Raw genomic sequence first — 109028 nt, 5'->3', positions numbered from 1 at the left:
ACCCGTCGCAGTCCCCGCACCGCCCCCGCCCCTCGCACCCCCCGCACCGCCCGCGCCTCCCGCACCCCCCGCGCCCCCCGCGCCCCCCGCACCCCTCGCACCCCCGCGCCCCCCGCACCCCCCGCACTCCTCGCGCCCCCTGCGCCCCTCGCGCCCCCCGCGCCCCCCGCACCCTCCGCACCCCCCGCACCCCCCCGCACCCCTCGCACCCCCTGCACCCCTCGCACCTCCCGCGCCGCCCCGGCCGGGCTGCCCGCGCCCCGAGCCCTCTCCCGGCTTCCTTCCCCCGCCAGCCCCCGCCAGCCCCAGACGTGCGCACGCCCCCGCCGGGTTAACCGAGTCCCTCCAAACTCATTCTGCGCTGTTCATTTCGCGGGCTCAAGAAAAAAAAAATTGCACTCTTTGAGCTCAGAATCTCAGCTGTTGACGGACGGTGAACTTCCGCTGGCTGGTTTGGGGGTCGGTGGATTGAAGGCAAATAACTGTGTCTGGAAACGTGAATATGTCTGAGCACACACACCCTCAGACCTAGAGGTCCTGGCAAGAAGCTTTTATTTTTCAATGTCCACTTGATGCCACTATCTGTGTTCTATTTCTGTAACCGTGTAAGGCACCGTATGTGAAAATCCGAGTTAAGTGATTCCACATTTCTAGTAGAGCTGGTGGGAACGTGGGGAAGCCCTTCTCAATCCGATGCTGCGGGTCCTCTACAAACACAGCAGCAACTGATAATTTATGAGTGTTACCGATCCTCTCTAACATCAGGCAATAGCTCTCTACCTGTCTTAATACTTAATCCTCACAACCGCCCTCTAAAGTAGGAAGCTTTCCATATAATGAGGAAACCAAGGCACAGAGAGGTTAAGTAATCTGACCAAGGCTGCACAGTCAGGAGCCAGAGGCCATGCTCTCCATCACCAGGCAAAGCTGCTGCTTTGTCTTTTCTGGATGGGCCCCTGAGGCCCCTGACGCTAAGTCAGCGATCCTCTAACTTATTCATGATTCACTTGTTAACTCTACAGACATGTATTGTGCGCCTACTGTTTGTATGCCAGGTACTGACAGGGCACTGTGAGATATAGAGCAGAATCAAATGCTCTGAAAGTTGTAAGTGGTGTAATGTCAACTGGTGCTGGGAGGTGAGGGGTCGATCCCTGAGGGGAAAAATCCTGGAAAGGAGGGAGCCACAAGGGGGAGAGGGGCAGCATCTGCATGCAGACCACCCTCAAATCCTTGGCTGACCCCTGAATGAACACACATGGGGCAAGAATCCACGTGACCCGAAGGACAGAAATAGCTGAGCAGAGATTAGAGCAGATAGTTGCCTGCTGCTGGGGAACTTGGAGTCAAGTCCTGCCATCTTAGAGGGGCTTGGTAAACACTTTGGACTGTCCACTGAGACCCCAAATGGCCACACTTAAGGAGTAAAGACTGCATCCCAAGATTAAGGGATAGACCCCAGGATTGGGGACAAACCAAAAGAAATCCATCTGAAATCTCAAACCAAGCCTCCACAAAACCAAGGTGAGCTTCCAGTCATTTAACTTCCCGCTAGAACAAAATGTGACACTCTTCAGAGGAAAATAAGAGAATCCAGAGCATCTACAACGTGTCATTCACAGTGTCTACCACACAACAACAACAACAACAAATTAGACATTCAAAGACACAGACTGTGAACTATGATCAAGAGGAGAAAAAAAGTCAATTAAAATATACCCACTAAAAGGGAAAGAATTGCTAACTAAAGGAAAACTGTTTCCCTCTACACTTTCAATACTTCTGACACCAACTGTGTGGGTTTTCCCTTCATATGAAGCAGTTCTCCAACACTTCAGATGCCAACAAGGTGTCCTACAATCTAATTATGACACTACCCAGAGTTAGTGCCAACCCCACAGGTTGAGGGCTCAGTCCCACAAGACTGCCCCCCATTCCAGAGGCCAGTCGCAAGCCCCAGGTTGTCACCTGCACTTCTGACCCACTGTCTATGAATTCAGAATTGCCAGGCCCACCTGCTCAGGCTTGACTATTGCTAGAATGGCCCACAGAACTCAGGAATCCCTTTATGTACTATTACCAGTTATGACAGAGACGTAGCTCAAGGACGACCAGCTGAAATGGATGCATAGGACAAGGTATGGGAAACGGGTGCAGAGTTGCCATACCACCTCCTAGCATGTGGATGCGTCCACCAGCCAACCCAGAAGCTCTTCAACTCCTGTTGCTTAGGGTTTCTATGGAGGGTCCATTACGGTGGCATGGTTGATGAGATCATTGGCCATTGGTGATGGAACTCAATCCCCAGCCCCTTTCCCCTCCCTGGAGGTCAGCGGGTGGGACTGAAAGTTCCAACCCTCTAATCACATGAGTGGTTCCTCTGGCAACCAGCCATCCTCAGAGCTTTCCAAAAGTCACCTCATTAACGTAAATTCAGGTGGTGTTGAAAGCTGCTTGTTATCAATGACAGAAAACTCTCCTTTCATCTTTGGCACGGCAGAGCTATTTCAGAAACTGGGGACAGAAAAAAATACACACAGATATTATAACAAAAGATGTTCCTATCACCCTCTCACTCAGGAAATGACAGGGAATTTTAGGAGTTCTGTGTCAGAAACCAGAGGCAAAGTCCAAATGTGTGCTTCTTATTACATCACAATATCACACCTACAGACAAAAAAGATGTTGGAATCAGAGGATAAGGAATTAAAAATAAAAATTATGATAAGGATGTTAAACTACAGCAAAAGATAGATATAATGGGAGAAGAGAGAGGGGATTTCAGCAGAAATAGACAGATGTGTTATAGGAACTGGCTCATGATCCAGCATCTATAAGCTGGGAACCGGGAGCCCAGTGGTATAAGTCCCCATCTCAGTCCAAAGGCCATAAAAAGTAATAAAATAATACCATTTGCAGCAACATGGATGGACCTGGAAATTGTCATTCTAAGTGAAGTAAGCCAGAAAGAGAAAGAAAAATACCATATGATATCACTCATATGTGGCATCTAAAAAAAAAAAAAGATGAATTTACTTACTTGCAAAACAGAAACAGGCTCACAGACATAGAGAACAAGCTTATGGTTACCAGAGGAGGGAGGGGGGAGGCAGGAATAAATTGAGAGATGAAGATTTGCAGATACGAAGTACTATATACAACATAGATAAACAGCAAGGTACTTCTGTACAGTGCAGGGAAATATATTCAATATCTCGTAGTAACCTATAATGAAAAAGAATACAAAAATGAACATATGTATGTATATGTATGAACTATGATGCTGTACACCAGAAATAGACACGACATTGTGAACTGACTAGACTTCAATTAAAAAAAGAGACAAAGCCCTCAATTTAAAAAAAATGGCCAAAAACCTTGAACAGATACTTTAACAATAAAAGATCAAACACATGAGCCCACAAAACGAGGCACAATAGCATTAGTGCAAAATAAAACTACAAGATACCACGTAACCCCTACAAGAATGGCTAAAATTTAAACACTGACAATACCAAATATTGGCAAGGAAATGGAGCAAGTGTTACCTTCATGCTTTGCTGATGTGTAACAGTGCAACTACTCTGGAAGGTAACTTGGCAGTTCCTGGTAACATGAAACACACACGTGCCATTTAACCCAGATATTCCACTCCCACTGTTTACTCAGGAGAATTACATGTCCACAAAAACACTTGTACAAAAGGCTATTCGTAGTGGCTTTATTTATCGACACACAAAACTGAAAGCAACCCCAAAGCCCTTGGAGAAAGAGTTGTGATTTTCCAGGAACTGGAATACTACTCAACAATAAAAAGGAAGCCTCCGGACCTCCCGTGATAATGTGGGTAAGTCACAACATCATTACGTTGAATGGAAGAAGCCAAATAAAAAAAGGATGTGGACTGTTTGATCCCACTTATGTGATGTTGTAAAGAGGACACAGCTCATCTACAGGGACAGAAATCAGAAGAGTGGTGACCTCTTGGGTGGAAAGAATTGATTAGAAAGAGGCATAATTTTCAGGAGTGATGGAAATGGTCTACATTTTTGGTGAGGCGGTGGTTACATACAAGTATGCATTTGTCCAATACACAGACCTGAACATTTAAATTTTGCGCATAATATTGCTTATAAATTATATCTTAATAAAAGAGTGCCAAGAAAAATCCCTTTACCTTAAAATTCTTTAATGGCTCAAAAGCTATACTGCCTCTCATACCTCACAAGACTACGGGTGAGCTGCACTCTTTATGTGGACTTGATGGTGATCACTAAAGGAACGCATATTACAAGAAAGAAAAAATAAATGTCACATGATTTTGATGTCGCAGTCTTTATGTGAAACCATCCAAGGGGAAGGACATGGATGTGATTTTATTCTATTGCTCCTGAGTTAACAGGGGAAAGATGGTTGAGAAGAGAGAGAAGGATTTGATGGGAGATGAGCAATTCCATAGACCTGTATCCCTGGCTCCTAGGGACAGACTGCTGAGAGGAGGACTAACACCCCGCTCTAAGCACAGACTCAGCCTTGGTCCTAATCTCCCTGGACATTGGATGTGGATGGTTGAATGGAAAACTGTCATTTCAAAGCAGAAAGCAATTTTGTCCTCTAAGAAAGATGAACAGTTGGAAGGGCACTTGGGGCAGGCAGATACTTTGTTCTTGGCAAAGAGTGCAGATATGTGATTGTGCATTTGCAAAGCAAAAAACCATCCTCCAAAAAATAGCCATTAGAGACATGTCTGTGGGCAACGAGAGCAGGAGACGAGGGGCCCCATCTCTGTGCACAGCTTCCTTTTGTTTCTTCCCTAAACTGGATCAGACCTCACTACTAAGCCTACAAAATGTGGCTGCTTCTTGGGAATGTGTATTTACTGAAACAAAAAATCACAGGCCAGGTTTTTCACTAGGGACCTAAAGGCAGTGTCAAGTGCCATTTAGGGACACAAGCGCCGTCTAGTGGTACAAAAGCTGGGAAAAATAGATGCTCTCTCCCTTCCGTGGAACCCACCTGGGCACCTTGAGAATTGGAGGCTCTGGGATTATCTGGAGAGACTGCCCTTGGCAGAGGCACTGAGGAGTAAAGAGAGGAGGGAAGTGGAGGGAGGATGGGAGCGAAGGTTGTGACAGCCGTGAGGGCCCCCCACTCCGTCATCCCAGGAATACGGGGTGGGGGGTGGCTTCACATCAGGGGACGGTGAGGGGTTTAAGGGGGAGCTGGGTCAGGACCATGACACTCAGGCGGTGTGATCTGCTTTGCCTCCACGGGCTGGAGACAGCTGGCGACACTTGGGTTATAACATTATTAAAACGGTTTTTATAGAGAGCTTTCACACAGAGTGGCTTTCACATATGTTATTTAATTGTCCAAATGACTCTGAGAAGTATTATGATTTTGGATTTTCAAATGAATAAAATGAGCTTCAGGAAGCTTAAGAAACTCGTTCAGAATCATCCAGCTCTTAAATGGTGCCGTAGGACCTTACTCCTGGGCCTTCTGACTTCACACTGGAGACTTTTCTTAATGCTACCGTCTCCAGCTGAAAACGGCCTGTCTGGACAGCAGCTCCCCCTCCTGCTCCCCACACCCCCATCTCTGCTCCCCGCACCCCTGTCTCTGCTCGCTGCAGCACGCATCCCCATGGATGAGTGCTCAGAGGGGATAAAAACCATCTACTGTCCCCAGGGGGGTTGTTCCGGTCTGAAAGGGGTGACAGTTCCACCCAAGAATCTGATATTACAGATAACCATCAATTTACAGTTCTGCTCTCCAGGGGTCCCTGAGCCCTGTGCATCACAGGGCACTTCGTCTGTGTCCGGATCTGCAAAGATAAATGCTGGACCAGCTGGGATGGGGGAGATCGGGAGATGTGAGCGCCTCCAGCAGCAGACAACGGGGTCCGGCAGCTGGAGAGGGGTGGGGGCTGGGCTTTAGGGAACAAAAGACCTGAGAACAAGGCACTGGGCCAGGCGCTGGGGTCCTGCTCTCCTGGGTGGCGAGGCGGGGGAATGTTTAGGTCAGGGATACCTCCTATTCAGGTTTTTTTTTTCTGGGTCATATTGTTTTGTTTTGTTTTTTTAAATTTTTTTTATTGAAGTACAGTCAATTACAATGTGTCAGTCTCTGGTGTACAGCACAATGTCCCAGTCTATCCAGTTTTAATTGTGGTTCATGCTGTCTCTGCTGTGACCTTTCCTTCAGTATCCAAAACTTTCTTTTTTTTTCCCCTCTGTTTATTCCACACCCTCTCCTCTATTTTGATTTTTGTGGCTCTCACAACAGGGACATAGAGACACCCAAAATTAGTCCCCCCCAATTCACCCCACAACACACAAGAAGGAAGACGAAGACTGGAAATACAAATTAACTATGGGGAAATACTACCAATGACACGTGTCTGTCTGTACTGGTTTCCACCCCCGGCTAAGCTCGTTAGGCGGCCCTCGGTGTGTCGTCTCTGGCACCTGGAAGTGACATGGAGTCTGTGCTCCATAAAGGCTGTTGAATTAACCACAAGGCACTGATACGGGGAAACGTCCTCGCCTTCACAGAGCTTGAAATGCAGGAGGGAAACAGACTTAAATAAGCAAGCAAGCAAATGTATAACATGTCAAAAGGAAATCATGGCTGGAAAGAACAATGAAGCAGGGCACAGAGACAGCGAGTGAAAAGGATACAGGTGACTTTGGGGGACAGAATGCTACTTTAGACAAAAAAGACCTCTCTGATAAGGTGTCATTTGTGCAGAGGTATCCATGGAGAAGAGGAAACAAGCCAGGTGGATCGCCAGAGCAGAGTCTTCTAAGAAGAGGGAAGAGTGAAGGGGAAATGCACATGAAATTAATACATCTCAGAAAATGCCTGCAGTAAATTTCACAGGTACCCCCCACTTTTCGAGAGTTCGCCTCACACCATTTCTCTTTTACAAAAGACTGACTTAGTGTACCTTTTTTCGCCTGCGGAATCCAAAGAGGATTTTCACTTTTACAAAAAAAAGAAGAAAAGCCAAAATAGCATCAGCAATTTTTTTTTTTTTGAGCAAGCCATTTACAGAGGCAGCATGCACCCCAGAAGCCGGAGTAGCACCCAGTACCGCCAGGCTCCTTCCCCGGAAACTACCCTCAGCATCTCAGCATCTCAGCATCTCAGCATCAGGGCACCGTAGCTTTGAACTGTGTCTGTGAGCATCTGTGCTTATCTCAATTTATTTTGTGCCTCTGTTAACAAGTTGTGTCCTAAGGTAATTGCTTCTTCACTTTATGGCCATTTTGGCTTCTGAAAGGCTTCATAGGAATGCTCTACTTCCAGATACGGGGGAAACCTATCATCAGTTTCAGATAAGTGGCCAGGTGCTCTGGGGGCTGCAAAATGCTCAGTCCCTGTCTTAAGGCGTTCAGGGCACGGTTAAAACATGCACACCTGGAAAGGGCTCATCAGTGCTATGCAAATCAGGGTTCTGCGCCACAGATCCTTATGGAAGTTTCAAGAGAGTGGGCGTACTGAGGGCTGGCATGGATGTTCCTCAACGTCTTCATGGAAAACGTTGCCTGAATTTGAACGTTGAGTAGGAAGTAGGTGGTGCAGATGAGGAGACGGGCACTCCCAAGAAGGGTGGGGAAAGGGGAGGCTTCAGAATTTTCAAAGTCTGTACATGCCTTAGGACAGACCGTAACCCTGAGCGCCACCGGCCAGGCCTGGCAGGATCTAGCCCTGCCTACCTCTCCCCTCATCCCCGCGTTCCAGCCACATGCCCTGTGATAAAAGGAAGGAAAATTTCCATGACTAATAAGGAAGGCTGCCAAGGAGGAAGAAGAAGGTGGCAGAATGACTCCATCGTGGCCCAAGGAAAGGAGTGCCTGACTCGAGAACACAGCAGGGAGACCCTCAGAGTGGAGGTGGGGTAACAGGAGCAGGAGTCTGAATTCACCCGCCACCATGATCATTCCTCTGCTCTGATTCCCGCCATCTGACTCCATGTAGACTTTCCCTGGAGGAGGATGCAGGCACGGCTTTACCTCTATGGACCCATTCGTCACGGTACTGAGTGGCTCGGCCTTTTTATTTATCTGTTATCATGAGCTCCAACCATCACCTACCAACATGAAAGAGTGCACGTCTCCTTTGCAGGCAGGCCGCTGGGGTTCCTGTGTTGAGCTCTGGCAAGGTGGGTGTGAGTTCTTTCCAGGGTGGAGCTGAGGGTAGAAGCTGTGGGGCGGGTTAATTCCACATGTCAATCAATTATCCAGGTAAGAGGTCCTCAGCTGGAAACAGGACCAGAGTATGTGGGCTTTCAAGCAGGTATAAGGAGACCCTCAGAAGGGGTAGAGTATAGCTCAGTGGTAGGACGTGTGCTTAGCATGCAGAAGGTCCTCCATCCAAAAAACAAAAAACAAAAAATAAAAACCCACCCTAATTACCTCCCCCAAAAAACCAAACAAGCAAAAACAAAAAAAGACCCTTTGAATGTATCGGCTGTCACCTCTTAGCAACACTGATAACAGACAACATTTATTGGCTACTTGTCTGGGGTCAGACCCTACAGGTACTTTAAGAGGCAAATAGTCCAAGTTAGGACTCATTAAACTACAGCCCAGTTGTAGGTAAATGACAATAAACCTTGAATGGAGTGAAAAGGCAGCTTTTTCCTAGGGGGCCTTTAAAAGTCTAGACCTTCTCTCCTGAGAGCATGAACTGAACTAGTTATTTGTCTTCTCAAGGTTTTTCCCGAAACGAAGATGAAAGATTATAGAATTATCTTCTAGAAAATGCTGACCCCTGGTGGAGATTTCTTGAACTGCTTTTAAAACCCCTCCCAGTCTGGATAAACAGCAGTAGACCCAGAGGTAAAACTTTCTTTTGAAAGCCGAACATCCCTCTGTTTAAGCTTTCACAGGCTAAGAACCCCAACAGAAATAGAGTATTTCACTCTCTCTCCAAAGTTTTCTGAGATCTGAGTTTAATACCAAGCATGTTGTGATATGCCATTATGACTTAGGGATTTCACAGTCATACAAAGAGAAAACACAAAATTATTTAGTATCCCCAAGATTTGCAAGAATTTTGCCCCCAGTTTAACACCTACTATTGTATCACAGTCTGTGCCCCCCAAAAGTGAAGCTCAAAAGTGTGTCTTAACCAGACTGAGAAAGTAGAAAACCTTCTTCTGAAACTGAATCCCCCTAAAACCAGGTTCCTCTGCTGAGTTTATGATTAACCTCTCTGTCCAAAACTTTGTCCCTTTTCTTGCCCCACACCTGTTCCCCCTCCAGACTGAGGAGTATCAAAGAAAAGGGGGGGACTGTAACTGAGCAGGGCACCATGGGGCCTTCCCTGGACAGGACCCACCCTACCCCACCATGTCCTCTGCAGAAATCTTTAGCCTCCCAGGCCTTCCCTGAGTTCCAAAGAGCAAACTTAATCAGAAGAGTGAGAAAAATGCAGAAACAAAGAAAAACAGCCAAGCAGGACAAAATAACAATAGTTTCGCCATTAAACAAAGTCAAGGACCTTTAGTTCCTCCTCAAAGGCTAGAGATAATATTCTGGGCCATATCCTTGAGCTATTTTGCAGATACTGAAACCCTCACTGGGTGGAAGAAGTTAACTGCACGCTGCCCACAAGCATGGAGATAACAGACTGGTTGGAATCAGAAAGTTGATGATGGTGACTCCTGATGACCTCACCACCAACCAATCAGAAGAATGTCCACGAGCTGGTCACACACCCTATAATCCTCTCCTTCACCTTGTATTTAAAAGTCTTTCCCTAAAAACCTTTGGGGAGTTCAAGTCTTCTGAGCACTGGCTGCCTGGACTCCTTGCTTGGCGCCCTGCAATAAACGCTGTACTTTCCTTCACCACAACCGGGTGTCAGTAAATTGGTTTTACTGCACACAGGCGAACGGACCCAAGTTTGATTCGGTAACACCACCTTCAACCCAAATTAAAATATAGTCAAAATATTCTGCTGATTTGATAAGGAGCTTTTCTCTGAAGTCAAGGACCAGCTCCCTTTGTGTTTTCAGACACCACCAGGCAGCAGGGAGGACTTGGCTTCAGGGTCCCTGAGTCAGGAGCCCTCTGGTCCAGGGGATCTTGGCCGTGGCATGCCGATGTCCTGGCCCCACCCCCAAACCAGTCTCTGGAGGGAGGAGTGTTGGGCATTAGCATCACTTTCTTTTAAAGCTTTGCAGGCGACCCTAATGAGAACCACATTTCTAGTCTAATCCTTTTTTTTTTTAAGTGAGAAAATTAAGGTCTAGCGAGAAGGGGTTGTTTGACCACTGTGAACCCCTAGGTCACCAGCAAGTTAGTAGGGAAACTCTGAATAGACTGTGAAAGCCTTAAAGACCGGGGTCTCCCGTGTTCAGTCTCAAATTTTCAAATTAGCCGTTCTGTCATTCTGTGACCATATAGTGCAGTCAGGCCAGAAGTGACAGGAAAGGCCACCTTCATCTAAGGCGTTTGCCCATCTTCTGTCTGTGATTTCCTCTCCCACCTGAGCCCCCCACCTCCCAGTCACCCTTCCCCTGCCTCCTAATTGTACAAAAGCCTCATTTTCCATGCTGTGCAGGCCTGGCCTTCCTAAGCCACGTCCCAGCCCTGTGTTCTGTCCACGAGCCAGAGATGGCCCTGTGCGCCAGCCCTGGGCTGTGATTTCATCACAGCAGGTTGACACCTGTCAGCTCAAAAGTCCATCCTCTGCCTAACTCAGAAACAGTTGTTTTAAATCTCACCCAAAGCAGCAGATTTTTAGCCATTCCAAGCCCACCTGCTTTGCATACCCCATGAAGTGTACCTTTCCAGCATCTGACTGCCAGGATGAGCCCCAGGCCACAAAGCTCCCCAGCTGCTGCCGCTGTTTGGAGCTCTCCGACCCAGAGACTCCCGCTGTGGTCCTGAGTGATGCCACCTACGCAAGGAGCCTTCCTCCCCCCAGTCGCCTTGTCTGCCCCTCCTAAGTAGAGACCCACTACTGAATAGCTCTGGACAGACCCCTGCTGCTGCGAGGGACCTGCCTGAAAGCATCGCTCAGTAAAGCTTGTGTATACTACTGCCACCTAGTGGTCAGATCTTTTCCCTCGCTTAGCGTCCCAAATCCCGCCAATCTCCTAGACCCTGGGGCCTTTCCCTTCTTCCGCCTCTTTCAAAACTTCCCGGGCCTGAATTCTCTGCCTTCTCAAATTTTCTGACCAATGCGATACGTTAATCCTTACTAATATATCAGGGGCCAATGTATTTCTTCACCAAATATTTACTGATCACGCAGTACCTCCCAAGCTGGGCACTTGGGATACATCCTGGAACAAAACAGATGAAACGTTCAATTAAAAAAAAAAATACAGATGAAAGATCTGCACGTGGAGAGCTGACATTCTAGCAGGGCGAAGATGGTTTAAAGCTTTTCCTCTCCTAAAGAACATTTCAAGCCAAAGTGAGGCGATGTTAAGAGGGGAGTGTTCAGTATTGTCAGTGAACTAGTGACAGGTACGGGAAGGACATGGGTTGGGTTTATAATTACGTGAGTCAGCTTAACAAAAATGCCAAAGCTTACAATATTGCTTGTTATCAGAGAAATGCAAATCAAAACTACAATGAGGTATCACCCCACACCAATCAGCATGGCCATCATTAAAAAGTCCATGAATAAACGCTGGAGAGAGTGTGGAGAAAAGGGAACCCTCCTACACTGTTGGTGGGAATGTAGTTTGGTGCAGCCACTGTGGGAAACAGTATGGAGATTCCTTTAAAAATTAAAAATAAACTTACCATATGATCCAACAATCCCACTCCTGGGCATATATTTGTAAAAAACTTCAATTCAAAAGGATGCATGCACCCCAGTATTCACAGCAGCACTATTTACAATAGCCAAAGTGTGGAAATAACCTAAATGTCCAACAACAGATGACTGGATAAAGAAGTTGTGATATATTTATACAATGGAATACTACTCGGCCATAAAAAAAGAATTAAATAATGCCATTTGCAGCAACATGGATGGACATAGAGATTATCATACTAAGTGAAATAAGTCAGATAAAGCCATACAATATAGCTTATACTAAAAAAAAAGACACAAATGAACTTATTTACAAAATAGAAACAGACTCACAGACATAAGAAACAAACTTATGGTTACCAAAGGGGAAAGGATGGAGGAGGAATAATTTAGGAGTTTGAGATTAGCAGATACAAGCTATTATATAGAAAATAGACAAACAACAAGATGCTACTGTACAGCACAGGGACCTATATTCAATATCTTGTAATAACTTATAATGGAAAAGAATCTGAAAAAGAATGTATATATATGTCTAACTGTGCTGTACACCAGAAATTAACACAACGTTGTAGATCAACTATACTTTCATTAAAAATAAAGAACAGAAATACCAGAGCTTATACATTGGACGAGGGCTTCACTTTAAACCAGAGCTTCTCAGCCTTTAACTCCAGGTCACCTGGAGACCTGGTTACAGACCTAAGTCAGTAAGGCTGACATGAGGCCCGGGATTCTGCATTTTAACTCCCAAACGCAGCTGCTGCAGCCGCGCTGTGGACCACACTTTGAGCACCAAGGCTTTAAGGCAGATTCCTTCGGGCACTGACTCCTGCAGGACTAATTATAATAATAATCACGTTCCTTCTGACCACGGAAGGTTGCTGCAAAGGTTCAACGAGACAACCCAGCCCTTTGCATGAGCTCCTTTCTGCATTCAGAGGTGAGAAAACGGAGGCTCCAAGGCTTCGACTAACTCATCCATCAGCACAGTCGCCACCAGGAGAGCCAGGAAGTGGCTCCAGAGTGCTGGGGCTCACGCGCATGCGTGACTCTGGGGCTGCCTCACCTGCTACCAACCTACAGCCGGCTGCTTGGCTGAATTACATGAGTATCTGAGCCTTGGGCTTCACCTCCTGCAGCATGAGGGGAGGATGGCTATGGAGCCTCACGAATGTTAGCGGCTACTATCACCGTGAAGCCTGGAAGGGCTTTCTGCCTGGAACTTCCTCCTTTTATCAGGATTGAAAATGCAGCAGCCGCACACACTTTTATCACACACAGCATCTCACCCTCTAATCTCACTTCGACCCCGCACCATCCCCGTGGGGCAGGTGTGGCTGCTTTCGCGTTATGCACTAGGAAGGAAAAGCTGGGGTGTCGGGCCGCCTCATCGTCATTTTAGGATCCGAGATCCGGATGATATCTTAAAGATGTTCTCCAGCCGGTTGCCTTTTAACTTGCTCAGTTTGGCTTGTTTTTAGCAACGACATCTCCTCTTCAAATAAAGCCGTGGGTGGGAGCAGGTTCTAGGAATGGAGCCCGACCTCTCAGCCTCCCTTTTTTTGGTTCCATTTCCAGGGGCCTCCGAGAGGCATCCAAGGAGCTCTGTTTGGAAAACCCCAATCTAAGTCAACACTCCCCCAGGACAAGTGGGAAGCAGGCCTCGGGGCGGCGGTGACTTGGCCAACATCACACGCAGGCTCTTGGCCCTGAGGTACCTGACTCTAGGACACCCAGGACCCAGCCCAGAAGTAGGAGGAAGGGCAGCGCCCCTCGCTGGCCTGACTCTATCAGCCATGGTATGTTTGATAAACAGTTCTTAAAGTCTTCCATTTCCCCCTCATTAGGCCAAATTCAATATTCTACCTGGTAATCTCACCTTTTCCCAAAGGCCCCTTTCCCTGACACTCCCTGGGGAGCTGGGTGGGGGCAAGGCTTTTTCTTTCCAGACATTTCAAAATTGTGAATATGACACAACATTGTAAAATGATTATAAATCAATAAAAAATGTTAAAAAAATTGTGAATATGATATACATACAGAAAACTGCCTAACCGCATCCATGCCAAGAAACAGAACGTGGCCTGGTCCCTCCCAGGAGTCGGCCACCTCCCAGCTTGTGGGCAGCGTGCATCCCCACTGCCGTCTCTGGGTGCACACCTGTCTCTGCCTCCCTTCCCACAACTGCTCCAGCTGCCTGTTTTGAACTTGATGTAAATGGAATCATGCTCCTTGCATGCTTCTGTGTGCGTGTGTGATTCTTGAGCCCCACGTGGTGTTTGTAAGACTCACCCGTCTTGTGGCTGCTGCCAGCTACGATTCATTCATTTTCTCTGCTGTTGAGCATCACCGTGTGTGGACAATTTACATGTTCATTCTTCCAGGATGAGTGTTTGGGTTGTTTCCATGGGGGGCTATTGTGGACCGTGGTGCTATATACCTTCCTGGCAGGGACACTTGCTATCTTGTTATCCAGGGAGAGTGATGCCCAAGGAGGGAAGTACTCTTACAGGAGGGGCAACCGAATCTGGCCCCAGGGTTTGAAATGTCCATTGGCCTCCCCGTTACCCAGCACTCTTTGCCCCAAGTCCAACAAGGCCACAGACACCACCAGCAAAGGAGATGAGTTTTCAAGTTTTTATTGTAAAACAGAGCTCAAGTCACAGGGAGTAGGAAACTTTCTACTCAACACATACAACACACGTTCACTGAGCACCTGCCGAGGGCCGGGCCACGGGCTCAGCCCTGCGGGGACCTGAGACCCATGGGGGTCACGCTCCCCGCTCTCAGGGGCTTACGGGCTGGTAGGGAGACAGGCAGGCACAACACCTTCCAGACAAGTCTCAGAGTGTCTAAAATGGTCAAGGATTCATTCCTCTGGGGAGATCAGGGGAAGCCATATCTGTGCTGTGCCTTCGGAGCTGGGGGCCTTCTGATGGGAGGGCGGGGTGGGGGCCCAGCACCACAGGCAGTGGCAAGAGGTCTGGAGTGGAGAGGGTGTTCGGGGCTCAGGCAGTGGGGTCTACACTTCTGGGAATAATGCAGAAAGGGAAAAAACCTAGGGGACCAACCTAGTATGCTAACTTTTCATTTTTACAGGTTAGGGCATCACCAAAAAAGGAAAATCTCCCACCTCCGTTCACCATCATTTCACAAACACAAGAATATTTTAATTTTCCATCCCCTTCTAGAAAGGACATACTCTCCAGATAACAGACTCTCTTTTAAAGTTGGCATAAGTACCAGAAATCCTTATTTTCCATTTTATCACAGACTCTAAGAATTTTGCCCCATGGAGCAGTACTAGTTAGTAAAATGAAGAATGGGAGCCACTTGGAGGGAGATGAGGGATCTGGGGCATGGACGGTGGAGGAAAGGGGAGGAGGAGCTGGGGAGAGGAGAGCAGAGGGCATCCAGGCTGGCAAGGAGGCCTGGACTGAAGGCACAGGTGACACTGAAGGGCTTTGAGCAGGGCCATTGTTCCATCTGAACTTTAGAAAGACCTCTGTGGAGGCAGTGTAGAGGCTGGGCTAGAGAAGGAGGCTGGAGACAGAGTCCTGGTACCAGGGCTCTTGTACCTCCTTCCAAGGGTCCACCCAGCCAAAGTGGCCCCGCTGAGCCCCACGACAGCCGGGAGACCCCAGGGCAGGATGGAGAGGCGTGTCCGGAGTCGTGGATGTGCTGGGAGCGGAGGCAGGGAGGCTGGGCGGCACTACTGGTCCTGCTGGAAGTAGAACTTGGTGACCCGGAGGGCCTCTTTGGGCGTGTTGGTGAGGCTGACGGGCTGGTCCGCCTCCAGCGCCGTGCAGAGGAACCAGCCGGGGCAGGCGGCCGACTCGAAGCTGGTGGTGAGGCCGTTGTCAGAGCGGATGAAGGTGAAACGCTTGTCCTCCTCCTTGTTCTTGCTCAGGTCCGTGATGTTCACTGGCTGGAAGCCAAAGGAGGAGCAGGTGAGGGCTGAGGGGCAGAGAGGTCCCCGCCCCCCCCCCCCCCCCCCCCCCGTGACAGGGCCCTCCAGCTGCCCAGAGTAAGTGCTGAAGAAACGCCGGCCTGGAGCCCCCTGCAGGACACCGCCTGTCCCGCGCCTTTTAGGACAGCCTTGCTGCAAAGAGGCTGTCCCACTGTGATGCTTAATTTGGGGAAATCTGGCCACTCCAGCCCTGGGCAAATACATTCAGCAAACACGTGACCATCAGCAGAGGCCGATGCTCTGTCGTGCCTGCACCTCTGAGAGTGGGGAGTGGAGAAGATGGGGGTTGTTGCAGCCCATTTGACACGTTACACACAATATCCTGGTCATTCCTGCCCCACACGGAGCAGACAGTCACTCTCCAAAACAGTGCCGTCTTTTCCCAGGGCTGGCCGCCTGTTCCTACTGCACAGGACCAAGGAATCCAGGGCCCTGGCTGGGGTCTCAAGTCATGGGTTTGAGTAGATAAGGGTTGGAAGAGAAAGGTCATGAAGGCTGGCTTTATTGGAAGAGGGCAAGTTCAAGTGGGTTAGGGGCCCTTGGGCGAGAGAGTGACACAGAGATTGAGGTTCCCCAAAGGAACCACGCCTCCTGGGGGCCACACCTGGGTAGTCCCCTCCTTCATTGAGGCTAGACGTAGCCATAAGACTGGCTTTGGCCCATGGGACACTAGCGGTAAGATACCAGCAGACATTTAATAAGCGTTTGCACACTGAGGATTGTCTTTTTGGAGTCCTCCCTCCCGGAAGCCAGCCGCCATGTTGTAAGGAAGCCCAAGCTGACAACTGAACTTAGAGCTCCCTGCAAACGGAGCCTGGAGGGTGAGCCCCAGCGCCAGCCACGCTTCCTACTGCACGCGGCTGCAGGAGGAACGCCGGCTCCACCATGTGGCACAGAGCCGCCCAGCAGATCCCAGTCCACCCACAGCATCACAGGAAAGGGCACATTGCAGTTGTGTTAAGCCACTGAGTTTGGGGCAGGGGGCTGTTATCTGCAACAGGTCCTCACCTCCAACTGGAGCTTGATCTCATCACCAGACTTGACACAGGCCAGGCACAGCTTCCCCCCTTGGATCCCCAGGAACAAAGCATGAGGCTCGATGGGCACCACATCTATCTTCTCTGGGGAAGAACAGAGGGGAAGTTGAGGTTGTAAAGGAGAGGAGACAGAGGTGGTGAAGAGAGCAGCCTGGACTCTCCCTGGGAGTTTTTCTGGCCCCCTAATCAAAACCCCAAGGTTAGAAGGACAGCGAGGCCCCACCTTCCTGGTCTGCATCCAAACAGGTTCACACCAAGCACCTCTCTAGCTGTCCTCAAAGACCGAGGCCCCTAGATTCTGCCCCAGGTGCTTTCCAGCCTCCCCTCCCTTCCCCTGGGCACCTGCTCTCCAGGTCAACAGGGCAGGGAACACAGCACCCAAGGTCGGGAGTGGGGCTCCAGGGCTCGCCCCCGAGAAGCTGGGGTAACTCTGAACCTGCCTCTTCCCCTCGGTGGTCTCCATGCCCTCATGTAGGAGGGAAAGTCTCAGCCTCTCTGTGCTTTAGGGTCCTCTTTAAGGAGAAATAGCAGAAGGACAGGAAAGGTGGGTCTCGCACCCTTTGAGAGCAAGGCAAGGGGAGGGGACAATGGGACGCAGATGATGTCACTCTACAATACCACACCAGCCTGCAGGGGTGAGAAAGCACCTGGGGGCCAGTGCTGAGAAAACCCCACACTGAGTCACCCAACTCCCCTCCCTTTACTAAAGGGAAAGCTGAGGAGCAGTGTGGGTGACCCTTGTTCCAGTTCATCCAGCTTGACGTTGATCCAGAGCATGACAATGTGGTGTCCGTGAGTAAGGGACAGAAGCCAGCCTTGTCTGTGGTGTATTGATTTTGGGTGGGAGGGACAGTTTGAACACAGAGGAATATGGGGGCTTCCTAGACACGGGGGAAGGACAGAGCTGCTCCTGTCTTCTGGGTCCTGCCCCTTCAAGCTGCGGCCCTGGGAGCACTGTGCCTGCAGGTGGTGGCTCCCAACCTCGGCTCCACCCCTCTCCGCCTTCTTAGGCTGCCCTCCTACGCATCCTTCCGTTTCAAACTAGGCCACAAAGAACCAATAGGGGTTAGGACATCACACGTAAAGGCCTCAGGGTCAGAACACAGCGCTGCAGACCCCGGGCAAAGTGGCCTTCGTGGCCACCACTCACCTTCTAATTTAGTATTTGGTCCTTGCAAATAGCCGGCAACTAGTTGGTTATTCCTCAGGTAGAAGGTCTTCTGGTTGATATCCCAGATTCTGAAAAGCAAAAGGGCCCCGCCATAATGAACACATGCTGAGTGCCCAGCCCTGTGCTCAGCCCCTCCCTGTGTTCCCCAGAGTTCGCCCAATCTGGGTCCAGCCTTCTGCTGGGGGTGCAGATTTTAACCAACCCATAGCATGGATGTGGAGACTGAGGTCAACACTGGATAAGAGACAGGTCCAGCTCCCACAGCTGGTAAGCGGTGCACTTGCCTCCTACCCGCTCCTCACCCTCCCAGAGCAACCGCCTCCTACTGCAGCAAAGCACCACCCAACAGAACTTTCTAGGGTGCAGAGATGTTCTATGTCCACGCCGTCCAATATGGTAGCCACCAGCCTCGTAGGGCCAATGAGTTCTTGAAATGTGATGTGACTGAGGATCTGAATTTTTTTATTTTATTCTATTTTTATGAATTTAAATGCAAATTCAAAGAGTCATCAGGTGGCTTTGAGGAGCCGGGGAGCTCGGTGACAGGGGATCCGGCCAACTGTAAATTTCTTTGCACACGTGAGATTTGATCTTTTGCGATTATTCTTCATTCCTGAACGAGTTTAATCCCATCTGAAGGGATTGAGCATCCCTTACTAGAGGCCTCCGGGGGCGTCTCCTGAGCTCCCAGCCCCCGGGAAGAGGCCGAGGCAAAGCCCCATGAGGCGCAGTTCCCACATCTGGGAAGGGGAGGAACCCAGCCTGCAGCCTCAGGGCAGAGAAGCTCGGAGTTGGAGGGTGAGGTCACCCCAACACAGCTTCAGTCCAGGGATATCCCAGCCCAGAGGGCACACGCAGACAGTGCTCTGTTTTTATCAGCATCACAGCCTGCTAGTTTAACAATGGTGACATCTCACAAAGTTTCTGACCCAATTTTTAACCATCCCAATCATTTTCAGGCACTTGCCCATGGACAAAACACTGTTGCACTGTTATTCGTGCATTTGACCTTCATGACCATCCTGTAAGGCTGGCAGGGTTAGCATAGCCCCATGTCACCGATGGGGAAACTGAGGCCCCAGGGGAGCAGGACCTCCAACTTTCAACACAGACAGGCATTGTTCACACACAGTCTGGCGCTCTGGGCCTTGCCCTGCCCTTGGCATCCCTCAGCCCAGCACACTCTGCCAGGTCCTAACCCCAGCGTCGTGGCTTCCGGACACGTGTCTGTCACTCATCACCTCGCCATGGTCTCTGGGAAAGTAAGCCAGGCCTCCAGCCGAGCTTTGCGTATCTGGGATAGTTCAGAATACAAGCCTTGAGGACCTGGCATGCAGCAGCCCCGTACCTGAAACACGAGCATCCCTTTCAGGACCAAACCCAGTTTTCAGGCCCTGCAGATGGCTGTGTCCCCGGTCCCCACCCGTCCGGCCCTACCTCCGGGGGCATCAGCCTTACCTGTAGGCCTGCATCTCGCAGGGTCTTTTTCCCAAGGGATGGCCGGCTGTCTCTGAATGAAACAGGAAAAGGAGGAGAGAGATTAGGTAACTGTGGGGACCCTTGCGGATTTCCATCCTGAGGCCACGAGGCAACGGGAGACTGCCATGCCGGACCCAGGGGAGCTGCTTATAAAGAAAAGAGTCGCTCACCCAAACCAGGCTGTGGCCGCCCTGTGCTCTGTGAGAAGCGGAAACGCCCTCACATTTCCAAAACCAGAAACCTTGCTGTTGTCACTTTCAGCCCTGCTGAGTGTCGCAACGGGGGTGTCGTAACCCATTCCCTCCCCTTTTCCTCTGTGCAATTTCCCCAAAATTGAGATTTCTGTTTCCCCTTCACTGAGTTCTTGGGAAGAAGGACCCATGAAAACCAAATCCTCTCATCTGCCTGACAGGTCTCCTGAGACTTTGAAAAAAGAGATTGGAGGAGAAATGTCCCCTCCTCCAGTAAGCCAGGTGGCGGGGCTCTCAGCGCACGTGGGAGACGCAGGTCACTTCGCGTCCCTTGACGGAGGGACAGCTTTGCTGGACTCTGGACCAGGGACTGGCAAACATTCTGTCCAGGACCAGATAATAAACACTTTAGGATTTGTGGGCCGAACGTCACTATGACTCAACCCGACAGTCACAGACTCCAAGCAGCCTTAGACAATCCATAATCCCACAAGCTAAGTGTGCTCTGATACGACTTCATTTACAAAAGCAGGTGGTGGCTGGATTTGGCCTGAAGTCTGCTGACTCCCGGCCTAGAGTAAACTTCCTGAGATCGGCTCTGAAACCAGCTCTATTCCTGTTAGAGACGTCTTTGAAGTTATGGTCTCGGGAAAACGGGGTGAACTCAGCCGTGGTTCGGAAAGGAATCTAAAATCCACCTCCACCCCTTGCAGTTTGCCACCCGTGTGACCTGGAACAAGTCCCTTCACCTGTTTGGGCTTCTGCTTCCTCTCCTCATGCTCAGAATGAGGTTGAGTATGTCTTGCTCACGGTGCAAGGAGGGAAGGAAGGGAGGGAGGGAGAAAGGGAGGATGTAATGCTAGTGCAGAGCATAGATCTGAGAACTGGATGGGCGCTCAGCATCCTCCTACCTGAGCCCTTCACTGTTTCTGAAGAAGACCCAGAAAGACTCAGAGAGGGAAGGACACCTGCCCAAGGTCACACAGCTTGTCAGTGACAACGTTATAGCCAGAAATCCAGGTCTCCTAACTCCCACCCAGAGGTCATCCAATTACAGCAGCGGGTCTGTGTCCAAATGAGGGTAAAATCTGTCAAAGAGGAAGGCTACGGTAGGAATTTGAAAGTTGCTAAGAGAGTAGATCTTAAAAGTTCTCACCACAGGGAGCAGGGGGCGTAGCTCAGAGGAGGAGCACGTGCTTAGCATGCATGAGTTCCTGGGTTCAATCCTCAGTACCTCCATTAACCAGAAACAAATAAATAAAAATTCAAAAGAAGTTCTCATCACAAGCAAAAAAAAATTGCATAACTACTTATGGTGGTGGAAAAATCATTATGTTACACATAATGAAACTCACATAATGTTCAATGTCACTCGTACCTCAATGTGAAATGTTTTTAAAGAGGAAGTTTGCCAATAAATTTCTCAAATCTTTAGAGAGCACCTCTTTCAGAGCAAATGGAATATTTCTGCAAACATTGTATACCCTGAGCTGGGCTAAACGGCGTGTTCGCGTTCCCTGTTCTGTTCTCACAAGTTGTGTGACCTTGAGGGAGCTCCTCACCTTTGAAACACGTGCAAGAGATAATGTCTACCTTCAGGGCCAGGGGGTTTGTTTGTTTGGGCTTGTTTTTGTCAGGGCTGGCTGAAGGAGGCAACGTGTGGGCCCGCTGGGTTATTTGCCACTTCCAGTATTTGCTGAATAGGGGTTTCTCATTTCTGGAACACTTACGAGTTATGGGGTGCATACATGGTCATCACACCTGCTGTAAGGGAAGGCAGCTACAGCCCCCCACCACAGTAAGTTCTCCCCACTTGTCTTTCTGGATTACTCCTGAAGCCCTCCTCAATCGTTAAATCAGCATCACTCAGGAGTGATCACCAAGGAAGAGCAGTGACTTGCCAAGGTGAGGCCGAGGCGCTCCCTCCTGGCTCCCCGCCCTCAGTGTTCCAAGCCAAAGTCTCGTCCAGGCCAATGTTCCTCTGTCCCTAATCCAAATTCAAAGAGACAGATTTCTCCCCAAAAGCAGAGGCCCTGGATTGCCCCGCCTCCCAGGTCTGTGCCCTTTTCTTACTGTGCCCCCTAAAGTGGCCCAGCAGTCCTTTCTGGAACTGGGGGAGGGAGTCCCTGGGGCTGGGCTATGGAGTCAGACATGCACGGGGGCTGTGTCCCCCGTGTCACTTACGAGCTGGTCCACCCACGCAACGTGCCAGAGCGCTCGGGGTCTCAGTTTCGTTATCCATTAGACAGGGCCAAAAATAGAAGGAAGCCTCGTCATGCGTTGCTGTGAGGATGGAGACATTGCACAGGATGTACTTAACCCAGACCTCGGCACGTAGGTGCTACGCAGACAATAGAGCGCGCTTACGTAGGTCTGCTTCATCACCCCAGGTAAGTGGGAGGGGTCCATCACAGTGCCTCCATCCGGATCCTGATCCGATCCGGCCAACCTGCCCTGCAAGCCTGCTTCACTCCAAAGGGAAGGCTCTCATGCCTGTGGGTCGGTGGAGGAAGTAAGTGGGGAGGAGAATTCCTCTCTGTTTCCTCATGCTTCTGACCACAATTCCACTCTTGGTTCCGTCTCATCAAAGCAGTCGGCCTCCCTGTGATTTCTGCCCACCCGTGAGACATCACTGACTAAACACATTCTCGGTTCTGGTGCTCAGCCCTTCACTCCACTTCCTGAATTAAGGTTAATGACCAAACCATGAAGTGGACTCTGCCTCCGCGGGCAGCACCCTGTGCTTCCTCCCCCGAGCTCCCAGCATCACGCTTGTACTTGGAGGCTCCTATGTGCAGAGCCTGCCCTGCTAGACATCAGAAATGACTAAGACCCTCTTAAAGGTAAACAAGACACTCAGGCTGAGTCCACGTCCCAGAAGTGACATGAGACACGTTCCACGGAGACCACATGGTGAGCCTCAATTGTTGATGCCTCTGAAGTGCTCAGGGCAGCCCGGCCACATAGGAAGTGTCTGATACATGCTGGCTCTTTCTCAGTTTCAGCTAATGGCACCTTTCAGTTCTAGGATTTCCGTTTGCTTCCTCTTTCTGTATAGTTTCTAGTTCTCTGCCGAAAGTTGCAATCTTGTCTTTTAAATCCTGGGTCATATTATTCATTCATGGTTCCTGCAAAGGCTTCCCCTGATGACTCCAATATTTGAGTCCCTGCTGGGTTTCCTTCTATCATTTGTGTTTCTCTGGTGTGCGGATTGTCTTGCATGTGCCTGAGTCCTTTTTCCTGAGGGCTGGACACTGTATTGCAAAACCTGTAGGGATAGTTCATGGCTCTGGACGATGTCGTGTGTGTCCAGACACAGTTTGGTCTGCTCCTGCTGGGCACTGAGGCTGGGAGCACTGCAGCCCCAGGTGATTTCACCCAAAAAGGGCTTGAGGTGATTCAGGACTGGGCTCCAGTAACCGTGCGGGCTGCCGCATTTCCGTCCACTCCTGGTGCCCCAGGACCCCAGCCTACATCGGGGCTGCTTGTGGAAGGCTCCTCCGACCCAGTGCGAGACAAAGTTCAAACTGTATCCTCCCCCGACCCCAAGCCCCATAAGTCTGTCCAAAGAAGTGACTGAAAAGTTGAACAGGCAGCCAAGAAGGAAGGGCCTTTAATTCCACTCCAAGGAGCGGGGAATTTATCTAAAAGAAAACTGAATCAGAGGGTGACATGGTCAGATTCGTCTTATTAAAATCATCTTGGAGACAGTGGACAGATGGATCAGACTCGGACAGAGGTCTAGGGGTGATTGAACCTGAAATCAGGGCAGCGGTGTAACACTCATCTTGGCAGGAGATATTGACAGCCAGAGCTCCAAATATAGCTCTGATTGGTGCATTTGCCAGTTTCTCAGGTGTCAATGAACCGTCATGGATGAGTTCAAGCCACCCATGTGACATCACTGAATGCAGAGCTGGGAAGAGATGGGGTCCTGCTGGCTCCAGTACCCTACCAGGCAGGGAGATTTAACTGCCCTTCAGTCTTCCTGGAATGAAATTGTCTCCACGTATTCCAACTCCAGTCTCCCTCCTCTTCAGCCCAGTGGCTCATCCCACAGTCCCGTCACCCCCGCACAAAGCAATCCCTACTGATACATTCAGTTCATCAGGAAACCACAATGAATGTTGGCGCAAATATTTTCAGCTGTGCCTCCTGGAGCTGCATTTGTCGTTACCCAAGTAGCCTTGGTAAACGTTTAAGCAGCTGGCTTTGGGTGGACAGCTGTGCACCTTCTGTTGTAATGACTTAATCCCATATTTAGATTCTTCAGCCCAATTCTTGAATGCCTGAGTGTTATAATAGCGCACCTCACACAATGCAGGCAGTCATAATGTCCAAACTCTGTAAATTTTTACTAAGATAATGGTACAAGGACTCCAGTTACCTTTTCCAAAAGATGAGTAAATATACTAATACAAAGAGGTGGAAAAGGATGAGAAACACAAGCCCCCAGAATATAATCTGATGTCTTCTCTTTGTCTGTTTCCACCTACCCAGGACTGCCAGGCAGCTAAGTCAATTTTAACCAAATCCGGTAGACCTCCCTAGAGCATCAGGTCAGGTTTGGAGACAGGTGTTCTGGGCTTCTCTGCCCACACAGATGCAGCCATCAGAGCGACCAAGTCAGCCCTCCTGGCTGGCGAAGGTCAGGAGATTGCATATAAAGCCAACTGTGATTGACTGCAACTCTACAAGAAGCTTGCTCTCCTCCTGGGTTTAAATGGTGAACTGACTGTGAATCCTTTCTGAGGTTCGGAGTCTTCCAAAATGATCTTTGTTCCAGCAGTTTCTGGGTTTGATACGGATCTGCATTGAAAGCCGTTGTTTATCTGGCTATCTTGTGTTTGCTGAGGAAAGTATTTGCTCTTGCCTTCTGGGCTTTGATGATTAGCTTTGTAAGCAACTTCTCTGCAGGCAGGAGGAGAGGGAGAGGGATGGGAACTTGGGGGGAGGGAACGAGTTCGTTCCTTGCTTGCAATGCTTCAGCTTCTGTGTTCTACTCTTTCTTACAGACCTTGTTTTGTCCTCATAATAGCTGTGCAAGGTGGGTATATTTACACCCACTCTCAAGATGCGTATGTACTTATACTCACTCTATAGAATAAGAAATCAAGGCTCAGAGAGATTAAATCACTTGCCCCAGATGCTGGCTGAGCCCAATTCTTATACTGAAGTCCTGCCAGAGAGGCAGCTAACGTGTTTTCCTCTCTGCTTCATTGCACAGTTAACAGGAAAAAGAGCTGTATTTGTTCTGATGCTGCTCCTTTTGGTTTGAACTCGCATCTCATAGAGCAGTGATTTATTCCACAATTGCTTGGAAATTCCAGGAAGAAAAGAAAGGATGTAGTAAGAAAAGAATGATTTTAAACCTGACATAGGTTAAAGAGAAGCCTCTTTACCTGGTTATTGACTAGGGTGGCCAACCGGCCTGGTTTTTCCAGGATTTTCCTGATTTTAATACTAAAAGCTGTGCATCCTGGGAAACCCCTGAGTCCCTGGAAAACTGAGATGATTGGTCACTTTTTCATATGAACCCTTAAAAGGTGCCATCTGGTGGCTAGCACTGCAAATTGCAGGCACAGTTAGCAGTGACGTTGTCCGTTTTATTGGATGAGCAGACAGATAGACAAAGCACACAAGAATAGCCCAAAACCTCAATAAGTTTTCCACTCAAGGAAAGAGACTATAGCAGATACAATATTGATCAATTCCTCTCATTCTGATCAAGTTAATTTTTAATTAAGCCATTCGTATTTAATTTCCTCCAACTATGTAATCAAGATATGGTCAACTAGTAGCTTAAAATTGTTTTCAAACTTAGGTGGTAGAAAGGATTTGTCCTTTCATTGTCATTGTTTTCACATCCTCCTCCTCCTCCTCTACATACATTAGCTGTAAGTTCAGCAACGTGGAGAGGAAGGAAAGGTCCACTGAGAGAAATGGCCTATCCAAGGTAATGCAGAATACGCATGGGGTGGCTCCATCTTCATCCTTGTCCTCTGTCCTCACTTTCCCAGTTCTTCTGTCAAACCATGAATCTCTCTAGGTTCTCTCTTCTCAAAGCCCTGTTCTCTGGTTGGCATCACTGGTAACACCTGTGCTCCTGGCCTTAGATGGAGAACGTGGTTCCTCCTCCCAGGAACCATGGTGTCTTCACTGGACTTACATGCACCTGTCTCCTCAATTCAATCCAACTCAAGTTATGCATTTTATTTAGCACCTGCGATGTGCTGGTTTCAAATATTTTGGATGCAATCTTTTACGAGTATAGGGATTTCTTCACATTTCACTCTTTGGCTCTGGGAGCGGCATCTTCCTTCACACATTTTAGAGGTACATAAGACCGTGGGCTAACAGTTGAACACATCCCACTGGAGACTGTTACAGCCACTGAGGAAAGGGGGAAGATTTGCTCCTCCTGGCATCACTGCTGTGGTTTACAAGGCACTTCTCCCTCCGTGATCTCACTAGGCGTCTGTGCGCCTAAAGCATACCCAGTGGTTTGGAGACAGACCGTCTGCTGTCAAGCCCAGCTTCTCCCCTGATACCGGCTGTCTGGCCCTGGGCAAATTACTTAACCTCTCTATGCTCCAGTTTCCTCTTCTGAAAATGTGAACCATAATAGTCCTTCCACATATGGTTGTTGTGAAAATTAAATGAGATTAACCATGTACATAGTTCAGGAGGACTCCCAGCATGTAGTAAGCACCATGGGAGTATCAGTTGTCACTGTGTCCTCGAAACCCCAAGTTTGCCAGCCTCATCTTGGCATCGAGGAAAGTACAACCCAGAAAGGAGAAATAGTGTACCCATTAGAGGCCAACCTAAAATTAGATGTTGGGTCTTCACACCGCCAATCTTAGGCTCTTTTCTCTGCCCCATGTGTATTTTAACCAGAGGTTGCAAACCAGTAGCTCATAGAGCAAATATTTTATTTATTCAATCATTGCTTTATTTTATCAGAATAGTACACACCACAAACTCTGATTCTTTCTGGAAAATGAGAAGTTCTGGCCATCTGGAGCTGGAACTGACCATCTCCTGGAACTGACTAGCGACGGCTCCTGATTCTATGCCCCCTCCACCCCTCAGACTTACGGCTGAGGGCCAGCTTCTATTAGTATTTCTCATGGAGCTCACGCTGTTCTTTCTCTCTTTTCAAAGAAATATTTCTCCAATTTCCACATCGCTAGCAATAGTGGGAAATGACCGATGGACACCATGGGCGCCATGATTTTTCTCACAGCAGGAGGGTTGCCTTGTCACCTGCTCCCCCAGCCCCTGTCTCAGAGCATTGGCACCATCTCCCCTAGGAGACTGTTGTCCACACGGTGGCCAGGTCTCCCAGACAGGCCTGGAAACCCATGTGCTTGTCATTCCCCTTGAAGCTTGCCCTTAGTAAATACCAGTGGTAGGCACTGTCCCCTCCATTTGTGAGATGGAAAAATAGGAGGAAAGGAGCTTACCAAAAAGCGCTGGGGAGGGCCCGGGAGAATCCGAGGGCTGCCGAGGTCTTCCAGCGTCTGGCTCCAGACTGGGCGGCTACACAGGACGAAGCACCCAGGCCGTGCTTGCTCCACCCATTCCTCCTGGGGCAGGGCTGCCCCTTCCTTCCTGATCACCTGAGGAGGTGAGAGGAGGAGCCCCAGTCAGCCTTCCCGCATACCCAGGCAGGGCTGGCCACCCCAAGGCCGTAGGCAAGCCCAGCTTCCAGAAGGATGACTCAGGCCAACAGAAGCCAAACTGGTTCTTCTCTGCGTGAAAATGGAGGTCACCAGTGAGGCGCAGAGCTGGATTAGTGAGGGTGGGCCCCCACCCATCCAGATAATTAGGGATGGACTTAACCCTGTGTCTCGGGCATTCTCCTGGGCGCTGGGGGAAAGTCACAGAGGGTCCCTGGTGTTCTAACCGAGGAAGAAAGAGAGGAAACAAATAAACACTCTGACGTCACGTGCAGTAAATGCTGGAGGGGAGATACAAGGCATGAAGTTTTTCAAAAGACCTGAGGAGGTGGGGAATGTGCGATTTTAAGGCAAGTGGTCAGGGAAGGCCTCTCTGAGAAGGTGACACTTGAGCTGAGACCTGAATGATGGCAAGGAATGGGGAGGGTATTCCAGATGGAAGGAACAGCTAACAAAGGCCCTTGGGTGGGATCATCGAGATTGGATGGAGGCCCGCGTGGCTGGGACATGGCTTAGGGAGCGGCAGGTACCCGCCCCCTCCTCCAGTTACCCTCAGGCCCTGTGCTGCCCGCTGGCATGAAGCTGTCCAGGAGGCCAGACACTCTCTCTCCACCTTCTTTGGAAGACGCTAACTTCCAAACCTTCTCTTTGCCATTTGGAAAGGACCTGCTGGCTAGCTTCCTACCCCTGGACCCTGCCGTGAGGGAGCAGACAACTCAGGAATCCTTAAAACCATCCAAGTTGGTGCATGGGAGCCGTAGCAAAGGCTCAAAGTCCTAGGTCCTGTCCCCAGGTCTGCAGCTAATGAGCTGCGTGACCCTTGATGTGTCCCTTCCGTTCTCCAGGCCTCATTCTGATCATTGCAAAGGGAGCTGACCCTCTGCCCTACCCCGCCCTGCCCTAGGTGTGGGGCTGGCAGAAAGAAACGCAGGCTACAAAATGTTCTCATGAACTGTGTGCATTGAAACAGGGCCTTACTGTAGGCAATGCCTTAGGGCGAGGGGAGGGCAGGCCAGCCTCGTGGCTGCCCCTAGTCCTGCCACCTTCAAGCCTGTCTCCTCTGTCGGGAGAGGTCATCCTTCAGCGGGGTCTGGGAGGAGCAGTTCACTTCCCCCAGCCCTGTCTCTGGGGCCCAGGCTCGTCCCCAGGGTCCCTGGGCTCGGCCCGCGGGGCCTGAAGTCGGGCTGAGAGATGCAGGGCCCCCGTTCTGGTGCCCCAACCGCAGGGACTTCCCAGGGTGCCTTACTTCCTGCCCTCTGCTGCCCAGCCCCACCAACTCTAATGCCAAGGCCTCTGAGCTGGGCTGGGAATTTTTGAAGCCACTTTTGTAGAGAAATGCCTATTTGCTAATGAACCAGGAAACTGAATTTTGTAAACCTGGAAAGTTGGGCTTTGGGGCAGCCAGGAACAGGCCCCAGGACCTTCCTTGTCACCATGATGCGTTTCTATTGTTACATCAGGAGGGCCGCTCTGGGAGGCGGGCTCTGGTGCCGGAAGCTCAGATCCATGATCTATACTGTGTGATCCTGGGAACATCTGGAAAATGAGGGTAAGACTGTGGCCCACCTTGCTGTGGGATTGTGAGGACCGAGCTACTAAACACAAGGTGCTCAGAATACAGGAAGCATCTCTGAAATATTAGCTATATTCTCGCAGGGTGTGGGTCTGATGTCTCCCCTGGCCTGTGGTCAGTAGGGAAATAGTAAACCAGGCTGCCAGGCAGGGCCAAGGGTTGGTATGTTGATCAGAACACAGGTTGGGGTTCCCCCTGACACTGGGCACATCCAGGGTAGAGGGACCATTGGCTGGCCTCTCTAAACCCCCAGAGCCTGGCCCACTCCAAAACTCTCTCCTTCAGGCCGCCCACCACTCCTCCAAAGCTACAGGATCAGAGCGTGGCCTCGGGCACCCAGAGCACCTGAGAAGCCTGGAGCCGCTATGTGTGGTGGCTTCTCATCCTTTCTTTGACTCATTTCTCTACACGGCAGGTGCTAGGCTATGAGTCAGGGACACAGTGGTGAACAAAAAGCGCACACAGTCCTTGCCGTGACCTGCCGGGGAGGCAGATGCTGCCCAGACGATCACACACATGGCTGTCTGAGCTGAGCTCTTCAAGGTGAGGATGGTTGACTAGTCTGTGGAGCTTGGGAAGGGGGCAGTTTTACGCAGAGGAAGAGCAATGTCAAGGTCCTGAGGCCAAAGGAAGAAGTAAATTTGAGGGAAATCCAACAGCTTTAGAATGGCTATTTTCCACAGGTGCACATAGAAGTAGATAGACAGACGCAGAAATGAGAAGGCGGTGGCCTTCAGCTGACAGTGATGCCTTCATGTCTCAAAACCTGAACGTTCCTGGTTGAGGTCTCTCATGAGATCCTGCACTCCCTGTCCCAGTGTCCCGTCCCACAAACTCCACATCACAGCCAAAGCTAGCTCAAGCTGGTCTGCCTCCTGTAACCAAACGCTTGAATAATTCCATAAAGGCCAACAAGCAACACAGAAGGACACTGAGGAGTCAATCAACATGAAATTGCAGAAGGGACAGTCCAGGAAGGGCCAGGTCGACAGCAGGAAGCATCATTTCCTGCGTCTGAAGAGGCCATCTGGCCCGCAGAGTTTGTGGGTGAGTCCCGCCTTCAGTAGCATCCTCTGGGGTTTTGCCTGCCAGGCACGCCGCCTCATCTTGGCAAGCCGCTCCTTCTTTGCTCACCCCATCCTCTGTCACAGTGCATGGGGCACAGGACCTGAGTCACAGCAAGCTGCATCCTTCTGGTGTTGTCCAAGCTGAATCGGAAGGAAGAGGAGCAGTTCCTCGGGCTTTCCCAGCAGCCAAGCGGTAGAGCTGTCAGTTTGAGGTGGCCTTGGTCCCCACAACAACAACCAACAATCAGGCCCTGAAGTGCACACTCATTTGCTCCAGGAAGATTCACTCCCCCACCAGTCTCCCCGCTCCTGCCAGGTGCTAAGTTAGACGCTGGGGCATAGAGGGGAGTGAGGTGGACATGTCCTCTCCAGACTCAGCCCTCACACCTCAGAAAACGACATCCCAGAGTGATGTGTGCAGGGATACAGGCAGCACAGGGTTTTTTGGGCATACAGAACAGGGGCCCCCCACTCAGGCTTGGGAGTGGGGTCAGGGGAGAGAGACGCGACAGGTAGGGGAGGAGGAAGGGAAAGAGGCCCCAAAGTGAAAGAAAGCATTGCTCAGGGTTTCAGGTGACCTAAGTCAGTCAGAGCCAGAACGTCGAGTTCAAGGGGAAAAGCAATGGGGAGGAGCCTACAGGGTGATGGGGGCCCTGGCATCCAGACCCCTATCCATCCATCCCAGGGCTCTGGACTTTGGCTGAACTGGGGCCCCTGGAACTTCCAGAAGGGTGGACTTGGGGTGGCAATCTGGATGGATGTGGGAGAAGGACTAACAACTCTTCAGTTTGCATTTTCCCTCTTCCATTGTATGCTTATCTGGGCGGGGAGGGGAGAGTCAGAGATCCTACCCCCTCAAAATATAATTTGAAAAAAAAATTGAGCTAAGGTATTTCTCTGTTGTTTGTTTCAAGTCCCACGGTGGCCGGGCCCTGGGAAGCCCTGCCTCACATGTTAGTCACCTGAGAACACTTCCTTTTCTGAGGCCAGGGGCTTTCACAGAGAGAGTAGAAGCATTGCAACCATGGAGTCTTGCGGTGCGTCAGAATTCCTGGAGAGACTGAGCTGCAAGCCAGCTCTGTGCTGGGTAACAGGAACGTGCAATTGACCTGTGGTCTGTTACACAGGATTGCATCACTGGGGAAAGAAGCGTGTGCCCAGGAGCAGAACGGCCCCGAGTCTGGGGTTGCCCCAGACCTGCAGGCCACCTCAGCTGGCAGGTCCCCAGTGCTGGGGGCCAGGGTCACAGACTTGGACCTCAGGAGCGCCTGCCTGTCTTGGTCTGTTGCGAGAACACGGGGCACATACACCTAAGACAGATCAGCATCTCGGCTACCCCAGGAAGAGGGCTTTGTGAGGAGGGTTCCAGGCGAATTCACTCCCCTCTGTGGTTCATGCTTGGCTGATGGAGGACGGTCTTCAAGTGTGTGCACAGAATCTAGCATGCAGTGGAGACGGGCAGGCAGGCAAGCATTTATTGGAGGCTTATCTCAGGATCCACACCTAGGTGGTTTGAAGAAAGCAAGACATGCAGAAAGAGGAACTGAAGGGCACTGAAGTCTCATGGACCTCCACCGTCCCCGAGGAGATCTGGAGCTGGGGTGGCCCTGGCAGGGGAGTCAGGCCTTTATTCCCCCTCATTAACTGGTCATTGGATGCAGGCTTCCCCTGGAGAGGAGATGGGGCCTCTTTAGCTGTGGGCCGTTCTGATGGGGCTGGGGGAGGTGACCCCAGAATCATCTACAGTGACGATGACTAATGACAGCTGTCACTCCATCGTGTAGACTTTCTCATTGAACTTTCACAATGGTCTTTAGAATGTGTAACTATTATCTCTATTTTTACAGATGAGGAAATTGAGGAGGTCCAGAGCGCTGTTTGACTCAGAGCCCACTTCACCACCGTAACACCTCCTTCATGAATAAAATACAAGATACGTAGTCAGGAAACCTGAACTTGTCATGTGCTCATGGACTGTTCCCAGACAAGCCTTTCTTCCTCTCTGAGATTCCATCTTCCCAGCTCTAAAATGAGAGCTACTTGACCTACTTTTTACTTCCCTGATAGAACGGTTGCCAAGACCGATTAAAAGCGAACCTGTGTTTGTGGGAGTGCTCTGTGAGGTGCTTAGTTCTCTGCAGTTAGAAGATGGAATTCTCATCCACAAGCAAGGCGGCACGTGATCCAGGGGACCAGCACACCTGACCGCTCCTGGCAGGGGAGGAGCTTCTCCAAGGCCACAGGAGTCATCCTGGATGGGATGCTGGGAGCCTCCTGGCTGGCACGCATTTGAACTTGTGTCCACACAGAAATTCGAACAGTGGAGAGTGAATGCTTTCGTCACCTGCAACAAGTCCAGTTCCTTTCATTTGGGGATTGGTCTCAGGCCCTTTCTGGGGTTAATAAGCTATGCGTTCTGATGTGGTTGATGGAGAGAAAGTTGCAGACCCTGGAAGCTTGGATTTCAAGCCCCCAGCACAGAAGGAAACCCCAGGATGAGGACAAAGGGGACCAGAGAAGAGGCCTTTCTATAAAGCCCAGGATGACAGTGGTTTTCCCGAAGAGCTCCAGAGGGGGACCTGGGATCTGAGTGTTGGCACCACTGCCAGTCCGGGAGAGGGCTGTGTGTGTGTGTGTGTGTGTGTGTGTGTGTGTGTATTCAGTGATTGACCTGGGGTCAGACATACCACGAGGCCTCTTGATCCATATTCATATTCCTTCTTTTTGAAACACCCTTTAAAAGAGTATCTATTTTTTTAATGAGGACTAATTGGTGGTAAACTCATTTATTATTTGTCTGGAAGTAGCTTCATTGTGTCATTTTTCTTGCTAGATAGTTTCGATAGGTATACAATTCTGTATTAACTGTTCATTTTCTCTCAACACTTTGAGGATAGCATTCAACTGTCTTCCTGCTGCCATTGCTATCCAGAAGTCAGCTGTCAGTCTACTGGTAAAATCATCTCTAATGTTGGCATTTCCTCAGATTCATTACAACGTGTCTGTGTGTGAATTCTTCTTATTTATATTTCTTTGAATGAGATGTGTTTCTGGATCTGTGCATTCATTTTATTTATCAGTTCTGGAATATTCTAAGATATTAACACATTGATTCTTATTCTTCTTCCTGCTCTCTATTTCCCTCTTAGGGGCTGTGATTTGATTGTGTTAGGCTTTCTTATGCTGTCCTCACAGTGTCTTGACACATCTGTCATATATTGAATCACCCTGTTTCCTTGTTCTGCATTCTGTGTAACTTTTTTTGGCCTGAAACTTTCAGCGCAGTAATTCATCTTTAGTCATTCACTCTGCTGTTTAAACCCACCTACTGAATGTTTATTTCAGAAACATTATTTGTTATTTCTAAAAGCTCAATGTTTTTCCCAATACTACCAGCTCCTTTGTTATACTTGTCTCTTGCTCATTTTTTGATTCAATTGTTTACACTAAACGTTTTACACAGAATTATTTAAAATTCTGTATCTGATCACTCTGAAGTCTTTGGGAGCCTCAATCTGTTATTTTTTTGTTTCAGATTCTGAGGTTCCCAGATCACTGGGACCATCATACCTGAAGTTGGAAGTCTGAATGGTGAGGTCATACTCTTACCTGGGACTTTGAAGTTCACCCAGCAATAACCTCAAAACCCCCCTTAAAAAAAAAAAGTTAAAGGAAGAGAAATAAAGAACAGGGGAGGGTATAGCTCAGTGACAGAGTGCGTGCTTAGCACGCAGGAGGTCCTGGGTTCAATCCCCAGCACCTCCATTAAAATAAGTAAATAAATAAATAAATAAATAAACCTAATTACTTCCCCTCCAAAAGTAAAACAAATAAATAAATAAAGACCACGTTGAATTTTATTTATAACAATAACCTTTTAAACATAACAAAACATAACAGCTAAGCTCTTTGTTAAGGTAGCTAAAAATATCAATAATTAAATGAGTACTTTAGCTAAAGCCATATTACAAAACAAAGACTCCCAAACTAAGACAGGTCTGTGCATAAGCCTGAGGGCCACGAATGCATTTAAATTTTATGCAACAGGTGAAGTTCACTTTGGGGATAAGGACTCATATCTCAAAAGGATGTATAATCTCAAAAAAGGGTAATAATCATTACTCTGGAGAAACTTCAGAAATGAAAATACACCCTAAGGTACTATTTTGTGTCTTTCTTCACCATCCCCCTGCCGTCTGGCTCTTAACCTACTCCTTCATTTCTGTAGCTCCCAAGAGAGACTGTTGCTTGTTTTCCTACAGGTGATTTTGGAGTCATACAATTAGAAAGAAAAATACTAAAATTCCAGTAGACAAATGAGCAAAGGAAAATCTACCAAAAGTTGAAATCAGATGGAACACAAAAGTAGAGAAAATGCTTAACTTCTACCATTAACATGGAAATCGGAGTTAAAATAAGGCATTTACACCTAATAAATTAGCAAAAATTAGGAAAAGCACACTTACCAACATCAGTGTTGTATTGAAATCTGATGGAGGTGACAAGCTACATTTACAAATTTTTCAGGAGGTAATTCTGTGACATGTATCAAAATCCATAGCAATATTAAGGGTCTTGGATCCATCGATCCCATTTAAGGGAATCCTTCAACAGGAAATAATCCGAAGATAAAAATGACATGGTTATTTCAGCATAGATGAAAACAACAAAAGATTAAAGGAGACCTCAGTGCACAAGAAAAGGAAAATTAATTAATAATGATACACGTACGGAAACTCATGCAGCAATTTGAAACGTTTGGTTTTAAAGACTGAGCAGCAAACACAAAAAACGCTTAGTGTTGGTGTCATCTCATCCAACTGAGGCTCAGAAAAGGGAAGGAGGTGTCTGAGGTGTACAGTTCTCAGAAGACATGGAGCTAGGATGCAAATTTCCCTCTACTGTAAAGAAGTTCTGAGCAGATGGTTGTGCCTCATGATCGAATGATCACGGTGTATGAGTAACACACTGAGAAGCCTGCAGCTGCATGTAGAGTGTTTACAGTTCTCAGCAAACCGTTCTCACCAAAAATGCTACTCTGGCACATCTGAAATGAGCAACGTAGTGATTACGGAACAGAACGATAAGTAGGCTCAAATGTCCAACTACTCTGTTCTCGTGAGAGACGATTATAACCAGCACAGCTTTAGGACTCAGCTGGAAGGGTTAAGGGGCTTTCTTTTCAAAGCCTCTCCAGTTGGCATCATCCATGCCAACTGTAGACCCTGATGGCATAAGCTCTTGACTCACCATTGTGGTCGCCAGCCTACTCACTCTTGCTAAATGTGTTTGCCATTTTCATGTCTACATACTTCTCCCTCTACCCAGGAGCCCTTCTTCTGGCCAGAAACTCATTCACCCCTGAGCTCAAAGGCCACCTCCTCTAAGAAGGCCTCCCTGATGCATTCCACATCAGTGTTAGAGCGTCCTCCCAGGGCTCCTGTGCTCTGCTTTTTATTTCCACACTGCTACACTGTTATGGTAAATCGCAGTTCCCCCTGCTTCCTCACTGCCATGAGGAGTTTCTCGAAATCAGAATCATGTTTAATTCATAGCAAAATGGATCAAATATGGGATCTGGAGCTGGATAAACCTGGTTTTAAATTTGGCCACACCATTGACTAGCTCTATGACTTTGGACAAGTTGCTTAGTCTCTCTGAACTTCTGTTTCTTCATCAGTGCAATAGAGGTCAAAGAAAACCCGTCCATTAGGCTAGTAGCACATGCTTAACTTCCGATAAATGTTAGCTATGCACTCAGGCTGTGAACCACTGGAGGAGGCTAAGACCAAAGTCTTCTGACTCCCAGTTCAGTGCCACACCTTAGGGGCCAGGGAAGGTGTATGATGCACAGAACACCCCAGCTCCTTGAGCCAACAACAGTCCATCTCTAAGGCTGGAAATCAGCAGGTGATTCTCCTGTCCTGCTGTAACCTTCAAACATTGGAGAAATCCCTTTACCTGTCTCCTGCCACCACAGTGAGGAGGCCCAGGAAGAGATCATTGTAGGGGCAGGAGGAATCAGATTCCCCTAGCCACTGCCCAGCCTCCCACCCACTCCCTGTGCAGGTCCATCAGACAGTGAATCAACAGCTGACATCATCCATGACACCCACTGGTCTTGGAGCCAATGACCTCATGACATGAAGAAATTTTCCTTCTGAGAAGCATGTCTTTCAGGTTACCAAAGATTTGTTTTCACTCTTACTACCATTGCTATGAACTCAACTTACCTCTGGGTGACCCTTTACCTGTTGGGGACTTTATCTTCTGTGTTACTGAGAAGGGTGAGGACATCTGTCAAGAACCCCTAGACTTCCTTCCTCAGAACTTCAGTAGAACTACAACACCATGCAGAGACAAAAGTCAGCCAGTCTAGAATCATGTTGGACCCGGAGGTAAGTCTCGTTTCTGTCTGTTATTAGCTGAGCTGAGTAATCTTCAGCACATTTTCTAACCATTTTGTCTTGTTTGTCTCCCTCAAACTGCCACATCCTCTTTCTTACCCACACTCACCTGTTGAAATCCTGGTGGACCCTCACAGCCCATGCAGAATGCTGCTTCCTTTATGAAGCCCTCCTGATGCCCCAGGAACCTGCCATCTCCTCCTGCTCGCAGGTCGTTAGGGCCTTTCTTGCAGCACCAAGTCTTGGCTTCTCTGAGCTTGTTAAGCACCCTCTACTGAGAAGGGGCAGGAATGAGGAGTGATGGTGACAAGCGCGGGCTCTTAGTCAGGAAGGTCTTGAACTGGAATCCAGTCTACACCGCTTACTAACTGAGCCGGGTGACCTAACTCCTCAGAGCCTCCGCTTCTTCGTTTGTATGTTGGGGTCTGAAAGTGCTCCCAATGTGAGGCACCTCTAGGTCGTACTCAAAACAACACCTTCAAGGTCAACCATTAGGCCAACCTCGCTCTCATAAAGACCGGGACCCTCTCCTTCCGTCTCCCGCAGTGTCCAGCCCTTGGTCTGATGTACGCCTGTCCTGGCCCTACCTCTTGGCCTTCGCCACCTCTCCTGGGGCGGGACTCCACCAGCCCCCTGGTGGTGCAGTGCTGGACCCGGCTAAGCACGAGGTAATCTCCCGCTTGCCGGCTCTTAGGGAGGAACACATGCTGCCACTGAATGTCCCCTCCTGTGCAGGTGGCCTTTCTCTCTGTCATTTCTTGGCTTTTTTCCCCCCTCAATTTACCCCACCTCACCCTTGCAAAAAAGCCTCCCTTCATTTCTGCCTGTTTTCTGAGCCAGTTTTCCAACTTTCCCATTGATTCTAGAAACTACCTGGTACTTTTTTCAATTAGTTATTTTTCTATTTCAGTTAGTCTGAGTCCCTTTCCATTACTCGTGCCAGTGACCCCTCTGATGAAGATGGATCTGTTAACAGTGATTAGCTTTTCATGCTGTTTTTGTCAATGCTCCACCTGCCAGGCAGACATTTGTGATCATGTGGGACAGCTCTCACTGGTGGTACATGAGACAATTTCAGATCTCAGAATACAGTTGTATATTTCAAGGGTGTAATTATGTGTTTATTCTCAGATGTGATAGAAACAAATCTAGCTTGCACATTAAACTTCTGATTTTAAGGATATCAGTAGAGGAAGAAGCTAGATTGAATAATTCTTGTTTTAAAAATGTGTCCATAGCATTTTTTTGTTTGTTTTCTTTCCACCAACTGAACGTACTTTGTACTGGGGATAAATCCCCCACCGATCATGTCTGGGAAGGAAGTAGGGCTTTGCTTTCCACTTCATCACTCAAAAGAACAAAATACTGCTTTCTTTTTCCCCGGACAGTGAGAGTGGGGTGGGCACATGACCAAAGAAAGGCCCACTGGATGTCCCAACCGAGGACTGCGAATATGAGGGATGACACAGAGGCACAGAAAGCATTAAGGTACCCGTGGTAACGGTGGTGGCCACAGTGTTTTCCTGACCCCTCATTTTGTGGGCGAGCATTTTGATGGCAAGAAGCCCTGAGTGCGATCCGGAACCTCAGAGTAATTTGTCCACCGTCACAGTGCGCTGTGGTGGAGTAGAGCTCGTTGCGGGACAAGACCTCTGCCCCCCCCCCTTAGGTCCAGGGCTCTGCCGGGTCCCCCCGCCCCGGAGGATGTCAGACTTGTCATTGTGAGTCAGCCACCGCAGGAGCACGAGTCCTGCACATGCTGATTCTAAATTAGGCTCCAAGCTGCAAGGTGGAAAGCCAGGGCGGAGCACGGGCCTCAGTAGACAAAGATGTGAGAGCGTTAGTTCAGCTTTCCGCCGTGGGCATGGAGGTCAGCAAGTCGGGCCGGGGGCCCGGGGAGCGGGGACGGCCGCCCTGCGTAGCGCTTTGCTGCCTCCCCCATCGCGTCGGGCCGCGCCTGTCACCTAGGGCCCGGCGTGGGACGGGGCAGCGCGCGCGGCAGCCCGGCTCCTCGGTGTCGCGTTCAGCCTCTTTGCAGCTCGTCCCGGCGGGGCCTGGGAAGCCGGAACCCCGGGGGTGCGTTCTGCCAGGCAGGGCCGCCCACGGCAGACCTGCAGTTGGAATGCGTGATCTGGGCCGAGTCGTCCACTCTCTTACGGAAGATTTTAGCAGGCGCAGCGCGCTCCAGGAGGTGGCTTTCTGGTCCCCAGCTTATGGGTCAGGCCGTGTGCTTCGGGGGCCAGCAGCCATGGCAGCTGCCTCTTGAGCCCCACCTTGGGCTCCAGGGTGTGACTGAAGCCAGGAGCTATGACAGCATCTTCCTGATTGTAGCCGAGATGACGGTCCCCCCAGCAAGCCGGTTCTGGCATGTCCCTCCAGAGATTATTCCTGGATGCCTAATCCAAAGGCCATTCCTTGAGTCTTCTAGTTGCTTCTGTCAGTCCCCAATTCTTTTTTTTTTTTTTTTTTTTTTTTTTTTTGGTGGGAGGAGAGGTAATTCGATTTTATTTAATTAATTAATTTTTAACGGAGGTACTGGGGATTGAACTCAGGACCTTGTACATGCTAGACATGCGCACTAGCACTTGAGCTGTACCCTCCCCGCAATTCTTTACAGGAAAACATTTCCTGATTAAATCAGCTAGCATCTTTTCTGTTGCCTGCCACTGCATCCTGATGAGTAAAGCCACACTTTACCATTTTCCTCACCTCTTTGCCTTAGCATGTGTTCTTGGCTCTGTCGAAAAATCCTCTTGGCCTAACTTTGCCTGGATAACGCCCACTTTTACTTCAACACTTGGCTCAAGCATCACCTCTTCCTTGAAGCCTTCATTGCTTTATTTCCAGAGTGGCTTACTGTCTGCTCCTCTCAGTTCTCATGTACTCTCCTTTCCTTCCTCCCTTCCTTCCTTCCTTCCTTCCTTCCTTCCTTCCTTCCTTCCTTCCTTCCTTCCTTCCTTCCTTCCTTTCCTTTCTTTCTCTCTTTCTCTCTTTCTCTCTCTTTCTTTCTTTTTCTTTCTTTCTTTTTCTTTCTTTCTCTCTCTTGCTCTCTCTCCCCCTCCCTTCCTTTCTTCTTTTGTTCATTCTTTCTTCTGTCTGTTTTTCTTTCCCCTCTCTCTTCTTTTCATTCATTCTTTCTTTTCTTTCATTTACTTGTTGATCAGACATTGATTAAGCACTTACTGAGACTACCACTGAAGATACAAAAATTCAGGGCACCACCCCTGCCCTGAGGTTGCTTAGAAGTTAACTGAAGAGGCTCACAATGAAAAGGGAGTTTGGCCAGTGTTACGATGGGGTGATCCAGGGTCTCACAGAAGTGTAGAAAATGGATTCTTAATCTGGCCACCAGGCTACACATTGTTTCCCAGAGGGGTCAAGTCCTTCACTGAGCTCCAAAGGATGAGCAAAATTAGCCAAGGAAGTGGAAGAAGAATGATTTTCTGGACAGGATGAGCAGCATGTGCAGAGACAGAACTTGTGAGAGGGAACAGCGTCCTGCAGGACTTTCAAGAGGTCCACAATGGCTGTAAGATGCTACCTGGACAGGGAGCCATGAGGGCAACTGAGAGATGAGCTGGGGGATGTGCAGGGTCCAGAATATGAGGGATCTTCTTTGTGTTAAAAGCATATGGGAGCCGTTGAAGAAAAGGCAGAGCATCCACACGGAGCAGTGTGGACCGAGGTGTAAAACAAGGCAAACTGTGGTCAGGAGGCTGGTTGGAAGGTTGCCTTAGTAACCCATGGATGCTGAGACAAGAGTCTGAACTATGGTGGTGACCATCAAGATGGACAGAAGGCCTTAGAAATATTTAGGAGGTAAATTCAACAGGACTTAGTGACTCCTGAATATCGAATGTGACTCTGGAATGCAGAGGAACCAGAGTGACCAAGGGTATTCTTATTGTTTCGCTTAGATGGGGGGACACTAGAACCATTTACTGAGAAGATACAAGAAGAAAGAGGAACAGGCTATTCCTGAGCGTAGTAAAGAGAGGTGGTTAATTCAACTTAAGTTGCATTGTGTTTGAGACGTGATGGGACACCCAATGGAGGCGTTCATTTGGCAGCTGGACGTAACACACCTGGAATTTAGAAGCCTGCACTAGAGACAAAGATCTATAATTGATGGTTGAAGCCTGAGCGATGCCTGAAAGAGTGAAGGGCAAACCGAAGTTTCAGCATGTATTATTATTTTATAGTGTCTTTTAAAAATGTTCTGTTCTCTCTGTTGGATTACGAACTATAACATTTTTATCTTAGTCTTCTTTTCTACACTAGTATCTTAGAGTAAGAGCTCAAAAAGTTGGAATAAATAAATCAATAATGAGTCAATTTAGTCATTTTTAAAGGGAAGGACTTTAACGAGCAAGGGAAAAAATACATTTTCCACGTGATCTCAAGAAGAGGCAGAGGTGAAGAGAGAACCAGGAAATACAAGCCTGCAGGTTCATGAAAAAGGAAACTCAGACAAGAAGGGCACCACTCTGGGCCCGAGGGACATTTCCAATGCCCTGGCCAATCAGGGCACCAGAGAGGAAAACGGGAGCCCAGGACTGATGCTCTCGGGCCACCTGGACAAAGGGCACCCTCCCCGAAGTCCCCAGTTCCCACTACCACTCAGTTATGGCTCTGTCCTCGAGGTGCTGTTCCTGATCTTGCTTTAACTTTAGGTTCCTATTAAGAAAGGAAACCTATGTTTCTAACCCCTGGTAAAGTAAAACTTCCCTTTCTTTGCCCTAAAAGTGTCTCCTCTTGGCCTCAATGAGTGTCATGTCTGAAGTGTTAGCCACTTCCCTTTGCTCAACTTCAAGAACCCCATTGCTTCCTGAGCTGTGTGCAAACTGTCTGAGACTGACCTGGGAGGCTGCCTCCAACCCCTGGCACGGTTTGGTGACCCAGGGGACCCGTGGGCAGAGATTGCAAGTGTCTGTCATTGGCCTTGAGGTCAAGTAGATAGGAGAGGTCGTACACTGGCCACATGGGAAATAGTTTCTGTGTTATTTCACAAAAATCACGCATCCCACAGTGATGATTTGCAAACCCTAATGTGCTTGCCTCCATCTGCTCTTCAGTAAAGCTACTTATTCCAGCAAGCGTTAATCCAGTAAAAAATGGGTCTGGCTCTACCATTGACACAGCTCCCGCTGTACCCACATTCCCTTTGGAGGACACAGTTTGTGACAAATAAGTCCCCACTTCCTCTGCACACCCTTCGCTCTCCATCTAATAGCCCTGGTTTTTTGATTTATTGGGTTTTTGCCTTACAGCCTATATTTCTAACCAAAATTACGTTCAGTATGTATCTGCTTGGTGTGTCTTCTCCATTTCTTGCCACTGGAATGTAAATTCCTTAGCATGTCCCAATGCCCCCAAACAGGATCATACACAAAGCAGGTGCTCAACAGTTATTTTTTAAATGAATGGCTCTATCTCTCTATTCTCCTTTCTAAATATTCCCCCAACTCCTGCCTTGGCTGACACCTGGCTCTCCTCTGGGGACCATGCTTTTCCTGCAGCTTTTTTGCAAGGAGAAAGAACCCATGCCCCTACACATAGATATTTCCTGACCAGGAAGTTGGGGCCAACTTTCCACTGACATCACACTATGACATCACACTATGACATCAGCAACCTTGTAAAATGAACAACCAACCAAAACAAGCAGACAAAAGCCCCAGTTCTTTGACGTTTACACCATCCTACACCTCTCTTTGTAGCTTTCAGCTGTTGACCTCCTGGCCACTCCCCTCCACTTGTTCAATATTTGGCACCAGGAACCAAGTCCGCCTCTTTGTCCTAAATCCCAAAAGACCTTGACACCTATTTGGATGACTGACACCACGGCTTCTCAGTCCCTTGACTTTCTCACTTCCAGTGACTTCCACCTCTACTTACTTTTTAATCCACACCCAGGGTCATACCCTATGCCTTGTCATCACTCTTAACCTCTTCACCTCTAAAGAGTTCAAACATCCTACTCTGACCACCGCAGACCATCTGTGTGCCCTGTTTCTCCCTCCCTCCTCTCTTTCTCCCTCTGTTCCTCTCACTCCAGTTCCGCCCACCCCACCCCCTACTTACATACTCCGACCACCAGAGACCTCTAATCCTTTGACCTACTCAACTTGGCTTTATCATTTCCTCCTGTCTTCACTTCTTTCCAGCCCCTCGCTGGACATTCTTTTGTCAGTATTCCCCACTGCTTGGCCCCTCTGCCCTCCCACTGCATGGCCTGGCAAAGCTCTGGATCTGTGCGATGTCTGCTTCTCAGATCCTACACTAAAGTCAGTGAGCCCCTTGGGAAGACATGGCAGATGGGCCCCATTGTACACAAATGATACCAAAACCAACTGGCCCTTATGGTTGCTTAGCAACCCTTCCATGTGTTTACAACTTGCTGGCTGTCTCACCTCCACAGGACATCTTCCCCACTGTCTTCAGTATCTTACCCCACCTCCTCTTCCCTCGCTTCCCTCACTTCCCTCACTTACAGCAAAATAACAGAAGTTAGTGGAAGCAAAATTTCTAACTGCCCACTTTAAAATCTACTGAATCTTTCTTTATTCTTTTTTTTTCCCCTCTCATTCAACAGAAGCAAGAGCCCTGCTCTCATTCGAGGCCAGTCTCTACACTTTTGCTTTGGGTACCGTCCCATTCAGCCTCCTCAAGTCTCACACCTCATCAGCCATTCTCCATCATTAAGTGACACCCTGTGTGCCTGGCCCCATGCTAAGGGCTTGGGGCATTAAGTGACTCAGTCCTCTTCCAAAAGGCTGTGATGTGGGGTCACTATTGGTATACACCCTCTGTACTGGCCCAAGTTTACACATGGTGGGAGAAAAACACTTTATGTTCTTTATTCCACTCTTATTAAGTAAAATCCTATTTAGTTCTTTTTCCATTTCTGCTGGTGAAATTAAGCCAAAGGCCTGCTATTTTCTAATCATACAAATAACATCCCTTTCAGTGCTAGTCTTCATAACAAATAAACGCTACATCTCAGCCACACAGGAGGCGTTCCCTCTCCCTCTCAGCTTCAGTTGGAGATGTAATGTTTCTGCATCATAAACTCATTCAAAGGACCCATTGAGAACAGCCACAAGACTGTCACTTTTTTTCTATGCATCATGAAGACCTGTATGAATATCCATTCTTATCTCCAACTTTTCTGTTTCTAGTTAAAATAAATATGCCCTTGCAAGTAGTATTTCAGCAAAGGGTCTTATAAAACATCGACAGCTTCAGGAGTTGTTCTATCCTGCAAAAATTACCCAGAGAAAGAAACCTGACATTATACTTTGTTGTTTTAATTGGCAACGTGTTGCTGTCATGGTTTTAAACCACGCCCACACATTCGCTGGGACTTTTCTCATTAAGAGGTGGAGTCTAATTTCCTTCCCTTTGAATGTGGGCTGACAACTAATGACGCACCTTTCATGGACAGAATGGGATAGAAGTGAGGCTGAATGACTTCTGAAGCCAGTCATCCAAAGTTACAGTTTCTGCCTGGCTCTCTTCCAAGACATTCACTCTTAGAACCTGGTCACCATGTTGTAAGGAAGCCAAATCATCATGGAGAGGCCGTGCAAAGGTGTTTTGGCCAACAACTCCACTGAGGTCCCAGCAGGGAACCCATATTACCTCCAGACCCATGAATGAAAGAACCATCAGGTGAATCCAGCTTCCACCCTTTGAGCCCCCTCAGCTGATCCTGGGTAGATATGAAACAAGAGGTTCCCCTGAGCCCTGCTCAACTGCAGACTCACATGCAAAATAAATATTGACTCCTTTTTTTTTTCTTTAAGCCACTAACTTTCAAGATGGTTTATTTCACAATAATAGATAAATGAAATGGTTGCCTTGGAAATAATGCTGAAAAAGCATTTCCTTATCCTTAAATGGTATACTTAAAAGATTTCTTGTTAAGAATGAAGAACGTCATTGGCACTTTTGTTTCAGATGCATCATGGAAAGATAAAAGCATCTGACTCTGCTACATTTATCATTTTAAAGGGAACTTGAGTATGTCTAGTTCATTCGATTTACTCAATGAGAAATAGTAGAGCAGAAATATAAAGCCAGATAGAGCCTGTGCCCAAACCCAGGAACCCATCCTGCATTTTCCAAAAATCCTGTTTTTTTTTTTTTCCAGCCTGTCCTTCTCCATTAGTTCCTTACTATCAGCTTTTACATTCTTTAGACTTATCACATCTGAAAAGTTCTCCCCTGAGACCCATGTCTTCTCGAGCTACACCTGTATGCCTCTCTTCCCCTTCATGACCAGATTTATTGAAGAAATTCTCTCTACTCACTGCCTCCACGTTCTCACCTTCCACTCACTCCGGAAGACACTTCACTTGAACTTTTGCTCAGTCACCTTCCTGAAAGCACCCCAGGGTCTCTTGGTTCCTAGACCCAATGGACACTTCGTGAACTTGACCCAACTGGATGTGCTGTTAGTGTTTGACACTGTTGATTCTCACTTCGAACCCCTCTTTTCTCTAGGTGTCCCTACTGCATGTCTCCTGGCCATCCTTCTACCTCTTAATACCTCTCCTTCCGAGCCTCCAATGAAGCCTCTGCATCTCCTGCCTGAATCTCAAATGGCTTTCTTCCTGACCATCTTCTCTTTTAAACTAATCTCTCTCGCCATTTCATTCACACCTAAGTTCAATTATCTACTCTATGTTGAACACTCCAAAACTTGTATCCCCATTCCAAATTCCTCTCCTGAATTCCAGATCTTCCCAGTGAACACCTCTATCTGGATGTTAATTTACACTTGACTCAACATAGTCAAAAGTAGGTCTTATTCTCTTTCTCCCAAAACTGCCACCTTCTCCCCCATTGTTCCTTATGTCAATAAATGGAATCACCACCCATCAATAGAACCACTATCCATCAGTAGAAACATCTATTAATAGACATTAAAACTAGATATCAACCTCATTCTGCATATGATAAATCACCAAAATCTTCTTACTGTGCCTTAAATCCATTCACTTCTCTCAAATCCCCTGCAACACATATCAGACACTCATCTCTCAATGGGATTGGAGGAGAGCAACACTGGAGCAAGGAAAAACCATTTGAGAAGTTGCGTCAACATCCATTCCCCAGCCAGCAGCCAGAAGCAACTATTTCTAGGAGGCAAATCTGACTGTGTCGTTCCCCAGCTTGAAATCATCCATAAGGACCCCATGGTGCCCTCCTGTTAAAAACCAGGCTTTGAGTCTGTCTCATGGAATTTCATGATCTGGCTCCTATTTCCCTCTGAGCTACATCCTTGCCTCACCCCCTTTCCTTCCAACCTTTGCTCCAGCTACATGTGCCTCCTTGGAGTGAATTAGTAAAAGCCTTCCTTTCTTATTCTATTCTTATCAGCTGGAAAGTCATTAGAAATATGCAGGGGGCTGGGGGTGGTTAATACAAGTCACTCTATTGCCAAGTGCGATAACATTGCCATTATAAATATTAAAGAACATGATACCACAATGTGAGTGGTGCCCCTAGATCCCAGGTATATAACCCGCACAGCCGTATGAGGTGATCCTAGCAGCTCTGTACTCATTTATAAGCACATGGAAATGAAAATGCCAATGTGTCCATCCTTAGATGCTCACAGCCTGCTGCCCTGTAATAAGAATGCTGATAAAGCGGCGAGCATCCACCTGCTGTCAGCAGAGTGTTGAGGGTGAGTGAGAGCGGACTCTACCACACAAGTATTTCCCTGTCAGGGTCTCTTCAGGACGGGAGCTCCCGTCCTTTGGTTAAGTGGCCAGGCTTAGGAAGCGCCACCTACAAGATACGACAGACGTGTCCCCGAGTACAACCCAGTAAGGAGAGGCACCCAACGTCCAGAACAGAAAAGGAAGCAGCACCAGCTTTGAACCATCACCCAGAAACCATGCCCCTGCCTGGCACCAGCCAGCCTCGGGCAGAGCACCTCCTGCCCCCAGGGGAGTCTGTTCTGATGAATTCCCTGAACCCGGCTTCCCTGAATGTCCGTGCAGGCCACCCCCTGCGCCTCTCCGGCAGGGTGTATGGGGAAGTAGTGACTGATGGGCAGCCTCTCCTCATGAGGATGATTTTCCATAATCTTCTATGACTAATGATCCCAGGCCGAGAATGACATTTTGGGTCACATTTGAGGCACATATTTTTGTACAGGAGAGTTATGTTTTGATTCTTAACTTCCTGTTTTACTGATTCCTTTTTTGTCATGGAAACATACACATACGGAGTGTCGTGTGCTCTGACTGGGATCTAATATCTGTGGGGCTGGGGCTGGAAGAAGTGAAGTTAGGTGTCCACTGGGGACCCTTAGCGTCTTCCTAAGAACCACCCGGAGGCTTCCTAGAAATTCAAGTTCCTGGCTCAGCCCCTCAATTTCGTACCAGCCAACTCGAGGTGGGGACTTAGGCCTCTATTTTAACCAGCAGATCCTGATATAAGTGGTCAAGAGAATTTGACAACCTCTGGTGCCCTGAGGACAAATTATTATTATTTAACACAGTAAACATGCAAATCCAAACTTCAGGGTTGTCCAGTGTGAAAGGGAAACGGTCTTGGATGAGGGTCAAGAATATGGGTGAAAATACCTTCTGAGTCTGCAATTTACTCAGAATCGTTCAAGACCATTGACTGAGCTCTCACTGGCTGCTTGACACTGAATACAGGGCTTTGGAGACCAAGAAAAGTATGAGTTCAAGAAGGCCAGGGTAAGGGAGGAAGAAATTTTCCTCTACCCTTCTAGGTTCTTCTGGTTGGTCTAAGAATTAAATTGACATGAGACAGACTAATAGGAGGAAAACCAAACAAAAGCTTAATAACACACACACACACACACACACACACACACGGGAGATGCCCAGGAAAATTGTGTAACTCACCAAAAGGGCTGAAACTGTAACTTAAATACCCTCTTCAGCTAAAAACAAAAGAGGATGTGGGGGAGGGGGGTGGCAAGTGGTTTGGGACTTCAAAGGGGAGAAAGGGAATTGACATGGAGATGGAAAAGCACGTTTTTGGAAAACAAATGTTTGCTAGCCTTGCATAGAAAATGGGACCCAGAGAGGAATTTCAACAAACAGACTAGGTTCCCTCTATCTACACACATAGATCATTCTATGGTTACCTATGGCCATAATTCCCTTCCAAGAATAGGTCTTCTAACTACATTCTTTTAGGCAGTTAGGGGGAGGTCAAAGTTTCTACCTGAACCTTTTGATCCTTGATTGTATCAGCTCAAAATAGTCCACATGCCAAAGAAATATTTGGGGGTGGCAAATTGCTCCCCTATACAAGGAAGTCAAACCTTACACCTATCTCCTAGCACAGAATATAAAGTAGAATTCAATAAATACGCATGGATGGAAGGCAGGGAAGGAAAAAAAAAAAACAAGAATAGCATAAGTACCTTTATCATAATAATATTGCTGGGGGCAACACACAGAATCATGAAAATCAATAAAGTGTTGTTGCTCTAAGTTGCTAAGTTTGGAATTGGTTGTTATGCAGCCATAGGTAACTGAGACACCATGCAAAGGGCTTCAGACATTCACTGGGAGCCCTGCGGCCCTATCCACCCCAATAAGCCCTCCTTCTGGAAACTAGACCCTTCTTCACTCCTCCTTCCCCTGCCACAGTCTTTCCTGACAAGTCTGGATACGAGTTCTGGTACTATTCTCTGTAGGGTCTGACCTCCAAATCAGACCAGAGAATCCTACTTGGGTTTCCTGAGACTGCTCCCCATGGTGACCGGACTCATCAGTAGCCCCCCAGCTTACTTGTACGTTTCTTACCATCTTCATTCAGCAAATGTGGATGAGTGCCTGACACAGGTCATAAAAACCTTCGCATGCTCGTGAAATATGAACGAAGAAAACAGGCAAAAATGTCTGCCCTGTGGAACTTTCCTTCTAGTGGGAGGAGAAGGGGAAAAGGATTGATGAAACAAAATTCATATTTTATGGCAAGACCAGAAAGATTAAAACATAAAATTTTCCCCTGCCCATTTGGGCCTCCTCCCTCCCCTTTCGTGTGTATTCTACATCTGCATTAACCAGAGGTCCTTAGGAAATAACATTCCTCCTTAATCTTGTAAGAGGTCACAGTGACCCACTTCTCACAAGCTTTGAAAATCTGGAGAGCGGGGTTGTGTAAACTGTCAGTCTGTCATTTGACTGTAACTCTTTATCTCAGAAACATGTATCACTATGCTTTGATCTCTGACCAGCGGGTGAAAAAGTCCTTGGAGCTTTCTGAATGACTGTCACCCAGGTTAGAATCCTGAGGTTGGCTGGAATAAAATTTTCCATTTCTTCCTTAGATCAACTATTGATTAATTTTTTTGTCAACAGAACAATAAATAAATTATAAAGCATAGGTTGTGTTAGAATGTGATAGATGGTACCCCAGGGGATTCAGGAGTGCTGAGATTTGGAGAGAGGTATGTGTTGCAGCTTTAAGTGAAGTGATCAGAGGAGCCTTCATTGAGGAAGTGAGACTTCCAGACAGAAAGCTAGTGCAAAGGCCCTGGGGTGGCTTCCAGCTTGGAGCATTTGTCTCTGGAAAATAGTCAGGATTATGATGTGGCTGAAGCAGAGTAAACGGGGAGAGGCCTGTTCGAGACTAGGTCAGAGATAACTGTATTAGGGTCCTCCAGAGAAACAGTAGGAGATGTATATGAATTGGCTCAAACAATTATGGAAGCCAAGAAGCCCCACAGTCTGCTGGAGGACCAGGAAAGCTGGTGGTATAATTCAGTTTGAGTCCAAAGGCTTGAGCATCAGGGGAGCTAGGGGCAGAAGGAGGCATTACTGGTGTAGGTCCTGGACTCCAAAGACCCTAGAATCAAGAGCTCCAATGTCCAACGGCAGGAGAAGATGGACATCCCAGTTCAAGAACAGAGAGAGCCAATTCGCCCTTCCTCCACCTTTTTGTTCCATCCATGCTTCAGTGCATTGGCTGGTGCCCACCCCCGTTGGTGACAGCCATCTCCTTTACTCAGTCCACTGATTCAAATGCTAATCTCTTCCAGAAACACTCTTACAGACACACCAAGAAATAATGTTCTACCAGCTCTCTGGGCATCATTAACGCAGTCAAGTTGACATGTAAAATTAACCATCACAACCGGGACATTGTGCTGTACACCAGAAACTGACACATTGTATCTGACTGTACTCCAAGTTAAAAAATAAAATAAAAATTAAAAAATTAAAAAGCAAACAATTTAAAAAATTAATCATTACAATAATCCATTTTCCCCATAAACACATGAACATTCATTAGAATCGTGTTCCCCAGAACCAGGATGGAAAATACTTAGCTCGGAGGTATCAAGTCTGCAGTCCTGTGAGCAGACAGGCTCATGTGACTGCTATTTTGTGTGTCTTGGGTCTTATGACTTGGGGCCCTCAAAAATATCTGTAGGAAATGCTCCAGGGTAGCAGAAATTGTGACGAAACTCCAGGCTGCCAGCCTGCTCTGTCACTCTAATCCTATGACAAGAGCCTGGGCAAGGATGTCCCAAGGGAGTCAGAGGGGATGAGTGTGGGAAAGGATGATTCACTGCAGAGTCTCTGTCACAGGGAGAGGGCTGACACTTGGTGGATACTAAATACAGGAGAGATTAATTTAATTGCTCTTGTAGCTCCAGCCCAGAAAGGCGGCCCCAAAGTTGATCTTTGTCGCCACCTGCAGCCCAAAATTCTCACTGTAGGCTCTTGGCCTCAGAAATGGGCCCGTGAGATCTGGATCCTGGATTGCTGGGAGTTTGTGTCTGTTAAGGGGACATAGATAGACTTTTTGTTTTGGTAGAATCATTTGGAAACCCTCTTAATTACTCAAATGTAAAATCCAATCGGAAATACAGTCAAATAATTCAAATGCCAGTGCTTCTAAGACGTTAACTTTTCTGTTTATCATCATCATGTCCATTTCTGTCATGTTCATTTATGAAGTGGTTGCATATTTTAGCAGAATGGGGTAACTGGCCAGGAACCTATGAGGCCTTCCCAGCACAGATCCCTGCTCCCCATGTCCTCTGCCTGCCTCTTGTTTGTAGAAAAACTTTAGCCTCCTAGGCTTTCCCCTAGTTTCAAGAATATATTTAATCAGAGAAGAAGAAAACAGAAGAAACAAAGAAAAACAGTCAAGCAAGACAAAATAATAATAGTTTAGCCATTAAACAGAGTCAAGGACCTTTATTTCCTCCTCTAGAACTATGGCTAATATTCTGAGTCATGTCCTTTGTGCTGTTTTTCAGATACTGAAACCCCTACCGGGTGGAAGAAGTTAACTGCATGCTGCCTACAAGCACATAGACCCCAGAATGGTTGGAACCAGAAGGTTGACGATGTTGACTCCTGGTTACCTCACCACCAACCAGTCAGAAGAATGTCCACAAGCTGATCATGGACCCCATAACCCCTCTCCTTCACCCTGTCTTTAAAAACCTTTCCCTGAAAACCATCATGGAGTTCAGGTCTTCTGAGCACTAGCTGCCTGGACTCCTTGCTTGGCGTCCAGCAATAAACGCTGTGCTTTCCTTCACTGCAACCTACTGCCAGTCAGTTGGCTTTACTGCACACGGACAAGCGGATCGAATGGTATCCAGGAAAGTTTGGTTTTCATTAGAATTTTCTTCTTCACTTTTACTTCTTTCTCCCTAAATCTGGGTTTTGCCCTGTGTTGTGTAAGCTGTGGGGTTCTGTGTGAGTTGGTTTCAGAACCCGCTCATAAAGGCCAGAACGATATGGTGGCTGTAGTGTAGGCAGGGGATCACAAGATGAAAAATTGGGTCACAAGGGAAATGTGATGGATTTTCAATACGTATGACTTAGGACACACAGGTTACAGGCAACCCTGAACACAACACCCTCTTGTATAAAGTTACTCCAGAGCTTCTAAGAACAAAGTCCTCTATGCGTCAGCAACTGCCAATGTCTGAAGCTTCTTGTAGATGCACACACAGCACACACGCACACCCAGACACTCATGCACACACACAGCACACATATGCACACATGCAGGCACAGGTTTGTGCAGGCATACATGCACACCATACACACATGTGCACACACGAATGTGCACGCGCATGCATGCTTGCACTAACACACACAGCTACACTCAGAACCTCCTTCAAGCCTGCATGTGGCTATCTCTTCTCCCTGCCTCCACACCTCCCACTGCCCTTCACCTGGCTGGCCCCCAGGCAGGCCTCACCTCCTCTACATCCTTTCCTGACCCCCTAGAATGGGACTACCTACCCTCCACAGTAGCCCAGCTCCCTGGTGCTGCCTGAACGAGAGGTCACCACACTGTGTTCTAATCACCTGTGTACTAGCTTCTGGCTCAGGACCTGCCCCTGCAGTTCACTCTCAGATGTAAATAGTGGATAAGACCTCAAGCGGGTCTCTCCCAGGAATTTACACAATAACAGCTCTAACTGGTGGTGGAATGAAGCTACTGGTGTAGTCACCAGGAAGGAGGAAGAATTTAAGGGATGAGATTTGGGAGGAGAGAGAAGAGTGTATTCCTAGCATCTCTGAACTGTGCCCATCAGAAGCTTCTTCCATTTCTTACTCTTAAATTTCCAGAACCAGAAGCTCTCATTATTATTTCTGCCCGAGCCCTGCAGAATTTCAACTCAAAACTCCCTGAGTGCAGTGTGGAGTGTTTCTAGTCATTCCACAGAAAGCATTCAATTGATGTTGACTTTTAGTCATAACATCTGGTCTCCCCCACTACAGAGTGTGTCTTTAAAGGGTTGGGACCGTGTCTTCTACACCTCTTGAATCCTCTTCCTCTCCCAAGCACTAACACAGAACAGACATCTGTAAGATGCTCCAAATATTTTTTTTTTACTTAAACAGAGAACTTGATCCAGCTCAACTTTGCTGGCCCTTCTCTTGTGAACTGTGCATCTGCAGCATCCCCAGGCCTCCTCCCACTCCTGATCCTGCTCCAAGTTGGGTCAAGTTGAGCTGGTGAAGGAGATGAGCTGATATGGGAAGATGAAGCAGGTGTCAGGCCAACCTTGGACTCACAGCAACAAAGGTGATCCCAGGGCAGGGCCAAACTGAAGGCAGGTGGGGTGAGAGGCGGAGCAAAAAGGAAGCTGAGATGATCTGAACCCTAGTAGCAGCTAGGTGGTCCAGGGGTGACCTCAGGGGCCCCGGCTTAAAATCCAGGTCGTACTGTAACACTTGGATGATTCCTCCAGGCCTCCTGCATAAAGTCTAACCTCCTTTGCCAGGCATCCACAATCAGGCCCCACCTATCTGCCCATCTTAATTTTTGGCAGCTCCTCAGCCATAAGCCCTAGGTCCTGGCACACGGATGATTCATCACGCTCCAAATGTGCTGGGAGCTCCCCTCCTTCACACCCTCCGGAGCTGTTCCCTCAGCCTAGGAAAACCCATCTCCACATTCTTCGCCTGGAAACTACTTTTTCTTGAAGGCCCAGATTAAACACCCTTTCCTTTAGCAAGTCCTGTCCAACCCCTTCTGCTGGCAGCACCTCCACAAGGCAGTGGCGTCCATTAACCTTGTTGCCATGGTTGTCCTCACGCTGTATCCTGAACATCCAATAAGAACCAAGTAATCATCCACTAATTCGTTCAAGGCTTTGCACTTACACAGCACCTCTGATGTACCAGCAGCTGCTCTAGGCACTGGTGGCCCAAAATTGAACAGAACACACTCTCAAAAAGCACAGAGTAGTCCCAACACATAGACCCATAGTTACGATGTGACAGTCATGGCACACCGGCAGGCCACGGAGAGACAGGGAAAGAATCTAAACTCACTAGAGCCACAAAGCCCAGTATGTCTTAAAATCTTGCTTAAAATCTTAATGCTTAAATGCTTAAAATCTTCCCATAGCATCCTTTTGCCCTTAAAAATACATTGAAATCCTTATTTGTCTTCAAGGCCCCCTATCATCCAGCCCCTGCTGGTCTTGCCCACCTCCTAACCCTCTTCATCACTCTCCAGGCTCCAGCCCCCCAGCCTTCCAGGCACATTGAACCCGTCTGTCTCAGGACTGTGCATTTGCTATTTCTCTCCTGCATCACTCTTCGTCCCACTCCCTCATGTCCTTCAGCCTCAACTCAAATGTCACCTCCTCCAAAAAGTCAAAGAGTCACTTTCCCTGACCACCCTCTCTAGTGTTACCACTGAATACATACCACCCTCACTCTCTATCATGTAAATTGTGCTTGTGTGTTTTCTTGTTTGTTTATTTGCTTGTTCAGTGTTTCTCCCACTCAGTTTTCAGCTCCAAGAAAGTTTAGTTCTGTTGATCCTAGAATAAGAGTAGGATAAAAATTTGTAGAATAACTTGGGGGTCAGCCAGGCCACGTGTACACGTACAGCCTGTGTGACCTTCAGCAAGTTATGGATGTCACTTCTTTTAGTCCCGTCTCTTTTCGTGTCAAATGCGGGTATGAATACTTGCATTGCAGGGTCATCCTGAGGGTGAAGACGCACTGTTTTTAAACATTCTGGCCCATGATACACACTGGACAGATGCCGAGTGCTTGTACAAGAGAAAGTACTCCAGCAGCCCACTCCTCTGAGCCATGATACCACCGGCTCTTGCTCTAGGTTGGAGTCTGACCATGGATTCTCCAAGAGATGGAGAGGGATCTGGGCTCTGAGGAGGAGGGTCAGTTTCTTTCTTTTTTTAAATGGAGGTCCTGGGGGTTGAACCCGGACTTCATGCATGCTAAGCACATGCTCTACCACTGAGCTATACCCTCCCCCAAGGGTCAGTTCTAACTGTAAACTCTTAGTCGAGCTCTAGCCTTGTATTCTCAGCTATAACCAGTCATCAGTAACTCATCAGTTCCACGGTAAACCTTAAACTCAGGACATCCAGTCCAAACTCACTCCCTCTCCAACTCTGTTCCTCCTCGCTTCTCACACACCAACACCAGCAGACAACAAATGGTACCGGTCAATCAGTTGGGTGACTGATTCATCATGAAGTATCTGATAGAAAAATTGTGACCTGAACTACAGCTGAAATTGTCAGCAGCCCACGGCATTGTCCATGGACAGAGCAGGAGAGCTGGGTTCTGCCCGGAGCTTCTTGGTGGTTTCTGGAAGCAGAGGGAGTGGAGGAGAAGCTGTGGCCAGGCTTCCAAGAACACACCAAGTTACCCGGGGCCCCTTGCATTAAACCCCGCACACAGAGGCCACCAATTTCCTACAGTTGCTGCAACAAATGATCACAAACTGAATGGCTTGAAACAACACCTCTTAATTCTTTTACAGCTCTGGAGGTCAGAAGTATGAAAAAGGTTTCACTGGACTAAAGTCAAGGTGTCAGCAAGGCCACATTTCTTCTGGAAGCTTCAGGGGAGAATCCATTCCCTTGCCTTTTCCAGCTTCTAGGAACCACCCACAATCACTGGCTCATAGCCCCCTCCTCTGTCTTCAAAGTTAGCAGCATAGCATCTTCCAAGCTCTCTCTGACTCTTACCCTCCTGCCTCCGTCACAGGAGAGCCCTTGTGATTGACTACATTGGGCCCACTGGGATAATCCTGGATGAATTATCCTTAACTTCACCGCATTTGCAAAGTCCTTTTTGTCATGGAAGGTAATATACTCACAAGTTCTGGGGATCCAGATGTGGACATCGGGGGTGGGGGGCCATTATTTTGCCTACCAGAGACCCTGGGCAGGATGAGCTTGGTTTGGGGGTATCAGGCTGGGAACTCAGCACCCAGTCTCCCTACCGACTCTGTTCAAAGTAGAACTCAGTGCAGGCTGAGGGCTCACTCCCCTTGGTGAGTCGGATGGGCTGCTGGGGTTCAGCCGAGCCACAGAGGAACCAGCCAGGCCAGGCAGCAGCCTCGAGCCTGAAGGCGGGGCCCAGGCTTCTCTGGAAGAAGGTAAAGCGGGTTGCCTGCTCACCATTCTTGTACAGGTCCTCGATGTTCACATCCTGCGGGGACAAGGCGGCAGCTTCTGGATGAGGCTGCAGATTGAATGTCAGCCCCTCTGGGGTTTGACCAACAAAGGACCAGACCGGGTGAGTCCTCCTCTTGGGAACTGCCCTCTGCAGGTTTTGGAGGGGAGGGCCTAGGTGCTGGGTGCAGAGGGAGATGGTGGAAACCTGCATGAGAGGGACATGTGGACCTGGCCGAAAATCCACAGATGGGCGCAGAGATGCCAGAGCATCCTGGAGGCCAGGCCAGGTCTGTGGGGGGCCCCCAGAATGGGGCGCGGTCTCTCACCTCCAGCTGCAGGGAGGGCCCCTCTCCAGTCTCCACACATGCCAGGCAACGACTGCCTCCCTGGATCCCCAGGAAGATGGGGAAGTTGGTGCGGTCCAGGCCTCGGTTGGGGAGTATGCATATCTTCTCTGGGAGGGAGGAGAGGAGAGGAGAGGAGAGAGCCAGGAGATGAGGGGATCCCATCTAAGGCTCGGGCAGGAAGGCACTGGGCCAGGGCACAGCTGGCCTGGCCTCCGTATCAGGCTGCCGGCAAGCTGGGACCCCTGCAGGGGTCCTGACCCCTCACTACGAGAAGTCCTCGGAAGCTCCCTGCCGCTCCTCTGGCCGTGTGGAGGCAGGAGAGAAGGGGGGCCTGAGCCACAGGGGCGCACCTGCACAACAGTTGTCTGCATCGGGGTCTCCCACCAGCAGCTGGCTGTCTCTCACGTACAGCGCCTTCTGATCCGCATCCTTAATTCTGCAACAGGACGGCAGGACTGAGGGCCTGCCCTGCTCAGGCCCGGCCCCGCCCCGCTCAGGCCCCGCCCCTCTCGGGCCCCGCCCCGCCCCACAGCCCTCCCACCCCGGCTCTGATTGGCCACTCTGAGCACTAGCGGGGCCTTCTCCTTCCGCAGGTGAGGAGTGGGGCACTGCTCCGCCCCAGAGCCGGTCAAGACCAGGCCAGCCTCAGGCCAGGGAAGGCCTCCCGGGGCCGGGGCCTTCCGGAGGCTGTGCCCCTCTCTTTTCACCAGGCTTGGTCCCTGTCGGGCCGTCACAGCCGTGACGGGCACCTGTGTCTTCTCACTGAGGGGTAGAGAGTTTTCCTCTTTTCCACGCCATTCCGGAGAAATTTCCTAATGAGGTTCCAATGTCTCTGGGACACAGTGAGCCTTATCCCCGATTTTCTGGGCCCACTTGGTTTTTTCTAGTAAAGACATTAATTTATTGTATAATAAAGTGTAATTTGTTTTTCAGATATCTTAAAGATTTCAAAAAAAATTTTTAATGAAGTTACTGGGGATTGAATGGAGGACCTCATGCATGCTAAACCCACGCTCTACAACTGAGCTATATCTGTCCCCCGGCCCCAAAAGACTTTTTATAGAAGAAAATCCTCAAATAAGGGAAAAAATCCTATGTGATGGTACGTGTGCCAGCCTGGTCACCCTGCTCTGGTGAGCATTGCAAGTGTGTGAAGGGTGGGGTGGGGTGGGCTGAGCCGTGGGTGCCAAATACAGGGAGTCAGTGAACTGGAGCAGAGCCTGGTACAGGCATGGGGGTTGGCTGTGGTTCTAATGATCAGCCTGGGAGGGGAAACACGTGCTGGGAAGCCTGGAGGGAACCGCAGTGAGTCTTTGCAATATCAAAGTCATGCCCATGCTGTCAGCCCATTGCTGGCTGGTTTCAGAGGCGGTTATCAGTCTGGGAGCCCTCCTTACCTTCGAGGCCAGAACCTCTGGGCCAACACCACCTCCAGGAGATTCCTCTCTTGCAATAAGAGCTCATGATAATACCCTTAGCTAATGACTGGATATGTTTACAGCAGGTTCACTTGCACAATAAAGACGAAGATCTGAAAAGAGCCTGGGTTTGCCAGCTGGCGTGCTCCCTGTATCCTGGACAACCAGGAATTGTGGGAAACTCACCTGCCAGCAACATTCTGCTCAGGGACCAGAACCCAGACTAGATGCCCCAGAGAGCTGACATCTGTTTTGTCACTTGCATGTCTTGCCTTCCCGGCCACGTTGTAACTTCCCGGAGGCCCTGACCAGTCCCCCAGGTCTAGGATACAACAGGCCTGTGAAGGAGCTAAAGAAATGCATCCCAGAAGTCAGTCTTATTTTATTTTTATGAGATCTTAACTCATTCCTTGAAGGGTTTGAGAGAGTTTAACAACAAGACTCATAGGCAATAAAGTGGTAAACTCTTAAGTAAAGACTCAAATGTCAAATGGGATGACATGCAAGTAAGAGTTGGAAGCCCAGCCTGGGAGTCAAGGCCACAGAGGCTAACATATAAAGACCCTGTCACTGGGATGCAAAATTATCTCTGAGCTTTTAGAGAGAGGAGGCCGGAGCAGCAGAGGGAACATGGAGTCTGAGTCCTGGCCCTGTGTGACACCAGGTACTTCATAACCTCTTTTGAGCCTCAGTTTCCAGATCTATAAAATGGGCTTAGTAATGCTCGCCTTGTGGATTCCTCAGGATGGAGGCAAGGCAGCAGGATGGCTGGCATCTTGCAGAGGCTCAGGAAAGAAAGCTATTGGGTTTATGATGGTGATTAAGCTTAATTATGGGGCACCTGAAATTTCTGAGATGAGAAGGAGCCTCTTCCTCTGACTCAGCCTTCCTTCCTGCTTCCTCTGTTATCCCCCAGACCCCTGATTAGGAAAGGGAGGGCTCCAGGAAGACTTACATGTGGTATCTTGCCATGGGGAGGGAGCACATTGCTGTGGTCCGGGGTGACTGGTCCTTGCTGGCAGGGAAGAAGAAAAGGGTTGTCAGGGAAGGAGGGCAGTGGAGCTGGGGGGGGGGGGGGCAGATGCCCCGAGGGCCCAAATCGCCCAATTAGAGGGCAGAAAGGTCTCATCGGCCTGCCAGAATCCACCAAGGTCTACCCAGCCCAGCGAGCTCCAGGCAGCAATGCATCTCCATCATTCAAGGCCGTCCCTGAACATGCCGAGCTGGCTGAGGGGTGAGCTGTGACTGTGCACTGGTCCTCGCTCTGGGAAGCCAAGGAACACGTTCTCCCAAAGAGTTCAGCCAGGAGCCCTCCCCGGGGCTGAGACTGGGCTGGACTGGGCTCTAGCCTCACAGTTTGAGGATGAACCTGACTCCAGTCTTGTCCCACTCCTCAGCCTGGCCTTAGACTCACACATTCCCACCCTCCTCGACCTAGCAGAGGCTTAGGACCCAGCAAAGAGGGAAGAGCAGTGCCTGCAGGTGGGGCGGACAGGGTCTCCCTGCAGAATTAGGAAGCATTAGGGACTGGACGTCTTTGCAAAGACTGTGATCTGAGAGAGACCATCCAAACCCCCATTTATTCCAGATGGAAAACAGGACAGGCTTGAGATATACAGACTTGTGTTTCTGAGGAGAAATGATGTGAACTGAAGCCAGTGTCCCCATACAAACCCCAGAGCACAGCCCTTCCATTAGAGGAAATGGGAGAAAGGTGGAAATAAAGGAGGAGGGCCCTGAAAGGGACCCTGTGGGACGTTTTGGAAAGCAGGTAAGGAGGAAGAGGTTGACACTGATGGCAGGACTTCTGGTCACCTCAGCAGCCCCGAGCAGCATGGCCTGGGTGTTAGAAGTAGGGCTGTAGCCCGGGTGGCTTTTAGCATTGGATCTGCCACTCGATCACCTTAGACACATCCTTTCCTATCCCTGGGCTTTGCAGTGGGAGTGTAAGGGTTGTTGAGAGCAAAGGATCACAGGACACCAATAAGAGTACAAATCCTGGATGGGTGTTGGTGATGTGAATCAAACTCTTAAAGCATTCTACGTACTTTGTCATTTCATTTCTTGCCCTTATTCTCAGGGAAAATAATGCATTGCCTAAAGGTTTAGCAATAAAGATGTTCACTGCATCATTTTTTTATAATAGCAAGAAATTGGAAATAACCTAAATGCCCAATAAGAGGTGATTGTTTAAAAAAAATTGTGGCAAACTTAGTAAACAAGAAAGTCTGTGTTCATCAAAGATGACGTAGAAAAACATTATATGATATAAAAAGGTCAAAAGTCAAATATATTCAGTGAAAAGTGCTGGTCATAGATAACGTGTTCACGATGATTCCATTTAAATCCACATGCATACCTAGAAACAAAGAGTACCATTATGGTCATAGGACTTACCGATGGCTGACAGGATTATGGGTGATTTTTAATTTTTTTTTAACATCTCAACATTTTTCCTTATATTATACAAATTTCCTTTGTAGTATAAAGTAAATTTTGAATTTTAAAAAATGAAGTGTTCAGTTAAAGTCATTGGCTCCCAGCACGGGCCTGACCATTGAATCACCTGGGGGACTCTTGAGAAGTGCTCTTGCCTGGGCTGAAGGTTCTGGAAGTGACTCCGTGATCAGCCAGGCTTGGGAACTGGCACGTGAGCTCAGTTCTTCTTACTCCCTAATAAACACATAAATCACCTTCAGCTCTTGTTAAAAATACAGGTCCTGATTCCCTAGATCTGGGGTGGGACCTAATGATATTAATGCTGCTGGTCCCTGGACCACACTTTGAGCAGCAAAGGACTGGAAGATCTCCCCAGTCCTGATCGGCTGACGGCATCGTGACCTTGACGCAAGCCCACTGAGAGCTGATGAGCGTTCCTCCCCCTTTTCCTGACTCCGTGTCAGATTTCTAAACAAGTTTCAATAAGTTACTTCTTCCAAACATAACTTCATTTTCTTGATAGCCATTAGCACTGTGCCCGCAATCCTGGTGTCTCTGCCTGCAGTCCAGCCCGACCTATGTGAGGTCCCTGGACTCATATTCTAAGCAGTGCTTTCATCTCGTCCCCACCCAGCTCTAGAGCCTACTCGGGCTTACCGCTGTACAAAGCACATATCTAAGTGTATCTCACTGCTCTGTGGGCGCTAAACCACCCCTTCGACAACGTGACTTCTTTCTTGTGTTCTTAATGCGCACACTCAGAGTTAGCTTTCGTTTCCCTGCCTCGAAAGCCAGCTGTCCACATTGTTGTCCGTGCAGATCTATGGGCATTAGGGCCACTGGACATGGTACTGTTACCTGTGGGTTGAGTATCTAATTCTGCCAAGTTAATGACCAGCTCAGAGTAATAGCTCAGACATGCAAGGTCAGGTCACTTAACCTCCAATCTTCAGCTTTGGCATCCATAAAATTATGGCATTAGAGTATGTGGTTATTAAGATTCTTTCCAGATCAAACTATCAATGATTCCATGACTCAGAGTTTAATGAATCTCTCTTTTACTGTTGCAGACCTACTTTGAACTCTTATCACATTTCACTGGATTGTTTATTGTTCTATATACGGACATTTGTTTCCCATATAAAAGCTAACAAGATCCTGAAGGCACAAAGCATCACTTGTAGCTCTCTCCAGCCACCCCCATGGAGACACATCAGTGCTTAAGAGCAGGACATAGAAACACACACAGCAGATTTGCATGGCAAGGTTGGTTCTAGGCTTAGGTCTGCTACCAATTTTCTCTTGCCACCTTGGGGAGTCCCATTTTTTTGTCCCTACGCCTCCAATTTATTATCATTGGGATCAGAGGTTGGGCAAGGTCAATATTTTTCAAAACTACTTTAAGTTTCAGAAGGACACTTTACCCAGAAACCTAATAAAAGTTAAATGGATAAAAGACACCTGCTTTTACTGAAGCAGGGGGTGATGGAGACACCAGCACCCAGCTAGCACTGATGACTGAGACATCTCTGAGGAACAGGGCATCTCTGAGGAACCCCTGAGTTCACCAAACATTGTGGAATACCACTGGCTTAGATGATTTCTTCTGAAATTATTTTATAAAATCTATGGTCCTAAATATTTTAAAATCTTGATTTGGTTTAATCTATACCCTCCCCTCCAATTGCTTCTTTGTGCCCCTAGATTTATTTAGCGTGCCATCGTGTTCCATGGCAGGGATAGCTTGATAACTAGAGAGCTTGCCAGGAGGAGTTAAAAGGAGATGGCATGTCAGAGATTTTGACAGAAGGGAGGGAAAAGAGAGAAACAGAGAAAGATACTGCCTGTCCACCACTGACCTGCAGATCCTGGGTGCCTGGAACCTCCAACTGATTTCTCCAGGGCACCTGCTCTGAGTTTATACTGTCTGGACTGGGTGGGTCAGGCCTGTAGCAATCTTTGTAATTGGCTCCAGGATGGGGAAGAAAGGCCCGGGGATTTCACAATATCTTCAGCACAGTACAGATAATAAGAAGGTGGGGGCATTAATGAGTGTCTGTTCAAAGGGGAGAGAGTCACCCATAAAGCCTCGGCAGAAGCCAAACACTGGGGCTCTGCTCATTGCTACTGTCATCAATACTGTCATTGGTGGTTTTGGCAGCCAGATAAACAATGCTGGGGTCAGACGTCTTTACATCACCTTCCTTTTGTTGCCCCATGGGGCCATGGGGCCCTATCCTAGGCTTAGAAAGGCAGAAGAGGCAAGAGTGAATGTGTCTGAAGGGCCAAAAGACAGACTTTTGTCTGTAGCCAGGCTATAGCCAGTGAGGCAACGTGAGGATGGGGGCTGATGGCATTGTGAATGTGGCCCTGTTTAGAAAGATGAGAAGAAAGTCTCTGTTTTTCAATAGGTTCTATTAGTTGGTACCAGCTTGATGAGATGGAATGTCTAAGGAAGCCCACCTACAGATTAGGACATTGACCTTAGATTCATCCTGGGACGGAGCAGGTACACATGCCCTGAACTATGAGGGCACCTGACAGGTTGTGATCAGGGCAAGGATAAAGAACATTCAGGCCTCTCACTGACATTACTTAACTCAGTCCATCCATCCATCTATCCATCAGTCCATCTACTCATTCATCCATACATCCATTCATCTGCCTGTTCATAAGGGGCAGAGACACTTAGACAGTATTTTCTGGGGACCAATGGCCTTAATGTAATTCTCCCTCATAGGTCATTTGCAAAATTCCGTAAAGGGCTTGATGAGGAAGTGGGAGGAGTCAGTCCAAAACCTAGAAGTCTGCAGAGATGAGAAAAGATGGGCATCAGAGAAATGCAGATCAAAACTGCAATGAGATATCACCTCACACTAGTCAGAATGGCCATGATTAAAAAGTCCACACGTGACAAATGCTGGAGAGAGTGTGGAGAAAAGGGAACTCTCCTACACTGTTGGTGGGAATGCAATTTGGTGCAGCCATTACAGAAACCAGTATGGAGATTCCTCAAAAAATTAAAAATACACTTACCCCATGATCCAGCAATCCCACTCCTGGCATATATCTGGAGGGAACTCTAATTCAAAAAGATACATATACCCCGATGCTCATAAAAGTACTATTTATAATAGCCAAGACATGGAAACAACCTAAATGTCCACCTATAGATGACTGGATAAAGAAGCTGTGGTACATTTATACAATGGAATACTACTCAGCCATAAAAAAGAATAAAATAATGCCATTTGCAGCAACATGGATAGACCTGGAGATCATCATTCTAAGTAAAGTAAGCCAAAAAGAGAAAGAAAAATACCATATGATATCACTTATATGTGGAATCTGAAAAAAGAAAAAAAAGAAGACACTAATGAACTTATCTACAAAACAGAAACGGACTCACAGACAGAGTAAACAAGCATATGGTTACCTGGGGTGGGGGGAAGAGGGTAGGAAGAGATAAATTGGGAGTCAACATTTGCAAATATTAACTACAAAATATAAAATAGATAAACAACATGTTTCTGCTGTGTAGCACAGGGAACTATATTCAATATCTTGCAGTAACCTAGAATGAAAAAGAGTATGAAAATGAATATATGTATGTATATGAATGACTGAAACATGATGCTGTACACCAGAAACTGACACATTGTAACTGACTATCCTTCAATTTAAAAAGAAAAGACTGGCAGAGATGGGAACAGATTTCTGTTTTCTAAGGCCAGAGATCATTCTTCACCCCTTCTCCCAATCTCTTGTCCCCTCAGTAGAAAAGGTCAAAGCAAGGGGTATCATACCAGACAACCCATGAACGTTGACTAAGCATTTACAAGGCTGTGCGACAAAGGCCTACAACACGTGGTCCTTGTCGTTAAATAGCTTTCCAGTCTGTCTGGGGAGCTAAGTCATAAACACTTGAAAAGATAATTAACAAGACCAGACTCTCTAATCTGTGGGCCAAGGGAATATTGGAGGCAACAGAGGCAGAGAGCCTCCTTCAGTAAAAAGGTAAATTCCCAGAACTGAAAGGGCCTTGGCGATGCAGATGGGCTGCACGTGGAGAATCTGTGCTTCAGCATCCCTGAGAGATAAAGATGCTTCAGCCCCCAGCACAGCCAAGGACCTCACAACCTGAAGAAACCCTAGCAGTGTGTGTGGTCCTTACGGCTAAAATCTGGGGGGTCACACAGAATTTCCATTCCTTGGTCCTACTCGTTCTTTCTGGAATTACACAGAACAAGGCTATTCTTCTACCTGAAGGCAGGGATCAGGGTTGGGGAAGGGAGGTCCCTGTGTGTTGCTTCTTCAGGATAAAGACCCTCAGCTCCTTAGCCTCTTGCCTTATGACTTGGTCTTGGGACCTCCTCTGTTCTTCAGGGCACTGTTAGTCCCCAGTGCCTACAACTGGAACACACTCCACCTGACATGGGTATTACACTGCTGTAAATACAGGCCTCGCCTGAGGGCTTACACTGAAACTGAAGACCTCTGAAACCACCCTACCTCCCTCACTTGGACAGCCCTGGTGAGCCCCAGCCCACACATTCCTAAATGTAGCATTTTACTTTCCGCTTTTTCCAACTGCTCATCCCTGCAAAAGCCCTTTTGAATTCTATCCTCCTACAAATGATGAAGCAATGACGTTGGGCTGGAGAAAGCTTCGAGAATGAGGTGGAATCCCGGGAGCGTGCTGAAGGGCGGGTCCATTTAGATGGGCGGGTCCATTTAGATGGGTGGAAGTGAGAGAGAGAGAATATTCCAGGGTGGAGGAATGCTTTCCACACGCTGCACTCGCTGGATTCCAATTATTTACCAAACACAATTCGAGGTACTTGGAAACAAACAGATACAGCCTTGACCTTGAGGTCATTTTCAGGGCCGCAGACCCCCAAGTCAATTTATTGCAAGGAGGGGAAGTTAGCGTAGAGGTGTGCACAAAGCACGGTCAGAGCACGGGACCAGGGATCTCAACCCAGCAAAGGTTTCTCGGAGGAGGTGATGGCTGGGCGTGTGGGCAAAGAGTGTGTGAACCGGGTCTGTTCTTGGCAGCCCTGAGAAGCCTGGGGAAGCTGGGACCACTGAGGTCCACAGGAGCAGATACGCCTGACCTGGCCACTCTCCTGCTGGTCCCTTAGCAGAATCTGAACCTGCCAGGCTGGTCTGATGGCTGAGGTGCAGATGGGACACCCGGCACCCCGCCTCTGGCTTCTGCTCCCATTCCCCAGGGTTTAGGTAGGGACACTGGAGCTGCATGCCCCTGGCATCTATGTCTGGATGTGCAAAAATGGTCAAGGAAGATCTAACCTTGTAGGAACAGAGAGTCTTCAATCAATTTGGTATAATCAGCTTTTAAGCAGGACATTTGGGGAAATAAAAGGACTGATGTTTATTTTGAGAAGGAAAATGAAAGTGCTGGAGAAAATTGCAATCATAATAAAATAAATACATTTATTTCTCTTTCCCTGCGTGTTAGTTCTCTATTGCTGTGCAACAAGTGACTCACCGCCACCCCCACCCCCACCCCCAGCTCCCACCAAAACTTAGCAACTTAAAGCAAGAACACTCATTTTCTCCCACAGTTTCGGAGGGTCGGGACTCCAGAGCAGCTGAGCTGGGTGACTCTGCTTCAGAGTCTCTCCTTAGGTTGCAGTCGGTCAGGGCTGCATCCGAAAGCCTGCCTGGGCAGGTTGAGCGGTTTCCAAGCTCACCCGTGTGTCAGCTGGCAGGAGGCTTCATTTTTCAACCACTGGGTCTCTTTATAGGGCTGATCACACAGCGCCGCTGGCTCCCGCCAGCATGAGTGAAAGAAGAAACAGAGAGGCCAAGAGAGAAGGCACAGTGTCTTCTGTAACCTCATCTCAGAAGCAGCACAATGTGACTTCTGCCGTATTCTATTGGTCAGTGCGGTACAATGTGGGAGGGGAGGGGGCACACACCGGGTGTGAGTACCAAGAAACGGGGGTCACTGGCAGCTGTCTTCATCCCCTAGGGCTGCCATTCCCAAGTACCATGGAGTTGGTGGCTTTTAACAACGGAAATTCATTCTCTCGCTGTTCAGATTACAAAGCCGTACTCCCTCCAGAGGCTCCAGGGAAGAATTCTTGCCTCCTGCTGGCTTCGGACGGTGTCTCAGTCAGTGGCACGTCTTGCCTGGAGGCACCAGGACTGTAACCTTGGCCTCCGTCTTCTCAAGGCCTTCTTCTCTGGGTTCCGCTCTTCTTCTTACAGGGACACCAGTCATATCGGATTTAGGGTCCACCCTCATATATCATGACCTCTTGACTAACTGCATCTGCCAAGTCCTTCCCTCCCAACAAGGTCATGGTCTGAGGATCCCAGAAAGACACCAATTGTGGGGAACACTATTCAACCAGCCCTTGGAGACCCCTTGGAGGCTGGATCCCACCCCCTTGGAATCTCAGAAGACTGTGACCACGCCGGGTCAAAGTCCAGGATTTTTTTTTCTATAAATTCCTCCCCCAGGAGACTCCAGCCACACTAACCCATCACAATCTCCTGCTTCACAGCTTGGCTGAGACCGATTTGTTGATCCCTGCTGCTTCCAGCCAGAGCAGCAAAGCTCGATTCCCTTCAGATTTCATTCCAGGGGAGGGGAAGCTGAGGACAATCAGAAATAACGTCCACACTGCTGACCTCAGACTTAATTTTTCTCATTATTACATGAGTCCTCCATCTTCATGGTAAAACAATTAGACAATGCAGATAAATTTGAAAAAAAGAAAAAGAAAAATCACTTATAATACCACCACCCTGATGTTGCTAAAATTGACATTAATTCTTTCAGATTTGTTTTCTGGGCAGAAATATATAGATAGATTTTTTTTTTGCATTAAAATGAGATTACAGGATATGCCACCTTGTAACTTGTTCTTCTCACCCAATATGTCATGAGCATCTTTTCAGGCGAACAGACACCAGCATTTGCGGTTTTAATTGTACCTCAGGTTTCAAAAAGTGTGACATGTCTATCTGAGGTCTTCTGAGCTCAAGCCATTTCCTTGGACACCTCCAGCCTCTCCTGCCCACGGCCAGAGCAGGAGGGTAGAGATGGAAGAGGCAGCATATGGCGGCAGCTGAATTAGAGAGAAGGAAGAGGAGGCTGGATGTTGGCCTTAACGCTATGGCCACTGTCCCTCTCTCACACAGTGGGGACATCACGCGGGCAGCTGAGCCTTCATAGGTGCAACTGGGGATGAGCTGGCCTGGGGTGCTCAGGGCCACGGGGGCAGTTACCACAAAGTATGAAGGATTTCCACCTCTTCCCCAACCCTGACCCCTTAGGGGGTTATCTCATATGGTTTTTGCCAGGTTTTACCCCAGTAGTGCCATTTATCAGGGAAGCAAATGTTGGACTAAGCCCCGAATCTCAGCAGGATTTACCTAAACTAGGGGAACAGATGGAGGAAGAGCGGCCATGTACCCGGTGCATCCCAGGTGTGGCCCCGTGAGAGAAGGTGGGATGCTCACCTCCCGCCCCTGCCCGAGCTGGCCTGGCCCCGGGAGCCCTGGGGGCATAGGGCCTTAGTCGCACTGCTGGAAGTAGAAGTCGGTGATGGGGTCGTCCCAGCTGGCATCCTTCGGGAGCTGGGTGAGCTGGACAGGCTGGTCCGCTTCGAGCACAGTGCAGAGAAACCAGCCTGGGTAGGCAGCTGACTCGAAGCTGGAGGTGAGCCCCGTGTCCCGCCGGTAGAAGGTGAAGCTCTTAGACTCCGCAGCACCGTGGTAAAGCTCCATGACGCTCACCGGCTGCGAGCAGAGGGCACCGCAGGTGAGGGGCAGGGGCGGGGACAGCGAGGAGAGCCGGGCCGAGGGCTCGTGGAGGCAGAGCTGCGATCAACAGAGCCCTGCGAGGGAGAGGAGCCCAGGCCGCAGTGGGGTCAGCAGCCCTGTCTCAGTGAAGCCACGTGGTGAGGCTGCCCCAGCAGGACCCACCTCTAGTTTCAGAGTCGGCTCCTGCCCCATCCCGCACGACAGGCACTGGCTCCCGCCCCGGACGCCCAGGATGACTGGAGAAAGCTTGGCATCCAGAGACCGGTTGGGGACCACGCTGATCTCCTCGCCTAGAGAAAGGAAGCAGACGCAGGGGCCTGGGCTGCCCTTCCCTGCCCCCATCTCCCCCCACCGTGGGCTCCATGACATGTCCTGTCCCCAGGCTGGAAAGAAGAGAAGCCTCGGAGCAGCTGTCATGTACGGAAGGGTTGTCTCCTGGCAGCTGGCCCAGTGGACATCAAGGCACAGCAGCACACGGTACCACCTCCCATCCCCACGCCCACCCCCTTGTCCAGGGTCAAATCCTCAAGTCTTCTCCCAGCCCCAAAGGAGGTTTGGCCACCTCTTTTAATGCCCCTCGGTCCTCCAGCTCCTTTTCTGAAACTTGTCTTGATAAGCCTCTCATTAGAGTTATCTAGACATCTTTCTCCTCCCTCTGAGACTCCCGGGAACAGAAGAGGGTCTCATGCCTCTCTGTACAATCCCCTCGTGTGCCACACACACACACACACACAACCTCACCGAGGGCTCTGCCTGGCCCCAGCGCCCAGTAAGAGTGCTCCACGTGGGCAGGTGTGCGATGCTTTAGAAAGAAGGACCTGTCACGCTGTCTGCCTGTGGGCAGATGGGGCCACCTGCTCCTCTGGGTCCCACCACTCCAACCCTCAGGGAGCCGAGGGGACCCAGGGTGAAGGCCCAGACGCCCGCTCCCACATGGGAGCAAAGTCAAGGGCAGCTGCTTCAGCGCCCTCCGCAGCGCCGGCCCCCGGGAAAAGGCATGGCTGACCTAAGTCCACCTACGAGGAAATGACAGAGCTTTCATCGTGGAGAACATTCCCACCTCCGCACAGAGGCTCCCGGGGGGACTGGGGCGTGGCGCCTGCTGGGAGGGGTAGCATTTCATTTGTCGTTGCTCTGAGCCTGGCTTTGTGATGCCCGGGGTTTGTAGGGTTTGTGCCAATTTGCATGGCTGCTCTAAGCTCTCTTTGGGCTACCACCCCTCGGAGTTTAGAGAGATCTAGGGAAATAGGCTCATGTTTTGCCACCAACCTTTTATGACCTTCCCTGCTTGCAGCCCGCCGGCTAGGAGCTGGTTATTGTGCAGATAAAGCACCTTCAGTGCCGCATCCTTCATTCTGAAACATCAGGGCGGGGTTGCACTCAGTGAGGGGAGAGGGGCGCTCCAGCTTGCCTGGGCTCTAGAGGGTCCCCCAGCCTCAGGTGTTGCTCCCCTCTCTGCCCGCCGCACCGGAAGTAACGGCACAACCTTCGCTCCCAGCCCTGCTGGGCTCCCTTCTGCCAACGGGACAACCCCCCGCCTCCCATTTGAGTCTGGATTTGCTCCTTCCCTTTTCGATCTTTTCTACACTAACCAAACTCTTCCGGGTGTTATGTTGGAAAGGACGGTGAGTCAGAGTCCTGGTTTCTCCTCCTAGTTCTGCCACCATCACCGCCGAGTCACAACCGACAAGTTGCTCACCCTCTCTGGGCCTGAGTCTCTCCGTTGCTAAACTAAGAAGATGCATTAGCTACTTCCCAGGCCTCTTCCAGATTAATATGAGCCTTGATTTACTTTCGCCTTTACTTCTGCTTGGTGCACTGACTTTCACTTCGCCACTCCTAGGCAGGAAATTCCTACGAAGGGAGGGATTTCTTTAAATTTGAAACTCGTTCATTTTACTTTTCCAATTTATTTCGCATCTACAGTCTCAGTCAATTTTCTGACATCCTGTGAGGCGAAAGGTGTGTTCTAAAGGGGGTTCCTCCAGATGTCAATGTGGAAAAGAGTATGCTGTGTACAAACTGGTTCAACGCTGGCGAAACACAATGAAACAAAGCTCTGCTTCAAAGTGACTGATACGCTGAGTTGCGCTACGGTTCTCTTTTGAGAAGACCTGGAAAGCAGTATTTCCCACGTTTGCTTGACCAAGAAGTGCCACTGTATAAAGCCACTCATGGAATTTGGGTTCCCAAGAACATGCTTTGGGAAAAGCTATAGTAGACTCAGTTCAGGAGAGCAAGACCCTTCTCCTTCACTGTTGCAGAAGTCCAGAGCATAGCAGGGCGTCTGGCTCAGCACACACCAGCGGACAGACAGACTGACTGATGGGAGAGTTTTGTTGTTGTCTTGTCTCAAAAGGCAGCAGGGAGGTAGTGGCTGGACTGACATCAACTCACTGCAGTGGGTGGTAACCGCAGGGCTCCAAGCTGAACCTCCTAACTCCTGTTCTCATTAGGATGGATGAGGCCACAGCTCTATACAGGGTGAGTCTCGTGAACCACCCTCCCATCAGGGAGGGGGCCAGCCCCAGTCTGGAGAGGCTGGAAGAATTTCTCATAAGAGCAGTGCGGTGCTGTTCACACCCTCCTGGCCGCCCACACCACCTGCGAGAGCCCCACCCAGCTCAGGACAGTCACAGCCCCTCCCACCCCGGAAAGGCTAGACAACTGGTCGACCTGGAACTCGCTTTCCGCAGAGGATGCAGCCAAATCAAAAGGCTCGATACTCACCGGAAGCACAGTGCCCCGCTCAGGACCATCTTGAGCTTCACAGGTGTGCAGACTCTCCTGTTCTGAAATAACAGAAAATCCTGGTGGAGATGGAGGCTGAGCTGGCAGGGGCCTGGGGAGCAAACAGCCTCCTGAGCCCCTCAGCGTGGGAGCAGCCCCCACAGAGCAGGGGGTTCTAGGTCAGCGATCTGGAGAGGATGACACCCAGCTCCCCAAAGGACACCTCAGAATGCGCCTTTCTCCTGGTGGAGTCCGTGGTGTCTGCCTGCTCCTCGAGGATGCCTCAGCCCTTTTAATAACGCACTAGGGAGGGGCCCCTGAAACTGCCTCAGCCTCCGGAGGAGCAGGGTTTCCAGAGTAACTTCACATCACCTTAAGCTTCCAGAAACACCCACTGCTCATGATCTTTCTTGAGAAGGAAAGCTTCTGGAGACAGTGTTCTTCCAGCAGCTCTGAAGCCCTTCCTGGGGCTTTCCGACCTTTCGTGAGCACTCAGCCCCTGGGCATTCGGCCCTTCCGGACCCAAGGGCACTTGTGCAGAGAGCAATCCAGGGAAAGCAGGTGTTAGAACAGCCCCCTTTCTTCCCTCCTTCCTCCCCTCCTTCCTTCTTTTGATTGTTCCCTCTCTCTTTCCTTCCTCTCTTTTCCTCCTTCCTTTCTTCTTTCCTTTTCCTTCCTTCCTCTCTCCCTCCTTACCTCCCTCCATTCCTTCTTTCCTTCCTTCCTTCTATCCTTTCTGTTTTGCCAGGGAAATGCTGGAGGCGGAGCTCTCCTGCTTAGGGAATGTGAAGTCTATCTATTCATTGTAGAAAAACCTGAAAATCCAGATCGACCAAAAAGAAAAAAACATGAATACTTGTTTCCAGGGGATGCACCATTAGCAAACCAAGGACAGCAGTGTTTCCTCGGCACATGTATACACGTCACCATCACGCACCAGCTTTACACACATCTGCACCCCAGACCTACACTCTTCTCAACCTGCTCTTTTCATGTAGTCAGATAGCAAAACCTCTTTCCCTGCCAAGTATAATGATATCATAGCACTGAATAGCTTATCGTATTTTGTTCTAAAGATGCAACATAATTTATTTACAGCAATCAGTTATTATTCGTCCTTATTATTATGGTTAGTCCTGTTATTATTTTTATTTGCTATTGAAAATCGTGTTGGGACAAACATCTTTGTATCAGTATCTTTGCTCACGTGGCTGATTATTTCCTTAGGAAATAAAACCTCTCAGGCCATCTGTAAGAGCTCTTCCTCCAGTCCCTAAATGATGAAATAGTATGTGGTGGTCTAACAATCCATGCAGTTTTAATCCATTCATACACTCTCTGTGATGGATCCAAATGAAAGATAAAGGTCATTGCATAATAAGAAACAACTTAATTACACATCTTATGCGCTACTGATAACCATTTATTGTTAAGGCATAAGTTTTAAAGAAATTGTGTTCAAGCTTATGGGCTAAAATGTCCTTAAAGTGTTTAAAATTAAATAAAGCATCAAGTTTCTCAAAGAATAGAAAAATAACTCATCGCTCATAATGCCACTAAAGTGATAAACACCTTTCAGAAAAGGCTTATGCAAAATTATTGAATCGACCATAAGTTGACCAAATAGAAATGACACTATTGGTGCAAACAGTTGTGAAAAAGAACAAAACAGCAAAGCAACTCCAGAAGGAGTTGACCAATAGGCAAAGTGGCTTTAAGCAAACAGGCTTTCATTTGCAAAGTGACTAGAAAAGTAGGTATTGTTTCCCCTAAAAAGGTAAAATGCCATCTGCCTGGGCTGCCTTCTATGCTTCCCTGATCCCAGGGAATTGCCCCTGTGTGTCCGCAGGACACTGCGATGGGCCTTCATCAAGCTCTTTCCTCATTCTGCTAATAAAGGGTCAAGCCAGTCCATGCCCCCCCTGCCCCTGAGTTGCTGAAGGTACAGGGGATGTCTCCACCAGCTCCATCTACTCTGTGATGTGCATAACAGGGGATGGATACAGAATGGATGGATGGATGGAGCAATGAATGGATTAGCCAAGAAGGTGAAAGTAAGAAAAATAAAACAAACTTCTGTTAAGAAAAGTTCTCCAAAACATACACGCACCCCAATGTTCCTAGCAGCACTATTTACAATAGTCAAGACACTGAAGCAACCTAAATGTCCATCCACAGATGACTGGATAAAGAAGTTGTGGTATATTTATACAATAGAATATTACTCAGCCATAAAAAAGAATAAAATAACGCCATTTGCAGCAAGATGGATGGACCTGGAGATGGTCATTCTAAGTGAAGTTAGCCAGAAAGAGAAAGAAAAATACCATGTGATATCACTCATATGTGGAACTTAAAAAAAAAAAAGACACAAATGAAATTACTTATAAAACAGAAACAGACTCACAGACATAGAAAACAAACTTATGGTTACCAGCAGGGGGAAGGGAGTGGGAAGGGATAAATTGGGAATTCTTGATTTGCAGATACTAACTACTATACATAAAAGAGATAAACAAGTTTCTACTATATTAGCACACGGAACTATATTCAGTATCTTGTAGTGACCTATGATGACAAAGAACATGAAAACAAATACATGTTTGTATTTGTATGACTGAAACATTGTGCTGTACACCAGAAATTGACACAACATTGTAAATTATACTTCAGTTTAAAAAAATTAAAATTTAGTTGGATTTCTAGGTGTGGCTCAAGGATCAGCCAGAAATTTAGGCAGCTTTTACACAGAATTTATGTGGCTCTCCCTTACTGCCTCACTCCAAGATTACTTCTCCACTTTCCACTGGCTGTGGTTGTCCCCAAATCTGTCCCCTGGTTCTTCACGGAAGACCATAGAGTCTTCAATTAGTTTCAGTTGTATCATACTGTGCAATTTTAGTTTGCTTTCAGTCGAAACTAAAAATAGGAACTTGACCTTGGAAGATCATTTTTTCTAAGTGACTACTTCCCTCCAGAATCTGCCTGCGTGTGTTTTCTTGTTCTCACACGCCAGTGCATTCAGGTTCCCTCCCCACCAGATCTTTTCGTTATTTTTCTGAAAGTTTTGGTCCGATAGAAGCCTACTCTAGACACCAAGAGAAACTCATCTTTATTTTAAGAATGCCTTTCATTAGTAGCACATTGCAGCGTTCTTCCCTAATCTTGCCATCTTCTTTCATCTGGAGAATTTAGTTAATTTAAACTACCTGATTTCTGAAATATGTCCATTTACTTGGACATTCTTCCATTTTTTCCTTTGTTTTCCTTCTGATGTCTTTTTTGTTTCTTTTTCGCCTTCCTCTAGTGCCTTCGATTAGATGGAGTGTGGTGGCTTTGTTTGTTTTTCCTTTATTCATCTTCTTTTCAAGTTTGGAAGTTGCACATTCTATTAATCTGATAGTTACTTGAGCTATTTTAGCAATCTTTCTTAACTAAATACAAAGTTAGTTATGATTTTTACTGGGGAGCAGTGTCATGGTGAGGGTGGCCATAGGGTAGCATGGTGACTACTGCTTGGGAGTGTCTGATTTTTCCCTCCCTGAGGGTTCCCTGAGTTTTGTGATGAGAACAGAGTGGTATTCTCTACCATTTGGCTTGTAACGGTGTTGCTGAAAGACCAAGCAAGAGCAGAATTCAAAGTTGGTGCCTGCCTCATCCAACAAAGCAAAGGCTGACTATGTCCTTGGATACACTAGGTGCCTGGAGTGAGTCAGGCATCAGGGACCAATCTGGCCTAGTTGGTATCCAACCTAGAGACAGGAGGCTATATGCAGAAATCCAAGTCCATCCACCATTCCTTCCTCCCCAGCCCTTGAACTTGAAGGACAGGATCCATGTTTATTTGCCTTCAGTCTAGGGTAACGGGAGTAGGTCACAAGAGGACATGGTTTGTGTGGTCTGGAATGGACAGTTTCCCACTGAGTCACTCTCATTGCTGAGTTCTTCACCTGAGATGCAAACACACATGGAGATGGAGCAGTTGAGAGGATGAGCTCTTTCCACCTGTCCCTGCATCCACAGACTCTCTGCTGCTCAATCTTCTGTCCTCATCTCTGTCTTTTGGTCTTGCTCTCCCACCACTGGTCCTTGAAGTCATAAAGCTTATCTTTTCTCCCTGCGATCTGGGATCATGCCCTCTCCAAATAACCCATCCCAAAGCCGCTCATCTGAGCCCTAGGCTTGAAGTCATCCCTGTTCTACACCAGCCAACCCCCTCAACTTGTCACCATCTGGACGGAGATTCGGGACTATCACCTGGTACCACACACCTCATGCTATATGAGCTACAATAGTGGAGAAGCTAGAGGTCACAGCTGGGTTTGATATCTTCTACCAGGAAATCCCCTTTCTTATAGGAATTGGACCTTCTAGAGAAGATGCCTGGGGCAGAGATTTGCTGAGAGTATATGCATGCCCAGATCATTTCAGACTTCCCAGTATGAAAGCCTCTCTATCGTCAAAGAAATAAAAGTACCACAGGTCAGTCTGGTACAGAATGACCATGGTAAGCATTGGGTAGGTCCCTGAGTACCCAATTTTTTTTTTTGAGATGCCACATCATTTTATAATTATCTTGGTTAGCAGACATAAAACAAGAAAGCAAAGTCTTAAACAGTCATTGTAATCTAGCATTTCCTCTAGCAGAGGACAGCAAATGAATTAGAGACCAGTTTAGCCATTTTCATCAGTTCACTTTACACGCAATTACAGCAAGGAGAAGCCTGAGGTTGGGATTGTGCATCTGATCTGGTGACTCTGTTCTCTGATGGCCTCCCCTCTACTATCTTGTAGCAAGAAGAAAAGCGTCTTTCCTGTTTGGGAAAGTACAAAGCACAGATCCTTAGGTGTCTCCTGGCCCAAGATCAATACAATCTGTCCTCTGGGAATACCTCAGCCCCACGTAAGGCTTTGTAGTGGAGGGGAGGGAAGATTTCTCAAGCTATCATTTACCTGAGGAGGAGCAGGACGTCTGGACTTCACATGTCATCATCAAAGGCTCATCAAAACTCCTGTGTGTCATTCTCTCCAGGAGGGGAATGCCCAGGAAGTTTTTTTCATTGCAGATCTACCCTAATTATGATACATAAATTAAACTGGACTAAGAAACACAGAATTACTCATGCAAATTTAGTAACATCTACTCCTTTCATTGATCTGACCTAGGGTCAAATCAGCACATAAAATTTACTATATAATTTTGATGAGAATTTACCTCTAAAGCATAAAAGGATACTTAAATGTGTTCAAAACTAGGTAAAATATTTATTTAAAAAGCTGTAAGTATATAGAAAAATCTCATCATTCATACAATGAATTGAAGAGTGTACAAAAACAAAGTATAGACTAGTTGGGTCCTCTGTAGGAGCTCAGTCTTCCAAAAGAACACTAATTTGTACTCTCCAGTCTGTTAAGAGAATCCACACCTGAGTCCCAAGGGAACTCCTAGAAATAGCAAAAGATCTGGATGTTGGAACGTCCACGAGGGCCCATGACAGAGAAGGACTTGGATATGATGATGTTGGAGAGGAAGAAATTTTTTTCCGCCCTTTTAGATTCTTCTGGCCGGTATAAAAATTAAATTGACGTGAGACAGTTTAACAGGAGATAATCAAATGAAAGCTTAATAATCTGTACACGTGAGAGAGATCACGGAAAGCTAGCTTACCAAAACAGCCAAAACCATCTTCAACTAAAGACAAAAGAGGGTGTTGAGGGTAGTGGTTTGGGACTTCAAAGGGGAGAAAGGCAATCACATGAAGATGGAAAAGCAAATTTTTGGTAAACAAACAACTGCTGGCCCAGGTGGAGACAATGGGATACAGAGAGGAATTTTAACAAACAGACTTTGCTAGGTTCCTCCCTGTCTACCCACCGAGTTCACAATGATAGTTATCTATGGTCATAGTGCCCTTCCTGGAATGGTCTTCTGTCTACACTCTTTAGGCAGCAAAAGAGAGGAAGACAAACAAACAAACAAACACCCTTCCTGAGTCTTCTGTTCTCAAAAATAATCAGCCTAAATTAATCCTCATTAAAGAGACACATTTTGGGATGGCAAATTTTGCCCTCCTTCAGTGGACACGCTCCCTGTTGGAGGTTGAGCTATGACCTCCATCCGTAGTCACAGATCCACCCAGATATCCATGTGCATCATGAGAAGTGGCAGAAGGAGATGCCATCTGGTTCTCAAGCACTTCTGAACACACCTAAGGTTCAGGGCGAGGAAAGTGGAGCCAGGGTTTCCCCAGTCCTAAAGAGTCAGCGTTAATCTTAGCAATAATCTTGCTACAGTGATGGTGATTCTATTCCAGACTGGAGGGACTTGGGGAAGGGCAGATTTCCCGCAGGTGGCGTGGAGGCGGGGCAGTGTCTGGCTCAGATGTAGCCTCCTTTGATGGACTGAATCACCAAGGCTGGGCCTCCAACATTACCCACCTCCCTCTCAACCAGAAAAGGAACCTCTTCTGGGTTTTCAGCTTTGAGAAATGAGGATGAAGCGCTCTGGGCAGGACCAAGTGCTTAGTCATTCGTGGCTCAAGGGCCTCTGAAAGCCCGAGAGTGACCTCTCCAGGAATTGAGCTATTTGAGCATCACAGAAACATACTCTTCTGGGAGCAGGAAATGTACACTCCAGTTCGTCACTGACTTTGTCACCAGGAAGGGCAAGGATGGAGGCAGAATCTCCAACCTGAGCGTGAAAAATGCGCTGGACGCCTTCATGTGCATTCTTCAGAGGTTTGGTTTTCTTCTCTAAAAGGAAAGAGGAAAGCTGCTTTTGTTTGTGATTTGAATAAACCTTCCTGGACTCCTTGTATTTTTATATCTCCTTAAAGGGGCCTCAGGCTCTATCTATCCTGGTGAAAAGAGAAAGACGTTTCCAGAAGAGTAAAACAAGGACCCAGAATTATACTATATTTTAATTCATTTTAAATATTACCATAGTAATACACACATATTTCTTTTAAAGTCAGGTAGAATTAAAAGGTGCATAACTGCAAACAACTGAGCCCTGCCCATACCTTTCCCCCAATTTCCACTGCCCTGAGGCATCCATTTTTCTCCTTTTGGCTCAATCGTTAGGTCTAATCAAGAAAGGTATTCTCTGCACTGAGACAGGACCATCCCAGGCATCCCCACACCTGTCTCCTGGGCCTTCCTCCTTCTTAGTCTATTTCCCTTTCTAACCCATTTATGAAGGACCATCAAATCATCTAGGTATAAACATCAAAACATTTCTTTTTTTTCCTTCTCTGCAATGATGACTTTAGATTTTACTGTATTCACTCCATCTTTCCCAGTGTGTATCAGGTCCTCTAATGACATCCCAGTCAAGGTGCCATAATTTCTTGTCATCTTGCTTCAAAAGGTGAGGGGAATGCAGAGATGATGCTCTGGCTCATCCTCTCAGGAATCTGTTCCCCCTTTTTTTTTTTTAACCAGGCCTAATGCCCCGACATTGTGGGCAGAGCAAGAGTAGAAATGCATATTCTTGTGGCATTGGCTTCAGGCTTTCAAGGGGAAGTGTTCCCACGCTCTCTGATGCAGCCTGATTTCATCTGATTTTAGTAGGTGGTGTGGGAGGAGGAAATTTTCCTCTATCCTTCTAGGTTCTTCTGGCTGGCCTAAGAATTGAATTGACATGAGACATCAATAGGAGAAAATCAAAGTTTAGTAACATGTAAATCTGGGAAAGACCCAGGAAAACTGAATGACTTGCCAAAATGAACAACACCCTTACCTTAAATACCATCTTCGGCCAAAGACAAAAGAGAATGTTGAGGCTAGTCGTTTAGGACTTCAAAGGGGAGAAAGGCAATTGACATGGAGATGGAAAAGCAAATTTGGGGGAAACAATTGCTTGCTAAGTCAGGCAGAGACAATGGGACACAAGTGGGCTCTGATCTCTAGGCCCTGTCGAGTTCCCCCACCACACCTACCTCATTCTTTCCAGATATCTCTGGTGGTAGCTCTATTCCTAGAACAAGCCCTTTATCTAAATTCTTTAGGCAGTTGGGGGGTGGGTAAAAAGAAAAACTTTCTGAGTCTTCTGTTTCTTAAAAATAGTCAGCCTGAAATAATCCTCATGCCAAAGAAACATATTTTGGGGTGGCCAGTTTTCCTTCCCTGCCGTGGTATATGTGTAGCTGTTGTGTGACCATCAACATCATCCTGCTTCTCCCCATCATTAGGCACCTTCAGAGGGACCTGCATAGTTTCCAGACTCAAACTCTTTTCAGAGTTGGGCATCCCACCACTTGACGCACTGGTCCCTTGGAGAAAACCCCCATGGTTCCAGGCCTTCTGCCAACCTCAGGCTTCTTCACGTCATCATGAGAACCTCCGGGATGGTCTTCTACCCACCCCTACCCCTCCAAGTATCTCCAGCTTCTGCGTTGGGGTGGGAGTTTCCACCAACTGCTTCCCAATGATGACATGGGACAAATAGGTCACCAAATGCCTCTCAAACCTTGGTCAAAATTAAGACCAAAAGGGAAGAGACTGTAAAATAGAGAATGTTGCCCACCAACCAGTTCTACAAGAATCAAGTCATTAGCCACGGCAATCACTGACCTACAAGACACCCTGAAAGGAATTCAGGGCAAGGGTCGGGATGAGGCACTTTGTGCTCCAGGAAAACCTATAGAACTGGGGTCCTCAGCTAGATATTTCCAGGAGAGCATTCTATGAGCCCAGGTTCTTGCATCTTCCCATACTTAGGAAAGCACTGAAACCACTAACTAAGATGTCTGCTCTTCACGAATAACTGTGACCTTCTACCACGATGAGTGCCTGGTTGTATGTACCTCTTTGCCAACATCACATAAATGCTTGTCCTCTTCAGAAAAGTCCTCAGAACTCGCTAAGAGACTGTCTCCCAAGTGAAAATCCTCAGTTTGGCTCAAATAAAATTTTCTATTTCTTTTCTTACGTTAACTATTGACTAATTTTTCATCAACACCAAGATGTTGCCCCACAGTCTCTTTAAACTCTGGTGGCATAGAAAATGCTAGAGAGTCTTCTGTCTTCATAAATCTCTACCATATCCTACACTTTCCAGGCATTGGGAATTGGGAAAAGGGCACCAGGAGTCAGAGCTTCAGGCCTGGAGGGCATGGCTCTCTGTTCTGGATCCTGATGGAGGGATTTTGAGTCCGTCTTCAGGGACCAGGATGCTCACAGGTGGCCTGGCCTGGGCTCGGAGGAGCTAGGGACCCTTCAGGTGGATGCGCTTTTCAGCAGAACCCCTTCATTCAGCCCTAGAAGTGCTCTTCCTGACCCCATGGAGCACCCATGTTTGGATGGAACAGGGTCCAGGCACCTGACTCAGGACAGTCGCACAGAATGTTCCTGTCATTTCATGTCTTTGCTTTTACTGCTTTGGGGATTTCCTCTGCCTCCTTTCCTGGAGCAGCTCTGAGCAGTCTGACCTGGGCGGCCTTGTCACGTCCCCACCCTAAGCCTCACCAGTGAGCAGCTTCCTAGAGAGAGAAGCCTCCACATGCTTCTCTGGCTAAAAGCCCAGAAGCCAGTCCTGATTCTGTCAGAGAACAGGGCACTGGAAGAGACACCGTGTCCATGCAAACACAGAGAACCTGATTTGCACTGGTGTCCGGCCCCTGAGCCCAGCTTGTGCCCGGAAGCTGTTGACCCCTGACCGCATGCTCACGGCTGTGCCTCTGGCGTGTGGTGGCCACAGACAAGGGCCTTATCCTCTGCAGGAATCAGAGATGCCTCTTGTTGGGCAGCGAGTTGGTGGGACCATGCTCCTCACAGCAGGGCTGGCAAAGGGCAGGACCGGAGACAGAGAAAGCAGGCATTGAAGGAGTTTGGCCCTGATCTAGCCTCGGACCCTCAGGAAGCAGACAGTCCTGGAGAATTGATCTCTAAGAAGGGACAAGGCCCTTCCCCCTACTTGCTCCTTGCCATACCAATGTGGGACAGGGAGGGGATGTGATCCTGAGACAGAAGATGGGAGTTCTAAGCAGGTGGACCTGCTCACCTTCTGTGATGCTCACCTCCTGGCCCATCTCAATATAATCCTCCACCCCCTCAGCCGAGGCTCAGAGGAGCTAGTGGGTTGGGGAGGCCTTCTGGGTCCTTCCCTGGCCGCACAGGCTCTGAGAACCCCAGCCCCACGCACCGCTGACAAGTCTACTTCCCGTGAGTTTTTAACTCCGAGACCTCACAGGTTGTCTTAAGCATCATCCTTCTATTCAGGAATAAAAAGAGAACCGACCTCCTCTGGGAAGACGCTGTGATAGTGAGAGTGAAACAGCCCAGTCACTCATCAGGCTGAACCAACAGGACCCAGACCAAGCCAGCTGAGCCTTAACAGAAACGTGCCACAGCTGTCAAGCGGCATAACTTCCCCTTCTCTGAGTGACTCGCATTTTCTCACTCTCTGAGATGCTGTTCTTTAAAATCACGGACTATCAGAAATGTGGCTGTTTGAGCCACTGTGGAAAACAGTATGGAGGTCTCTCAAAAAACTAAAAATAGAACTACTATATGACTCAGCATTTCCATTCCTGGGTGTATATCAAAAAAAAACCCCACTAATTGAAAAGATACACGCATCCCAATGTTCATAGCAGCACTATCTATTTACAATTGCCAAGATATGGAAGCAAACTAAGTGTCCATCAACAGATGAATGGATAAAGAACAGGTGGTGTGTATGTATATATACGATGGAATACTACTCAGCCATGAAAAGAATTGTATCAGCAAGACTGAAACATCCACTTTTGCCTGAAGGATGTAAGTCACTTTGACACAGAGGAGCAGCCTCCATCTCCAAACAGGACACAGAGCTTCCCATAGACATTCTGTATCTGTTTCAGCCTTTGTTCTTGCAAAAGACGCAGGCCCTGTATCCCTTTCACCCTCCCGACCTGAGGTTGAGCCCTTTCCACGCGGTCCTTTTGCTTTGGGCCCATCAAACACTGCTTCACTTCAGGTTTGCCTAAGCACCACCCTTGCCCCAACTCTTACAATAACTCTCTCTCGTCCTTTGTTTGGTGAGATGGCCCACCACTCCTGGTGGGCAGTCTCTCTTATTGCAATGAGTCGATTAATGTGATCCTGTTGGGCTACTGAGTTGTTCCCGGTGGTGTTAGGCTGATGGGGACACTGTGGCAATCAGGCATGGGTTCTTCCGATGGCAGCTCCAAGTGCACATCACGACATTCAAGATGAGTGACTAACATGTGCATTGCTGCCCTGATTTCTGTGCCAGCCCCACCCTCCTCTCACCAGCACTGCCCCGCCACTTTGCTTAGTGTCTTTTCAGGCTGAACCCAAATATTAGATCTGTTTGGAGCGTGACCCATCCATTGACACCAATGACCGTGGCAGTGAGGTAAGAATTGCGTATTTGCCATGTTAATTGCGGGTAGTCTGAGGGGAGGGGTAATAGACAGCATCCCCCTTTCCTACTTGAGTTATGAACTAACTGAGAATTAAGACAAAGTCCAACCTTTGGCTTACTGATAAGTGTCTTTTTGATGAAGCTGGCATGGGAGGGTGCAGATTCTTTTCTGCAAACAAATGAAGCAAAGGAAGAAGACCATGAGAATCACAGTCACACCCAGCTGCAGGCAGCTCTGGGCTGCCACATAAAAATGTCAGCCATGGAGAAGGGTAGAGCTCAGTGGTAGAGCACAGGGCTTGGCATGCACAGGGTCCTGGGTCCCATGCCCAGTACCTCCATTAAGCAATAAACAAATAAGCCTAATTTCCTCCCCCGAGCCCTGCAAATAAAAAATTTAAATTAAGTAAGTACATAAAAATGTGAATAATAAAGGAGCAGAGCAGAAAGGATGCTTTCTTCAATTCAGTTGGTTTCCAATGGAAAGTAGGTTAAATAAACTAGCAGCTGGGTCCCACAATCCCAGTTTCTAACAAGTAAGGTGACCCTGTAATTTATCCTATAATGTGGCACTTTTGAGAATGGAAGAAAGTGGTATCAGCAATTATACCAGGACAGTAGGTGTGCATCGGGGTGCATGGTCCTCCCTCCACTTGAGTCGCATGAGTGTGGGGCGGAGCCCCAGGGTGTCATGGAAGGACATGGGGGGTTGGGGGGAGCCCAGGGGTGTCATGGAAGGATGTGGGGGGGGGCGGAGAGAGCCCAGGGGTGTCATGGAAGGAAACACCAGGAGTGAAGAACTGCTCTCCCGCTTTGGTGGTTTATATCAGAGGAGAAAGGAGATTAAAGAGGACCACAGAGCTGCCTTCACAAAGCTGAAGGATTTGTGTGGACGTGGGAGCTCCCTTCTCTGTGATATCAAGGCTTAGGAACAGGAAGGGATGTTTTATTCTGCATGAGGCAAGTCTTGCTAAGGAGGGTGGGCTGCCTGGGGAGAAGGTCAGCCCCTCATACATTTATTCACTTAGCTATTTGTTAATTATTTATTTATTCAACATCTCTTTACTAAACACAGACACTGTGCTAGGGCCTGGGGATGCAATGGTTAAACCAGTCGAGAACTTTATATTGCAAGGAAGGAAGTAAAGACAAAGGCAAATAAAGCCACCACAAATTGTGTGAAGGAAACAATCAAAAACTGGAGATAGAAATTTCAGGAGGTAGGAGAAGCAGTTTACTTCAGACATGCTTGGAGGGGAGACTTCTTGAGGAGGTGGATATCTAAGAAGATGACCTGAAGGAGACAGAAAGGCAAAGAATAAGAATAAAGTAATATAGGTAACAGGAATGTACACATGAGCATAGCATATGCAAAAGTCCGGGGGCTTTAAAGAACTTGGTGGAATGTTCAAAGAACTGAAAGATTAGCATAACTGAAGATGGCAATGGACAGAAAGAGTGATCTGGAAAAAGGGTTGGAAACAGGAGGCCAGACCATCCAGGCAAACCTGTCAACTATTGTAGAGAATTTGCATTTCATTTCAATTGCAAATGGAAGCATCAAGGGAATCTAAACATTGGAATGACACAGTTGAATTTCCATTTATGGAGATAATCCTGGCTGGCTGGCTCACAGAGAATGGATTTAACAAATAGATGGAGCAGCAGATGGAGGTCACCAGTCTGGAGGCTGATTTACAGGACTGGTGGGATATGGTGGTTGCCAGGTAAACCAGTGATGTGTGGCAGAGAAGATGGAGAGAGATGGGTGGATTTGAGATATATTTTGAAGGTAGACTTCCTGGTGGATGGACTTGATGGGTTAGATGTAGGTCTTTAGGGAAGGGAGTCACTCCTGGTTCTTCCCCAACCTCACTGGCTTTTCCTTCTCACTCCCCTTTACTGGGTCCTCCTCACATGACTTCTAAAGGTTCAAGTTCCACAGGGCTCATCCCTGAGTCCTCTTCTCCTCTATACTGTTTCACTGGATGATATTACTTGTTATGCATTTAAATTCCAGGTGGATGTTGACAATTTGAGCTGACCCAGAACTCTTAGAACTCCGGATTTGCATTTGCAGCTACCAATTTGGCTTGTTTCAGGACTTTAAAATTGAATGTGTCCTCCGATGCTTGCCCAACATGCCCATCTCCACACCCAGTTTTTTCCATCTGTTACTCAAGACAGAAACCTAGGAGTCATCCTTGATTCCTCCCTTCCCTAAAGACCTACATCTAACCCATCAAGTCCATCCACCAGGAAGTCTACCTTCCAAATATATCTCAAATCCACCCATCTCTCTCCAACTTCTCTGCCACACATCACTGGCATACCTGGCAACCACCATAACCCACCAGTCCTGTAAATCAGCCTCCAGACTGGTGACCTCCATCTGCTGCTCCATCTATTTGTTAAATCCATTCTCTGTGAGCCAGCCAGCCAGGATTATCTCCATAAATGGAAATTCAACTATGTCATTCCAATGTTTAGATTCCCTTGATGCTTCCATTTGCAATTGAGATGAAATGCAAATTATCTACCAATGTCAATTAAGATGAGGGCGGCAGAGTGTCCCCTGGATCTGGCAACAGAGACATCCCTGGTGATGCTCAAAAGAAAGATTTTGGTGGAGAAGTCAGAAGTCAGAACTCAGAGGTCTGGCTTCAGAATGTGCTAAATAGCAAACAGCTTGCTAGTAATCAGTATTTAGGACTTAGTATTGAATTAAAGTAACAATGAGATGTTATTCTCTATATACTGGATGAGCAAAACTTCTTTTTTAATTGAAAAGCAAGTTTGGGGCAGGGAGGAATGAACACATCATTGGGAGTATAAATTGGAAAAGCCACATGGAAGGGCAGATTGTCAGTATCTGTTGAAAATAAAGGATGCCCTCAGTCTGTGGTCAAGTGAGTCACTTATCCATTCTAAAGAATGTCTTGTGAGTGTGCGCAGGAGGCATTGACACATGTTTGTAAAACAATAACAACAAAAAAAGAGAAACAACTTAACTGTCCATCAATGAAGGAATGGCTACACAACCAACAGTAAAGATCTCTCTACTGGAAACTGCAACAGTTGAAAAGAATGAGATCCAGCCATACTAGCATAGATGCTACTTGAACGTATTGTTGAGTGACAGAAAAGATGTTGGAAAAATATGTATTGTATTATACCTGTTAAAGATACACACACACACACAACAGCACAGTATGTTTCCAATAAGTACATACAAGTATGTAAATGCATAAGCAATGGACCAGAATAATGCCAACACGTAACAGTGGTTACCATTGGGATGTGGAGGCAGGAATTGGGATTTGGGGAAAAGAATTTGCAATTATCTGTTTTGTTTTTACTTTTTTTTATTGAAGAGGAGAAGGCAGTTGAAAATTAATATTTTTAAAATGGAAAGAGCGAACAGCTTGTGAGGGAAGTAGTTGATAAGCAGACATTGTGAGCTCCTCAAAGGCTCCTCCCCGGGGAAGAGAAGAAAGTCCTCTGATCAGCAAGACCCTGCTCGTCCCTGACCACCACGGAGCAGTGAGTAAGAGGACTGACCACCCCGAGGCTGCCCGGAGCAGCTGGGAGCTTAGCCCTCTGCCTTCCTCTCTTGGTTCTGCTAGCACGTGGCAGATCATCACAGCGGCTTGAGACTAGGAAAGCAGAGTTAAGCTCTAAAGCTTGAGGTGGGGACTAGAAGGCACCTCTTATTTCTCTAATTCATCTACAGCAGGAAGAATGGCACTGCTGTGATCAAGAAAGAACAAAAAGTGACTCAGGTTTCACACTGGGAGGATGTTCAAGTTGGGGATATGGTGAATCGAGAGGATATCTAGACGCTGTCTAGAGGAAGAAATGGTTTTTGGGTGATGGAATAAGGTGGGCTATGGATGGGCATCAGTGCATGGTGGTCTTTTAAGACGACCCGTTGTGTTTTCAATCAGAAGAATCTCCGACTACCTGATCCTCTATCCTGGACTCAGCCACCACAGCCCAGGCAGGATTCAGTTCTCACCATCTAAATAGAAGTTGGTGTTTTCAGTTGTGCCCCTCTCCTTGGTGAGGGTGACGGGCTGCCCCACCACAGAGGAGGTAGCTATGAACCAGCCAGGGCAGGAGACTGACTGGAAGACGAAGGTGGACCCCTCTTCGCTGGAGAAAAAGAGGAACGATTCCTGCCCTTTGGTCTCCCAGTACAGGTCCATGATATTTCTCTCCTGGGGTAGGAAAGAGGCTTGTTAGAAAGGATTACTGGGAGGAAGAAGCTAAACTAACTCAGCCCTGGGAGTGTCTCCTTTTCCAAAAGGGAGGGACAGAGGCCAGAGACCCAGGCAGGTGAATTCAACTTTCAAGATGAGCAACCGACTGGTTCCCAGGTGCTTGGCTCCCCCTCACGATCCCACAACACAAGGTGCTTCTGATTCATTGAGGCAGCACTGTGTTCCCTGAGAACAGACGGAGTTGTACCCATCTGATGGTTCGGGCCAGTCTCATGAGATCCCCAGCCTCCAAGTGGCTTTACAAATTACAGCTTCCATCATAAGCAGAAAGATTAGCTTTGTAACTACAAATCTTGCTTTCAGGAAGGGGACCATAAACATGTAATCCACAAAATTGAGATTAATCCAAATTCCCTCTCTAGTCTCCACGGCCGTGCAGAAGCCTTTGCCTAAGAGGGACCATTCCATCACCTCAGAGGATTTCTGGGAAGCAGCTGAAGATGACTGAGAATGGATGGAGAAACCACCACCCTCGGCCTTTCTGTGGGTGTACTCTGTCCCGCCGAGAATGCACTGACATTAAGAAATATTCCACGCGTTCCAAAGGTAGCTTGTACTGACTTGGGGACCAGCCAGATTTCCTTCTTTACACTCAATGTCCAGGATTGAAAATCTGCTGCTTTTATTCAGTAACGTATTCAAGGAAATTAAAAGTTCATCTCATAGCCCATCTCTCATAGGGGCACAACCACTCACCTGAAGCTGCAAGGTAGGAATGCCCTGAATTTCTGTGCAGCAGAGACAAAGATTTTGGTCCTTGATTCCCAGGTAAAACGGAGTACCTTTTCCTTCACTGTAGAACTCTGTGTCTCGACATGCTATTATGGCAAGAGAGACTGGAAACACAGGGAAAATGGAGACAGGTGTCAGGCTCCAAGCAGTGGACAGGCCAGTCCTTCTGGCCTGATGCTCAGTGACATCCCCAGCCAGGCGGATGCTGGGCACCCCCCCCCCGCCGCCGCTCCCATCCGCAAGAAGGCTCCTCCCACAAGCTATGTGGCAGAGAACTTTCATCGTTGTCTGCAGCCCATTTCCTTTTCCTCCTTAATATCAGAATCCCAGTTGTCACCAGGGCACAAAACAAAAATAGATTTCCCACCAGCTAACTTGGACCGTATGCTTAATTTTCAGCCCATGAGAGGGAGGTGAGAGTGCTGTGTGGGACTTCTAAGAAGGTTCTTTAAAAGGAGTTGACTCGGCTGGGAGGAGCTTTTTTCTAATACCCCAGGTCTCCATACTTAGACGATGGTGGAGGTGACCTTGAAGTTGGTGAAGCAAAAGTTAGAATCTTGGACTCCCGTGGCATGACAGAGGCACCACACTGGCCTCCGACTGCCTTCTCAGGCTTCCTTTCCATGAGAAACAAAGAAACTTCTCTCTAAGTCCCAGTTGTGTGAGCTTTCTGTCACTATCAGTTGGATTTAATTCCCAACTAATTCAGCAGGAGGTTCCCAGGAGCCTGGGTGTTCTGCATCTATCCTTCCATCAGGGGGCAGGGAATTTATCCACCCAACACTCTCTGTTTGAAAGCCCACTCAAGACAAGGCACTGGAGATTGAGCTGAGAACAACAGAGACATTGTTGTTGCCACCACAGAAAACGAGACTTAACAATATTAGCAGAGAAAAGACCAGAACCGCCATAAATGGCAGCACCTGCTTTGGGGAAAGTGACCCAAGTCTGGGACAATAGGAGAGAAACCAAACTGAGACAGAGGAATCAAGAAAGACCTCTCTGCAGAGGTGGAGTTCAAACCAAGACCGTAAAGCTAAGAGGAAGCTAGTATATGAAGAAACAGGAATAGGGCTGGGGACAGGGTTTGGACGAAGGGTGTTAACAGGGAAAGGAAATGTTAAGGCTTTCACGTGGAAAAGAGCTTGCTGAGTCCAAGGCTGTGAAAGAAGACTGGTGTACCTGAGACCTCCCACTGCCCCTTTCCCCCCAAACACAAACACGGGGGGATGAGAGTCTTCAATTAATATAGTAAGAAGGATGCTTTGTGGAGGCTGAATGGGAAGCTGCACAAATGAAGTAGGGGGGTGGCAGCGAAGAAGTGATGAAAGTGGTCCAGGAGAAAGATGACATTATCTTAGGAATAAAGCATGTTTTGCACACAGACTTATCAGTCTCTGCTGATGGATTAAATGGAGATTGAGGAAAAGGAGGAAATAAAGATGTTTCCTGTATTTCTGGCTCCAGCAAACAGGGTGATGGTAGTACCATTGATGGAGATGGGGAAGACGGTGTCCGTGAACAGTTTTGAGGAGTCAGATCCATAGTTCCATGTCGGGTAGATGAATTTATGGACTTTGAGAGGACACCAAAAGGACATGGGTGACATTTTCAGAGGAGACATCTGGGTTAGAAGCATCAACACCAGAATGAAGAGGTGATACATCAATCCAAGAGACCAGCTCGCAGTCCCTTCAGAGGGGTGGTAGGATGATTGCAGACTGAGTTCTGAAAATCCGCAGCATTTAGAGATTTTTATAAAGAAAGTGGAGTCAGAAAGGAGAATGCAAAAGAGAAGCCAGCGAACCACAGAGAATGTTCTTCCAGAAGAAGATGGAGAGCGTTCAGAAAGAAAGTTATCAGTTATGCTGACTGCCACTGAGGAACCCAAGGTGAGGGCGGAGAAGTGGATTTGGTGAGCTTGGAAAGAGAAGCTGGTGGGGGGGAGTCAAGAGATAGTTGAGGGGTTTTGTTGCCTGATGTAAGCATGAACAGCAGGTGAAATGGAGACACATTGTGTAGCCCACTCTTCCATGAAGTTAGACTATGACTGTATATAGAACAGTTTGTAGATTGCTATATAGGAAAACAGAATGGTTGTAGAAATGAAATGTGCAAATCAAGAGGAGGTTTTTCTTATTAAGCTGGGAAATGTTAAATTAGAGCATGTCTGTTGGTGATAGAAGGACTCCAGCAGACAGACGAAGGTGGAATATGCTGGGGAGAGAGCAATAAAATGAAACACTGAAGGAATAAACAAGAAAGAGAAAGAAGCTGACTTGGATTGGACTGACTTTTCTCAGCTTTATTGGAGTGTAATTGGCATGCAATAGATTGACAGGAGGAAGGAATATTCCTCCATTGTTACAGGAGAGGATGCCAAGTTGGAAAAGAGGAGGAACGATCATGAAAAGATGAGAGAGTCTGAATCTGAGGACGTATGTTGTGATGGTTGAAATTTATAACAGAAACACCAAGGAGATAAGTCAGCTGATGATTGAATGGACAATCCCTTCTTATCTAAGGTGCCTTGTTTCGGTAAGGAAAGCTGCCAATCCCTCAACCCTCATTTCTGGGTGCAGGGCTTCCTCTGTGTGGGGGAACCCTCTGCCCTTCTTGTGGGCAGTGACCTGGTTCCCGGAAGTAGGAGAGGCTCAAGGCCAGGCTCACGTGAGCTCAGCCCCATCCCCAGTGGAGCTGGCGTCCCTTTAAGAGGCAACAGGGGCTTCGATTGTCACTCACCAGGTCTGACGTTGTCGCTAAAAGGAACTGCTATTAAAGATTTTCCTTTTAGGATCCACACCATCTGCTGAGAGTCGCGAATAAGATGGTGACTGGGATATCTCAGCGCTGCCAGATGATAGAGAAGCACAACATACACACGGTTATTATAAACTTCAGGACTCCGGCTGCGTCCTGGTAATAATGGCTTTTGAATTCCTAGGAGTAGAGTTACTGCTCTGACAGAGTGGCTTTAGGAGGAAGGAAAGGGAAATGAGACAGGGGCTGATGTGTGAATCAAAGCATCTGAAATGAGGATCTACATACATTCATGGTCGCAAGAGATTTTCAAGATTCACCACATTTTTTGTTGTTTTTTGTTTTGTTTGTTTGTTTGTTTTTTCCCTTAGGTTATCTAGTGACTTGTCTTTTTTCTGATTAATAGTCTCTGGGTAGTAAAACAAAACCCGAGGTATTCAAACCGGTCACCAGAATGTTGTTTGTTTCTTCTTTATCCTCTTTATCAACATAAATAAGCAATTCTAAATACACACAATAAGAAAAGGGCTAAATAAGATTTTCAAATGCAGGTTTTGTGATCTGAGTATTTTAGCAAGAGCAGATGCGTTTCTAGCTTGAGCAAATGACAGGCGCCCTTGTGCCCTATTTCCTCCGAGGGGCCAGGTAGAGGTATCTCCAAGCTGGTTTGTGATTTACTGCTTACATTGGTGTTGCTCCATGCTGACCTCAGGGCTTTCTGTGACGAGAACAAGGTAGATCAGATGATGGAGAGGTTGTTGCCAACAGTCAGTCTTGTGGAAGAAGGAGGAAAGAAAAACATGTTATCCATTTCTCTCCCTTCCCCCTGGAATTCTGTGTTAAAATTGTTTTGAGAAAGCTGCCCTGGAGTGGAGAGAAATAGCACATGCTTAGCATGCATGAGGTCCTGGGTTCCATCCCCAGTTTCTCCATTAAAAAAAAAAAAAGATAATAATTTTTTTAAAAAAAAGAAGAAGAAATGAGATCCTAGATGCACATTTGAGACTAAGAATGGGAAAGCATGTTCCAGGGCCCAAAAAACTCCAAATGGAAGCTCCCGTCATGTCGTGGCTGGGTGGTCCTGGCTCGCGGGACGCCCTCCATCCATCACACCTGGGGCTGTTAGGAGGCTCCAGGGCTTCAGCCCAGGAAACTTCTAGTGCAGTGAGTCTCTGGATTTAGAGGAAGGAAGGGAAAGTGTGTATCTATCTCCATCTAACCCTCCACATAGCTGGTAAGCACCACCCCGCCACCAACTCCCTGTTCCAAAGAGGCATTTCTAAAGATCTTGCTCAGGGACATCCCTGGGCCCCGTTAAGTAGGGGACGTCTGTCTCTGGGCTTCCGGTTAGAGCCCCAGGACAGTTCCCCAAGAAGACCGCCAACTCCTCACAATGAGGACCAGGTGTTCACATCCCCACCTGCCTCAGGATCCACAGCACCCGATTCCATAGTTTTCCCTGGAGAAGTAAGCAAGCCATCACCTGTGCTGTTGGAAGCAGTCCCTGCCTCTCTGACATCCCATGTTTCAGACTAAGGGCCCCGGAAGCTCCTAGAGGCTGGACATAGAGAGTTAAAAGAAGGTTCTCCACATAAGGCTTCTGAGCAGCAGGAGTTACCTTTGTCCAAAGAGATGGTCTTGTCCTCAAGCTCAGTGTTAAGGCTCTACCTGCATCCAGGAGCCCGGGACAGCTGTCCAGGACTTCCACGCCTTTAAATGAACAAGGAAGGAGGATTACTTCCTGGATCTGGGTGTACCCACTTTGGCAAGAAAGCTGGTCTGGCATGGAGGTCCCATGAGGCTTCCATGGGTCACTGGGAGGGAACGTGGGCGTGGCTGGGCTGGGGTCCTGGAGAAACCAGAGCAGAGGCAATGCCGGGAAACCACAATGAGGAAATACTGAAAAGGCCAGATGCTGAGTTAAAAAGGAAAACTTCCTCCCGGAGCGATTTGGAGGCAGAGGTGTGGCTCTCTTCACTGGGTGAGCCACACAGCCTCAGTCACATCTGATCTGGGGCAACTCATAGTCCTCCTTTTGGAGTTTTGCATAATCAGTATTGAGAGCTCATTCTGTATCTGACAAAGTTGTAAGAGATTTGCTTGATTAATATTTTCATCCTCACAACACCTCTCTAGGGGCCATTAATCTTTATTTCTTATGTAAGAAAACAAGCCCTGAGAGGTGACAAATCTTACCCCAAATCATGTAGCTACTAAGAAATTTAGCTAAGTTAAAAGCCAGGTCTGTCTATCTTTCTTCTTCCTTCCTTCCTTCCTTCCTTCCTTCCTTCCTTCCTTCCTTCCTTCCTGCTTGCTTCCTTCCTTCCTTCTTTCTCTCTTTCTTTCTTTTCTTTTTAACATTTTTTATTGATTTATAATCATTTTACAATGTTGTGTCAAATTCCAGTGCACAGCACAATTTTTCAGTTTTATATGAACATATAAATATTCATTGCCACATTTTTTTCTTGGTGAGATACTATAAGATCTTGTATATATTGCCCTGTGCTACACAGTATAGTCTTGTTTATCTGTTCTACAATTTTGAAATCCCGTCTATCCCTTACCACCCTCCGCCCCCTTGGCAACCACAAGTTTGTACTCTATGTCTATGAGTCTATTTCTGTTTTGTATTTGTGCTTTTTGTTTTTGTTTTTTAGATTCCACATAACAGCGATCTCATATGGCATTTTTCTTTCTCTTTCTGGCTTACTTCACTAAGAGTGACATTCTCCAGGAGCATCCATGTGGCTGCAAATGCCATTATGTTGTCAGTTTTTATCTTTCTTTCTTTTTCAATTGAAGCATAGTCAGTTACAGTGTGTCAGTTTCTGGTGTCCAGCACAATGTCCCAGTCATGTCCCAGTGTAATTCTTAACGAAGCCCCTTTCACTTTAAGTATCTTGGCCATCTCACAGCTCTAGGGAAATTATTTACACATGGAAAAGCAGAGGAGAAACAGGTCTACCTTTCTGCAGGAGCCATGACACAGGAAAGCTCAGGGATGCACTATCACCAGGAAGAAATCTAATCTCTGACAGCAGTGCGGCAACTCAAACGCAGAAAGGCAGAAGATACTAGAACGGGATGAGGAGGTTGGGACAATGGCGGCAAGGCCCTGGAGGTCATCGGTGTGTTGGGAGAAACAGTATCCCCACATCTTTCTCCAGATCTTGGAGACAAGTAAACATGTGATGGAAAGTAAAAATGTCACAAGAAGACTACCTGGATTAGAAATGACTGGATCACCAAGAATGAAGTTTACTGATATTATGTGGGAGGAAACTTCATTTCATAAAAAGGCAGAAGAAGAGATAAGTCCTTGTAATAAATATGTTCTAAATGAAAGGGAGCCCTGTCAGATTATGGCTGAGTTCACAGGAGAAGCCCACGGGGACTCTCAGAAACTCTTGCCAGGATGAAGAGAGGGGATCTTTTCAGTCAGTTGCACACCAGCTCTGTGCACTGAAATATGGAGTCAGATTTCTATTAATGATGCTTTATTTGTACCACCCACACCCACAGTGCGGCCTGGGAAAACCTGAATTTGGGAAGATACCACTTTCCCCAATAACCCTACTGGGTTCTTCTACGAAATGGAAGACTTCATGAAAAACTGCTTGACAAACTATAAAACTCCTTATGAATGCAAGGAACCAATATTATGGTCATGGTGTTCCACTAAAGTCATTCCAATCACATCAGGGCAACTGAGAGGGTAAAATTTTATTTCACAAATTTAATCCTTCATGAGATCCAGTAATAGTGTCTTTGGTAAAAGTTATATAAACAACCCTCATTCTTCATTCAAATCAGCAGGATATATAGCTTCACTGAGACACAAGCCATGACCAGGAAGGGCTGAGCTTTCTTTCTGGTTCTTTCTTTTATGGAATTTCTATGTCCGCTTCTTCCCATCTGGATCCAAAATATCTTGATTCAATGCCGTGAACATACCTGAAAATCCAGAGATCTAGACTTCAAATGAAAGTCCCACCACCCTCATTTCTTAACTGAAGCATCATTAGCAAGTATATGAAGTAGGGTTTTCTTTATTATTTTTGTAAAGGTGTCTTAATTACGCTACATGGCCACAGCAAAACCCCTCAAGTTCCCCAGACTGTGTTCCATGTGGCTGCTGGGAGAGGGGCCTGGTCCTCTCTGGCCCAACACTTAGGTCATTGCATGGATGCGCTGGGGGCAGCTGGACACCCCTGCGGGGAAAGCCCAGCCGCAGATTCTTCCTTCCTATTGTAGACTAAGACTGGACTGCTAACCCCGCTTTTAACCTGGTTTGTACTTTTGAAAATCGGACATGATTCTGGCAACTCTGCCTTCCCTCATTGAATGAGAGCTGGAATGGAGGGAGGAGAGCCACCTCCGACTCCAGACCAACCGTAAGACAGTACAGTGAACCCGAAGTCAGTGGTGTAGGCCTTCCCCACGTCCTGGGTGATAATGAGAGGACAGCCTCCATCGGAGCAGGAGGCGATGAACCAGCCCGGGAAGGCCACAGACTCGAAGGTCGAGGTCCTGCCGCTCCGGTCGTGGTAGAAGAGAAAGGGTTTCACGGGCTGGGGCTGGCGGTACAGCTCCATTATGTTCTGTTCCTGGAAGGCAAGGAGGAGGCCCCAGGAGAAGCATAACTGTCCGAACTGCTCCACATTCTTTATACGCTAATAGTTCCTGTCCGAGACGGCCTTCTCCATTCATTAAAGCAGGCCTGGGCACCTCCATGTCATATGGCACCATTAAAAATTATAAGCCCCAACCAGTTTATAGGTGTTAAGCTTAGGGTTGAAATCTTAGACCACAAATGTCAGTGGCTCTTAATGTGAGGCTTTGAAGGACAACAGTGTTGACATAAAAATTTTGCAGAATCCAAAGCATAGGTTTAGCCATTAGACCAAGGAAACCAAGGAATATTTATATAACAGTTATCATAAATTTTGAATTAAAACAGAGTTGTTCCATGTCAGGTGTCTCCAACCTCAGAACCACTGGCATTCTGAGCCGGGTAATTCTTTGTTGTCAGAGGCTGTCTTGCGTTCGGTGGGAGGTTTAGCAGCGCCCCTGGCCTCTGTCCACCGGACATCAGTAGCCTATCCCCCAATCTCCAGCAGTGGCAACTGAAAGTGTCTCCAGACACTGGCAAATTTCTAAGGGAGCAAAATTACCCTTGGTTGAAAACCACTGTTTTATATCTTGGTCATCAAATTGAGTGTCTGCCTACGCTTGTTGGCTGAAAAATGTCAAGAGATTTCCTAAACCACACAGAGGGCTGATTTGTGATCTCCCTATAATTTAAAATGTTTTTAAGTAATGGAGAACAGTAATTATTAACATGTTTGTTACAGAAAATTGTGTTTGTTCACTTACAGTTGAAAACTATCCTTTGTCAAAAAGATGTCTTTTTTTTGACATATCGTTGATTTACAACGTTGTGTTAAGTTTCTGGCGTACAGCATGGTGATTCAGTTACATACATATATTCTTTTTCATATTCCTGTTCATTATAAGTTTTTACAAGTTATTGAATAAAGTTCCCTGTGCTATACTTTGTTGTTTACCTATTCTGTATATAGTAGTTTGTATCTGCTAATTCCAAACTCCCAATTTATCCCTCCCTGCCCAAAGAAGATGTTCTAACATGCTCATCTGTCTTGTGATAACTGACTGCTGAAAACGTCATTGCTGATTTCAGCCTCACATACACAGCTGGCCCCCCATATCAGCAGATTCCACAGCCCTGGAATCAACCAATTGTAGAACAAAAATATTTGGGGGAAAAAAAATTCCAGAAACTTCCAAAAAGCAAAACTTGAATTTGCTGTGTGCTGGCAACTATTTACATAGCATTTACATTGTATTAAGTATTATAAGCAATCTAGAGACAATTTCAAGTATATAGCAGGGTGTGCATAGGTTATGTGGTTTTATTGGTATATAAGAAACTTGAGTATCCACTTTAGTATCCATGGGGACGTGGAGGGGTCCTGCAACAAATCCCCCACGGATACCAAGGGACAACTCTGTGTGTCTGTGCGCACACACATACGTATTCTACTATATGTTTTGTATGTATCTACATATATTATATTGGAATTAGGAATAAATCTAAAAGACTTCCTCTTTGAGGAATTATTTTTTTTTAAGTAAAGTAAGTTATTTTAGCAGATTAGTTTCAAAATACTCCTGTGATTTTTTCTTACTCCTGTATAAAACATGCAACTCCCAAAGAACCAAAAATAAATATATGTAAGGATAATAAATAAATTGTCCTTTAAAAGATTCTAAAAAGCTAGTTTCCATCAGATGTGAAATAAATGAGCCCTTCCCTCCTAGCTGGGCATCGACAAGACCCTTATCTTCCATACTCACCTTAAGCTGCAGCATGGGCTGCCCCTGGACCTCGGTGCAAAATAGGCAGAGCTCGGGCTCCTTCACTCCCAGGTAGATGGGATTCCCTCTGTCTTTCTCAAGAGTCTCCGTGTGTTGGCAGGAGATTAAGGTAACAGTGACTGGAAATGCAACATGGAAAACGGCTTTCAGGGGCCGCTTCCAAGATGGTACCACTGAACCAGGGTTATAAGGGACATAGAGGTTGGAATCTGCTAACAGACACCCCTAGAGTGGGCACCCTGCCTCCTATGACCTAACCCAGACACCCATCCCCGTCTCTGAGAACTCCTTCCTTTAGAAAAGTCAGCCTTTCATGGATTCAAACATTGATCTGCCTTTAGAATCCCCCTTGTTTGTCCTAGTCTCACTCCTTGAGGGGAACACAGAAAAAGTCTTCTGCTGTTTTCCTCAGGCCAACCATTCATTCTCCCTTAATTCCCCACTCTTGCCTCTCACTTTTCATGACCATGGTCACAGAACAACCCCATGATCACCCTCCAGCTCATTATTGCCTGTGAGACAAGCCCAGGAGACAAGCCTGTTAACAGTGAACTAAAAAGCTGAGCACACAGCACACAAGAGTCCCCTGGCCAAAGGGACTGCCTATGACAGACCTTGGCCACTCACCTGGAACCAGGTGGTCCTTCCTTGGGACTGCTTTGAGGATCCCGCCTTGAAGGACCCACACCTGATGATTGACATCCTGAATCTGCCACAAAACAGGATATGGACTGGATAACACTGCAAAGAAAGTCAAAATGCATGTGTCAGGATGAGGGATAGAGTACCCACCCCCCATCCAATTTTTTGCCCTTCCAGGTGGAGCCTGACCTGAATCCCTACCTTTATCATTCATCCTGCGTGATGAGGTCTCAAAACTGCCAAGATGTGAGGACCTTTATGCACAGGCTGATCCCACGAGAGGACCTGAGTCAGTCCCAAGCCACAGTTTGACCCTGAGCCAGAAGAAGAGCTGGTGACCAGCCCAGCAGTGAGGCTGGTCAGAATCTACACTCCCGGAACTCACCCTCCTCTCTCACCTGCTCACCTTCTTGGATGTGGCCTCCCTTCCAGCAGAGGCAGCTGTACCTATGAATCTCGCTCAGGCTTATATCCAGAGCCTTGAGAAGACAGGAATGCCAAGGCCAGAAGCCCAGAAAAAGAAGAGATCAAAGATCAGCAGATTTTCCAGCTACAGAGGACCCTGTACCCTACCAGTGTGGACTACGGCTTCCTCTGCTCTCAGATGCTCTGATGGACTCCGGCAGGGCGCAAGCCTTCAATGCAGATACCCACCCTCCCTGGGTATTTGTTGGCTCCTGGTGCCAGAGGAGTCAGTGAGGCTTTATGTAAAGGAATGTAAACAAGGACATGACGGGCGAGCTGTCCCAGCACTCTGAGAAAGGAGGGCATGCTAAGCCTTTAAGAGCAGCCACCAGGAAATGTAGTCATCAACACTGAGTTTGAGGAAAGAAGCACAGTGGGGCGGCCCCATGACTAATGACTTTGATGCCACAAAATGACACACTGTAATTTTATTCCTCAGAGCGGAAACCCCCAGTAGGTGCAAGGTAGACTGAGGAAGGGATGGGTCTCCTAAAATCCGTGTAGTTTCTAACCAGTCCTGGTCCAGTTGTCACATCCCCTGCCAGTCAGGAAACAGACCAAAAAAAGGAGGGGGGTAACTCAGTGGCAGAGTGCATGCTTAGCATGCACAGGGTCCTAGGTTCAATCCCCAGTCCCTCCATTTAAAAAGAAAAATATACTAAAAAAAAAAATTCTGGTATAAGCTCCTCTAACTTCTCAGAGCCAGTGAGTATGCTACATCTTCACTCAAAGGAGCCTCAAGGGCAAGGCCAGCTCCGGCGCACCCTGCCCCTCATGAACTCTAGGTTGGTGGGGAAGCCTGGCTCCCAGCTGCTCCAGTGCCCTGAGCTAGCGGACGTGCACACAGATGTCCACGAAGGGAGACTGACCCATCCCTTTAGGCCATCTGAGTTTACTCTCCCCATGGTGGTTTCCAGCACCTGTCAGCTCCACACCTCAAGGGTTTGCGTCTCAAGAGCAACCTCAGCCAACTGGGGCGAAGGGATTGGTGGATAAATGTCCCACCATCTTTAGCCTCTGGGCTGAGACAATGCTAAGGTTTCTTGTAGGGTTCCTAGCTACCTCACTAGCCTATCTGGCCTCATAAAGACACCCTCACGTTCGCAACCTATACCCGTCCAAGGGATTCTCGCTTCACGGTGGGATATAAAAGGCCCTTACAGCCTCGTCTGGGTAGCGCCACAGCTGTCCCCTCAGGAGTATGGAATCATGAAGCACCCACACGTCCATGTGCAGCAGGTCTCTTTGAGTCACAACTGGGATGCAGAACCAAGCTGAGTCTGCAAGGACGTGCTGCCCCATGTACCCCTTAGCGTAAGCTGATTTCCACACTCTAAGAAAAAAGTCCAGAGCTTATGACATCACCCGCAGGCTCCTTAGACAGGACTGGACCCACTTGGATATCTTAAGGGGAGGGGCTCAGTGTCCTGCCATGAGGTACAAAGCAGCACACATCCAGGACACGTTGGTGTAAATGCTGCGTATACTAATGGAAACTCATTCATGACCACAGCTGTTAAGATATTGGTCCTTTCAGGTTCCTTATTTTATCCTTTAAATACATGGAGCTCTATATGGCTAGGAATTTAGCCCACAGTGCCATTAGTGGAGGTGATGGGGCTTTGGTGACACCAGATAACCCAAGACCTTCACCTATCTCTCCTTAGTATAGAGGTGACATCCTTTACAGCCAAGGGTGTGGATGCTCCTGAGAAGGGACATTGAGTGAAATGATGAAGGGAACGTCTCTCTGCAAGAAAAGAACTCCATAGGGATTTAGAGATACAGTCTCCCTTCTCATGTCAGCTGCCAGAACTGAATCTGCCTTGGGGTTTAATTCCTTTGTCCAGCCATATCTACCCTTCACTACTCAAGTCAAGGTCGAGTATAGTCACCTCAGCCCCACGAATCCTTCCCAACCCCCAGAGCATGATTCCCACCATTCAACTTGGCTCTCGTTCACACGTTGCCACGCCGTTACGTGGCACTGTCCTTGTTCTGTACATCCTTGATGTTCACAGCGTGATGCGTGGAGCAGTGGCACTGGTATCGCCCAGAAGTGTGTTAGAAATACAGAATCTCAGGCTCAACCCCAGACTGACAGAACCAGGGTCTGAAATGAAGGGGCATTAAACCCACTCTTTGTTCTGTGCTGATATGGAACACACCCACGCCAGTCGTCACATCAGCGCACAGGAAAAGAAGTCAGGATTCAGGGTCTGCTCGTGACTGGGGAGGGGACAAGAAAACCAGGTCTAGCCCCACCTTCACCTTTTCTCAGTCTCTGAGGCCCATGCGGTAGGCTGTCTCAGCACTGAAGAAAGGGGATGCGATGAGAGTAGTAAAGAAAAGAAGTCATTCCTGGAGGAGGGAAGGTGGAGCTCTGTGGTAGAGCACATGCTTAGCATGCCTGAGGTCCTGGGTTCAATCCCCAGTCCCTCAAATACATTAGTAGATAAACCTAATTATCTCCCCTTAAAAAAAAAAGAAGTTATTCCTGGAAGGCTGGGGCCACAGATAGACCCTCACAAGGATTTTCACTTTGAGCACTTACACTTTAATTGAGCCAGGAACTCTCAAATTGTTTTTGGTTCAATACAGGCCAAACACTATCTACCAAAGCAAAGAGAAAGCCTCTTTAAAAGGAAGGCAGAGACATTCAAATAATTTTACAAAGACAAGTCATAAGTAGTTAACAATTACCAGGCATACAGGCAAACAAGATCACAAAACAAAGAAGGAAGAAGGAGGAGGAGGAGGAGGGGAAGGGGAAGGAGAAGGAGGGGAGGAGGGGGAGGAGAAAGAAACAAAACCACACAGACATCAGATTTTGTAAGTATTATACACAAAGCATAAAACAACTGTCCTAAACATGTTCAGGAAACAAGTGACAAAAATAAGAATCATTTTCTAGACTGGCAAACTATGAAAAGTGGCAAATTTGGAAGAGCCAAACAGCATTTCTAGAACTATAAAATACAATAAAAAAAAGGTAAAATAAACCAATATTTATATTTGGTAACAGACAGCACATTGCAGAAGAATTAGAGTGACATCAGCAAGGTGGTGGTTTAGGAATTTCTAGCACTATTCCCCTCCCAGAAACATCAATTTGAACAACCATCTATGCACAAAAATACCTTTATCAGAGCTAAGTCTTTCATGTAAGCGGTTACATCTGGGTGGAGTACAGAAACAAGAAAAGATGCATTGAAGAAAGTGAGAAAGACAGTTTCATATTACTCTCATTACCCCTCCCCCAGGACAGGGCAGCCCAGTCCGGAAAGAGACATCCAACCTTCGGGAGAAGGAGGTGAAGTAAGGACCTCAGATTTCACAGCTGGCTCCACCATCAGCCCACCCCAGCACCAGGCAGACTCCCGTGAACCCAGGCTCCAGGTAGCCTCCTGAGCCTCCCCAGCACCAGGCTGACTGTCATGGCCCCAGGCTTCCAGCACTGGGATGGCTTCCGCAGAGCTAGGCTCCAAATGAGCTTCCATGAAATGAGACTCTTGGTTGCCCCAATGCCAGGCTGGTACCATTGGACCCAGGCTCCAGGCAGGTTCCTATGGACCCAGGCTCCCAATGCGTGCCAGAACCAGGCAGGCCTCCACGGCCTTAAGCGTTAGGCAGGCTGCCCTGGACCTGGGCTCCTGGCAGGCCTCTATGGTTGCGGGCTCCCAGTCCAGGATTTGGCTGTCCCCACAGCCCCAGCCTTCAAACTGATTCCTATGACCCCAGCCTCCAAACTGGTCCCCATGGATCCAACCTCCATGTTAGCCCCAGTGGCTCCTGTGACTTCGGGCTACAGGATGACTCCCTCAGCCCCAAGTATCAGGCTCATCTGGTGCCAGGCTGGCCCAGGTAGCCCAGCTTCCAGGCCAGCTCTATGGGCCCAGAAGCTAGGAGTTCCCCAGTGGCTCCCAGCACCTGACTGGCCCGCACAGACCCAGGATCCAGGCCTATCCACCGAGACCCAGGGCCCCGTCTCACCACCACAGACTCGGGCACCAGGTCAACCCCAGGGAACTCAGGCAAAAAGGCGGATGCTATGGATCCAAGCACCAGACCTGGCTACCTGCTGACCCAGGAGCCAACCTGCGTGTCCAAGGACTCCAGCATATCCTGTGGGCACAACAAATCAACAACTTTACGTGCAACAGTATCTTCTGAAAAAGACATGAAAACTAGCTGAGCAGTGCATCCATGACAAAGGACAAAAGGGCCACACTGAGAAGGACAGAAGCAGACACTTGTTCTCACCAAGAACCCCATATGTCAACCCATAAGCTCTCTCGTTTGAGAGAGATCTCAAAAGAATACACATATTTTTTAATTTAATAAAAAATAAATAAAATTTTTAAAGATTTTTTTTTTAATTTTAAACAAATATAAAGTTTCCCCTAAGGAGTGAAGGGTTTGTGCTCCACATCAGGCCCCCCAAATCCTTGGGACCTTTGCCAGAGCAACAAGCCCACAAAACTTCTACCTTTGAAAACCAATGGGGTTTTTAATCCAGGAGAACCACAGAGCTGTAGGGAAATGAGAATCTGCTCTTAAAGGGCTCAGGCATTGACTCACTCGCCCTGGGACCTGACAAAGGAGTGGCAGGTTGAAGGGCACATATGGACCGTGTGTGGAAGAGAGCCACTTGCTAGTCTTGGGGTGACTTCTGAGGGGCAGGAACCTGCTAAGACTCTCTCTGGGGTTGGAGGCCCTGGCTGGCATCGTCTCTGAGTTCTTTCTCCCTTCCTGGTGTCAGCTGGTGGGTACCATTTTGGCACTCATCCCTAATCTGCTAGAGCCAGTGGGCACACCCTACTCCACCATGCAACAGCTGTAGCCCTCCTACAGCTGGCAATCACACCCAGCCCACACAGGAATATCCCTTTAGTGCCTGGCTTTGGTGGCCAGGGAGACAGTGTAACTGGGCCCCATGAGTCATCTCTATACAAGGCCATTCCTGCAAGACTGGAAGAGGTAACTCTGTCACCCAACACACAGAAACAAACACAGAGAGCCAAGAAAAATGAGGAGACAAGGGAATATGTTCCAAATGATAGAATAAGATAAAACATCAGAAAAAGACCTTAACGAAACAGAGATAAGTAATCTACCTAATAAAGAGTTCAAAGTAATGGCCATAAAGATGCTTAAGAAAGTTGAGAGAAGAATAGATGAACATAGTAAGAACTTCAACAAAGAGATAGAAAATATAAGAAAACACGAAACAGAGCTGAAGAATGCAATAGCTGAACTGAAAAAGTACACTAGAGGTGGCTAAACAGCAAATTAGGTGAGGTAGAAGATTAGAGCAGCAACCTGGAAGACAGGGCACAGGAAATAACTTAAGCAGAGCAGCAAAAAGAAAATAGAATTTTAAAAAGTAAATAAAGCTTAAGAGACCTAAGGGGCAACAAGTGGAAAAACATCCACATTGTAGTGGTCCCAGAAGAAGAAAGAAAGGGGCAGAAAACTTATTTGAAGAAATAAAGGCTGAAAACCTCTAACCTGGGGAAGGAAATAGACATGCAGGTCAAGGAAGCACAAAGAGTTCCAAATAAGTTGAACCCAAAGAGATCCACACCGAGACATGTTGTACTTAAAATGTCAAAAGTTAAGAAGATAATCTTAAAAACAGCAAGAGAAAAATGACTTGTCACATGAAAGGAAACTCCCATAAGACTATCAGCTGACTTTTCAGCAGAAATGTTACAGGCCAGAAGGGAGTGGCATGATATATTCAAAGTGTTGAAAAGAAAAGAAAAAGAAAAAAAAAAAACTTCCAACCAAGAGTACTTACCTGGCAATATTATCATTCAAAATTAAAGGAAAGATTAAAAGATTTACAGATAAGCAAAAGAAGTTTATCACCACTAAAATGGTCCTACCAGAAATGCTGAAGGGACTCCCTTAAGCAGAAAAGGAAAGTTACTGACTAGAACAAGAAAATATATGATGATAACAATCTCACTAGTAAAGGTAAATATATAGTAAATGTAGATTAACCACTATTTGTGAGTATAACCTATTAAAAAGCTACTATGAAGGTTAAAAGATAAAAGTCAAGTAGCAAAAATTAACTATGACTACAATAATCAGTTAAGGGACACACAAACTAAAATATATAAAATATGACATCAAAAACATAACATGGCACCCCAATGTTCATAGCAGCACTATTTACAATAGCCAAAACATGGAAACAACCTAAATGTCCATCAACAGGTGACTGGATAAAGAAGATGTGGTATATTTATACAATGGAATACTACTCAGCCATAAAAACCGACAACATAATGCCATTTGCAGCAACATGGATGCTCCTAGAGAATGTCATTCTAAGTGAAGTAAGCCAGAAAGAGAAAGAAAAATACCATATGAGATCGCTCATATGTGGAATCTAAAAAACAAAAACAAACAAACAAACAAAAACAAAGCATAAATACAGGACAGAAATGGACTCATGGACAGAGAATACAGACTTGTGGTTACTGGGGTGGGGGGCGGGGTAGAGGGTGGGAAGGGATAGACTGGGATTTCAAAATTGTAGAACAGATAAACAAGATTACACTGTATAGCACAGGGAAATATACACAAAATGTTATGATAAATCACAGAGAAAAAAATGTGACAATGAGTGTGTATATGTCCATGTATGACTGAAAAATTGTACTGAACACTGGAATTTGACACAACACTGTAAAATGATTATGAATCAATAAAAATGTTAAAAAAAAAACATAACATGGAGTAAGGGATACAAATGTAGAGTTTTTAGAATGTGTTCAAACTTAAGTTGCTATATATATGTGTCTGTGAACTTTATGGTTACTATAAAGCAAAAACCTACAATAAATACACAAAAAACAATAAGAAATCTAAACGTTACACTAAAGAAAGTCCCCAAACCACAAGGAAAGAAAGCAAGAGAAGAAAAAAAAAGGGCAGAGAGGAACTACAAAAACCATCAGAGAACAATTGACAATATGGCAGTAAATACATACCTGTCAATGATTACTTTAAATATAAATGGGCTAAAATCTTCAATCAAAAGACATAGACTGGCTTAATGGATAAAAGTCATGAAACACGACTATATGTTGTCTACAAAAGACTCACTTCAGAGCTAAGGACACACACAGACTGAAAGTGAAGAGATGGAAAAAGATATTCTATGCAAATAGAAGCAAAAGACAGCTGGGGTAGCTATACTCACATCAGACAAGATAGACCTCAGAACAAAGACTGTAATGCAAGATTAAAGAAGGGCATTGCATAACAATAAAGGAGTCAGTCTAGTGACAAGATACAACATTTGTAAATATTTATGCAGCACAGGAGCACCTAACTATGTAAAACAAATATTAAGAGATCTGAAGGGAGAAATTAACAGCAACACGGTAACAGTAGAGGACTTTGATACCCCACTTACACTAATGAATAGATTGTCCAGACGCAAATTCAGTAAGGAAATAACAGCCTTAAACAACACATTAGACCACATAGAATTAATAGATATATACAAAGCATTCCATCCAAAGGCATCAGAATACGCATTCTTCTCAAGTGCACGTGGAACATTCTCCAGAACAGATAGTAATTTAGCCACAAAACAAGCCCTAATAAATTTAAGAAGACTGAAATTGTATAAGCATCTTTTCCTACCACAATGGTATGAAACTAGAAGTCAATTACAGGCAGGAAACTGGAAAACCCATGCAGGAAGTATGTGAAGGTTAAACAAGATACTACTGAACAGTCAAGGTTCAATGGTAAAATCAAAACATAATTTGAGACAAATTAAGATGGAGATATAACAATCCAAAAATCTGTCGAATGCAATATACGCAGTTTTCAGAGGAAAGTTATTAGCAATATAGTCCTACCTCAAGAAGCAAGAAAATTCTCAAATAAGTGATCTAACTTCATACTGTCGACTGAAATAAATGCTCAGCCTAAAAGTTGAAAGTTATGTTTTACTTGGCGGGAGGACTTCAGCCAGAATGACGGCCTCTCAGATGGCCCTGAGGGACTGCTCTGAAGAGGTAGGGGAGGAGCTAGGACATACAGGAGCTTTACAACAAAGACCAGGTACTTGGAACAATAAAAGATGACTTGTTATCTAAAGAAAACCAGGCATCTCAAGTTAAAGAATTTAGTGCTTGTCTGTGTATGGGAGGAAGCAAACATTTGGGCTCACTGAATTCATTCCTTTGACAAGCACTGAGCTATCTAGGGCCAGTGACCTGTCCTTTCTTGTTCTGAGTCCCCTCAGAGGGCACCATTGCGAGTGGCTGCAGAGGCCGGGCTGCGGGCTGGTCTACACTAGGGGGCGGTGGCAGCCGCAGGTGACTTGATGGTTTCAGCATTCTTTGTGTACTGATGTGGTCTGCAGTCTTTTTCGTTCACACTACCTAAATGAACTGGAAAAGAACAAGGCCCAAAGTTAGCAGAAGGAAGGAAATAGCAAAGATCAAGGTGGATATGAATGAAATAGAGACTCAAAAGACAATAAGAAAGATCAATGAATCTAAGAGCTGGTTCCTTGGAAAGATAGACAAAATGGACAAACCTTTAGCAAGACTCAATTCTCAGCAAGAAAAAAAGGGGAAGGGCTTAAATAAATAAAACCAAATGAAAGAGGAGACAAGATACTACAGAAATACAAAGACTCGTAAGTGTGGTGGCCTCAGAGGTGTGCCTCTCGGGTCCCCGAGAGGCTGCCGCCACCGCAGATCCACGGCAGTCTTCTTGCCAAGGCTGCTCTCTCCCTGGGCTGCTCCCAGCCAATGGCTGAGAGCAGCAGGGGGATCGGAGCCCAGCCTTTCCTTGGGGCAGGGAAGCCTCCACAGGTCAGCACTGCTCTGGGGTTCCTCCTCAGTCTGGCCAAGACGCCGTGAGCGTTTTCACAGACGCCCCCCAACAGTCCGAGGCTCCCCCTGCTCACTCTTTCTTCCCTCTTTCCTATCATTGCTGTCAGTCTTGCATTATGACCTCAAGGCTCTGCCGGCCTACTCCTGACCCCTCCCCCCGGGTATCTCTCAGGTGCATTTCTCCAAGTAAACTTATTGCACGTCTCACTTCACTTTGGCGGCGACTCGTCAGAGCACCCAGATTGACTGACGTAACCATGAGTGAAGCTCAGGAACCGGAGGCAAGTTGTAAGAGAATAGAAGTGGTGTAATTTCACTTACGTAAAGTTTAAAAGCATAGAAAACTAATTAACATCTATTTTAGGCACGTATTTGTACGTGGTAAAACTATAACAAAATGCAAGAGAATAACAATCATCAAATTTAGGTTGACAGTTGCATCCGAGGGAAGGAAGGGAAGGGGACAGGATGGAAAGTGAACACACAGGCAGTCCTAAAGGTCTGCTGTTTCTTTAGCTGAGTGATGAGTTCCTGTGGATCCCTTTCATTTATATCTTGGATATATTTGTTATAAATATTTGTAGTCAATATTTATTTTGAAAATAGAAAGTGGGTCCCAGAGATTTCCTGAATTTCCTGAAAAGAATGGGAACAATATAACAAAATCTATCAGGTACTGTTTACCATCATTTCATTCCTTCATTAAATCCTCATAACAATTTCTTAAAAGTCATATAGAACAATTATTTTTAAAAGCCATGTGTAAAATAAATAAAATAAAATATTAATTACAAGGTAGAAATAAACCAGTAAAAGAAAAAAAGATAAAAAATAAATTCAGTCATATGGAAAAGGCAGTCGTTCTTTATCTAAATTTTACAAAGAGGAAAAAATCATTTATGAAAGTTGTAAGTATAAATATCCAGATATTGCAGTCCCTCCAAATATGGCCCCATGAAGAATGAGATCATTTAGTCTCATCTCTCGTCATAGACTTGGGCAATAATCTAGGCAACTTCAGGGCAAGTTCCTGCCAGCAGAGAGATGGTGCATCTTCCCAGCGGGAGAAAAAGAAGGGCTGTGGCCTCCAGGCCCGCTGGAAAAATTAACAATCGCAATTTGCTTAAAACAGAAGGAGTGCTACTGACAAAGGTAAGTGATTTTAAATTCAAATGTTAAAGGTTAGACAGCCAATGATGTACTGGAAAGCATCATTTTTAGAAGGCCATGAACACAACCTGAGTTTTCCACATTGAAAAATAAAATTGCTCACCAATCCTGTTAGCTCTGACCTTTCTCCTTCCAAAAACAAAAGTTTTGCTTCAATGTAGCCAGTGTATCTCCAGGCCTTACCAGCTCCTAGGAAGGGGTCCCACCAACAATGATGACCCAATTGTATGAGCTGACTTAACGCAACTGTGTGGGGAGGGCGTGGCTCACCACTATGATGCTGGTATGAGCTGGCCTTTCTGTCCTCCCCAACCCACCCGCACTCCGCCCTGATCCCTGCAGATAGCACATGCCTGTTCCCCTGCAGCCTGGGCATGCGATTTGGTTACCAACCCATAGGACCAAGAGAGATTCCAGAGTGACAAGGAAAAAAGCCAGTACGTGGAACCGTGCCTCCTGACAGTTCATGCACTCGGCTAAATATTGTTTTGCTTCTTCAAGACACAGCCCAGGCGATATGGAACTGTGTTGTGATCTCTAATGAGAAATACGTATCTGATCTTTGTCCCCATTTTCATCGCAGTGTTCCTAAAACCCTTGGAATTTCCAAAGTGCTGACAACAATAAAGATGTCTTTTGTCTGTTAATGAGGTGACTTTTGCTGGTTGCCAGGAAAACCAATCATTTGATTAGAGGGTTGAAACATTCAGTGCCACCCACTCCTGACCTCCAGGGAGGGAAGAGGGGCTAAAGGCTGAATCAATCGCCAATGGCCAGTGATTTGAGCAATCGTATCTAGGTAATGAAGCCTGTGTAAAAGCCAAAAAAAGATGGGGCTTGGAGAACTTCTGGGTTGGTGGAAATGGGGAGTTTTGCAGAGAGTGGCTCCCTCAGAGATCATGGGAGCCCTGTACTCTGCCCCCAGTTCTTGCCATGTGCCTCTCTTCCATCTTAGGCCCTGCTCTAAACCTAGTAAGTTGGAAATCTGAGGGAACTGGATTTAAGTACAAGGTCTAAGTGAGCCCAAACACCTGGGCCTTCAGTTTATACCCCCAGGTGCTTCTGCCGCTGCTTCAACTTTGGGAAACAGGTGCACAGTACAGTTCAGCACTTATGTCATTACCTCAGGATGTTTCGGTAGCCAGGAGTGCCCCACCCTGGGCGGATCATCTGCTGACACCCTGCTGGGTGAGACAGCCCCAGCGGTGGCAGTGAGGTGGCTCAGCTGTTGCTGTCTTGCTCTGCATCATTACTGCTGATCTCTTGGACAGCGTTTCATAATAACTCAACTCCCAAAAAGACCCAAAATTAAGAGTGTCATCATTTCCAGGTCAAAGAGTGAATGTCAGTGCCACCCTCGGTGAGTCACATCCACTCCGTGGACCTCCCTTTCCTCACCCATAAAATGAAAAGGCTGAAGGAGATGATGTCATTCAGAACTATCCAGTTCTTGGTGGGGGTGGGAGAGGGTGGAGCAAAAAAGATTATTCTTTTCTTTTTGGGGGGGAGAGGTAATTAGGTTTATTGATTTATTTATTTAATGGAGGTGCTGGGGATTGAACCCAGGACCTCGTGCATGCTAGGCATGCGCTCTGCTACTGAGCTATACCCTCCCCCTGCCCCACCGTTTTTTGCATTATGAATAATGCTGATATGAACATTCCTGAAAAGTCTTTAAGCAGACATATGCTTTCATTTCTTTTTAAAAAAAATTTTTTTTATTGAAGTGTAGTTCATTTACAATGCTAATTTCAGGTGTACAGCAAAGTGATTCAGTTATACATACACATACAAATATATTTTTTCCTTTTTTAACTTTTTTCGGGGAGGGGGTAATTAGGTTTTACTTATTTATTTCATTTTTTTTTTTAATGGAGGGACTGGGGATTGAACCCAGGACCTCGTGCATGCTACCACTGAGCTACACCCTCCCCCCGTGTGGCTTTTCAGTGTCACACGAGAACATCATCTAACAGACTCACCCAAGGGTCATCTCACTCTCTATAAACACAGCTTTGTTTGGCTTACTACTTACTGTTAACTCGTAGAAGATAAAGAGTGTATGATTTTTGTCCAAGAGATATGCAAATGACATCAGTCTGATAGAAAAGATAACGTATGAAGTTTGTCATTCAAGAGAGACAAGTAAAAGCGTCCTACTAGACACACGGAGGGAAACAGGAAAGGAGCTGCAGGACTTAGCGTTTGCCTCATGAAACAGAAAGCAGTTGGCTCAGAAACAGGACTGAGGCAGGAGAGTATTGCTTTTAACCACAGATTTGTATTATT

General features: G+C 47.3%; 5 protein-coding genes and 2 long non-coding RNA genes across 16 annotated transcripts; 2 read left to right on the top strand and 5 right to left on the bottom strand.

Annotated features, from left to right (window-relative positions):
- Positions 1-14417: 14417 nt before the first annotated feature.
- On the bottom strand, positions 14418-27244 carry IL1RN (interleukin 1 receptor antagonist). Of its 3 annotated transcripts, XM_072951486.1 has the most exons (6): positions 27108-27187; positions 20795-20872; positions 19427-19478; positions 17948-18036; positions 16769-16881; positions 14418-15718 (listed from the first exon to the last, which is right to left on the bottom strand). In XM_072951486.1, exons 3-6 carry the CDS (start codon positions 19438-19440, stop codon positions 15503-15505), a joined length of 432 nt encoding a protein of 143 aa, XP_072807587.1. In that variant the 5' UTR covers positions 19441-19478; positions 20795-20872; positions 27108-27187; the 3' UTR covers positions 14418-15502. The 3 variants fall into 3 exon arrangements, with proteins under 3 accessions (XP_072807587.1, XP_031547943.1, XP_006203887.1); XM_031692083.2 differs by lacking the exon at positions 20795-20872 and having other exon boundaries at positions 27108-27244; XM_006203825.4 differs by lacking the exons at positions 20795-20872; positions 27108-27187 and having other exon boundaries at positions 19427-19557.
- Positions 27245-28793: 1549 nt separating this feature from the next.
- On the top strand, positions 28794-32074 carry LOC116285920 (uncharacterized). Its single transcript, XR_012065185.1, has 3 exons — positions 28794-28872; positions 29312-29439; positions 31811-32074. It is a non-coding gene; the product is annotated as an uncharacterized lncRNA (long non-coding RNA).
- Positions 32075-35802: 3728 nt separating this feature from the next.
- On the top strand, positions 35803-51493 carry LOC140690006 (uncharacterized). Its single transcript, XR_012065186.1, has 2 exons — positions 35803-36361; positions 50646-51493. It is a non-coding gene; the product is annotated as an uncharacterized lncRNA (long non-coding RNA).
- Positions 51494-54627: 3134 nt separating this feature from the next.
- IL1F10 (interleukin 1 family member 10) lies at positions 54628-61458 on the bottom strand. 2 transcript variants are annotated; one of them, XM_006203826.4, is made up of 5 exons: positions 61365-61458; positions 58022-58081; positions 55999-56084; positions 55628-55755; positions 54628-55335 (listed from the first exon to the last, which is right to left on the bottom strand). In XM_006203826.4, the coding sequence occupies exons 2-5, from the start codon at positions 58051-58053 to the stop codon at positions 55123-55125; spliced, it is 459 nt and encodes a 152-aa protein (XP_006203888.2). In that variant the 5' UTR covers positions 58054-58081; positions 61365-61458; the 3' UTR covers positions 54628-55122. The 2 variants fall into 2 exon arrangements, with proteins under 2 accessions (XP_006203888.2, XP_072807588.1); XM_072951487.1 differs by lacking the exon at positions 61365-61458 and adding an exon at positions 59633-59695.
- A 4711-nt stretch (positions 61459-66169) lies between these two features.
- Positions 66170-70750, bottom strand: IL36RN (interleukin 36 receptor antagonist). 3 transcript variants are annotated; one of them, XM_072951485.1, is made up of 6 exons: positions 70732-70750; positions 70036-70097; positions 68575-68660; positions 67468-67595; positions 67003-67281; positions 66170-66608 (listed from the first exon to the last, which is right to left on the bottom strand). In XM_072951485.1, the coding sequence occupies exons 2-5, from the start codon at positions 70062-70064 to the stop codon at positions 67057-67059; spliced, it is 468 nt and encodes a 155-aa protein (XP_072807586.1). In that variant the 5' UTR covers positions 70065-70097; positions 70732-70750; the 3' UTR covers positions 66170-66608; positions 67003-67056. The 3 variants fall into 3 exon arrangements, with proteins under 3 accessions (XP_072807586.1, XP_072807585.1, XP_031547938.1); XM_072951484.1 differs by lacking the exon at positions 70732-70750 and adding an exon at positions 70259-70312; XM_031692078.2 differs by lacking the exons at positions 68575-68660; positions 70036-70097; positions 70732-70750 and having other exon boundaries at positions 66170-67281; positions 67468-68039.
- Positions 70751-84775: 14025 nt separating this feature from the next.
- On the bottom strand, positions 84776-90885 carry IL36B (interleukin 36 beta). The gene is made up of 5 exons (XM_031691900.2): positions 90803-90885; positions 89870-89957; positions 89167-89274; positions 86389-86528; positions 84776-85629 (listed from the first exon to the last, which is right to left on the bottom strand). Exons 2-5 carry the CDS (start codon positions 89883-89885, stop codon positions 85417-85419), a joined length of 477 nt encoding a protein of 158 aa, XP_031547760.2. The 5' UTR covers positions 89886-89957; positions 90803-90885; the 3' UTR covers positions 84776-85416.
- Positions 90886-93220: 2335 nt separating this feature from the next.
- LOC102529844 (interleukin 36 alpha) lies at positions 93221-106932 on the bottom strand. Of its 5 annotated transcripts, XM_072951482.1 has the most exons (6): positions 106843-106932; positions 96635-96707; positions 96430-96559; positions 96214-96327; positions 95566-95705; positions 93221-93794 (listed from the first exon to the last, which is right to left on the bottom strand). In XM_072951482.1, the coding sequence occupies exons 3-6, from the start codon at positions 96440-96442 to the stop codon at positions 93525-93527; spliced, it is 537 nt and encodes a 178-aa protein (XP_072807583.1). In that variant the 5' UTR covers positions 96443-96559; positions 96635-96707; positions 106843-106932; the 3' UTR covers positions 93221-93524. The 5 variants fall into 5 exon arrangements, with proteins under 5 accessions (XP_072807583.1, XP_072807582.1, XP_031547937.2 ...); XM_072951481.1 differs by having other exon boundaries at positions 96430-96707; XM_031692077.2 differs by lacking the exon at positions 106843-106932 and having other exon boundaries at positions 96430-96542; positions 96627-97079.
- Positions 106933-109028: the final 2096 nt, after the last annotated feature.

This window comes from Vicugna pacos, chromosome 28 (genome assembly GCF_048564905.1).
Source record: "Vicugna pacos chromosome 28, VicPac4, whole genome shotgun sequence".
Taxonomy (NCBI): Eukaryota; Metazoa; Chordata; class Mammalia; order Artiodactyla; family Camelidae; genus Vicugna; species Vicugna pacos.
The sequence above is the reverse complement of the archived record's forward strand: the minus strand, read 5'-3'. Positions and strand labels throughout refer to the sequence as shown.

Bases quoted from the DNA above. Each gene is read 5' to 3' on its own strand.
- IL1F10 (XM_006203826.4), bottom strand. From the start codon at position 58,053: ATGTGCTCCCTCCCCATGGCAAGATACCACAT. The intron at 56,085-58,021 runs GTAAGTCTTCCT...GTCCTGTTGCAG, and splicing joins CCCATGGCAAGATACCACAT to AATTAAGGATGCGGATCAGA. The intron at 55,336-55,627 runs GTGAGAGACCGC...TTGTCCCCGCAG, and splicing joins GGCCCTCCCTGCAGCTGGAG to GATGTGAACATCGAGGACCT.
- IL36B (XM_031691900.2), bottom strand. The intron at 86,529-89,166 runs GTGAGTGACAAT...CTGTGTTTCCAG, and splicing joins TAGCGACAACGTCAGACCTG to TCTCTCTTGCCATAATAGCA. The intron at 85,630-86,388 runs GTGAGTGGTTGT...TTCCTACCCCAG, and splicing joins TTCCTACCTTGCAGCTTCAG to GAGAGAAATATCATGGACCT.
- LOC102529844 (XM_072951481.1), bottom strand. The intron at 95,706-96,213 runs GTGAGTGGCCAA...TTGCATTTCCAG, and splicing joins GAAGGACCACCTGGTTCCAG to TCACTGTTACCTTAATCTCC. The intron at 93,795-95,565 runs GTGAGTATGGAA...CTTGCCTTCCAG, and splicing joins AGCCCATGCTGCAGCTTAAG to GAACAGAACATAATGGAGCT.
- IL36RN (XM_031692078.2), bottom strand. From the start codon at position 67,722: ATGACAGCTGCTCCGAGGCTTCTCTTCTTTCCAGCCTGGGGACAGGAC. The intron at 67,282-67,467 runs GTGGGTCCTGCT...CTCTGCTCGCAG, and splicing joins AGCCGACTCTGAAACTAGAG to CCGGTGAGCGTCATGGAGCT.
- IL1RN (XM_006203825.4), bottom strand. From the start codon at position 19,542: ATGGAAATCCGCAAGGGTCCCCACAGTTACCTAATCTCTCTCCTCCTT. The intron at 18,037-19,426 runs GTAAGGCTGATG...TTTGCTTTTCAG, and splicing joins TGCGAGATGCAGGCCTACAG to AATCTGGGATATCAACCAGA. The intron at 15,719-16,768 runs GTGAGGACCTGT...TTTGGCTTCCAG, and splicing joins AGATCAAGCTCCAGTTGGAG to CCAGTGAACATCACGGACCT.